This window comes from Tachyglossus aculeatus, chromosome X1 (assembly GCF_015852505.1).
Source record: "Tachyglossus aculeatus isolate mTacAcu1 chromosome X1, mTacAcu1.pri, whole genome shotgun sequence".
NCBI lineage: Eukaryota > Metazoa > Chordata > Mammalia > Monotremata > Tachyglossidae > Tachyglossus > Tachyglossus aculeatus.
Window position 1 is genome coordinate 54,449,154 of NC_052101.1, and position 118,510 is coordinate 54,567,663.

Genomic DNA, 118,510 nt, shown 5'->3' on the forward strand with positions numbered 1-118,510 from the left:
CACCGAGGCACAGAGGAATTAAGTGGCTTGCCCAAAGTCACACAGCTGACAACTGGAGGAGTCGGAATTAGAACCCACGACCTCTGACTCCTAAGCCACGCTAGTATGCAGCCCGGGCCATTCATTCATTCAGTCGTATTTATTGAGCACTTACTGTGTGCAGAGCAGTGTACTAAGCGCTTGGGAAGTACAAGTTGGCAATATATAGAGACGGTCCCTACCCAACAGCAGGTTCACAGTCTAGAAGGGGGAGACCGGGTGGCGTTGAGCCGAGAGAGAACTTCTTGTTTTAGGAACCCATGGCCTAGTGGGTAGAGCCCAGGCCTGGGAGTCAGAAGGACCTGGGTTCTAATCCTGCTCCGCCACTTGTCTGCTGTGTGACCTTGTTAAGTCACTTCACGTCTCTGGGACTCGGTTTCCTCATCTGGAAAATGGGGATTGAGATTGCGAGCCCCACATGGGACAGGGACTGTGTCCAACCCCATTTGCTTGTATCCACCCCGGCGCTTCGTACCGTGCCCGGCACACAGTAAGCGCTTACCTAATAATAATAATAATGATGATGATGGCATTTATTAAGCACTTACTATGTGCAAAGCACTGCTCTAAGCACTGGAGAGGTTACAAGGTGTCCCACAGGGGGCTCACAGTCTCAATCCCCATTTTACAGATGAGGTAAAGAGAAGTTAAGTGACTTGCCCAAAGTCACACAGCTGGCAATTGGCAGAGCTGGGGTTTGAACCCATGACCTCTGACTCCAAAGCCTGGAAAAAGCACACTATTTCCACTGAGCCACGATCATCATCATCATTATTATTATTATTATTATTACAAGACTAGACAATCGTTTATCCTAAGCAAGCGCTCAATAAATACGAATGAATGAATGATTCAATGGGCATTGAATCCCTATTTTACAGAAGAGGAAATCAGTGCTCTGCACACAGTAAGCGCTTAATAAATGTGATTGAATTTATCATGTGCTTATTGTGTGCAGAGCACTGTACTAAGCATTTAGGAGAATACGATATAACACATTCCCTGCCCACAAGGAGCTTGCAGTCTAGAGAGGGAGACAGACGTTAACGGTTACATAGTATTGCACTGGCCCAAGTGCTTAATACAGTGCTCTCCACATAGTAACCGCTCAATAAATATCACTGATTAAAGTGAAAATACATTACGTATATTTACATAAGTACATAGAGAAGCATAGAAGTACATAGGAAGCATAGAAGCATAGAAGTACATAAAGAAGCATGTACATAGAGAAGCAGCGTGGCTCAGTGGAAAGAGCACGGGTTTAGGAGCCAGAGGTCATGGGTTCTAATCCCGGCTCCGCCACTTGTCAGCTGTGTGACTTTGGGCAAGTCACTTAACTTCTCTGGGCCTCAGTTACCTCATCTGTAAAATGGGGATTAAGACTGTGAGCCCCACGTGCGACAACCTGATCACCTTGTATCCCCCTCAGCGCTTAGAACAGTGTTTGGCACATAGTAAGTGCTTAACAAATGCCATCATCATCATCATAAGTGCTGTGGGGCTGGGGGTGAATACAGGATACACATCCAAGTGCACACCAGGTGCAGAGAAGTTAAGTGACTTGCCCAAGGTCACACAGCAGGTAACCGGCAGGGCCGGATTTCGAACCCAGGACCTTTGACTCCTAGGCCCATGCTCTTTCCACTAGACCACACCGCTCCCCATGGGGACAAAATAGCTGTTTTTCCTCCCTCTGAGGCTGTTAGTCTCATGTGGCACTGGGACGGTGCCTGATTCGATTATCTTGTATTTTCCTCCAAGCTTAGCACTGTGCTTAGGGGACTCCTCCTTGCCACCCATGTTAAAATTAAATGAAATCATTTAATGAATGTCTCTAACCATTAGACTGACTTGGCCAGTGAAGTCACTCATCAACCTGGAAGCAGGGGGCTGAAGCTGGTGCCCAGTTTAAGTCCTGAGTGTGTCTAAGGTCAAAAACTAGGTACAGTTCTTGAATTACTTAGCAAAAAATATGCGTGAAATAAAAATAATGAACTGTTTCCTAATAATTATGGCACCTGTTAAGTGCTTACTATGTGCCAAGCACTGTTCTAAGCACTGGGGTAGATGCAAGATAATCGGTTTGGACACAGCCCCCATCCCACCAGTCTTAATACCCATTTTACAGATGAGGTAACTGAGGCACTGAGAAGTTAAGTGACTTGCCCAAGGTCAGGCAGCAGGCATGTGGAGGAGTCAGAATTAGAACCCAGGACCTCTGACTCCCAGGCCCGTGCTCTTTTCACTAGGCCACACTGCTTCCATGCTGTTTCCTGGCAGCGGTATTGCACAAACACTTGTGTGTGTGACGGTAACCACATTTTAAGAATGAATTTTGGTGTCATTCACGGTGTCCTAGCCCGGTTATGAGATGCTGGTGAGTACCACGAAGCCCTGCAGTTGGTCCAGTGGAAAGACCACCCAGACGATCTGGAGCCTATCAAACAATCAATCAATCATTTATCGAGTGTTTACTGTGTGCAGAGCATTGTACCAAGGGCTTGGGAGAGCACATTCTAGTCCCAGTTCTGCCTGCCGAGATTCACCACCATCAGGGGTGGTGAAGGTTTCCAATTGAAGAACCACGTAGGGCACTCCATGAGGAGGGCAAGTCCAACAGGAATCCTGAAAGAGAGCTGGATAAAGTGAGCGGAGAAGACCTCAGCGGAGAAGACCTCAGCGGCTGCCAAGGCAGGTTAGCAGTGAGTCCAGAATTATCAGTGTCCCTAGAGAGCAGCTGGCAATCAGGTGGGAAACCCCCTACGGAGACCAAGCAGGAAGCATACACAAGGGTACTGCCTATCTCATGGAAAAAAGGACCCTATTTGAAATAACCCACTTTTGCTCTTAGAGAAATGGGAGCCAAACCCACATGCAAAACTCTAAGAGATGGGCTATGTGATTGCTAAGACAACTAATCTTTCCCTGAGGAAAGAAGGAGGAGGTGAGCAAAGCAAGTTGAAGGAAATAGCTTTCTTTTCCTTTCTGACATCAATTTACATTCTTTAGGAATGGTTTAGAACAAGCTAGGGCAGTCAGATAACCAGGCAGTTATTCATTCATTCATTCATTCATTCATTCAATCGTATTTATTGAGCACTTATTGTGTGCAGAGCACTGGACTAAGCGCTTGGAAAGTACAATTCAGCAACAGAGACAATCCCTGCCCACAATGGGCTCACAGCCTAGAAAGGAGGAGACAGACATCAAAACAAGTAAACAGGCATCAATAGCACCAATATAAATAAACAGAATTAGAGCTATATACACATCATTAATATAAAAAATAGAATTATAAATATGTACATATATACACAAGTGCTATGGGGCAGGGAGGGGGGTAGAACAAAGGGAAAGAGTCGGGGCGATGGGGAGGGGGGCAGAGGAAAGTGGGGGGGCTTAGTCTGGAAAGGCCTCCTGGGGATGAGGGAGGGAGTGTGTTAACGTGGGAAAAGCATGGGACAGGGGAGTCAGGGGACCTGGGTCCATGTCCCAGTTCTGCCACTGGCCTGCTGACTGACCTGGGGGACATCATTTAGGCATCCCATGCCTTAGTTTCCTGCAATCAGTAAACTAGGGACAATCCTTGCCTCTCCCTACCTCACAGGGATGACAATAGGGTGGCCGTGTGTCTCGTTTTATACCAGACGATCCCGTTTTCAGCAGATCTGTCCCTTGCCTAGTACTGTGATGGCACCGGACACCTTTATGTCTGGTATTATTACTTTATTGAAAACCCTCAGCTTCGTAATCAACCAGTGGGGTTTATTGAACACTTACTGTGTGCAGAGAGCGCTTGGAAGAGTACAATGCAACGCAACAGAGTTCCCTTCCCCTGTCACTGAGTTCTACCTCCTAGGATAATAATAATAAAACTAATCATGGTATTTGTTAAGCGCTTACTATGTGCCAAGCACTGTTCTAAGTGCTGGGTGTGGAGCCCGGGCTCTTATGGAACTGGGAGAGGAATGCAGCAGTTCTTGAACAAGAACGGAGAAATGCTCTAAGTTCAAAATGTTCCACATGACATCAGTGTGTTACGCTGCATGTGTTCGCTGCTTGGTGCAACACACGTGATGTCACATGTGTCTGTGTGTCCAATAACCCCAGGCAGTGTCAGCGGCCACTGTGGATGTCAGGAGGACAGGCATGAGATAAGCCATGTGAAAATGCTAGGGAAAATGCAAGTGCTCTAGAAATTCAACTATAAGGACCAAACTACAACTCAGGGAATGACAAAATGGGAAATGAAAGTCCAGGATACACTTTGGTTTGTAATTCGCTTTTAATAGTATAAACCCCACTTAGGTAGTAGAATTAAGCCACAGCAATATAACGCCACATTTAAATAGCATTTAATAAAATGCAGAAGCTAAATCATGCACTGCAAATACTCTATATACAAACACAACAATGCAAACTCCTCCTTCATGACTGAATCCGAGTAGATATAAAATAAAATTCAGATTTAAAAAAGAGCATGCTATATATTATTTAAATGCCAGCACATATACAAATTTGATTTCACAAAAGAAGCTGTGAGGAAGCAACAGCTTTTGACAGATTTCAACTCAGAATTAAAATTTAATGGCACATAAACGGCACTTTTGCTAAACGATGAACAGAACAGTGAAGAAAAGGTCCCAAAGAAAACACATCACTTAAATCTTTCTTGAACAGATGTATTTTATAAGCGATGATAATGCAGCTATATTTGAATAGGTATGTCACAACTAAAGGCAATTTGAAGTCTGAAAGTATGCAGTCTTTCTGTCCCAGCACTTACAACAGTGCTCCAGTGCTTAGAACAGTGTTCAGCACATAGTAAGCACTTAACAAATGCCATCATTATTATTCAGTTGCAAAACAGTTTGAACACTGGGACAGAGAATTCATTTTGGAAAGCTAATGGGTTGTAGGAAAATATCTGAGCCCTTGATTTTTCTGGGGCAATAGCATTTCATTCATTAGAATCAGTCGATGGTATTTATTGAGCTTTTACTGTGTGCAGAGCAGTGTACTAAGCACTTGGGAGCATGTTATGGTTCTCAAAATCATTTACTACATTTGCCTTCATTGCATCACTTATAATGTGAAAGCTATTCACTGCCACTGCTATTCGAATCTGTAGCTGGGTAATAGTTGATTTGTCTAGGTATAGTTTCCCTGTGCTAGTTGGGTTTAAATAACCCAAGAAGGAACTCAGAATTCCTGTATTCTTAACAGGGCACGTTGGCTTTCTCTAGCCCCACAATGCCAATCTCAGACCATAGGTATCTTTTAAAAAAATTCAGTTTCATTATCCTTCCTTGAAATGGCAAGAGGCTGATCAACTCCCCTAAATCCAACCGGATGGCTTCTTAAATTGTCTTACCAGTTTTAAACTTTATTTTAGAGATATCGAAGTTTCCATTTTACTTTAAGTAGAGAATGGACATTTACTTCAATGGTAACGGAGCAATAGAACTTGAAAGGTTGAAAAACAACGGCTGGACAAATCCAATAAAAGGGGGCTGTTCCTATGTTTGGAGCATTAACGGAATAAGAGCAAAAACCAGTCTCCCGATTACTTCACTAAAAAGGTTTGTTCAGTTAAAAGAAGTGAAATTTGATCTGTCCAGAGACTCTCTTCTTTACAAAGAAAAATAAATGAAAAGGATAAAAGAAAACAAAGTGTGCAGATATTTGTTGCTGTAATTCCATGAGTGTTTAGGTCCAATAGGATTCTTTAATAGTCCATCAACTCATTTTTTTAGAAAATAATTTTGTCAAAATATGCTCTCATACCATTGCTAGGTTGAATATCAGTTTCCTAGTTCAGTGACACTGCTATTTTTAAAGCTTCCAAACAAAAGAAAATACATCACAAACCAAAGAAAATAAAAAACTAGGATGGCTTTTGCTTCAGTTAGAGGATAGAAGTTTTAGTAGTAAAAACATAACTTACATCTGAAAAGAAAACAGACTGCCATAATCTGGGGGAAAAGAGGAACCAGTTTATCTCACTAATCCATCGAATTTTTGTATAAACCAACGTAAGGTTGGCAACTTCAGTGCCAGTTGAAAGACACGCTATTAGCTGTCGGGCTTGTTTCTCTTGTAAAAGGAATACTGAATTAAAAATTATTGCCTCTTTCAAATGCCATTTCTTCTGACTGCCTCTAGCCAAGGATGACATTACAATGAAGCACAGCTGAAAGTTATAGCAGAAAGGATTCTGCTGACTGATGCAGTAGAGAAAAGGGCAAATTGACAGCTGCATTTCAAAGTTATCAAGGTCCATATAAAGGAATGAAAGTACCTGTGGCATTTTGCATTTGTATTAAAAGTATTATTTTAAAACACTGGGACATGCATCCATCCCAGGTCAGAATTGTGAAATGGTTTGAGTACACAGAAATGCACAGCTAACCTAGTTCTGGGGCACCTCTTAATCTGCAAATTAGCCACCATAGAAACATGAAGAAAACATTAAAAATATTGGCCAAATTCAGAACACCATAATAAGCCTTTACAAAGCAGAGTTCTTTCAAAAGAGTAGGGCATGGACCTAAGGACACTAAGTGAAGATGTGGAAATGCATTTATCAAATGAATTTTTTAAATTTTTTTACATTACTCTCCTTTTTTTTCTGGTGCTGCATGGATTTCATTAATTTTTCTTCAACTTGGTGGCACTGTGCCACCCAATGTGGCCCACCCCAATCAAAAAGATTTGAAAACTAAATTTGAAAACCTCCAATATCAAGGGATCAATTGTTTAAGCACTGAGGATGACAACTAGCTTGGATGAGCAAATCAATCATAAACTCCCTTTAAACATAGAAATGCTTGAATACATGGCTACATATCTGTGTACATAATATACATATATATACACACATCTTATATACACTGTACATATATATATAAGGTATAAACATGTACATTCATTCTTTCCACACATACATAGAAATATGCACACATACATTAGTTGCTTTAAGTGATTTCTAGTACTGAACATGCAGAAATGCACAGTGTTAGGGAGGCATAAACATGAAGATTTAAAAAAACTGGCATACAAAAAACCCAAATCAACCCCAACTCTACTGGGATTATCATCAAAGTAAGACTTTTCAAGATTCCACCCGATCCAGAGGGTGTTTCAAACAGCCGGAAGCACGTGGAAGATACCGGTCTGCCAAATAGGAAATTTTCTATAATAAAAATGCCAGCAATGCCAACAGAAAGCATGCTACGATAAAGGTAAAACAAGGAGTCAATATTTCCCATGTGGAGGACTTAAGGAAATACGTTTTTGTATTTGTCAGCAACTCTACAACTTGGATCTCGGCTTGGCAACCTCATGCAGATTCAAATCAATCTGAGCGGCTCAGATATTACCGCCACAGTTTCCCGCTTCCTGTAACTGCTTTGGATTGCAGAGCGTTCTAAATCATTAGCCTAGTACGGGCAAGCAATGGTTCTAGATCTTCCAGGCAAAACTCTGCCAAAAGGACCAGGTTTTGTTTTTTGATTTTTTTTGGCTTTTCAGATCCTATCCAAATGTTTTTGAAATAGTCGCCTTTTTCCAGTCAAAAGACAAAAAACAAAACTCATGAAACATTTAATTCTTGTAGGGTGCCTATGGCAAGTTGTCATAATATTCAGATAATTTTAGAAGGGGAAAGTCATCCATACTGCTGTTACTGTGGCTAAAGTTCCCGGACACCAATATTTATAAACTTCTCCTTCCTATGGTTAAGAATTATACAATGCCAACTAGCATGCGTGATTATTACACCCCTAGAGAAATATAAACGCAGTCTTATTGCAAAGGTATTCAACAATGAACAATATAAAAATGTTTTCTAAACCACTAACTTAAAAATGCAGGAAAAGTATTACGTATTATTAAAATATTTGAAAGTAAGAAGAATAACAACAAAAACCCACCGTTTAACTCTCCAAATGCTTTTAAATCCTGTTTCGTGATCTAAAATCTGTGTTGAGAAGGACTCTCTTATTTTGTCTCCTGACTGAGCTCTAAAAAGGAGCCACCTTCTGTCCTAGGCTGAGGGAAAGATGATGTCTTCAAAATTTCTTTGTGAATGGATGCTTTTACCAGAGATTCACGGTCTACATTAGGGTCTCAAACAGTGTGGCCTAGTGGAATGAGCACGGACCTGGGTGTCAGGAGACCTGGGTTCACACAGTGGCCCACTGTGTGACTTTGGGCAAGTCACTTAACTTCTCTGTGCTTCAGTTTCCTCATCTGTTAAATGGACATTTTAAAAACCTTTCCCTTAGAACTGTGAGCCCCGCACGGTGGTATGGGATCTACCCCAGCTCTTAGCATGCAGTAAGCGCTAAACAAATATCCCAGTTGTTATTCCTACGTAAAGGCATTCCTTCCCTAACCATGTCTTCTTGGAAACTTCTACTTCACTTTCATTTCTGTGTGCCATATTACTGTGTTTCTATACCTGAGATGTAACAATTTTGAAGATGCATTTTTGAATTCCCGAAAGGCACATTTCATGCATGACCTCGAAGTTTCAGGCACAAAGGTATTGGTTCTGAGGGCCGAGATGTGCCCTGACAAAGTCCTGGATACGACAAAACTGGGATAAACTGATAGCTTCAGGGCCTCTTGGTGGCTCAATGGCACTTAGAGCCCTCAGGATTCTAGAACCCTGATTTGATGGCACCGGAAATCCACTGCTTGTCTGCTGTGTGACCTTGGGAGAGTCATCTCACTTCTCTGTCCCCAAACTGCCTTGGACTCCCCAGAGGTCTCTGGTCTGGGTAAACTCAGAAACAATATGGACTCCCAGGGGAGCCCAGGTCAGGGCTACTTCCCACCCAAACTCAATGAGTTGGAGTAGATACCAACCGATGCTGCCCTGCCTCTCTGGGATGGAAATCAAAGCAAATGCTGTTTTGCCTGGTATCTGGAAAACCGTACTCTGCTGAGGAAGCCAAGAAGAATCCAGAAAGGGGTTTCTGGATTTCTAACTCTTAATTGCTCAACTTGGTAGAGAACTAGAGGCAGTTTGAACAGTGTAAGGAACTAGTCAGATTTTTATTTGAGCCAATGCACTACTTCAAACTCCATCACATCATGAATCCTAATTTAGAACAAGAACTCTGTCAACAGCTTGTTTGTATAGCTTTCATTTTTCCAGAGCACATCAATTCCTCTGGGGCCGTCTCAGCAGTAGCATTTGGGTAAAGTGAAATCTAAGCATAAAGCTCATCTACTCTTTTTAATAGTAATTGGAGATCACTGTATCTTGGGAGAAACTATGCTAAATTTTTGCTATGCTGGCCAAATTTCACGAGAGTGTCTATCAAACCAATATAATGAGCACGGCAAACATTTGTTTTCTCCAAGTGGAATGAATGGGATGGAGGTGAGCCGGCAGAGAGAACCAGCAAATATTAATTGTGTCATTGTCAGCAGCATTACAGAAAAGTCACATAAAATCTGGTCATTTGAAAGCATACATTTTTAGCCAAGTCTGGTCATCCGGACCACCTACTGAAACTCATTTTTACAAAGGAAAGATGGGTTCATCCATTAACTTTATATAAACTAGTTTTCTTTGTATTTTAAAACACTTTCGGGGCCAGAAGCTGAAAACTGACCCCAACTGGTAAAATTACAACATTTCCTTTCATATTTACATTACTTTATAACAACCCTGCTATTGTTCTGCAAAGCTTTGTTTTCAAAAGACAAGAATTCAATATGTGCTGTTTTAAGGTTAAGATAACAGACATCAAAGCAGGATTTATTTCTATGTGGGAAGTACTCTCATAGTCTTAACTACAGCCCCCTTAGCATTATTGCTGATCAACAATGGGAAGCAGCTGGGCCTAGTGGAAAGAGCACAAGGCTGTGAGTCTGAGGACTTGGGTGCTAATCCCAGCTCCTCCACTTATCTGCTGCATGACCTTGGGCAAACCACTTAACTTCTCTGTACCTCCATTCTCATCTGCAAAATGGGGATTCGAAACCTGTTCTCCCTCCTACTTAGACTGCGGGCCCCAAGTGGGACCTGATTATCTTCTGACTCTAGTGGTCAGAACGGTGCTTGGCACATAGTAAGCGCTTAACAAAAACCACAATTATTATCATCAACACTTCATTGAACTGATGGTAGTGATGTTTCAGAATATTGAATTCTGTTTTGCTTTCCAAAGGTGCCTGCGGGCTTCATTTATTCCCCAAAGGTGGCACAAGGGGCAGTAAGTGCTCAATAAATATTACTGACTGACTGAATGAATGAATGAATGGGGCACAGGGCAGCACCAGAAACAGCTGTGGTTTCACAGATTTGGTTTAAATGGTTTTGAACAGGAAACTTCTCTGAGTGGCAAAAATGAGGCTCTAAGTCATAATTTTCTGTCAGAGTGAAGAAGAGCAGGTAGGTGGAGGATTCAAATGGACTTGAAAGTCAAAGTACAGGCTGAAGGTATGCAGAGAAAGCCTTCTAATGACCATGCAGCATACTGCCTAAACTCATTTTAAACCTTCAGAACACTATCTATTTCCTGAAGCACAGCTACAACTGCTCAAGTGATTCTTAAGAGACACACAGAGATTGACTCTAAGGAGATGTGTTTCTGAAACCAAAATACTCAGGACACTGATTGGTGTCTCGCCCTTTAATGTCACTTGTTCACAAGTTTCTAAGAATAAACACTCTGTTTTGACCACTAGCTAGACCCTCTCTTTTTAAAATGAGAGAGGATATACCCTTTACACTGTTGAAAATCTTTAGGCCCAAAGTTTCACACATGCCACGCACAACAGCAGCGGCAAAAGTGAGTACACAAAGCATCTCATTTTCAAATGCAAAGCACACCCAAAGAAAGTGACCGTGCTTGAAGTTACCTGACTTGCATGAAGCAATGTCGTGTTTTGTGAACAGATTTTGCGGTCGAAAAAACACTTTTCGAAACTTAGCCAGGAACCGGAAAATACCAGGAAACCTTTGAAGACAATAGCCCAACTGATCAGTCATCGACTGCAGTGGCCTACTATTTTGAAAGGGTGGTCTCTGAATGCAAACTTTAACCCAAGACCAATTTAATGTGAGATACAGGGCAGGGTGGGAGACAGATTGGCTCAGTCAACCAAAGAAGAGATCTTCCATTTCATCTGAAGCAGTGTCTTCTGGATGACTGGAGAAGCACTGTTGAGACTAGGGAAGGCACACTCAAGTAAACGTCCCTGCATTTTACCCCTCTGGCAAAGGGAATGGGTCACCGGAAGAGGGAAAACACAATTTGCCATCTCCTGAAACCTCACTGGACAACCACTGACTGTGGACAGTTAATCGTCGACTATCTTGCAATCAGAACAGATTTTTGAGAATGGAGCACCGTTGCGGAGATGGCAAGTCTCAGGAATTTGAGTACTTGACATTCGTAGGGATAGAAAACTGCTCTTTTGCCTTCCTGTGTGAATCACTGATGTAGCCTTTTTAACCTGCTTCTAATTGGGTTAAAATGAGGTCACATTTCATGCTGGGTAAATAAATCACATTTTCATCAATTCAGAACAGTTTAATTCAATAAAAGGTAAAGATTCGCTATACAGATATACACTACCAACAGTAAAATTGCCTTATTTTTCTTAAGCATGATTGTCTCCTGTACCCTTCTAAGTTTTCACAGAAATCACTAGCATTTTTTTGGCCAAGGACATATGCAATTTTCCACTTGTCCTACTCATAATGTTGATAACATTATCCCATTGACAAGAAGTGCTTAGAAAGTGCTAAGATGATGACTTCTGTGGTAATTAGTAGATATTAATTCCCAGGACATTTTAAACATATATACAGATACTGCTCTTGCAGGATTCTTTAATACTCATCAGCTATTATAAAACTTTATTTTTTGCCCATTTACCATCGTGAATTCTAAATTGACTTTCTAGATACAAAATGAACTTAAAAGGATGTTCAGAAATATGTAGTCTTTTCACCAGAAGGCCTCAAAACATTCCTTGTGGCAAAAAAAAGGATCTTAGTCTCAGTGGCTATTGCTGGGACTGGCGGACAAGTAGAAACTGGATAGGAAACGGTTTACACACTGGAAATATTTGCACATACCAAAATATCATTTCTTAATTGCGTGGAAGCTGATTCTCTGAATATTATTTTGATCCTCCAAGTCGTGTTGTTCCCCCTATAAATTTGCTCCTGTTATCTGGCCATTGTATTCTGCTGTCTCCATTTTGAGAATGTAGGGGATTATGCTGTCTATTGGAACATTGCCAATGAGACCGGTAAAAAAAAGTTCTTCAGTAATGCTAGAGCTCATCAGTCTAAGTGCTGGGAGGCGGACGAGAATCCGGGCTAGTCTGGAAAAGAAGTTGATCGTGTTAAGGAGATGCAACTCAGGACTTATTCATTTTCTCCTTTCTGCAGTAGGCTAGTCTTCATCCAAGCTAAAAGGTCCAAACCACTGCATTAAATAAGTAAACTCACCATAAACGATTTACCCGTTCTAGCCTTGGGCAAACCTGGCATTCGAGTACTTACTCAGCCAGACACCCGGGATGCCTGAGCCTAGCAGTGGGACATTCCCCATCACCCCAGGCCACGCAGTTCCAGGAGAAGACCAGTGGCAGAGGCTGTCACCCACCCACAATCTCCCTTCCCTTCAGGCTTTGAGGGCCACCCACCTCTTGTTCCAGGGGCGGAGCACTTTCCTAGTCCGGCCACCCCTCCTCCCTACACCCCTGACCAGTTCCCTTGCCTGTGACCCCAGATCTGACTATTCCAACTGCAGCTTTGTTTGCAGGTGTAAATCCCCAATCTCTGAAATAACCTGCCCTCTAGTGGCGAAGGATAGTGTTTGCAAAGCAGTGTGGCCTGGAGGGAATCAGAGGAGCTGGGTTCTACTTCGGCCTCCACCACTTGACTGCTGTGTGACCTTGGCCAAGTCACTTCACTTCTCTGGGCCACAGTTTCCTCCTCTGTAAAATAGGGATCAAATATCTGTTCTCCCCATATGACTGTGAGCCTTATGTGGGGCCTGATTTTCTTGTATCTACCCCAGCGCTTAGAACAGTACAGGGACTGGAACTGATTTGAGGGCAGTGTATCTACCCCAGGGAGTGGCACATAGTAAGCGCTTAACAAATACCACCATCGTTATTCATCCCGAGCATTAGTTTGCCCTCTTCTTCTTTAATGAGAATATCAGACGCACACATTCATTGAAAGCCAAGATGATTTACACAATACTCTGTTCTATAATGCTGTGGGCAGGGAACTTATCTACCAACACTATTATACTGTACTCTCCCAAGCGCTTAGTACAGTGCGCTATGCACAGTAAGCGCTCACTAAATGCCACTGATTGATTGATAAGCCTCGTGTTAAGGAAAACTTCCGTAAAGGTATGGGCACCTTGAGAGCAACTGCACGCACGTGCATAGTAGTTTCTTCCAACTTCGCATCGTGGTCTCTTTGGATAGACGTGCATAGGAGGATGAATGTTCTCTAATTCCCTAACAGCATTCTATCCAAAACGTGAAGTGAAAACGTGTTGTGGAAAAACTGAGAGTACCTGAATTGCCGTGTGAATTTTATATAGCTGTTTCACAATCTTAAATTTACTCAGCACCCCTCTCCCCCCACCTTTTTTTAAAGGCGCTAGCCAAACTCTCTCTACTCTTTTAGGGAGCTGTTTTATTTCTAACATGAACTCTTTGAAGATAGGGTATATTTTCTACATGGAAGCAGCACGGTCTTGTGGAAAGAGCATGGGTCTGGGAGTCAGAGGACATGGGTTCTAGTCCCGGCTCTGCCATATGTCTGCTGTATGACCTTGGGCAAATCCCTTCACGTCTCTGTGCCTCGGTTACATCATCTGTAAAGCGGAGATTAAGACTGTGAGCCCCATGTGGGACAGGACTGTGTCCGATCTGATTACCTTGTATCTAACCCAGTGCTTGGCACATAGTAAGAGCTTAACAAGTACAATTATTATTATTATTATTATTACAAAATTGACAGAGCGCTTAACAGTGGAGGAGTCCTGGCCCAAGGAGGCTATTCTCATTCCAAAGGGGGACTCGTTGCTTCCAGGCTTGAGTGACTCAGGTTTCCGCTCCGTCATGCCACCGAATCTCTAGCCAAATCAGCCCATGCCCACGGAGATGGCAACCCCAGCCCCGATTTTTTTTTTATAGAGAGAGGTTTCCATTGTTTACTGAGGGCCTATCTTTAAACCGTTAAAATGCTGTTTTGCATTAGTAACTGGTGCTTTATGTTGTTAGTCCAGTAGAAAACATACTACTCTAGAAATCAGGAGCTCTGAGTTCGAGTCCTGGTTTAGCCTGCTGGGACCCTGCCATCAGTGATGACATTTTCTGACCAGTTCATGAGATAGTGATGACATTTTCTGACCAGTTCATGAGACAGCTAGGCCTCAGAGGAATCCTGAAAAACAGCTGGCCAATGTGGGCAGCAAAGACCGCAGGGGCTATAGAGGCAACTGCCTTCCAGGTCATGGCACAGCTGTGGTCTATGTTTATTTTTACTATTATTATCATTATAGTACTTGTTACACACTTACTATGTGACAAGCACTGGGTAGATATGAGTTAATCATGTTGGACACAGTCCTTGTCCCATATGGGGCTCACACTTTGGCAGTACCCAGGTCCCACAGGTTTAAAATGCTTGCGTGCACTGGCAATGTGCTATACTCCTACTTTCTTCCTGCACTCGATACCTCTATGGGAACCTGACTGGCAGGGAAGAAAGAGGGTGCGTGGTAAGGACTAGGGATGGTTTTTTTTAAAATAGCATTTGTTAAGCGCTTACTATGTGGCAGGCACTGTACTAACTGCTGGGGTAGAAACAAGTTAATCAGGTCAGAAACAGCCTATGTCCCACATGGGTGCAGGAGCCAAGAGGAGCAGCGTGGCTTAGTGGAAAGAGCACGGGCTCTGGAGTCAGAGGTCATGGGTTCAAATCCTGGCTCCGCCAGTTGTCAGCTGTGTGACTTTGGGCAAGTCACTTAACTTCTCTGTGCCTCAGTGACCTCATCTATAAAATGGGGATTAAGACTGTGAGCCCCCAGTGGGACAACCTGATCACCTTGTAACCTCCCCAGCGCTTAGAACAGTGCTTTGCACATAGTAAGCGCTTAATAAATGCCATTATTATTATTATTACATGGGGTTCACAGTCTTAATCCCCATCTTTCAGATGAGGTAACTGAGGCACGGAAGTGAAGCAACTTGCCCAAGTTTACACGGAAGACAAGTGGTGGAGCTGAGATTTGCCCAACCTGAATAGCTTGTATCTACCCAGCGCTTAGAACAGCGCTTGGCACATAGTAAACGCTTAACAAATACCATTAAAAACAGTCTTCTGGCTCCCAGGCATGGGTCTTATCCACTAGTCCATGCTGCTTCTTAAATGACCGTCTAGGATGTGCGAAATCTACTGAGTTGGAAGAATGTCCTAAAGGAACAGGAGCGTATTCTTGTGGCATCCTCCAGCGTGGCTGCATAGAACAAACTGAACAGGACCAGGGCCACGCACGGCACGTCCCCGCTTTATCCCACAGGCGATGGGGAATGGATCACACAGGGCATCTCTGGCACTGAGATGTACAGTGTGGCCGTCGCATGGCAGTCTTGGGATGGCGGCTCAGGGAGCTCTCCTCCAGGTTCTGAACTCTCCGGCTCATCCCCCTTGTCTGGTGTGTTGCTCTCCTGCCCTGCTCCTTCATCTGTTCCAGGGTCTCTGCGAGGTCTCTGTGATTTGTCTCCTCGAAAAGGACTGAAGCTGTGGAAGTGTGCCCCCCTGCACACTGGACTTTTGTATTCTTTCCTAGTGCTCAGCACACTGCTTTGCACACAGCAGACACTTAATAATAAATAATATTACTGCTACTACTACCACCTACTGCCCAGGAGCTAAAATGGGGGGAATCAGGCACAGTAATACGCATAGCTCGGGCAGTGGTTATCGAATGAAAGGCCATCTGCTACAAGTCAAAACGCATATCTTGGGCAGTGGCTATCGAATGAAAGGCCATCTGCTACAAGTCAAAACTCACCTGTGCTGGGCAGCAGCGGCATGGGAGAGAGTAGAGGGTGGAGACTCAAGTTTACTGTGCGGAAGGAGGCAATGGTAAACCACTTCCGGATTTTGATCAAGAAAATTCTACGGATACTCTACTGGAACAACTGCAGTTGGAGGTGGGGCGTTCTGGGAGAGATGTGTCCGTGGAATCGCTATGGGTTGGAGACGACTCGGTAGCATACGACAAGACCATGGCTTTGCACGTCAGAAGGTTTTCTATAATAACTGTGGTATTTGTTAAGCGCCTAATGTGGGCCAAGCACTGTGCTAAATGCTGGGGTAGATATAAGATAATCAGGTCCCACATGGGGCTCACAGTCTAAGTAGGACGGAGAATAGGTACAGAATCCCATTTTGTGGATAAGGAAACTGAGGTACAGAGAAGGCAAGCTCGTCTCTAGACTGCAAACTCGCTGTGGGCAGGCAATGTTTCTATTGTTATATTGTACTCTCCCAAAAGCTTAGTACAGTGCTGTGCACACAGTAAGCACTCCATAAATACAATTGGCCCAAGTCACCCAGCAGACAAACAGCAGGGCCGGGATGAGAACACAGGTCTTTTACTTCCCAGGCCTGTGCTGCTTCTCAGTGTGGTCTAGTACAAAGAGCACGGGTCTGGGAGTTACTTATGTTTTCTATAGTTCGAAAGTCTCATCTTCAATAGTAGAAGGTGTGAAGAGACTATTGAAATGCTACTGTCATTTCTCCAGGGTTCTCTCCTTAACAGGAGGCTGGAGCCCTTTTCACTCTTCAGAGGTGCTGTGATAGCCACATAGTGTCTTCAGTTCTGGGTAGAAGTTCCTGGATTTGATGGTGGCCTACATAGCTCTGGATCTCTTCCACTATGGCACCCCACCACTGTTCATGCATGCTCTTTAATCTGGCTTACAATCTGAACCACAGGTTTCTATAAGCCTCATTATTGTCAGGGATACTATCAGATACTATCCCCCTCTAGACTGTAAGCTTGTTGTGGGCAGGGAATGTGCCCGTTTATTGTAATAGTGTACTTTCCCAAGCACTTAGTACAGTGCTCTGCACACAGTAAGTGCTCTTACAATAAGTAAATACGACAATGAATGAAAGATTTGACAGGAGTTTACTAATATCAAGTCCTGTGGCAGACATTTCTGATCTGAGTGAATGGTAAGTACTGATAACAATACTCTCTGTGTATTAATTGATTTCTACTTCATTCACATTTGTATTAAAATAGGCAGGCTGAATTTCTTTACTGGTTAACCTCTACTGGTCTTATTATCAGCAAATACGATGAACCAACCCGCAAGCCCCCCATGCATTATAACCGTGCATACCTGTATGTATCTTCTGAATATGTTTTCTGAACATAATCCTGTAACTCCATTTGGGCCTTCTCTTGGAATTTTTCTATTTGGCTTGTACTGGTCAGTCCCGGATGATCTGAATGTGGGAAAAGTAATGTTCTCAAATTCTCACTGACTTTCATAAAATGTTACTTTAGTAGTTTCATTTTACAATGTTTTCATCCAAGACTGTCACAACTGATACCTTCTGCAGCACAAAGTATAGAGTTGGGGACAAATATCAAAATGGCAATGAGACTCGATCTCAAGATGGGTCATAAACAAATTGGGTTAACCATTCCTATGCTGCTGAATGTCTGATATGACTTTCATATTTGATGGAAATCTGTCCAACAATATTTGTGGATGGATACAGGCAAAAAGGCTATCATAAAACATGTCACATATCTTACCAGGGCTAAAGAGAACTATTGCTTTAAGATATGCATATTCATATCCATCAATTTCAAGCTTAGCCATGCTGTTACAAAACTCCTGAAGCTTCCAGATATGTTCCATGACTTGCTTTATTCTGTCACCAGAGAGTTTGTCTAAAAAACCAATAATAAAATCAGGTGAGGAAGGGCAAACATACTTACAGATTTTAAAAAGTCAACCTCTATCCCCTAATCAGGAGCAATAAAATAAAATTTGGAATAAATTTTAGCTTTTACATGAACAAAAAAACTCCTACATTTTTCAGAGCCTTACAGTAAGAGTAGTGTCTTGGGGTGTTGCACAAGGAAAGGCTCCTAATTTGGTTAAAACAGTGTAAAATGCCAATCTCATTCAGCAGCCAATCTCATTCAGCATGGAGAAATTGAAAAAGGAAAGAGCAACAGGTGGAGAATCATATTTTGGTTCTTTTCATAATTTTACAATACTTTGTAACAATATTACTATTTTTATATAACATACAAAAGGAATTTTTATTCAACTGGCCACATTAGCAGTTCAAACCTTTATTACATTTAAAGCTAGAAAGAGGGTTTTTATGAAGCTAAAAAAGGATGGTAATTGTAGTTTCAAAATTGTAGGATGACTGTTAAGATGACATTCTATGTCTCAATTGTGCAACAGTAGCTATGTACTAATTTACTTTTCCTAATGCAATACCATTTTATGAACATTTGTAAGAATTAGGTGAATTTCATAAATCATATTTTGGGAATGACAAAGAAGTAACATATGTAGTAACATATGCTTGTTTTCTCTCCCTCATAGACTGTGAGCCAGGGACTGTGTCTAACCTGATTATCTTGTATCTACCCCGGCGTTGTGCTTGGCACACAGTAAGTGCTTAACAAATAACATTACTATTATTACGTCAAGTTAACTCAAAATTTGGGATTTTAAACTTTTAGGAATATGGTTGATTTAAAACATGATTCAATTCTAACTACATTGGATATGCCTCCTAAGACGATTTGGGAGCTTATGACCACCTTCCTGTGTTTATTAACTTATTTTTTCTCTTTTTTCTTAGACCAGAAGAACATAAGAGTTGTCATTCCCCCTCTGAATCTGTTTTAGACACATTAGTAATTAATTTATCCAAAGCCATCTGGAACCACTTGCAATTTTCTGCATACTTAAGCAGGATTGCCTAATGGAAAGAGCGTGGGTCTGAGAGTCGGAGGATCTGGGTTCTAATTCTGACTCTGCCACTTGTCTGTTGTGTGACCTTGGGCAAGGCACTTAACTTTTCTGTACCACAGTTACCTCATCTGGAAAACAGGGATTCAATACCTCTTCTCCCTCCCACAGACTGTGAGAGCCCTGTGTGGGACTTGATTATCTTGTATCTACCCCAGTGCTCAGTACAGTGCTTGGCACAGAGCACTTAACAAATACCACAATTCTTATTACAGCTTCCTTGGTAATGAATCCCCTGTGCTTACCACCCTCTGTTCTTTGTTTAGCCCCTACCACCCTCAAGCTTTAACGGGTGTCCCCTCGTTCAGGCATTGGTAAGACATGGTGAACAATTTCGGGTCTGCTCTGTTCACGCCTTTTAGGATTTTGAGGACTTGAACCGTATCCTCACTCAGCCTCTGAGTTTCCAGGCTGAAACATCCTAACATTTTCTGTTTCTGTTCTTCGCTTGGAGAAAGATACTCCTGATTTGTCTAAACCTGACCACTCCACCACAAAAACCAATTTGCGGGTGGGAAATCTCCCTAACATCTACTTCAGTAGAGATCAAACTAAAGAATTCATTCTAAATTCTTTAGTTTGATCTCTATTGAAGTAGATGTTAGAATTTAGTCTTCAAATGACTCCACTGATTCACTGGTGAGCTTCCCTGCCTTGTTATATTTAAAGAGCCTTTGGTTACCAGCCTGGGCATCCCTTACAAAGTGTTTTTTTTTCTGGCTTGCAGAATTTCCTGTTTGCACCTAACCTAACCCCTCTACAAGGACTTTCCTATTCTCCTCACTTGGGTGAACGTTCCAATTATGAAAAGAAAACAATTTTCTCTCTGATTGCATCTCTTAACCTGACACTGAGTCATGCAGGGTTTCAATTTGGGAGCTTCGTTTTTGTTCCCCTGGGCTGCTAAGCTGGTGTCTTTTAATGGTCTCCAGCCTTCTGGTAGGTCGCGAGGTTTGTAGTTACCCCCTTCAGCTTGGGGGTCAGTACTGGACCCCAGTATCAATTCAAACCAAGTCTTGGTTTGGCAGTGAGGGCTTTATATCACAACAAAGACGAATGATGTCGCTCGCACAAGATGTAAGCAGAAACTGACCACGGGTGTCAGTCACCCAGAGAAACTCCAGGCACTCTACAGAATGGGAAGAAGGGATATTTTTCCAAAATTAAAAATATTTATGATGTATTAAAAGCAGTGTGGCTTAGTGGAAAGAGCGTGGGCTTGGGAGTCAGAGGTCATGGGTTCTAATCCCGGCTCTGCCACTTGTCAGCTGTGTGACTTTGGGCAGGTCACTTAACTTCTCTGTTCCTCAGTTACCTCATCTGTAAAATGGGGATTAAGACTGTGAGCCCCACGTGGGACAACCTAATTACCTTGTATCTACCCCAGCGCTTAGAACAGTGCAAGCACTTAACAAATACTATTATTATTATTATTATTATTAAAATTGACCAAATCCTCCAGGAGGCATAATCCAAAATGAATGCCAATGCTATTGCTTGGTGAAATGCTTCTTTAAAGATTTAGATAAACCCCACCACAGAAGTCTGAAAGAGGGGAGGGATGTGATTTGGTGAAGCCAAGTGGGTGCTCCAGGTGGGGGGAAACAGTTGAGTGGTGGTTTGAAGGCCACATGGTAGTAGACAGAAATAACCTTCTTCCTTTCCGACCCTCCCTCTTTTTCCACCTCTCCCTTACTTTGCCCCGACCCTCAAAGCCCCATCTCAAGTTTGCCCCATGCTTAAAATGAAAAGCTGACATCCCCGCTATCAGAAAAACTTTCACCACTACTTTTAATTTTTAAAACCAAGGATCTTATTTGCTACAAATTTCTGAATACAGAGTAACATTCCAGGAATCAATTGCACAGACTTGAAAAATCCCCTACACGGTCCATTAACTTTCCTCCAGTCTAAAGACGAAAGCAGCAAGTCAGTAGAGAATTTTATCATTTGTATCACTGCCAAGGGTTGACAAGATGTGTATCTAAAAAGCTCCAGCTTTCTTTAGATTTTGGGATTTGTTTTCACCAAAGAGACGTTACCAAGGAGCAAACATTTCCTGGCGTGGTTAACAGGCCATTTGTGAGTCAATATGCAGTAACTCTCAGATGTTAACCCTAATACATACCTTCTTGTATGCTGTTCTGCAAGTGGTTGACAATAGCTGCCAAAATAGTTGAGAGACTCATCACCTGGGAGCACTGTGCCAGACCCAAGGTAAATAGTTCATTCCAACAGGCACGCACCAGGCTTGTGTTACAGTCCTGACTATAAAAAAGGATTTAAAAAAATGGGTTAAACCCTTCTCAAAGGGCAGATATCTTTTAAGTTTTTCCCCTTGAGCCTACATAGCATTAGCCACTTCAACAGTGATGTAGAAACGCACCATAGAATGCTTTCGAAATCTATAGGAAATTAACTGTGGTTCGTCCCAAACCAAAAAAGATGGATTTTGATGGGATACACTTTCATCGTTGCAGGAAAGCCCCCCTTACTGAACACTAAAAACATAAACAATGCAATCCCTGGGTCAGATCAGTATCCTGTCTCCAACAGTGGTGACGGAATGCTTGTTAGAACCGGGTGATGAATGCTCTCCTTGAGATCCATCCAATTGATTAAGGATACACTAACATCCCTAACTTTTCCCTTCTGAAATACATTAAGGAACTCTTGAACATCAATTTAACCAAAGCCCTCTTAAACCTATGGATATTTGTGGTTCCAACAACTTCCGGTAGGAATGAATTTCTTATGTTTACCACACCCTGTGTAATGCTAAGGAATCTGGTGAGCAAAAGCAGCAACATGCTCCCCACTCATCATGATTCTGCCGGCTTTAAACCTCTAGACTGTAAATTCCTTGTGGGCAGGTTACACGTCTGCCAACTCTGTTGGATCGGACCCTCCTGATCATTTAGTGCAGTGCTCTGTACACAGTGAGTGCTCAATAAGGACCACTGACTGACTGGTATCTTCTCAAAGATGAGAATCTACATCTCTGCCCCTGCTCTCTCCCCCTCCCTCCAGGCTCGCATCTCCTCCTGCCTTCAGGACATCTCCATCTGGATGTCTGCCCGCCACCTAAAACTCAACATGTCCAAGACTGAACTCCTTGTCTTCCCTCCCAAACCCTGCCCTCTCCCTGATTTTCCCATCACTGTTGACGGCACTACCATCCTTCCCATCTCACAAGCCCGCAACCTGTGTCATCCTCGACTCCACTCTCTCGTTCACCCTTCACATCCAAGCCGTCACCAAAACCTGCCAGTCTCAGCTCCGCAACATTGCCAAGATCTGCCCTTTCCTCTCCATCCAAACCGCTACCCTGCTCGTTCAAGCTCTCATCCTATCCCGTCTGGATTACTGTATCAGCCTCCTCTCCAATCTCCCATCCTCTTGCCTCTCCCCACTTCAATTCATACTTCACGCCGCTGCCCGGATTGTCTTTGTCCAGAAACGCTCTGGGCATGTTACTTCCCTCCTCAAAAATCTCCAGTGGCTACCAATCAACCTACGCATCAGGCAGAAACTCCTCACCCTCGGCTTCAAGGCTCTCCATCACCTCGCCCCCTCCTACCTCACCTCCCTTCTCTCCTTCTACAGCCCAGCCTGCACCCTCCGCTCCTCTGCCGCTAATCTCCTCACCGTGCCTCATTCTCGCCTGTCCCGCCGTCGACCCCCGGCCCATGTCATCCCCCTGGCCTGGAATGCCCTCCCTCCCGACATCTGCCAAGCTAGCTCTCTTCCTCCCTTCAAGGCCCTACTGAGAGCTCACCTCCTCCAGGAGGCCTTCCCAGACTGAGCCCCCTCCTTCCTCTCCCCCTCCTCCCCCCCCATCCCCGCCGCCTTACCTCCTTCCCTTCCCCACAGCACCTGTATATATGTATATACGTTTGTTCGTATTTATTACTCTATTTATTTTACTTGTACATATCTATTCTATTTATTTTATTTTGTTAATATGTTTTGTTTTGTTCTCTGTCTCCCCTTTCTAGACTGTGAGCCCACTGTTGGGTAGGGACCGTCTCTATATGTTGCCAACTTGTACTTCCCAAGTGCTTAGTACAGTGCTCTGCACACAGTAAGCACTCAATAAATATGATTGATTGATTGATTGATCTTATGAAATCTCTCGCCTGAAAGAAGAACCCAGAGGTGGCAAGCCGGAAAACTATGAGTTCTATGTGTCATTAGCAGGGGGAAACAGACCAGAGAAAATGTCCAGGACTACTGCAAGGACGTATGAGGTACCCGAGGAGGGGGAAGTCACCCCTCCGTAAGGAGTTAAATATAGGAACAGGCGTTTGACACAGCATTTCTTTTTGGGGCCATTGTTCAAATGCTACACCTCTTTTTAGTCACTGTCTGGCTGAAACCAAAGGGCTAATTAGATCTTGTTTATATATTTTGTTGAAGCTCTACCACCTCAGTCAGTGACTTATTGTTAGGATTTAACTACTTAAAAACTAGTTAAGATCATTCGCCTCTACAGCAAGGGTCTGAAAACTATGACTCGGAATGAGTGAGAGCTGTCTCTCTTTGGAAACGAATGGGACTCTGGAGCAGGAGCAGGGGAAAGGGGAGTGAGACATTTAAAACCAGTAAGTTTACAATGAAGTAAGCTGCACTGATGTGTGTTTAAATGGTGTAACTGGCTCTCTGCACACAAAGGTTCAAAGGTTTCAAGGTTTCATTTTATTAAGCCCTGACTAAGCCCTCTTTTCCCCAGCACGAGCCTCCCTTCTGTGTCATCTGTGCACTTGGCTCTGTGACCTCTGGATATGTGACCCACCCCCAACCCCACAGCACTTAAGTACATATCTTTGACTTATTTCTTATAAATTACTTATTTATTCATATTAATGTTTGTCTCTCCCTCTATACTGTAAGCTCATTATGGGCAGGGAGTATGTCGGCTGATTCTGTTGTACTGTACTCTCCCAAGTGCTTAGTACAGTGCTCTGCCAATGATAACAATAATAATATTAATAGTGGCATTTGTTAAGCACTTACTATGTGCAAAGCACTGTTCTAAGTGCTGGGGAGGATACAAGGTGATCAGGTTGTCCCATGTGGGGCTCACAGTCTTAATCCCCGTTTTATAGATGAGGTAACTGAGGCACAGAAAAGTTCAGTGACTTGCCCAAAGTCACACAGCTGACAATTGGCGGAGCCGGGATTTGAACCCATAACCTCTGACTCCCAAGCCCGTGCTCTTTCCACTGAGCCACGCTGCTTCTCTAAGTAAGTGCTCAGTAGTAAGCGCTCAGTGAATACCATTGACTGATTGATGTATTGGGCTCTTTTGCCCACCCCTGCTCTAGAGTCTGGGTGAGCAGAGTGTGTGAGAGTCATGGCTGTCTGAGAAATGTTGCAAAGGGTAGACAGGGGAGAGAAAGAAACTCCTCTGAGCCCTGAGCAACCAGCTCTTGGGAAACAGGACTGGTTAGCAGAACCCAGGATACTCCCCTTACCATTCTGAAACCAAGGGATGTGGCCCTGAATTTGGGGATACTCATGGATGTGAGCTCGTTGTGGGCAGGGAATGTGTCTGTTATTATATTGTACTCTCCCAAGTGCTTAGTACAGTGCTCTGCACACAATAAGCGCTCAATAAATATGACTGAATTGAATGAATGTGCTTCTAAAATGCATTCCTCCCCTATGAGGGGAAAAAAAACCACTGGAGGGTTGTGAAACTATTTCTGTGATTGTGTTCCCTGCCTTGGGGGCAGGGAACGTTGTATTGGGCTTCTGCCTTTATTACAATGCAATGCACTCAGTAGGCGCTCAATAAATACTACTACTACCATTATTACTACTACTAATGTGTTTTGCACACAGTAAGCACTCAATAAATACAGCTGAAAGAATGTATGAATTGAATTGAATGAATTAGCATCACTACTACTATTAGAGACAGGTTTGGTGATGTATGGCTCCAAAAACATTGGCTTTGCTTCTATGTCTCTTTCCCCAATAACATTATATGTATTTAGTGTGAGGCTTACTCCAAGCAGCTGCCAAGCAAAATGTTTTTACCATTCTGCAAAAGTCTCCCCACTCCTCAAAAAGTTACAGTGGTTATCAATTCCCCTCCTAATCAAGCAGAAACTCCTGACCATTGGCTATAAGGCACTCTAACAGCTCTCTCCCCATCATCCACTCCCAACTCACACTCTATGTTCCTCCCAAGTTCAACTTCTCACTGTGCCTTCAGTCATTCAATCGAGGGTATTTACTGATGCCTTAACTGTATACAGAATACTATATTAAGCGCTTGGGAGAGTATAATTCAACAGAGTTTTGCAGAAATGGTCTGGGCATGTTACCACCCTCCTCAAAAATCTCCAGTGGCTGCATGTCAACCTACGAATCAGGCAAAAACTGCTCACTCTTGGCTTCAAGGCTCTCCATCACCTCACCCCCTCCTACCTCACCTCCCTTCTCTCCTTCTCCAGCCCAGCCCGCACCCACCGCTCCTCTGCCGCTAAACTCCTCACTGTACCTCATTCTCGCCTGTCCCACCATTGACCCCCGGCCCACGTCCTTCCCTGGACTGGAATGCTCTCCCTCCACACATCCGCCAAGCTAGCTCTCTTCCTCCCTTCAAAGCCCTACTGAGAGCTCACCTCCTCAAGGAGGTCTTCCCAGATTGAGCCCCCCTTTTCCTCTCCTCCTCCCCAACCCTCGCCCTACCTCCTTCCCCTCCCCACAGCACTTGTATATATTTTTACAGATTTATTACTCTATTTATTTTACTTGTACATATTTACTATTCTATTTATTTTGTTAATGATGTGCATATAGCTTTAATTCTACTTGTTCTGACAATTTTGACACCAGTCTACATGTTTTGTTTTGTTGTCTGTCTCCCCCTTCTAGACTGTGAGCCCGTTGTTGGGTAAGGACCATCTCTACATGTTGCCGACTTGTACTTCCCAAGCGCTTAGTACAGTGCTCTGCATACAGTAAGCGCTCAATAAATATGATTGAATAAATGAATGAATGAATAGACACGCTGAACCACCCACAGGGAGCTTACGGTCTAGAGGAGGAGACAGACACTGAAATACATCACCAACAGGAGGAAATGGCAGGATATAAGGATACGTATATCAGTGCTGTGGGGCTGGGGGTGAGGTAGCTATCAAGTGCTTTGAGGGTGCATGTGTGCTCGCCTCTCTCCCACTTGCCACTCTCACGTTCTTCCTCCTGTCTAGAATTCCTTCCCATTTCAAATCTGCCAGATTGACAGATCCTAGCTCTTTAACGAGGCCCTCCCCAATGGACTTTTCTTCCTCCCAGGTCATAGGCTCCCAACTCCCACCTTCGCCGTCTGGGGCCACCTTCCCTTACACACTCATAGCCATCTGAAGAACACACTGGCACGTTCTACTGTTGGAGCATTTACTCATCCACATATCTATCTGCCCATGCTTCTTCCTATTTGCAATTGATTTTAACGTCTGTCTTCCTTGCTAAATTATACGCTTCTTGCGGGCAGGATCATGCCTCCTAACTCTATTGTGTCCTCCCAAGCATAGGTGTTCAATAAATGCCACGGACTGATTGATTGTTCAGTGCAGCCACGTCTAGTGGGTCAAGACTGACGTGCTTGTCAAAGCACCAAATTTTTTTAAGTCTAGGGTTATGTCCCAGCCAAAACGATATCCATAAAACCTCTGCCCCTCATTTTCAGGTGGAAAAATATAGGGATGTATAAAATAACCTTCTAAAGGCCATCCAGATAACAGAGGGGCTGATTGGGCACTTAGCTCTGCCGTTTCCCAACTTGTTCCAATTATATTATAGTTTGTAAGCTCCTTGTGGTCAGGGATCATGTCTACTTACTCTATCGCACTCTCCCAAGCGCCTAGTACAGTTGTAAATACTTAATAAATTCCATCAATTGATCGATGAAGGTACCCCTTAAGCACAATGACACTCACCCCCGTCCCACTGCACTTATGAACATATCCTTATACTCTACTATTTCCCCTATCTGTAATTTATTTTAACGTCCATCTGCCCCTCAAGACTGGAAGCTGCAGTGGTGGGGATCGTTTCTACCAACTCAACTGCATAGGACTTTCCCCACTTAATATGGTGCTCTGCACAGAGTAGGCGCTCAGTAAATATCACTGAATAAATTTAGAAAATGCACACCTGGCAGAAGGCTCTCGACATAACAGACCACCTCAAAAATACCACCTTGAAAGCTACTACCAAAGCCTATTTCACATGGGCGGAGGTGATTCCAGATTGATCACGTTTTTAGCACCTCCTCCAAGCTCTACGATTACTCTTGCCAATTTGTCACCTAAAGGACATGGACCAGTGCAAACCAAGCTGGTTATGGTAAGAGGGCAGTCTGAAAACTGGCAATGGGTCATTCTCCCCATTACAATCGCCAGTGCAATCCCAAATCCTATCACCTCCCCCGGTTGATATTTATTGGGCATCTACTGGGTGCCTTGCACTATACTTGGCCCTTTGTTCTAAGACGGTCTTCCAAGATATGGTACCTTCTCTCGGTTCATTTTTCCTCCTGTCATGAAACAAGACTTCCCGGGGAAGGGGTGTCAAACCTCGCTATTTGTCAATGAGGATATTTAACTTGAGGCCCTGCTGAACTGATTTAAGCAGAAGCAATGCTGGGGCACCTGACAAATTTTAGACATTTTACATAATGACTCAACTCATCACTTAAAGAAAACTTCCACTTACCCAAGTGCCTGAAATGCAGGGATGGACCTAGCCCAGTGCATTGAGAGGAAAAGCAGTCGTGATGCTGACTCACAAATGTAGTGTACGTTAAGGTACTCTGGCATTGGACTAGGCATTGTGAGCTGTGAGAAAACGGGGTACACACACGGTTCAGTATGAGGACAGAGAGTCAAACGAAAACTCGTTGAGCCCAATACTCCACCCCCTCTCATCGGCTCCTGGGGTATACGTGTTCTCTGGGGAGAATAGAGCCCGATATTTTTAGAGGTTAAAATCATATAATATTACATAATTCTAGGTCAGCTATATGTCAGTCTTTCCCCGAACATCATCATTCACTGTGAGCGATGAGACGTAAAATGCAATTATGCATTTTATTTCATCACTGGTGAAGTCAAGGTTAGGCAGGCTAGGGACTGAGGGGTGGGTCAACGTTGGGATTTATTTGCAAGGCTGTAAGAAACAGGAGTTGAGTAAAACATGAAGGTTAAAGAAAATCTCTAGCTTCCATTACATTTCATTGGAGCCACAGGCCAAATCGGTAATTTTTAGGGTTACGCGTACCAGCCAGGTGCCCTTTTTGCATAGACTCGATGTCATTCCTTAGGGACGAGAGACAGCACTTTCAAATGAAATAACTGGGATACCACTGGGCTGAGTTTATACTGGGGACAAGTCAGAATCCCTCCACAAACCAAGAAGTTGCAAAACCAGGAGAAGAGAGAAACACTGTTTTCATTCCCCCTTCGAAATAATAAGACTATACTAATCCTCTTACAGCAAGAAACCCTGCAGCTGTAAAATGACCTAACTTGATGGGGCTTCGTCTTTTTTAAAACTAAGGAAATCAAAAGCCAAGAAAGAACAAAACACGGAACTGCACAAACTCAGAATGCACATACCTTAAACGTAACATGCGTATCTGTCAGTAGGGGCCCCTCTACTTCGATGATAGGTGTTGACTGGTCTCTGCTGATGACATGAATGTTTCCTCCTCCTGCAGGATCCATCCCGTCTGCCAAGCTTGGTGTCGAAGAGCCGTCCGTGGTATTAAGTGCTTTAGCCAAAGTATCGAACGCCCTTTGAGCAAACAAAAATCACACAAGTGTGTGACTCAAGGGTTTACAGGAAAGACCAAATCCCACTTTACGGCCATTTCCAGGTTAAGCCCCACACACTCCAACATTTCACGTAACCAAGTGAAGACCGGAATTCTCCCCTTGAGGCTCCAGGGACAGCAGCGCGCTCCTCCAGAACCGGAAATGGGTGAATGGTCTCCCTCCCTCTGTCTTCTCCCCGCAGAGTGACGAAGTGCAGAGGGCCTAGCCAGGCACACCATGGGCAAGTGTGCTTTCACATCCCTCCCCTCAAATGGGGCTCTCTGGCCCCACCAGCCCTTTTCAGTTAAGCGGGATTCGGGGATATCTCCAACCCCCTGAAGAGAACTGTGGAGGTTTGTCCAGGCATTTCTCCACAGCCTTACCTTACCTTGATTCCTCCTCGGTGGGAGGAGAACAGGATTCATTAAAATGTCAACACCTTGACAATTACGTACCTTTCACGTGAGGCGCTCAAAGTATTCTAAGCACTGTTCGTCCTTACAGCATCACCGAGTGGTAGGTGGGGGAAGTGAATTCTATATGCTGAGGCATGTGACACACCTGGATTTTAACTCGACCTTAGGTCCCAGGTGTAAATGAGGTTTCCAGATCCCAATTTGGTCCCCATTTTTTTAACCTAAAAAAACTAATGGGAGACCTGGAAGGAACTGGCCCATCTCTGCATTATAGGCCGAAGACAAAAGTCGTCTGATGATTAGGCATAGAGATTAAAACACAACGGCAGAGTCGCAGGGAAGGCACTTACAGAGTAGCTTACACTATGTCTGGAACAAACCAATGCTCTCAGTCTCTGACTTCCATGAGCATCAAATTCACTTAGAAAATATGAAAGAAAAATGAGGAAAGACTGAAGGGAACAAGTCATCTCTAAAATCTTAAGAGCTAACCAAAACAAACAGTGTTGAAGATCAAATAACAACTGCCTAGTGACAGGTATAATTTTTTTTTAATTTTAATTTTTGCTGTCACCCATCACTTAAATTTTCATATTCCAGGGCTTTTAGACTGTGAGCCCACTGTTGGGTAGGGACTGTCTCTATATGTTGCCAACTTGTACTTCCCAAGCACTTAGTACAGTGCTCTGCACACAGTAAGCGCTCAATAAATACAATTGATGATGAAAGCGAAATCCAGTCTTGGCTGATTAGACCACATTTTTAAAACATAGGGCAAAGTTTCAGTAACTAATATTTAAAAGAAGACAGGAGCTCAGGCTCATTGTGACAGCTTTCTGATAGCTGCAGAGCTTATACTGCAGTTGTCAAAACAGAGTGGCACCTAATTCCAATCATGTAGCTATGGGGCTGATTTAATGAATGCGAAGCTCTGGTTGCCTCAAGATGACTTGCCAAGTATGCTGCTACTACTACAAGTTCATACCGAGTAATCTCACTTGCAGACTGGTCCTCTTGTTGCATTTCTGAAGTGTCGCCATTATTGAGGGAGTCACTGAGGTTTGCAAGGGATGTTACTACATTTGCCAATGTACCCAAAGCACCCTGGCTTGTTTCAGCCTATAAAGAAAGAAACAACTCTCAGGCAATCAAAGGAACACAGTTAGGGTAAAATGCTTTCCTGATAGGGCTGCGTTTATCATCATTATTCTTATTATATTGTCAAGCGCTTACTACGTGACAAGCACTGTTCTAAGCGCTAGGGTAGATACAAGTCAGATTGGGCACAGTCCCTTGTCCCATATGGGGCATCCCTTCTCAATTGCCCTCTCTGGATTCTGCCTCCTACCTAATGACCCTAATGAGATGCCTTTCATCATACCACTACTGAAGAGTACTCGCCATACGCCATGAAGACTGTGACTCTTTCCCATCCAAAGCAGTCACCTGCTTTCTGTGGTAATGTACGGTAGAGCAGCTGTAATTTATCCACTGACTGACACCGAAGCGCAAATAGTGCCTGCCAAAAGAGGAGGGCATGCTGCACAACAGAGGGGGAATATTTCCTCCGGAGATGTGCGCTATAAAAGTCGATGCTTTTAGCTTTCTTGGTCAAAATAAGAATGCTTTTTCCTCAGAGAGGATGTTCCCTGGCTACACCTAAACCTTTAGCAAACTTGGCTAAGCATGGAGCCAAACAAAATGTAGCTCCTGATTCTGGAAGGAAACCCTCTGCTCAGGCTGTTCTCACAACAAACGAAATGAATTGGACCCTTAAAGCAGCTTCATAACGCAGTTAAAACCCGAGACTAGAACCTTCTCTTGTAAAATTCACCACCAAAGGAACTCAGGTACTACACTCAGTTTTCCTAACACAAGAATCCTGTCCTTGACAAACCCCAAGGTAAGGAAAATTTGCCTTGTAGTACATGCGCTTGGGCGGAAACTACACACAAGGACACCCACCACCTTTTCTCCCAAAGTTCTATCACAATTTATCGGGATAGATAGGCGTTGCCAGAAGACTGTTCCCTAATTCCCTAAAAGTGTCTCTCCAAATCACATAGTGAAAATATGCATCACAGGAGAACTGAGCATGGTGATCAGACCATTTCATCATCTCCACAAAAGCCATCAAGATCTTTTGATCCAGAATTGGAGGAACAGTGTCTTCTCCCAGGCTGGCTTCATACAGTAAGTGAATTAAGCTATCTCCTCAGGGGGAGGCCTCCCAGGACCTTCCACAACCTGGCCCTCGTCAAAGATGGTGGACATGCAGTTTCTCTCCAAGATGGTTATGCCACTTGCCCTTCTCAAGATGGCTGTGGGGCAGAAGTGATCTGTTAACAGTGTGTCAGTTGGGGTCTTGGAGCCGAGCTGCCCAGGGCGCTCAGTCGTAGGGCGGTGAGGGAGAACCGGTCTCCCCTAAACAATGGTGTCCAACGGTGACATTGAGGGTGTCGTGAAGAACACTGGAGGTGACCTTTCTGGCTCTGCCCCAGGCAGCTGAATGTATGAAGCCGGCCCTGGTCTTCTTGTCAGACAAAACTGTCAGTTCCGTCATTACCCTCGCCCATGAGAATTGAGCTGCACAGGCACTGGCTTTGTGCCCGTCTTTAATCATCTCTCACGTATTATGAGGATGCCTTTGGATTTGCTAGTTATTATGTATTCAATTTCATGCCTATGGTCAATGGGTTAATTTGCCTTCAACCCAGTTTCAGTACTCCAAATCATTTCTAAATAGGAATAGGTAAACTTTGGAAGAGAACAGTTGCACCTACTACAAGACAAACGATTGCAAGTGTATGGTAAGGAAACATAAATATAGAATGTATTAGAATGTTATATTAGAATGTAACCCCCAAATTTCACCAAACTGAAACCTAAGTCCTAACGTGTTTAATGGAACACAACCCAGGGTTCAATCCGTCCCAGATAGCTTACTGGTTTTGCCTAATGTAATTCATATTTCAGTGAATGGTTGGTGGAGAAGCCTCTGCCGCATGTGAGCATTTGTCACAAAATTCCATGTAAACAAAAATCACTACCTGAAGCATAGAAGAGGAAAGCAGAAAGAAAATCATACGGCAGGGATTAATAGCAGTGATAATCATCAGTGCTTTTCACTAAAGGAGATGTATTGGAACACATTTTGGTACCTCTTTGCCTCACCCATGCACCACTGCCAAGGTTTGTGCCAGACAAGAAGATCCAACTGTATCAACGGACTACAAATCTTAGCAGCACCTACACCGTAAAACATCTCTCTTTGCTCTATAGGGCTGCCCACAACACACTTCCCCAGTAAGGAGATCACTTAGGGGGAGTGGGAGAGTTCGTGACTCTTTTCACAGAAAAAAGCGCTGGTTATTTATAATGATAAAAAAAGGTTTCAATTAGCCATTCAAATAAATCATGGTCAAAAATGACTGACGAACCCAAGCACGCAAACGAATAGCTTTCATACTGAGGAAATGAAATATTACCTTGGAATCTGTAGCTACGAGGAGTGTGCCATCATCGCGTATCAAAGGCTGTTGGATATTCAAAAGCATTCCTGGATCGAGAAGACCCGTTTGTCTGTTTAAAAATAGAACACAATTCAGTTTCCAGTACAGTTCCACTCTATCACGATTTAAGTTATTCAGCACATCCAGTGCATTTGAAAAGTTCATTACACTAAGTCGCTTAATCATTTTCAGCAGAAGGAGCTTAACTAACTTAATATACTGGGTATTAAATTGTACTAGCTTTCACATTTTGAGGCAGGACCACACCAAATTGAAAACACTAATCTACAAGCTGTTTAAAGAGAGCTGCCAAGAAAAAATGAGCCTTAGAAGAAGAGAACAAAAAGTAGTTTTTGTACCCACCTTCCAACCTGACTGCAGTTGACATTTTGTCATGAGATAAAATGCCCTATACCGAGTCTCCAAGATGTTCCCAACCCCAGCGCGTCCTTGTTCACCTTATTTCCTTTTGTTACATTAACAGCTGCTTATGCTTTCTTTCCCCATTAGACTGTTAACTAGTATGCACAGGAACATTTCACTGGAACTCATCTCTAAAAACCAAGAAGCATTTTACTCTTCCCTGCTGGAAAGCCTTAGGATTTTAATTATGAAACAGTGATAGCATATCCGTAATAAATCCGTAAGAAATAAATGCAATGAATCCAGGTCTTAATGAACTTCAAGAAACCTTACGTTTGCAAGTGTTAAGTCTAAAGGATTTTTATACTGAAACCGGCTCCGTTCAGTTTAGGACCCGATATAGACACTTTTTTTTTCCAAGTCTCTTTAAAATAAAAAAAAATGATGATTGTCATGCCTGTTAAAATTAGAGTTGGCTGGACTCTCTATAAAAAACTGCTGAACGGGTTCACTGCTATAACGCACACAGCCCTTTACCGATCATATTTTCAACCAACTTCAAACAGGCCTACTTTATTATGGTATTTGTTAAGCGCTTACTATGGTCCAGGCACATTATTAGAATTTACCTTGTCCCATCTTTATCTGCTACAAAAGTTGGAGTGGCTATCAGAGGGCTTCTTAGGTCCTTTCTGATATAAATTTTTTCTGTTGAAGCTGCACAATTGGTTGGTTTCTCCCGTTGTACATCAAATGGCTTCCTTTCACTCTGAACCGCTAAAATACAAACACATCCAGATTTAAAGAAAATAATGTGAATGAAAAAAGAGTTTCTAATCCCTAACTCTTAAAGATGGAAGCTTGATAATGTACACAAGGCCTAACCACAGTATTAGCTTGGTATTTCCTTTTCAAAAACTAATCTGGTAGAAAATAGAAATCTCAACACCCAAACAAAAATGTCATATTAGACCATAGATTGGGGTTTGGCATCTCCCCAACCCCAACCCCCAAGGTACTTCTTTCTTCACAGAACCATCCATTCTGTTTTATGGAGGATTTGATGCATAAAGTAAAGCAGGTGTCTGAGATCGTGGCTTATCGGAAAAAAAAATGTAAACCCCAGTGGCAAAGTTTACTTGTAGTAAATCCTTCAGGAAAAAGTCGGAAGGGCAGTTGAAATGAACCTGCGAAGCTGTTCTTCTTAAAAGACAGTAATGGTGGGGTGGGGCTGTGAAGAGTGTACACACAGCAATAAAATGGAGCCTAGTACCTGGTGAATACAAGTACCAAGTGTAAGAGCTTCCGCTTAGTTTTACAGTGGAGTTAAAACTTTAATGGATGATGAAAAACCCAAATCAGAACATTTCAGAAAGGTATGAATAATAATAATAATAATCATATTTGTTAAGCGCTTACTATACGCCAAGTACCGTTCTAAGCACTGAATCAAATCGCACAAGGAACCTATCTTCATTTGGCTTGGATCTCACCAGTGTTGCTAGTACCACGACAATGTAGCAACCTAGTTCACATAGAAGATAAAATAAATCTTAATAGTAAGTAGAGGGCTTTCTTTCCCCCCAAGAGAAAATTTAAGAACTGAAAACTTAAACAGCAGTTTTCACATTTTTACTCACAGTGGATATGCTATAATTTTTAGTCCTGGTTACTCACATTCCATTTTCATGCCCATCTCTAGGCACTTTTTAAGCCTACAAAATTGGCAGCGGTTTCGGTGATGTTTATTGATGATGCAATCCTGGTTGCTACGACAACTGTAGGTCAGATTCTTTCTTACACTCCTTTTAAAGAAACCTTTGCAACCTTCACAACTGACAGCCCCATAGTGCCGACCTAGAAAGAAAGTGCATATACACTTTTATCAAAGGAAAAATCATAATATTTTTTCCCAAGAACTGTTTCTAAGACAGGGCCAGTAAACTGACTGCTTAAACGGCAGGTGGAGTTTCTATCATTCATTCATTCAATCATTTATTGAGCGCTATGTGCAGAGCACTGTACTAAGCGCTTGGGAAGTACAAGTCGGAAGCATATAGAGACGGTTCCTACCCAGCAGTACATAAAAGCATTACAGATTTTTTTTTTAACTCAGAAGAGAAGGTGAATGGATTGGGAAGGGAGAGGACAAAATTTTGGGGCTTTTGGCAATCCGAAAGGTCCTGTAATACAGAAACTCTCTTTCTAGCTGACAGCAGGACCCACTTCGTTGGGAACAAAAACTCAACAATCCCAAACCCTGTCCGCTCCCTGACTTTCCCGGCACTCCTGGATGTAGACAGCACTACCATCCTTCCCATCTCACAAGCCTGCAACTTTGCTGTCATCCTTGACTCCATTCTCTCATTTACCCCACACATCCAATCCGTCACCAAAACCTGCCAGTCTCACCTCCACAACATCGCCAACATCCGCTCTTTCCTCTCCGTCCAAACCGTTACCTTGTTGGTACAATCTCTCATCATACCCCAACTGGATTACTGCATCAGCATCCTTTCTGATCTCCCATCCTCCTGTCTCTCCCTGCTTCAGTCTATACTTCACTCTGCTGCCCGGATTATTTTTGTACAGAAACGCTCTGGGCATGTCACTCCCCTCCTCAAAAATCTCCAGTGGTTGCCTGTCAACCTTCACATGAAGCAAAAACTCCTCACTCTCGGCTTCAAAGCTCTCCATCACCTTGCCCCCCACACCTCATCTCCCTTCTCTCCTTCTCCAGCCCAGCCCGCACACTCCACTCCTCTGCAACTAACCTCCTCACAGTGCCTCGTTCTCACCTGTCCTGCTGTCGACCCTGGCCCACGTCCTACCTCTGGCCTGGAATGCCCACCCTCCACAAATCTGCCAAACTAGCTCTCTTCCTCCCTTCAAAGCCTCCTCCAGGAGGCCTTCCCAGACTGAGCCCCTCCTTTTTCCTCTCCTCTCCTCCTCCCCTCCCCATCACCCCCCTCCCTCCTTCTGCCCTTCCCCTCCCCACAGCACTTGTGTATATTTGTACATATTTATTACTCTATTTTATTAATGATGTGTACATAGCTATAATTCTATTTATTCTGATGGGATTGACACTTGTCTACTTGTTTTGTTGGGGTTTTTTGTCTGTCTTTCCCTTCTAGACTGTGAGCCCATTGTTGGGTAGGGACCATCTCTATATGTTGCTGATTTGTACTTCCCAAGCGCTCAGTACAGTGCTCTGTACACAGTAAGCACTCAATAAATACGATTGCATGAATGAATGACTAGGCCAGGCTTGGGCCAACCAACACCTGACACTGCTTGGGGTCTCTAGCTACTTCAGGTGCAGGTGAGAAGCAGTGTAGCCTAGTGGAATGAATAAGGGACAGGAAGTCGGAGGACCTGGATTCTAATCCCGGCCCTGCCACTTGTCTCTTGTGTGACCTTGGATCTGTACTTGGATCTGTGACCTCTGGGCATTTGATATTCACCTCCGCCCCACAGCATTTACATACATATCTTTAAATTATATATTGTAAATTATTTATTTATATTGTCGGTCTCCTCCTCAGTGTACTCTCAGTTCGTTGTGAGCAGGGAACGTGACTGTCAATTCTGTCGTACTGTACTCTCCCAAGCACTTAGTGAAGTGCTCTGCACAAAGTAAGCACACAATAAATACCACCGATTGAGTGACCTTGGGTAAGTCACTGAACTTCTCTGCGACTGTGTTTTCTTTTCTGCAAAATGGGGATCCGATACCTGTTCTCCTTCCTCCTTAGAATGTAGGACAGGGACTGTGTCCCAGACTATAAGCCCACGGTAGGCAGGGACCGTCTCTCTTTATTGACAAACTATACTTTCCAAGCACTTAGGACAGTGCTCTGCACACAGTAAGCGCTCAATAAACACAATTGACTGAATCAGTACAGCGCTCAGTGCAGTGCATGGCACATAACAAGGGCTTAACAAATACCAGAATTTTTATTATTTCAGGCAGCAATCCCTGGACATTCACTGAGGCTATAAATTCCTCCAACCCAAAGGGACAATGTGATGATCCCGCCCTCCCCAGAATTGAAGCTGGGTTTCATCAAGTATGGATGCAGGATCTTGGCCTAAGTGGGGCTCTACTGGAAGCACACTACTGCCCTCTGTGACCTTGGCTGGAGGAGTGGTTAAAAATTCCACAAAGAACTCCCTACCCAAAGGACTCACTGTGCTTCCCCTGTATGATAATGTGCAGAATCTACAATAGAGTGTTCTACAAAACACACAGTATTGATTAGATGATGAATGGTAACACACAGCAAGCCATATAAACCCCGCGTGTCAAACATTTAGGCTGTGAGGTTGTCTGTGGGTCACAGGTGAAAGCAGAGAAGTAGGAGAGACATATTCCTGGACCATCAGTGACTGCTCTCCAGAGCTTCTGGGACTTTCGGAGGGATGCTGTGCTTTTCCCAACTGGAAACCTTTGACAGCAAGCAACTCCATAATGGAAGCAAAGACCCAAGCTGCCAGAAAAGGTGAGCTAAGGATGGACTCATTTTAGCCCCAGGGTGGCCAACGTCATGAACTGAATCACTCCATCAATCAGTCGATGTTATCAACTGAGCACTTATTGTGTGCAGAGCACTGTACTAACAGCTTGGGAGAGTACAGTACAAGAAGTTGGTAGACACATTCCCTGTACCACAAACCAAAAAACGTAACATGGCTGAGAGCTGCAGATCAAAAAAAAAAATTCCTTTAATGGAAAGGTGAGCAGGCATTTGGGGGTGGGGTGGGATGTGACAAGTGGAAGTGGTGAGGAGAGCTGGAGCTGAGGTGTGAGGCTGGGTGTCATCCTGCCATCCAGTTTGGGCCCCCAAAGTCGGGAGCACCGCTCCTCGCCAAAGGGCTGGACCCACTGCAGCCCATCACTGCTTTAACAAAATCACTTTCCTACCCAGCTTTTCACCGTGAGACACACAGGAAGTGAACAAGAGCTACAGGTGGCTCATGAGTTACAGTTTGGCTACCCTCGTCTAAGCCCCTATTTTCTTGCTGCCTGAGTGGAAGATGATCTGGGTGAGGGTGTTTCAGTAGGCGGTGCAGGCCCGGATCAAATCTATCTTGGAGGTTCCGGGGCTGGACAAGAGAGTATGGGTGAGAGACTTGAGAATTGGGATTGGGATTTATGGAACGGAAGTTCCTTTTTTTGCCACATCGTTCTTCTCCTTGGCTCGGAATCAGTTACACATGTGTGAGCTGCTTAGCCTGAAGAGGCCAATGTGGTTCACATCCACAAACTGGGATTTTCTTGTCTGATTCTGAGGGGCCAAGAAATGCGGGGCCCTCAGCAGTTGCTCCACTGTATCGGGATTAATCTGGTTCTCTAGTGGTGTGTATGTTTCGCTCTCTCTCTCTCTCGCCCTCCCTGTCCTCCCTTTCTCTTGCCACTGATCTTGAGCCAATGACCCTGCCCCTCTCACCTAACGCAATAGCCGCACAGCATGAATAAAGACAGTTCCATTTAATTTCACTCTGTTCTATTTAGTTGTAATGTATCAGGCTGCTAATGATTTATACAAAGAATCGATTAGTAATTTGGAGCCTGCAGACAAATGCAGAACCATACATACAGTCCATCAACAGGATTGCATGGTACTCCTCTTCCACCAAACACGCTGGACTGCTACAGAGGGGCACTGGTGTTTCTTCATACTTCACCTTCCTTCCAACTTTCTTCTTAGCTGCTGCCCCAACCACAGCAGTGAACTTTAACTGGTTTCAACACAAGCTCGCCATGGGCTGGGAATGTGTCTAGCAACTCTGTTATCTTGTACTCTCCCATGCGCTTAGTACAGTAGTACAGTTCCTCTGCACACAGTAAGTGCTCAATAAATACCCCTGATTGATTCCCAAGGAAAAGCTCTTTTTTCCGCTCTCTAGGAACAGCTTCCTCCCAATATCAGGATCGAAGTATTATATGCAGACTTTCTTTCCAACCAAAGGCAGCATTTATGTTGGCTTACCTGATGCTTTGTCTCCACAGACCACACAATATTCTACTACTTGGGGACGCTGGACATCTGCTTTCCCCAACAAGCGTTCAACAGAAGCGGAGTCTGTGACAATCTAAGAGGGAATTTGGGAAAGTGAGAAATGTGACATTACAATTGGATTACCACACACATGGTGTTGTTCCACAGAGAGTTTAAGAATTTGAGCAGGGCCACTGTGAACCCTCTAATGTGGCAGCTCTGAATAAGCCCTCAAGGATGCTTCTCCTTTGCCATGGAAAGAGGTGCATTTTGAAAGACATTATATAGATTCCGTAACTTAGAGATGTAGTCAAAAAGTTTATTCAGATTCACTTGCAAGTGGCAAGCTAGGATTCTATATGGGGCTGTTCAAACCTACAACTCTCTGCTTGCCTCCATCTAGACCCCAAGAAAAAATATTCATTTTTGGACATTTCTAAAACCAATTGTAATTGTACTCTATCTAAAAAAATTTCCCAAATTACTACCTTCGAGACGCATCTGAAATACCAACTACTAATTATGTTTGAAGCATACAAACCTAGCTAATACAGACCTATCTTTGGAGAAATATGAAGCAGAAATCTAACAATTGCAATTGCATAAACAAGGAAGGCTGCAAAACAAAACTCCAGGTCTAAACTGTCACAGGGGTTTTAAAGTAATTCAAAGTACCCTGGGAAGTGGGGAATACAGGTTTACTAATTAAAGCAGCAACTTCCTTTGAAGTGCACTGTCTGAAGTTGACATTTTACAGCTTTCAACTCTGATCCTTCTAAAGAGAAATCCTTTCCTTCCCCTTCAGAGAGTACTTATGCTCACAGCTAATGGTAATGAATCAGTTTGAAGTGCTAATCTCCCTTAGCAAATAAAAAAAAAAAATCCCCATGAAATATTACTCCACAAGTCTGTTCAGAATTACTGCAAATTTCATTGGTTTAGGTTCTCCTTTCCTCTTCCTTAAGCATTTTTTTCGATGCCACATTCAATTTAGCATGTGTTCTAACATGAATATTCACAAAAAGTCACCACTCCTTATAAAATAAAGGCTAAAATGACTCAATAATTTGAATGTATTAATCCTATATTCAATTATATTCTCCATTTAACTCTTGTGGTGAGAATTTGTTGTTATTCTTTGCAGCTGCTAGTAGTCCAATTTCTATTCGCTCAGCAACTCTATTCTCTTTTGTCCTGAATCACATCGTTAGCAAATAGTTTAGACAAAATCAGTTCTTTCTGAAGAATATTTAATTCTGCTTATTTATCATTATTATGATTTGTTGAGCACCTACTCTGTGCATGGCAGCGCACTAGGTGTATGGAAATAAGACAAAAGCCATATTAAATTGAAGAGAGTCCCTGACGCCTTGGAGTTTACCCTTTTCCCCAATCCGGTAACAGCAAGTCCACAGTATTCTAAATATTTACAAAGGCTGCCCTCCCCAGTTTACCCTCCTTTTCCACAAAGAAGCAGGGGCTGAAGCACCAACCTCCAAATGGCCAAGGTCCCATGGTGGGCCCCTTGCTCCATCTGCCCTGGGTCCCAGCCAGGACCAGGGCTTGGGCACCAGGTTGGCGGGCTGTCGTGGACAATCAACAAACCTTTTCTGGTCTTTCCCATACCTTCCCCAAGAGGAAGGACCCAGACCCACTATTTTTTCAAATCCCTTAGCTCACGTGAGAGTCACTCTTATTTGTATCATGAAATTCTTCTAAGTGGCAGGGCCATCCCGGCTTGAGCATCAGTGGCTAAGCACTGGGCTGGGATCCAGGGGACTGCAGTCAGTTGTCATATAGCACCACAAATACCTGACAGGGTGAGTTTGGGCAAAACGTTTCACCTCTTAAAATAAGGATAATTAGCATCTGTTCCTCTTTACCTTCGGAGGTTCATGAGAAGACAAATGTGCTTTGAACATTTTGAAAGAAAGCAAAGGAAGTTACAATTTAAAAAGCAGGATGGGGAAAGAATGTTTTTTCCATCAGCAGAAAAACTGACTTATAGTCTTTAAGAAGTTACCTGGAAGGATAGGTGTTTCATGTAACTGAGGTTTTAATGTTTTAAAAATGGCTACAATTTTTCATAATTTCCCGTTCCAGGACCTGTGGGAAAATATTTCTTGCTACTTGGAATTCTCAAAACTAAAGAGGGATAACTATTTTTTAATGGTATTTGTTAAGCACTTACTATGGTAGATACAAGCTAATCGGGCTGGACACAGTCCATGTCCCACGTGGGGTTCACAATCTTAATCCCCATTTTACAGATGAGGTAACAACCACAGAGAAGTGAAATGACTTTCCCAAGGTCACACAGCAGACAAGTGGTGAAGCTGGGATTAGAGCCCAGGTCCTTCTGACTCCCAGGCCTTTTGTCTGCCGAGAAGGGAATTCTACAGAAAGGGTGTATCTGCTTAAAATAGTGTATATGCTTAAAATGTGTATTTGTGACCTGGGGTCTGGACATTCCCTGTCTGGATAACTCCCAGGGTGCTGGGATGGTTCTGACAGCTAGTGGGTCTAATTCCATTCTGATTCCCCAAACCCCCTGGGGCTCCTAGGTTAACCACACAACTGCCCTCCTGGAGTTTTCTGGAACAGGCAGGAGACCACAGCAGATTACTCTAAGGCTCCTTGGAGCCTAAACTATATCAACGAATTTTTTAAGTGGTTTTTGTGGGCAGAGCACTGTAATTAGCACTTGGAAGGCTACAATAAAGGTAAAAGACACGATCTTTGCCCTCTAACAGGGGAGAGAGACACAACCTACTTTACAGATGGGAGGAAGAAGACACTAGAACGATGGATATGTGCACGAGTAGGTGATTATACAGTGGAGTGGGTAAATCAATATGTACAGGAGTGCCACAGGTGGTTGTAGGTAAGTGCTGAGGTTGTAGTTGGAGGATTGTAAAAGGATTTATAGTCGTTAAAGGGATTTTGAAAAGAAAATATAATCAGGCAAGGCCTCATGGAGGAGGTGTGATTTCACAAGGGCTTTGAAGGTGGGGAGAGCTGTGGTCTAGTGGATTTGAAGGGGAAAGGTGTTTTAAGCAAGAAGATGTGTGTGGGCAGAAGGTTGGGAGTGGGAGAGTCGGGAACGAGGCAGGTGAGAAGGTGAGTTGGGGACGAATGAAGAGTGGAGCTAAGGTGCAGTGACAGAAAAGAATGGGTATGTCAGGGGTGAGAGTTGATGGAATGAATGCCTTAAAGGTAGTGGTCAGGAGTTTCTGCAAGATGCAGAGAGGGATGGATACCCGTTGGGGGTTTTTGAGGAGTGGGGGAGATGTGTGCCGACTGATGTTTAGACTGAAGTATGGATCGGACAAGGACACAGCTGGAAGACTGTAAGCTCATCGTGGGCAGGGAATGTGTCTGTTTAGTGCTGTACTGTACCCTCCCAAGCTCTTGGTACAGTGCTCTGCACACAGTAAGTGCTCAATAAATACGACAGTGAATGAAAGTAGGGAGATTGCCAAGGAGGCAGAGACTGTAGTCTAGCCCCGACGGGAGGAGCACCTCGACCAGTGTGGAGGCTCTTCGGATGGAGGGGGAGGGAGGATTTGGGAAATGCTGAGACAAGCCAAACTGTACCCTCTGAAAAGTTCTGGCCTATCCCAAAATAGCTGTGTGACTAGGATTGTCCTTATACTGATGGGCAATCCTGTAGTCTAGGGTTTGTCAATCAGGGTAAATGAATCCCTAGGGGTTCTTCAAAGCACTGTAGGGGGTTTGGCCATTAAGGCAGCCAATGGTGACAGATAATGGGAACCAGCACAGAAGCAGATGATAAGGAATTGTTTTACTATCTTAAGCATTCCCCTCCACAAGAAAGACAGCTCTTCTGAGCATTTTTGTTGAGTACTTGACTACCGCATCTGCCTCCTCCCTGACCTCCCTACCTCCTGTCTCTCCCCACTCCAGTCCATATATCACTCTGCTGCCTTTTTTAGAAAACATTCAGTCCATATCTCCCCATTCCTCAAGAACCTCCAGGGGTTGTCCTTCTACCTCCACGTCAAACAGAAACTCTTTACCATGGGTTTTAAAGCACTTGATGAGCTTGCTCCCTCCTACCTTACCTCACTGATCTCCTACTACAGCCCAGCTCACACGCTTCGGTCCCCTAGTGCCAGCTTGCTCCCTCAATCTCTTCTATCTCGCCAACAACCCCTTTCCCACATCACCCCTCTGGTATGGAACTCCCTCCCCCTCCATACGTGCCAGACCACCACTCTCCCCACCTTCAAAGCCTTATTAAGGTCACATCTCCTCCAAGAGGCCTTCCCCGATTAAGCCCTCTTTCCCCCGACTCCCTCTCCCTTCTGCCACATCTGTGCACTTGGATCTGTAGCCTTTGGACACTTGATATTCACCCCACCCTCAGCCCCACAGCACTCATGTACTTATCCATGACAATTATTTATATTATTGTCTGCCTCCCCCTTTAGGCTGTAAGCTCCATGTGGGCAGGTAACCTGTCTACCAATTCTGTTTTACTGTGCACACAGTAAATGCTCAATAAATACCACAGATCGATTGATTTGTGTAAGCAGAGAGGCCTCCACATGAGGGGACGGGCAGACGAGTTCTTCAGGTGAAAGCAGAGAAACAGTTTCTTACCTACAGTTTCCATTACTGTTGCACTACGGTCACACTGGTAGAAACTTCAGGTAACAGGAGGGGTGTTAAGTCCTATTCCCTACCAATTGGGCTTACCTGTATTCTTCCTGGAACAATATTATCTGCGGTGGTGAAAATAAGCTGTTTGGCACTGGATGGCTCAGGTGATGCCAATATCACCTTCCCTGTTCCAGTTCCATCTGGACTGGTCAAGATGAACTGCTGCTTTGGAGAAACGGAGGAGTCCACTGCCGTCACTATCTGTATTTTCTGCCCTGTTTGCTGATCTGTCACAATCTATTTTAAAAAAGAAAAAAAAAACACAAAAGATTTCACGAGTATAATAAGAGATTTGCACCTTGCATTTCTGAAACAGAAAGTAACTTTTTAATTTAGCTATTTCTGTGGCTCCAGAGAATAAGGAGATGACCGCCAGGGATTTAGCCATTTTGTATTCAAACCCCCTGCTGGTACAAAATAAATAAATAAATAAATAATAAAAATCCGAAAGCTTAAAATCAGGTTAATATACTGAAATAGAATATACTTTAGTGGAGGCTGTGGCCAAAGTCTTCACTATATTAAGCACCACAAATCACAAGCTCTCCTGATTGACTGGCTCAGCAGCTTTTTTTTTGGCCGGGGCAAAGAGATGAGGAGGGAAAAAATTTCTCTCACTGTTTCAACTTATGTCATAACTAGAAAGAGAAACATCTCATGGGGCAGGAAATAGAGAAATTTGAATACTTGGGTTATTTCTATCCTGGAAATAGCTGGTGTCCTTTTTTTGAGACAGAGTAAAAACTCTCTTTGAAAGTTTTGACTTGAAAACTTTACCTATAAGATATTCAAACTAGACTATAATCCAGTGGCAGCACCTGCCATCTCCCCTGTCTTAAGGTCCCCAGAAATCTACTTCAGTGCAATTCCCACGACACACACTCCATCCCACTGCTCCAATCTTGCTTCCTCTCTCTTTTTTTAAACCTTGGTCCCAACCCTAGGCCTTGGACTCTTCTTGGTCCTGTACTGCTGGGTCTGGGGACACTGCTTCCCACCTCCAACACACTTGGTAGGATTCAGTTCGGTCCCATTTTACTCAAGTTAGGAGAAAAATTAGACCACGGCTCTTTTGTCTTGCTCACCCTGCCAAAACACCATCTCCCGTGATGGCAGGGAGCCTCAGAGGTTGGTAGGGCAGTAGGTAGAGCCTGAGCACAGAGTTGACACCGTAGACAGAAGGAGGAGGAGCAGGGTGGAAGATTTTGCTGCAGCAGAACATGCAGGACAACCAGAAAGTGGGACGACGTTTGAGGTTGCACATCCATTTGCACAGCTCCTCTGGCCTTAGGCCCCAGAGACCCTGGCTGGGAAGTCCCCATAATCTTTCCCTTGTTCCTTCTGCAGCAGCTGCCAACTCTGAGGGTTGGCTCCTGAAGGGAAACTCCTGGAGTGAGGAGTTTATGCAATATCATAAAATCTGTCATTCTCATTAAAAACTTCTTAATACGGAAAATGGAACGTGATAAGTCCTGGAAAAGTGTCTTAAGATCCTACTGCATCTTCAGAAACTCCAAAGAACATGGCTTTTTCAGGTGTAGTACATCATTAACCAAATACTGGGAAAGTTTGGGGATTTTTTTTAAAACGGATAACATGCTTATTTTGAAGAAACAGCCTCAATGAGAGCCGTATTTTGGCAGATTTCCTTCCCTACACCTGGAAGAGAAGTACAGGCAGAACTCACAAGTAACATGTAAATCTACCACTAATAAGCCATGATCAGTGAAAAAAGTCAAAGTCAAAAGCAGAGACAAATTCTATAACACAATTTTGCTTAGAAAAGTCAGATTGGGTCATGATGGTTTTCTCAGTAGAAATCTTCGGCTAAGTGTGGAACAATCCACTCCATCCTAGGCTACTTCTAGAGAAGATCCTGATTCATTCTTAGAACTCGCAAAGGGTAAAGTTACCTCAAGTTATAAGGTGCTTATACCTGAATGCGTTGTGGTGAAGCTACTGAAGAGTCTGTGGAGATAATCTGGATTCGCTGTGAGGGGTTGGTCATCACTGGAGATTCAGAAAGTGAGGTCTGCCCAGTCTGTACCTGTTAACAATCAAGAAGGAGTTTTATTGTATGCAATGCCTGAAACCCAGGAGCCCTAGGACAGAAGGCAACTCAAAACTGGGATTTCGTAAAGCAACTCTGGTAACTGTTTCCAGATGCCTGGAGAACTCGTAGTTATTGTGCTTGAAGGGCTGAAGGTAGAGGAAGCCTGTAGCCAGGTAAGCACAGGCTTCAAGCCTGTGCATCCCCCGTCCCAGGGGGTCCTAGCAGGTGACAGTCCCTTCTTCCTCTTCTAATTTCGACTACTACTAGACACTGAAAAAATGAATAGTAGTGAGATTATGTGACTTCAGCAAGACAATATATATAGCTCTTGTGAGAAGAGGCAGAGAGCAGGTCTGACCACTGGGCCTGTTTCTGAGGGCTGTGATTCAGGTACCCTCTGATGGAATGGGTTACAACCCTACCCAATCGACAAATTCAGAGAGTCTCTTGGCCAGGGTGCTTTGAGAGATTTCTTGCTCCCAAAAGGGCAGGTCAAAGGACCTGAAAAGTTGTTTGTGCACCCACAACATCAGCTTGGGTCATGATGGTTTTCTCACTGACATTTTTCAGTGTCTTGTGGCGTTTAGTCTTCTCTGTGAGAAGGTGAAACTTGCGAGGGGGAAAAGAAATAGGGTGAAATGAGTTCTTGGGTGAGGTGGAAATTGGTAACCTCTCTGGGTAGGAACCAGAAATCGGTGTGAAGATAGCCTTGCCTGCATACATCCTGAAAAAATGGAAAGCCAGTGATCGGGTTCCGCAATGAAAGTGTTGGCTTCAGGTCACTGCCACCTGACAAAGGCCCTTTCATGGTACGAATTACAGACCACACAACTGTGCAGAGGTCTGAAGGAGAAGCCGAGTGAGCTGGCTTAAAGCTACATCAGTAGCCCAGAAAAGGGAGAGAAAGAAGGGGGGAGGAGGAATTGGAACCAATTTTGCATGCATCTGGAAGCAATGGAAAGATTACCTACTGACTTTCCTTCGATGGGATGGTGGGAAGCCAAGAAAACCACATAAACTTTCAAATGAGAAAATCTGAAGTCTGGATCAGCCCATTTGAAAGGCTTTGGACTGGCACGAGGAAGCAAACCTTTTCCATGTGGGGAAGTAACCCACCTACTGCACTGTTTTCTGGCGGCCAGAAAGTTACTGGAAACCTGAACTAAGATGGCCAGCCTGGCTACTTTGATGATTCTAGACTCTATGTCAAGGGAGAGGTCACAGATTATGGTGGAGGACCCAATTCTGATCATGGGTCAGGAGGAAAGGACTGATACCCAGTCTGATCAAGTCAAATTTTGTTAAATCTGAGACCACTGAAAGCGTCTTTTGCCTCAGTCAGTAAGAAGCTATTGGGATCAACTTTTCTGCCACATACGTCAGCTTCACAAGAACCCCAGGTAAGAGCGGAATGAGCGGGGTAGTGTAGCTCAATAGTCTGCTCCAGGTGAGTAGGACATTCTTAGGTTACTCCCCCAGAACAGGGATTCCGATGGTGACGGAAGGGTAGTTCGAAACTATCTAAGGAGACAAATCACTTAAAAAAAAATGGTATTTGGTAAGCGCTTACCATGTCCCTGGCACTGTACTAAGTGCTGGGGTAGATACGAGATAGTCAGGATGGACACAGTCTCTGTCCGACATAGGGCTTAATCCTTTATTTTACAGATGAGGTAACTGAGGCTCAGAGAAGCAAAGTGACTTGCCCAAGGTCACATGGCAGACAAATGGCAGAGCTGGGACTAGAACCCAGGTCCTCTGCCACCCAGACCTGTGCTCTTTCCACTAGGACCTTCAATATTTGGGTGAACCACAATTCATGCAGACCAAGCATTTAATGGCTCATTCTGTCAACAAGAAAACTGTCTTGCCGGCCAGATATGAGGCAGTGAACCATTCCCCACCATCTAGAGCAAAACTGCATACTCCGTGGGCTTCCTGCAGAAGGCCCTGGGGTGGATGCCCTGTTTATTTCATGCATGTTTACTTTGCATGTCCATCCGTAGGAGAATGGGCTTTTTGGCTCAGGGAGTCTTCAGTGGAATTTCAAAGCATTTTAGAACTGCCCTCATCTGGTATTCGAAAGCAGGTCTAGCACATCTCTTGCAGGAGAAGATCACCAAGATGAGCCTTCTAGCCTATCAGTGAGGCTAAGGCTGTCAGGTATGGTGCCTGATAGAGTGTTCAGTTATCTGCCCAATAATTTTCTGGGTATCTTGAGAAGAGAAGATTGACGTGAGGATACAGGAGTTGGTTTTGATTGCTGGACAACTTCTCCTGCTGGAATGCTGTGCAAACAACAACTGCTAAGACTTCGGCTGGGGATCTTGTTGGGTGCGCCTAGCTCACCGTTCTCAGCCTCAGCCTCCAGTCTCTTTCCTTCTTTACTCCAAGTTATTTATTATTTAGATGTTGTTGGAAATTGGGTTAGAACTGCTGGTGATGATGCAGGATGTTCTTCTAAAACTTCTGCAATGTGACCAGTGAGAAAGCCTATCAGCCAGCCTTACTGCTGGGAATGAGGGAACTGGGGAGGGAAGAGAAGGGGGAATGCTTTGATGAAATATTTATAATTTATGCTCTCTGTGCTCACTGGGTAGGATTTGCCTGAACTTCACCAAAGATATTAAATATCTACCTTGGTTTGGGTCCATTCAGCCAATCTTATCCAGGCAATGGCAAGTACCCGTATACCAGCATATCACTCTGGCCACAGAGTTCATTCATTCATTCAATCATATTTATTGAGCGCTTACTGTGTGCAGAGCACTGTACTAAGTGCTTGGGAAGTACAAGTTGGGAACATATAGAGACGGTCCCTACCCAACAGTGGGCTCACAGTCTAGAAGGGGGAGACAGAGAACAAAACAAAACATATTAACAAAATAAAATAAGTAGAATAAGTATGTACAAGTAAAATAAATAGAGTAATAAATACGTACAAACATATATACATATATACAGGTGCTGTGGGGAAGGGAAGGAGGTAAGATGAGGGGGATGGAGAGGGAGAGGAAGGAGGGGGCTCAGTCTGGGAAGGCCTCCTGCAGAAGGTGAGCTCTCAGTAGGGCCTTGAAGGGAGGAAGAGAGCTAGCTTGGTGGATGTGGGGAGGGAGGGCATTCCAGGCCAGGGGGATGATGTGGCCCTGGGGTCAACGGGAGGACAGGCGAGAACGAGGGACGGTGAGGAGATTAGCGGCAGAGGAGTGGAGAGTGCGGGCTGGGCTGTAGAAGGAGAGAAGGGAGGTGAGGTAGGAGGGGGCGAGGTGATGGAGAGCCTTGAAACCGAGGGTGAGGCATTTCTGCCTGATGCGTAGGTTGATTGGTAGCCACTGGAGATTTTTGAGGAGGGGAGTAACATGCCCAGAGCGTTTCTGGACAAAGACAATCCGGGCAGCGGCATGAAGTATGGATTGAAGTGGGGAGAGACAGGAGGATGGGAGATCAGAGAGAAGGCTGATACAGTAATCCAGGCGGGATAGGATGAGAGCTTGAATGAGCAGGGTAACGGTTTGGATGGAGAGGAAAGGGCGGACAGAACAGCTGTAGTTAGAACCCACAGAACCCCTCGAAGTTTTCCAAGGTCTCCCAAATGGTTTCTGAGGCTCGATCCCAAAGAACGTTAGAGGCATTCTTCCAAGAATCTAAAAATATTCTTTGATACTGGATTGGGTGGGGAGGGTGGCGGATCACTTTCTTAACCAAAGCTGTGATTTCATGTAATTTGATTTATTTGGAAATCTACCCCAGAAGGGGTGTGGTAGATAAGGGTTTGACCATTGTCAGGTTGCAGAGTTGATGATGAATGGCGCCTAATCTCAATGAATGGGGTACAGCCGATCCACTATGGGGTTCTGAGGGCTGGCAACCGAGGCCCAGGCTGCGACCTTCCTCGAGAAAGGGTAGAAAGGAATGATAGTTCATCTTTTAGGGAAGGGTGATTCCCCACAAAGCCGAAGGCTGTTTGCCATCTTTAAAACGGATGGTCTGTTGCAACCCGGCTTGTTCCATCTTTTGTATGAATTCTAGACAGCCTGCTCCTTGCTGGGCGGTAGGTTATCCCACAGCAGCTGCCCCCTCCTCTTCCTGATCCTCTTCAACATCTACATAACTGTCTTCCTCATCTAGAGATATGGTTTAGGGGGAGGTCCCAGCAGAAGTTCTCAGGTGACATTAGGACCCTGAATGCGCCAATCCCTCCTGGCCAGGGGGAGGGTGTGGAGCGAAGGGTATGGGCAAAGAGGGTTTGGGTGTTTCTCTTACAGAGAAACTTTCTCCCAAATCTTTGACATACGGGTTGAATGCTTTTGCCATGATGGACTGATAGTAAACAACTTCACAAACACTGATCTAATTTTTCTTCTTAAAACCTCTACAATAAATAATTGCACAGGAGCCCGTAGTGGTTTCATATCGATACCACTGGAATTGTTATGTCGGATATGCTCAATTCTTCCATGATGGGTGCTTCCACTATGCCTTTTGGACAGAACGCTGCTAAAGAGTTAGAGAACTTTCTTCTGGCAATGGGTGTCTGTCGAGAGAGAATGTGATGCAGTGCTAGCAGAAAAGGCGTCAGTCAAAATGTATGTCCTACTGTATGAGGTTTCCTAAATATGATGTTTGTCAAGAACATACCCTTCGCATTATAGGAGAACTGAATGGATGTGGGCATCTGGGCACTTAGTCAAAACAATACAAAAACTTAGTAATAAAATCCTAACTTGTATGATTAGATCATTAGACCACAAGTCCCATGTGGGCCAAGGATTGTGCCCAATCTGATGATCTTGTTCCTCCCACCCAGCACAGAATAAGCACTTAATAAGTACCATCATTATTATTATCAACTCAAAAAGACCACCATGTATAATAATTCCATATTTCCTTTAATATTAGAGCTTTTGTTTCTTCCTATAGCAGGTGAACTTTGGCAATTATTTTCAGGAAATGTCATCACTAGAGGAATCTTGACACTGTTTTCCCTTTGTACATATCACTCTCATACACAGTCAACTATTAAATCTCAAATAAATCCCACCAAAATAATTTTCCAAATGCAGACCTACATGAAATTTATATTTTTCTAGCCCTATTTATTCATTGCCAATAATACCTGAATGTCCAGTTACTCTGCCAAAACATTCAATAACTCTCCTTCAATCTCTAGAAATGAAAAGCTGTCATCTTGACTTGATCAGTTTTTAACTCCTCAAACAATACTGAGTATCAAACGTGTGCACGGCACTGAACTAGGCGCTTAAGATACTCAAGTTAATCCAAGCCCCCAGGAAGACATACTGTCATTGCTCAGATATACAATGTCTATGAAAAGCAACTCTGCTAATCTTTCTCTTTGGAAATGAAATTTTCTTTGAAGTTTTTCTAAGTGTGCCTGTTAATTTTAGTGAGGAATAAAGTAAGATGTTTTGTGATTTTTTTCATGATACCAAAAAAACCCCCAAAACTTTACAACTCTCCCTTATATGATACCGCCAAATATCCTCATTTTAAGGGTGTTATCATTGTTCACATTTAATACTATTGGAGGAGGTCAAATGACTGACAGATGTAGACGTTCCCAAAATCTTTTCAAACAAATTTAAGAGGAGGCACTGCCGATGGCTAAATCACTGGAAGCCAGCTTTTTATATCTTCAGACATACATTTAGATTAGCCCTAAATTTATTAGACATTTCCTGGATCGAAACTGAATAAAGACTGATGGTTGTTAAACAGTGGAATGAGTTATCAAGGAAGCATATGGAATCTCCTTTTTGGGAGATCTTATAAAAAGATAATCTCTACAAGTCCATTCCTGCCCTGGGAGTCTATGTAAAGGCCCAGAACCGTCAGGAGTCATGTCAAGACTAGAATATTTCTTGAAAGTGAGGTGTTGATCTCTCTGGGTTTTTTTTTATTTGCCTCTGATTGAATGCAAATCCTCCAATAACAAGAATACAGTTGATAAGGACGAGTAATAGAAATATCATGAGCAATGATGAGGGATTAACATTTTCTACTGGTATATACGCTCACCCATACAGTCTTATGAGAGAGGACATCTCACTGTTAAAGGAGTTCTGAAGCCCTCAAATGGAAACATTTAATGGTCAGGCCTGGGAACTTAAAGGTTATGTAAAAGGAGAACCCTCTTCTCATTTACTGAGAGCTGGAAATGAAGATTTCTCCAACTCTGAAGATGCATTTTCATGAAGTTTTTTTTTTTCAGATAGGAATTATGGGCATTTTTGATTACCCAAATAAAAGTCTCTATTTCGCATTCACAGGCCCAGGGACTTTCATTTGTTTCCCAATCCCATGTGAATTCTTCTATTGAATTCTTCTATTCATCTTAACTCATGAAAGCACCAAGGGCATTTTAAGTCCAACTTTCTAGTGATATGGGTGAGTCTGGTAACATTAGGTATGATGCATTTACTATCTTCTCTTTGCACATTGGGCGGAGACCATTTAATGGCACCATAAAATACTGCCTTTTCAAGAAGAGTACTGGGGAAAATGCACTTTATGCACTTTGCACACATAACTTTTCTAAAAAGTAAGCACCTGTCAGAAAAATCCCACTACAATAGACTCTAGGTTCCAAAATATATAATGTATAACCTGCTCCATCTGTAACACTCCCTTTTCAATTTTCAGGACATCGAAGAGGTACTTGATTGAACAGGTACACAAAAAGGAAAGAGCAGAGGCCCCCAAGATTGAAAAAAACTCAACCACCCATTCTGGCTTCCCAACCATACGTCGAATGAAATGATGACTATTTAAATGTCTTAACTGTGCCTTAACATGTCAGATAGGTCACACCTACCATATGCAAAATATTTATTTATTTATTCATTCATTCAATCGTATTTATTGAGCGCTTACTGTGTGCAGAGCACTGTACTAATCGCTTGGGAAGTACAAATTGGCAGCATATAGAGATGGTCCTTACCGAACAATGAGCTCACAGTTTAGAAGGGGGTTATGGTTATGCCACTTTATTAGTACTTATTTTAAAGAAGTGTGACAAATGTCAAAAGAAAAAGACAACTTGCATCTTGAAAGAAAGAGTATTCCAGAAAGTTTTTCCTCACTCTTACACAAAGGATTACAAGATACAATATAGGTATGGTTTGTTGTCTCACTCTTAATAAGTTACAAACACACCTACTACAATATTAAATTAAATGGAAAAAAACCAAGCAATTAGTAAATACAGATGCTTAATTTTTTTCTAAATTTAAGAAACATTATTATAAAAATTAGTCAATTTACAGTTTAAATAAGACCATTGGTATTTTCTAGAATATCATACTCGGAATTTGGAAAAAGAAAAACCACCCGCACCCTCATTCATGGAGAATTCTAGGTAAGAAAAGATGCTGCATAAGACTGAAATTGGTCAATATTTGATTCAATTTTGAGGTATGAGGTAACATCCCTCAACCACTGTTCAAATTTATACCAGTTAGTGGAAAGAGCACAGACTTGGCAGTTGGAGGACATGGGTTCTAATCCCAGTTCTGCTACTTGTCTGCTGTGTGACCTTGGGCAAGCCTCAGTTACCTCATCTGTAAAATGGGGATTAAGATTGTGAGCCCCTTGTGGGACAACCTGATTACCTTGTACCTACCCCAGCACTTAAAACAGTGCTTGGTACATAGTGAGTGCTTAACAAATGCTATTATTATTATTATTATTACTATTATTATTAATAACAAAACACATCTATTAAATGTGAACTAACCATAAACCGTTTATGTATACATCTGTTGAAATCAATTCCTGTACAATACACCCAGACTGCGGGCTGCTTCTCGTTTGGAAGTTTTTATGCACAAACACCCCCTCATCCCCTACCCAGGATCCCTCTGTACCAGCGCCAATCCTCCACTTCTCCCTCCCAGCCCCCTCCCTCCCCTTCTCCCTGCCCCCACCCCATCCCAGTTCTCCTTTCCCATTGCCACCCATCTTTCCACTCTTCCCGCCTAGGCCCCCGCCAACTCATCCCAATCCAAACCCTCCCCACCCCTCGCACCCTTCCCCCTCCCTCCCCTCCCTCGACAGCTACTGCCAAGCGTGGCCTCGGGAACCCCCGCTCCGTTATAAGTAAGCTCCCTTTCATCCTGGACCTATTCCTTTCCAGCTGTCTACTCCTCCTCGCCTTAACTGAAACTTGGCTGTCTCCGGACAACACAGTCTCTTCTGCAGCTCTCTCCAGTGGAGGCCTCTTCTTCTCCCACTCCCCCAGACTCACTGAAAAAGGAGGAGGTGTCGGTTTCCTTCTCGCCCCCCAATGTCGCTTTTGCATTATCCCTCCTCCCCCTTCCCTTTCCTTCCCTTGAAGCCCACATTATTCTCCTCTACCACCCCCTCCAAATATTTGTAGCCATAATCTACCGCCCCCCACCCCCTGGCCCCACCTCCAACTTCTTTAACGATTTTGACCCCTTCCTCACCTTCCTTCTCTCCTTTTCCATGCCCACTCTGATCCTTGGAGACTTCAACATCCACATGGATATCCCTGGTGACTCCTCTGCCACCCACCTTCTATCTCTCCTTGACGCTGCCAACCTCTTGCTCCATCCCACCTCGCCCACTCACCAACTTGGTCATACCCTTGACCTCATCATCTCCTACTGCTGCACTGTGTCCACCCTCACCAACTCTGAAATCCCTCTCTCTGATCATAATCTTCTCACCTGCCTCCTCACTCACACTCCTTTCCCCTGTAAATCCATATTACTCCCTCACAGAGATCTCCGCTCTCTTGACCCCATCCATCTTTCTGATCGCCTCACACCCCACCTCGCCTCCCTCTCCTCTCTACCCAATCTTGATGATCAGATTACTGCTCTCAACTCTACCCTTTCTACTCAGCTAGACTCACTTGCTCCCCTTTCCCTTCGCCGCTCTCGTACCACTAACCCACAGCCCTGGATCACTGCCACTGTCTGCCTCCTTCGCTCTTATGCTCGAGCTGCCAAACACAACTGGCAGAAGTCTAAACACCATGCCAACCTCCTTCACTTCAAGTTTATCCTTTTCTGACTTAACTCAGCCCTCTCCTCTGCCAGACAAAACTATTTCTCCTCCCTTATTGACACCCATGCCCATCATCCCCGTCAGCTCTTCCGTACATTCAACTCCCTTCTCAGGCCCCCGGTTCCTCCCCCTCCTCCTTCCCTCACCCCCAACGATCTGGCCTCCTACTTCATTAATGAAATTAAATCCATCAGGGCTGACCTCCCCAAAGTCACTCCCCCCCTTCTCCAACCCTCCGGCTCTCAACACTCTCTGCTACTCTCCCATCCTTCCCGGCAGTATCCTCAGAGGAGCTCTCCTCCCTCCTCTCAAGTGCTACTCCAGCCACCTGTGCTTCTGACTCCATTCCCTCTCATCTCATGAAATCTCTTGCTCCGTCCCTTCTCCCCTCCTTAACTTCCATCTTAAACCGATCACTCCACTGGTTCCTTCCCCTCTGCCTTCAAACATGCCCATGTCTCTCCCATCCTAAAAAAACCCTCTCTTGACCCCACCTCACCTTCTAGTTATCGCCCCATCTCCCTCCTACCATTCCTTTCCAAACTCCTTGAACGAGTCATCTACATGCGCTGCCTCCAATTCCTCAACACCAACTCTCTCCTCGATCCTCTCCAATCTGGCTTCCGTCCCCTACATTCCACAGAAACTGCCCTCTCAAAGGTCACCAATGACCTCCTGCTTGCCAAATCCAATGGCTCATACTCTATCCTAATCCTCCTAGACATCTCAGCTGCCTTCAACACTGTGGACCACCCCCTTCTCCTCAACACGTTATCCAACCTTGGCTTCACAGACTCCGTCCTCTCCTGGTTCTCCTCTTATCTCTCCGGTCGTTCATTGTCAGTCTCTTTTGCAGGCTCCTCCTCCTCCTCCCATCCCCTTACTGTAGGGGTTCCCCAAGGTTCAGTGCTTGGTCCCCTTCTGTTCTCTATCTACAATCACTCCCTTGGTGACCTCATTCGCTCCCACGGCTTCAACTATCATCTCTACGCTAATGACACCCAAATCTACATTTCTGTCCCTGCTCTCTCCCCCTCCCTCCAGGCTCGCATCTCCTCCTGCCTTCAGGACATCTCCATCTGGATGTCTGCCCACCACCTAAAACTCAACATGTCCAAGACTGAACTCCTTGCCCTCTCCCTGCCTTTCCCATCACTGTTGATGGCACTACCATCCTTCCCGTCTCACAAGCCCACAACCTTGGTGTCATCCTCGACTCCGCTCTCTCATTCACCCCTCACATCCAAGCCGTCACCAAAACCTGCCGGTCTCAGCTCTGCAACATTGCCAAGATCCACCCTTTCCTCTCCATCCAAACTGCTACCCTGCTCGTTCAAGCTTTCATCCTATCCCGTCTGGACTACTGTATCAGCCTCCTCTCTGATCTCCCATCCTCTTGTCTCTCCCCACGTAAATCCATACTCCACGCCGCTGCCCAGATTGTCTTTGTCCAGAAACGCTCTGGGCATGTTACTCCCCTCCTCAAAAATCTCCAGTGGCTACCAATCAACCTATGCATCAGGCAGAAACGCCTCACCCTCGGGTTCAAGGCTCTCCATCACCTCGCCCCCTCCTACCTCACCTCCCTTCTCTCCTTCTACAGCCGAGCCTGAACCCTCCGCTCCTCTGCTGCTAATCTCCTCATCGTGCCTTGTTCTCGCCTGTCCCGCCGTCGACCCCCGGGCCACATCATCCCCCTGGCCTGGAATGCCCTCCCTCCCCACATCCGCCAAGCTAGCTCTCTTCCTCCCTTCAAGGCCCTACTGAGAGCTCACCTCCTCCAGGAGGCCTTCCCAGACTGAGCCCCCTCCTTCTTCTCCCCCCCTCCATCCCCCCAGCCTTACCTCCTTCCCTTCCCCACAGCACCTGTATATATGTATATATGTTAGTACGTATTTATTACTCTATTTATTTATTTTACTTGTACATATCTATTCTATTTATTTTATTTTGTTAATATGTTTTGTTTTGTTCTCTGTCTCCCCCTTCTAGACTGTGAGCCCACTGTTGGGTAGGGACCGTCTCTATATGTTGCCAACTTGTACTTCCCAAGCGCTTAGTACAGTGCTCTGCACACAGTAAGTGCTCAATAAATACGATTGATTAATTGATTGATCCTCCTTATCTTTCTCTCTCAACTTCAAAAAGAACTTGGCAGACATGTTAAAAACACGTCTCAATTACAAATCTGCCTCATTTAAAATGCACTGAAGTATTTTAGAGCACTCATGGAATGTCTTAAACAATTACCCCCAAATAATAGCATCTTCAAAATAAAAAGAGTTTTCAAATTAGACTTATCTGAGCAAAAGCTATCACAGGTATGCACATATACAGCTCAATTTCATTAGAAGAAAGAGATTCCGCTTCGATAACCTTTTGTTGACTTCCCAGAGATTCCTAACTATAACTCAACAGGATCAAATACTTATAGCAAATCTTTCCTGCAGTTTTACTTACAATTTGTCTCAGCCATCACTCAAACCAAAGCAATCCAATCAACATTGAGCGGTCAATTCTAGTAAATTCCAAGTCACTTGTCCTCAGTCACCATCAGTATGGATTCCAGTGACAGAAGCCAAACAGAATTGTTTATAAATACCTTCTCTGTGACCCTGTCGACGTGAAGGTCAAGTTCACTATCACTCCACGTAACCAAGGAAGCAGAATCAATGTTTTCCTGCTGTTCTGCCAGCTGCTGACACATTTTGTCTAATGATATTTGATTCATTTCATCTGAGGAAGATGCAATTTTCTATTAGAAAGCTTTCCCTCTGCCTTCTCCCCAGAAACTGTTCCTTTGCCTTGAACAGAAAGGTCAATAAGAAGAAGTTTACAGTTTGTCCAGATCTTATATTGTTTTCTCTAGATTACAAGGAAAAAAGAAACAGAAGCACCATGTTCCCTGGAGAGCATCTTTATCTTTGCAGTTCATTAAGATAGAAACAAGAGATGGTTCCACATTCCTAGGCATTCTGCAAAGAAAGGAAAAGCAGCATGGCCTAGTGTTAAGAGCCTGGGTCTGGGAGTCAGAGGACCAGGGTTCTAATCCCTGTTCTCACCACCTGTCTGCTGTGTGACCTTGGATAAGTCACTTAATTTCTCTGGGCCTTGGTTACCTCATCTGTGAAATGGGGATTAAATCCTCCTCCCTTCCATAGACTATGTGGGAAAGGGACTGCATCCCTCATGATTATCTTGTATCTACCCCAGCACATAGTACAATGCCTGATACACAGTAACCACTTATATTCCATTAAAAAAAATGAGGCAGACTATACAAAAACTAATACAACTTGGAAGCTTGTTAGTAGCAATTCACTTCCTGCTTTTAATATTTTGACAAAAGCTTTAGATTCATTTGTGGTGAAAACTGCCCGATTATGTTTATAAAATAGATTGCTAGTGCACCCGAAACCGCTCCAGGAGCTTGCTGTCACCATCTCGTCACTTTTAAATTTGGAACCCCTGGAAGTTACAGGAAGCATTCAGTGCTCAGATAGGCTCAGGTCTGGAAGAAAGCCAGTCTCCCAGCTTGCTGTGACAGAAAAATGACATCTTGGAGAAGCAGCATGGCGTAGTGGAGTCAGAAGGTCATGGGTTCTAACCCCGGCTCTGTCGCTTGTCTGCCGAGTGACCTTGGGTAAGTCACTTCACTTTTCTATGCCTCAGTTCCCTCATCTGTAAAATAATAATAATAATAATAATAATAATAATAATAATGATGGCATTTATTAAGCACTTACTATGTACAAAGCACTGTTCTAAGCACTGGGGAGGTTACAAGGTGATCAGGTTGTCCCATGGGGGGTTCACAGTCTTAATCCCTATTTTACAGATGAGGGAACTGAGGCACAGAGAAGTTATGTGACTTGCCCAAAGTCACACAGCTGACAATTGGTGGAGCCGGGGTTTGAACCCATGACCTCTGACTCCAAAGCCCGTGCTCTTTCCACTGAGCCACGCTGCTTCTCAAAATGGTGTTTGAGACTGTGAGTCCCACGTGGGACAGAGACTGGGTCCAACCCGATTTGCTTGTATCCACTCCAGCACTTAGTACAGTGCCTGGCACTTAGTAAGCACTTAACAGATACCATTATTACTATTATTATTATTTCCATTATTTCACTCATAGCACCATAATGAAGATAATCAATCAGTGGTATTTACTGACCGCTTACTGTGTGCACAGCACTGTACTAAGTTTTGGGGAAAGTACAATATGATGATGATTATGGTATTTGTTAAGCGCTTACTATATGCCAAGCAATATATGAGTTGGTAGACACATTCCCTGCCCACGACAAGCTTACATTCTAAAGGGGGAATGGAAAGCAATATATTTATCTTTGAGAAATTATCATTAATATGCTCACTAAGAATGTCATCTATGAATGTCAGGGAAGCCCAAGGGTATTTAAGGATCATTATGGGCAGGGAATGTGTCTGTTACATTGTACTCTCCCAAGAGCTTTGTACAATGCTCTGCACACAGTAAGCTCTCAATAAATACCACTAATTGATTGACTAAAAGCATTCAAATACCAAATTAAGCCACGGATGCAAACTTAGGGTAGAGCACTGGGAAGGTAGGTTAAGAAAAGAGGGGGATGAGGAGATAATAATAATAATAATGATGGTATTTTTTAAGCGCTTAGAGAAGCAGCGTGGCTCAGTGGAAAAGAGCATGGGCTTTGGAGTCAGAGGTCGTGGGTTCAAATCCCGGCTCCACCACTTGTCAGCTGTGTGACTTTGGGCAAGTCACTTCACTTCTCTGGGCCTCAGTTCCCTCATCTGTAAAATGGGGATTAAGACTGTGAGCCCCACGTGGGACAACCTGGTCACCTTGTAACCTCCCCAGCGCTTAGAACAGTGCTTTGCACATAGTAAGCGCTTAATAAATGCTATAAAATAAAAAAAAGCGCTTATTATGTGCCGAGCACTCTTCTAAGCGCTGGGGTAGATATAAGGAAATCAGGTTGTCCCATGTGGAGCTCACAGTTTTAACCCCCATTTTACAGATGAGGTAACTGAGGCACAGAGATGTTAAGTGACTTGCCCAAAGTCACAAAGCTGATAAGTGGTGGAGCCGGGATTAGAACCCACAGAAGAAAAGCAAGGAGTAAGAGGGGGAGGTGAAAGAAAAAAAGGAGGAGAAGGAAGAGGATAGTAAGTACAAGAGCACTTGAGACCGTGTCATTTAATGACAACAATAATAACTAATTACTGTGTGCTTTCTATGTTCCAAATACTGTGCTAAATGCTGAGAAGGGTACAGGTCAGTTTGGACATGGTGCCGAGCCCACATGGGGCTCAGTCTGAGAACGGATATTGTATTGAACTCGCCCTAGTGCCTAGGACAGTGCTCTGTTCTCAGGAGCTGCTCGATGAATTAACTGCCCCTGCCTGCTGCACTGTTACTATGTTCATCTTTCTCGTCCTCCTCTGCTGCTTAGCTCCAGGGCTGAGGCACAGAAAACTCTCGGCCCCCGCATCCACGAGGACAAGCCACTGTGCACTTTTCCTGGCTGATACGGCCGCTCCCCTCTGTTATCAGGTGTAGGGTGGTCCTGTCTGTCCTTACTGGCAGGGGGGAAGAGCTGGCGCTCCAACTTCGACTCATTCAGGCTCCAACTCTATAGTACTCCTCAACTGATTACTACAGTGCTCTGCGCCCAGTAAGTGTTCAAAAATACCTTCGACTGATTGATTGATCCTCCCTCTGGCCTGGAACTCCCTCCCCCTTCATATCCAACAGACTGCCCTCTCCCTATCTTCAAAACCCTGCTAGGCCTTCCCTGAATAACCCCTCATTTCCCCACCCCACTCTCCCTCCCTCCTGCACTGCTTATGCACTTGGGTCTAGTACCCCATAAGTTCTTTGATACCCCACATCCAGCCCCACAGCACCTATGATGCTTTCTGATCTCCCATCCTCCTGTCTCTCCCCGCTTCGGTCTATACTTCACTCTGCTGCCCAGATTATCTTTGTACAGAAATGCTCTGGGCATGTTGCTCCCCTCCTCAAAATTCTCCAGTGGTTGCCTGTCAACCTTAGGATGAAGGAAAAACTCCTCACTCTCGGCTTCAAGGCTCTCCATCACCTCGCCCCCTCCTACCTCACTTCCCTTCTCTCCTTTTACATCCCAGCCTGCACCTTCCACTCCTCTGCCGCTAACCTCCTCACTAGGCCTTGTTCTCTCCTCTCCCACCGTCGACCCCTGGCCCATGTCCTTCCCCTGGCCTGGAATGCCCTCCCTCCACACATCCACAGCTAGCTCTCTTCCTCCCTTCAAAGCCCTCCAGAGAGCTCACCTCCTCTAGGAGGCCTTCCCAGACTGAGCCACCCCTTTTTCCTCTCCTCCTCCTATATTGCCCCCCTCCCTCCCTATCATCATCATCATCATCATCAATTGTATTTATTGAGCGCTTACTGTGTCCAGTACAGTGTTTGGCATATATTAAGCGCTTAACAAATGCCACAATTCTTATTATTGTTATGCATTAAAGAGAGACATATAGCTACATTAATGTATTTATATTGTAAATAGCAGGTATATTCACATTAGAAGCAAATAGAAAGTTAAAAAATGCAATACACAAAGAAACATATTAGGGTACTGCACTGTTCATTGTGCATTACCTTTACCTACAGATGATCTCAGGCACATGGAGAAATTTTGAAACCTTTATTTTGATTTTTGTTACAAAAGTAGGTTCATGGTTTAATTTGGTGAGGGTTTTAGGGAGTTTGGGGGTGATCTAGGTGACTTAGTGTAGCTCACTAGGACCCTATGTGATCTTCTACAGGTTTACCACTTTCAACTGAGTACCCAGTTGAGTTGTTAGGGAAGTGGAGGGGGCATAGAAGAGGGTCAGCAGTCAGAAATTTTAAAAATCATCACTGCCAGTGGCCCAGAAAGGGAGAGATTCCATGCTTTTTGATCTAGATAATCCATTCTTCCTTTTTTTTCTGCTTCCTTTTGTAGTGTGTATGAGTGTGTGTTGTGTTTAATAAAGAATTGACTTTATTCCTGCTTGTGTATTTATTTAGGAAGAGGGAAGGGAGGATGCTGAGAGTCAGAATTGTTAGTGGTTACACTGTTAAAAGGTTCTTGTTTATACATTAAAGACAGACCTCTGTCACCCCTCAACTTGAATCCATAAAGAGAGGACCCCAAGGTCAGGCACTCACCAGAAGGGGAAGAGGTACTGAGAGCAGTGACCCCCCCCCACCATTGATCAATCGATGGTACTTATTGAATGCTTACTCTGTGCAGAGCACTGCACTAAGTGCTTGGGAGAGTATGACAGAGTAAATAGACACGATCCCTGTATTCAGTTATCTTACGGTCGACAGTGCAGGGCACTGTACTGAGTGCTTGGAATGTACAGTTCAGTACAGTTGGTAGACACGATCCCCACCCTCGAGGAGGTTACAGTCTAAAGGGGAGACAGCCATTAAAAATAAACTACTACTAGGGAATGCAGCCTAGTATAAGGATAGGAACATAAAATGCTGTGCAGGGTGGGAGAGTATCTAAGTGCGTAGGGAGTGAAACTAAGTGCATGTGAGGAACATTGGAGAGGAAAAATGGCTTGCTTTAATCTGGAAGTCATCTCATCCACTTAATCAACCTCATTGCTTTTTCCTGAGATGACAAGGTTTAGTCCATTCAATGGTCTTTTTCTCATTTTTTGGCATCAGTTTTATTAGTTCAGATTTCATCCCTGAGTAGACATGTGCTCTGCCTCTTGAGCCTAATAGAAATCTCATCAGTTCCAGATTGTGGCTATTTGTAGGGAATAAAGGTGATTATATGGACATTTCAGACAAGCACTCCACTTTTGCCTTAATCGCCCAGATACTGATTGTGAAAATACAGTAGCACTAAGCAGGTAATTGAGGCAAATTGGATATAAGTACCGTTTTTCTCTGTATTGCTGTGTAAAGTACTGAATTTCTTGGTGTCACTGGACTTGATGAGATTTAAAATTGTAGTGTAGAGTCATTCTTTCAGCCAAATGATTGGATTATCTTGGTCCTCATTTTCAGGTAAGGTTGAAGCTAAAGCTCCAGGGCAGTATGTAGCTTGAACTCTTCTATTCCTATGTCACTTTCACTAAGTTTTAAGTGGCTAAATATTTATTGCTTAATTCAGAGGTGCCAACCCCAGGGAAGCAGTTAGTCAATCAATCAACGGTTTTTACTGAGCGCTCACTGTGCGCCTTGGTGAACTCATTCGCTCCCACAGCTTCAACTATCATCTCTAAACTGATGACATCCAAATCTATATCTCCGCCCCTGTTCTCTCTCAATCAATCAATCAATCAATCGTATTTATTGAGAGCTTACTATGTGCAGAGCACTGTACTAAGCGCTTGGGAAGTACAAATTGGCAACATATAGAGACAGTCCTTACCCAACAGTGGGCTCACAGTCTAAAAGGGGGAGACGGAGAACAAAACCAAACATACTAACAAAATAAAATAAATAGAATAGATATGTACAAATAAAATAAATAAATAAATAAATAGAGTAATAAATATGTACAAGCATATATACATATATACAGGTGCTGTGGGGAAGGGAAGGAGGTAAGATGGGGGGATGGAGAGGGGGACGAGGGGGAGAGGAAGGAAGGGGCTCAGTCTGGGAAGGCCTCCTGGAGGAGGTGAGCTCTCAGCAGGGCCTTGAAGGGAGGAAGAGAGCTAGCTTGGCGGATGGGCAGAGGGAGGGCATTCCAGGCCCGGGGGATGACGTGGGCCGGGGGTCGATGGCGGGACAGGCGAGAGCGAGGTACGGTGAGGAGATTAGCGGCGGAGGAGCGGAGGGTGTGGGCTGGGCTGGAGAAGGAGAGAAGGGAGGTGAGGTAGGAGGGGGCGAGGTGATGGAGAGCCTTGAAGCCCAGGGTGAGGAGTTTCTGCCTGATGCGCAGATTGATTGGTAGCCACTGGAGATTTTTGAGGAGGGGAGTGATATGCCCAGAGCGTTTCTGGACAAAGATAATCCGGGCAGCAGCATGGAGTATGGATTGAAGTGGAGAGAGACACGAGGATGGGAGATCAGAGAGAAGGCTGATGCAGTAGTCCAGACAGGATAGGATGAGAGCTTGAATGAGCAGGGTAGCGGTTGGGATGGAGAGGAAAGGGCAGATCTTGGCAATGTTGTGGAGCTGAGACCGGCAGGTTTTGGTCACGGCTTGGATGTGAGGGGTGAATGAGAGAGCGGAGTCGAGGATGACACCAAGGTTGCGGGCTTGTGAGACGGGAAGGATGGTAGTGCCGTCAACAGAGATGGGAGAGTCAGGGAGAGGGCAAGGTTTGGGAGGGAAGACAAGGAGTTCAGTTCAGTTCAGTTCCCTCCCTCCTGGCTCATATCTCCTCCTGCCTTCAGGACACCTCCATCTGGATGTCTGCCCGCCATCTAAAACTCAACATGTCCAAGACTGAGCTCCTTATCTTCCCTCCCAAACCCTGCCCTCTCCCTGACTTTCCCATCACTGTGGACGGCATGACCAGCCTTCCCGTCTCACAAGCCCGCAACCTTGGTGTCATCCTCGACTCTGCTCCCTCATTCACCTTATCTTCCCTCCCAAACCCTACCCTCTCCCTGACTTTCCCGTCACTGTAGACAGCACTACCATTCTTCCCATTTCACAAGCCCGCAACCTTGGTGTCATCCTCGACTCCGCTCTCTAATTCACCCCACACATCCAATCTGACACCAAAACCTGCCGGTCTCACCTCCGCAACATCGCCAAGATCCGTCCTTTCTTCTCCATCCAAACCGCTACTTTGCTGGTTCAATCTTTTATCCTATCCCGACTGGATTACTGCTTCAGCCTCCTTTCTGACCTCCCATCCTCCTGTCTCTCCCCGCTTCAGTCTATACTTCACTCTGCTGCCTGAATTATTGTTGTACAGAAACGCTCTGGGCATGTCACTCCCCTCCTCAAAAATCACCAGTCAACCTTAGGATGAAGGAAAAACTCCACACTCTCAGCTTCAAGGCTCTTCATCACCTCGCACCCTTCTACCTCACCTCCCTTCTCTCCTTCTACAGCCCAGCCCGCACACTCCGCTCCTCTGCCACTAACCTCACTGTGCCTCATTCTCGCCTGTCCCGCTGTCAACCCCTGACCCACATCCTACCTCTGGCCTGGAATGTCCTCCATCCATAATAAAATAATAATAATAATAATAATAATAATAATAATAATAGCATTTATAAAGTGCTTACTATGTGCAAAGCACTGTTCTAAGTGCTGGGGAGGTTACAAGGTAATCAGGTTGTCCCACGGGGGCTCACAGTTTTAATCCCCATTTTACAGGTGAGGTAACTGAGGCACAGAGAAGTTAAGTGACTTGCCCAAAGTCACACAGCTGACAATTGGTGGAGCTGGAATTTGAACCCCTGATCTCTGACTCCAAAGCCTGTGTTCTTTCCACTGAGCCATGCTGCTTCTCACACATCTGCCAAACTAGTTCTCTTCCTCCCTTCAAAGTCCTACTGAGAGCTCACCTCCTCCAGGAAGCCTTCCCAGACTAAGCCCCCTTTTTCCTCTCCTCCTCCCCTTCGCCCCCCTCCCTTCTTCTGCCCTACCACCTTCCCCTTCCCCACAGCACTTGTGCACTCAGTAAGCGCTCAATAAATACGATTGAATGAATGAATGAGTACTGTACTTACTAATCTCATGGGAGAGTACAGTACAATAAAGTCGGGAGACATGATCCCTGCCCTAAAGGGGCTGACGATCCAGCAAGGGAGACAGACGTTAAAATAAATTTTAGATACAGGAAGGGGCAGAGTATAGGGAGCGGAGGGTGTGGGGTGGGCTGTAGAAGGAGAGAAGGGAGGTGAGGTAGGAGGGGGCGAGGTGATGGAGAGCCTTGAAGCCCAGGGTGAGGACTTTCTGCCTGATGCGCAGATTGATTGGTAGCCACTGGAGATTTTTGAGGAGGGGAGTAACATGCCCAGAGCGTTTCTGGACAAAGACAATCCGGGCAGCAGCATGAAGTATGGATTGAAGTGGGGAGAGACATGAGGATGGGAGATCAGAGAGAAGGCTGGTGCAGTAGTCCAGACGGGATAGGATGAGAGCTTGAATGAGCAGGGTAGCGGTTTGGATGGAGAGGAAAGGGCGGATCTTGGCAATGTTGCGGAGCTGAGACTGGCAGGTTTTGGTGACGGCTTGGATGTGAGGGGTGAATGAGAGAGCGGAGTCGAGGATGACACCAAGGTTGCGGGCTTGTGAGACGGGAAGGATAGTAGTGCCGTCAACAGAGATGGGAAAGTCAGGGAGAGGGCAGGGTTTGGGAGGGAAGACAAGGAGTTCAGTCTTGGACATGTTGAGCTTTAGGTGGCGGGCAGACATCCAGATGGAGATGTCCTGAAGGCAGGAGGAGATGCAAACCTGGAGACAGGGTGAGAGAGCATCACATCTACCAACTTTGTGTTGTACTCTGCCAAACACTTAGTAAAGTACTCCATCATTATTATTATTACAAGACAATCAGGTGCCACATGGGGCTCACAGTCTAAGTAGGAGGGAGAATGCTGAATATATGAATGCTTTTCAGAACTGAAAATAAGTAGCCCGATGTTGCACTCAAAGTATAGAAAACAGTAGCTAGAAGTAGTCTTGGGATACTTAAATAAGAATGAGAACATAAGTAAATAACGGTCGTTCCGAATTAGACAATTTTTCCAAAATCAGGTACGGTTTCTGTATTAGAGAGAAACCCCCACTCATCTCTTTCTACCCAATACTATGCACAAAAAAGAAAACACATGTACCAATTCTATACTGAAAACTAAAGCTTTAACTTTAAAGCATGACATGCCAGATCCACTCAGTTCTGCCACAACATGGGTCTTCAATACCCACTTTGGCTAGGACATGACCCTGGCATGCCATGTTACAGAAGAAACCAATTGTGTGTCTGCATACTGCATTGGAATGGTTGAATACTAGAGCTCCAATTTTCCTTTAATGCAATGTTTTGGAAGACTACAGCCCTCACTTTATAGGAGAACTGAAGTAGTTTGGGGGATTGGTTTGCCAGGAATTGGCCAGTATAATTCACAAAAGAGGGCGAGGGGATGTAGAGAAGAGGAGGAAGAAACACGCCTCATGGTAGAATAAATATTCAAAATGATATGTTTTGAATAGGGTACAGATGGTCAACAATGTAATGCCACCTTCCCTGTGGCAGAGTTTAGAACATCCAGAAAAGGAACCTACAGCTAAGTAGCAGCCTCCCTTTAATTACAGCTCCTGCTTTGGAACATTCTCTTCCAAAAACTAAACATTCGGTGCAGTTTCTTTACTTTTTGTTGTAATAGTTGATTTCACATGTTTTCTGTGAGATAAATCTAATTTCTAAGCCCACTTAAGACAGTTCATGCAGGCAACCTAAGATGAAAACATCAGACTGCAGTGACAATTTCTGCATTTGGGAATAAAAACATTTTAAATACCATGTTTATGTATGAGACCAAAGGAGTCTTATTTCTGATCAACGGCAAACTCTTTTATTATTTGTAAGAGAGATATTGAAGGAAGACAAGCAAAAATCCTGTTCCAATCAGGAATAAGAATGACAGCATATCATTAATCTCTTCCTTCTCAGGATTCAGTTTTGCATCTGGGGTTACTGGATTTACCATTTGCACCCACATATAGGTAAAGAGGCATCACACTTCCAGTATGTCCCAAACTGGAGGGAGGGAGAGGGACTCACTGGGGGCAAGACACGTCTGCTAACTCTGTTGCAATACACCTTCCCAAGTTCTCAGTACAGTGTTCTGCACACAGTAAGCGATCGATAAATGCCAACAATCGATTAATGGACATAGAATGTACTACTGATGCAGAGCAGAAAAAGGTGTATTCATTTTCAAGGTGTTCAACAGAATCACCTAGAGATATCTTTTAGTGTTGTTTTTTTAACTTGGATAAAATGGGTGACTATAATTTCTTCCAACTCCAAAAGAAGACTGAGTAGAAATGTCTTGAAATTTATCAGACCTTTTCTTTTTTGGAGGTGGGGGGGCGGGGTAGGGAGCAATTTGCACAAAATGTTTCTCTATCGCAGTTTTCCCCTCTCAGAATGGCACCTGGAGAGTTTCCAGTACTCCACCAGTCTCAGCTACAGGAGGGAGAGTCAAGGAGAGGCATACCCATTCCATTTGTAGCTTGGGCAGTGGTTAGCTAGTGGTAGGCCATCTGCTATAAGTCAAAACTCACCTGTGCTGGGAGGCAGCGGCATGGGAGAGAGTCAAGGGCAGAGGCTCAAGTTGACTGCGTGGAAGACGGCAATGATAAACCACTTCTGTATTTTAACCAACCATCCTTCCCATCTCACAAGCCCGCAACTTTGGTGTCGTCCTTGACTTCACTCTCTCTTTCACCCCACATATCCAATCCATCACCAAAGCCTGACGGTTTCACCTTCAAAACAAGGCCAAGATCCGCCCTTTCCTCTCCATCCAAACCGCTACCACATTAGTACAGTCACGCATCCTATCCCGACAGGATTACTGCATCAGCCTTCTTTCTGACCTCCCAACCTCCTGTCTCTCCCCACTTCACTCCACACTTCACTCTGCTGCCCAGATTACCTTTCTACAAAAACATTCTGGGCATGTCACCCCCCTCCTTCACAAATCTCTGGTGGTTGCCTATCAACCTCCGTAACAAGCAAAACCTCACTATTGGCTTCAAAGCTCTTCATCACCTTGCCCCCTCTTACCTCACCTTTCTCTTCTTCTACATCCCAGCCCGCAAACTTGGCCCCTCTGGTGCTAACCTTCTCACTGGGCCTCGTTCTCACCTGTCCCACCGTTGACCTCTGGTCCATGTCCTATATCTGGCCTGGAACGCCCTCCCTCCTTCAAAACCCTACTGAAGGCTCACCTCCCAGACTAAGCGTCCCTTTCCCTCAGGTCCCCCTCTCCTCCACGTCACCCTGACTCGCTCCCTTTACTCTACTCCGCCTCAGCCCCCCACAGCACTTGTGTATATATGTACATATCTATAATTCTATTTATTTATATTAATGCCTATTTACTTGTTTTGATGTGTATATATCTATAATTCTATTTATTTATATTGATGCCTGTTTACTTGTTTTGATGTCTGCCTCCCCCTTCTAGAATTTAAACCCAATGTGGGCAGGGAATGTCTCTCTTTATTGCTGAATTGTACATTCCAAGTGCTTAGTACAGTGCTCTGCACATAGTTAGCACTCAGTAAATACAATTGAATGACCAAGAAAACTCTAAGTACCCACTACCAGAACGATCATTCATTCAATCGTATTTATTGAGCACTTACTGTGTGCACAACACTGTACTAAGTGCTTGGGAAGTACAAGTTGGCAACATATAGAGACGGTCCCTACCCAACAGCGGGCTCACAGTCTAGAAGGGGGAGACAGACAACAGAACAAAACATATTAACAAAATAAATAGAATAGTAAATATGTACAAGTAAAATAAGTAGTGTGATAAATCTGTACAAACACATATACAGGTGCTGTGGGGAGGGGAAGGAGGTAGGGCGGGGGATGGGGAGGGGGAGAGGAAGGAGGGGGCTCAGTCTGGGAAGGCCTCCTGGAGGAGGTGAGCTCTCAGTAGGGCTTTGAAGGGAGGAAGAGAGCTAGCTTGGCGGATGTGCGGAGGATGGGCATTCCAGGCCAGGGGGAGGACGTGGGCCGGGGGATGATGGTGGGACAGGCGAGAACGAGGCACAGTGAGGAGGTTAGCGGCAGAGGAGCGGAGGGTGCGGGCTGGGCTGCAGAAGGAAAGAAGGGAGGTGAGGTAGGAGGGGGTGAGGTGATGGAGAACCTTGAAGCCAAGAGTGAGGAGTTTTTGCCAATGCATAGGTTGATTGGTAGCCACTGGAGATTTTTGAGAAGGGGAGTAACATGCCCAGAGTGTTTCTGCACAAAGATGATCCGCGCAGCAGTATGAATTATAGATTGAAGTGGGGAGAGACAGGAGGATGGGAGATCAGAGAGGAGGCTGATGCAGTAATCCAGTCGGGATAGGATGAGAGATTGAACCAGCAAGGTAGCGGTTTGGATGGAGAGGAAAGGGCGGATCTTGTGGAGGTGAGACCGGCAGGTTTTGGTGACAGATTGGATGTGTGGGGTGAACGAGAGAGCGGAGTCGAGGATGACACCAAGGTTGCGGGCTTGTGAAACAGGAAGAATGGTAGTGCTGTCTACAGTGACGGGAAAGTCAGGGAGAGGGCGGGGTTTGGGAGGGAAGATAAGGTGAACGAGAGAGCGGAGTTGAGGATGACACCAAGGTTGTGGGCTTGTGAAACGGGAAGAATGGTAGTGCCGTCTACAGTGACGGGAAAGTAAGACAGAGGGCAGGGTTTGGGAGGGAAGATAAGGAGTTCAGTCTTGGACATACTGAGTTTTAGATGGCGGGCAGACATCCAGATGGAGATGTCCTGAAGGCAGGAGGAGATACAAGCCTGGAGGGAGGGAGGGAGAGAGAGCAGGGGCAGAGATGTAGATTTGGGTGTCATCAGTGTAGAGATGATAGTTGAAGCTGTGGGAGCGAATGAGTTCACCAAGGGAGTGAGTGTAGATAGAGAACAGAAGGGGACCAAGAACTGACCCTTGAGGAACCCCTCCAGTAAGGGGATGGGAGCAGGAGGAGGAGCCCGCAAAGGAGACTGAGAATGAACGGCTGGAGAGATGAGGGGAACCAGGAGAGGACGGAGTCTGTGAAGCCAAGGTGGAATAGTGTGTTGAGGAGAACAGGGTGATCCACAGTGTCGAAGGCAGCTGAGAGGTAGAGGAGTATTAGGATAGAGTAGGAACCGTTGGTTTTGGCAAGCAGGAAGTCATTGGTGACCATTGAGAGGGCAGTTTCGGTGGAATGTAGGGGACGGAAGCCAGATTGGAGGGGGTCGAGGAGAGTTGGCGTCAAGGAATTTGAGGCAGCGGGTGTAGGCAACTCGTTCAAGGAGTTTGGAAAGGAATGGTAGGAGGGAGATAGGGCGATAAGTAGGAGGGGAGGTGGGGTCAAGAGAGGGTTTTTTTTAGGAAGGGGGAGATGTGGGCATGTTTGAAGGCAAAGGGGAAGGAACCGGTGGAGCGTGAGAGGTTGAAGATGGAAGTTAAGGAGGGGAGGAGGGACAGGGCAAGAGATTTCATAAGATCAATCAATCAATCATTCGCATTTATTGAGTGCTTACTGTGTGCAGAGCACTGTAGTAAGCACTTGAGAAGTACAAGTTGGCAACATATAGAGACATTCCCTACCCAATAGTGGGCTCACAGTCTAGAAGGGGGAGACAGAGAACAAAACAAAACATATTAACAAAATAAAATAAATAGAATAGATATGTGCAAGTAAAATAAATAAATAGTTTAATAAATACGTACAAACATATATACATATATACAGGTGCTGTGGGGAAGGGAAGGAGGTAAGGGGGGGATGGAGAGTGGGAGGAGGAGGAGAGGTAGGAGGGGGCTCAGTCTGGGAAGGCCTCCTGGAGGAGGTGAGCTCTCAGTAGGGCCTTGAAGGGAGGAAGAGAGCTAGCTTGGCGGATGTGGGGAGGGAAGGCATTCCAGACCAGGGGGATGATGTGGGCCGGGGGTCGACGGCAGGACAGGCGAGAACGAGGGACGGTGAGGAGATTAGCGGCAGAGGAGGTGAGGTAGGAGGGGGCGAGGTGATGGAGAGCCTTGAAGCCGAGGGCGAGGCATAGGTTGACTGGTAGCCACTGGAAATTTTTGAGGAGGGGAGTAACATGCCCAGAGCGTTTCTGGTCAAAGACAATCTGGGCAGCGGCGTGAAGTATGGATTGAAGTGGGGAGAGACAAGAGGATGGGAGATCGGAGAAGAGGCTGATACAGTAGTCCAGACAGGATAGGATGAGAGCTTGAACGAGCAGGGTAGCGGTTTGGATGGAGAGGAAAGGGCGGATCTTGGCAATGTTGCGGAGCTGAGACCGGCAGGTTTTGGTGACAGCTTGGATGTGAGGGGTGAACGAGAGAGCGGAGTCGAGGATGATACCAAGGTTGCGGGCTTGTGAGACGGGAAGGATGGTAGTGCCGTCAACAGTGATGGGAAAGTCAGGGAGAGTGCAGGGTTTGGGAGGGAAGACAAGGAGTTCAGTCTTGGACATGTTGAGTCTTAGGTGGCGGGCAGACATCCAGATGGAGATGTCCTGAAGGCAGGAGGAGATGCGAGCCTGGAGGGAGGGAGAGAGAGCAGGGGCAGAGATGTAGATTTGGGATAGTTGAAGCCGTGGGAGCGAATGAGTTCACCAAGAAAGTGATTGTAGATCGAGAACAGAAGGGGACCAAGAACTGAACCTTGAACCTTAAGATGAGAGGGAATGGGGTCAGAAGTACAGGTGGCCGGAGTAGCACTTGAGAGGAGGGAGAAGATCTCATCTGAGGATACTGCTGGGAAGGATGTGAGAATAGCAGAGAGGGTTGAGAGCTGGGGGGTTGGAGAAGGGGGAGGAGTGACTTTGGGGAGCTCAGACCTGATGGAGTTAATTTTACTAATGAAGTAGGAGGCCAGGTCGTTGGGGGGTGAGGGAAGGAGGAGGGGGAGGAACCGGGGGCCTGAGAAGGGCGTTAAATCTACGGAAGAGCTGGCGGGGATGATGGGCATGGGTGTCAATAAGGGAAGAGAAATAGTTTTGTCTGGCAGAGGAGAGGGCTGAGTTAAGGCAGGAAAGGATAAACTTGCAGTGAAGGAGGTTGGCTTGGTGTTTAGACTTACGCCAGCAGCGATCAGCAGCTCGAGCATAAGAGCGAAGGAGGTGGACAGTGGCAGTGATCCAGGGCTGTGGGTTAGTGGTACGAGAGCGGCGAAGGGAAAGGGGAGCGAGTGAGTCGAGCTGAGTAGAGAGGGTAGAGTTGAGAGCAGTAATCTGATCATCAAGATTGGGTAGAGCGGAAAGGGAGGCAAGGTGGGGTGTTAGGTGCTCAGAAAGATGGATGGGGTCAAGATAGCGGAGCTCTCTGTGAGGTAGTAATATAGATTTACAGGGGAGAGGAGTGTGAGTGAGGAGGCAGGTGAGAAGGTTATGATCAGAGAGAGGGATTTCAGAGTTGGTGAGGGAGGAGATAGGGCAGCGGTAGGAGACAATGAGGTCGAGGGTGTGACCAAGTTGGTGAGTGGGCGAGGTGGGATGGAGCAGGAGGTTGGCAGCGTCAAGGATAGATAGAAGGCAGGCGGCAGAGGAGTCACCAGGGATATCCATATGGATGTTGAAGTCTTCAAGGATCAGAGTGGGCATGGAGAAGGAAGGTGAGGAAGGGGTCAAAATCATTAAAGAAGTTGGAGGTGGGATGGGGGGGAGGTAGATGATGGCTACAAGAATCTGAAGGGGGTGGAAGAGGCGAATAATGTGGGCTTCAAAGGAAGGGAAGGAAAGGGAAGGGGAAGGAGGGATAGTGTGAAAGTGACATTGGGGGGCGAGAAGGAAACCGACACCTCCTCCTTTTCCGGTGAGTCTGGGGGAGTGGAAGAAGAAGAGGCATCCACTGGAGAGAGCAGCAGAAGAGACTGTGTCGTCCGGAGACAGCCATGTTTCAGTTAGGGCGAGGAGGAGTAGAAAGCTGGAAAGGAATAGGTCCAGGATGAAAGGGAGCTTACCTATAATGGAGTGGGGGTTCCAGAGGCCACACTTGGCAGCAGCTGTTGAGGGAGGGGAGGGAGGGGGAAGGGTGCAAGGGATGTAAAGGGTTTGGATTGGGATGAGTTGGGGGGGGCCTGGGCAGGGAGAGTGGGAAGAGGGGTGGCGATGAGATGGAGGTGGAGCATTTTGGGAGTGGTGTGTCCATGGAGTCACTACGGGTCAGAGACAACTCAACAGCACAAGACAAGATCACGGTTTTAGTTTTTGCAGATGAAAAATAAGGTTTTGGGTTCTGAGTGAAGATTATGCTTGTCAGTACTGATCAATGACTCAGCAATGACCACGTCAATGCTCTCATAACATCTTCCAGTGCTTAGACTGGTGCTTGGCACATAGTAAGTGCTTAACAAATGCCATCATTGTTGTTCACCTCCCTGCTTCACACACTCATTCATCCAATCACATTTATTAAGCGCTTAGTGTGTGCAGAGCACTGTACTAAGCAATTGGAAAAGTACAATACAACAATAAATCGTGACATTCCCTGCCCACAATGAGCTCACAGTCTAGAGGACTCAGAAGCTGGGGTAGAGCCATACACATGCTGAAGTTTCATATAAGTCCAGCTATCCTGTGGGCTACTAGGACTACAATTTCCAGCAGCCCATAGCCGATCTACTGCAGATTTGGCTGGTTGTCACGCCCAGTCTTAGCTCAGATCCAGACAAGACTCAGGTATTAATGAATTAGCTGCAGGGCTCTGCTTGGGCCGGGTCAAAGACCCGGGTCAAGGGGCCAAAAGCTGGATAGGCCAAGTCAGACTTGCATTTTCCAACCCAGACAAAGCTCTCTTTAGTACCTTTTTAAACTCAAATCATCATATCAATAAAAAACAACACATGAAACAACAACAACATATAAAAAACAACTACCCAGAGTAACTGTGAAATCTCTTTAAAGACCAATTCCACAATCGATACGTTTAATTGGCCTTTAAAATTACATTTTTAGAAACTTTTTAGTTGACAACTTAATTTTTATGATTTAAAGGCAGAACACACTATAAATTCAGTCATCTAACACCCAAAACAATTTTCTCCGATATGGATCGATACATCTTAATACACTTATATTTACTATAGCTGTTAGAAACAATATGCATTGGAAGGGAAGCCAAATATAAGAAATCAAACTGTCCTAGACATAGAGTATAGCTACGAAAGAAAGAAAGAAAGAAAGAAAGAAAGAAAGAAAGGATGTGGCAAGTTTTCAGCCTCTCTGAAGGTCAAGAGTTTATACCTGGGTGTGTGTGTGTGTGTGTGTGTGTGTGCCTGTGCATATGTATATACGTGCACACGCGTATATGTATATACACACATATATATATATTATATATATATATATGTAAATTGTCCTTCATTTTCAAAGATGATGCAACTGATAGTAAGCTCCTAAACATGTGTGTGTATGTGGCTGAAAGGCCTGATACATGAACAAATTCTGCCACCCTGTCTGCACTTGAGGGTAGATCCTTGCTAATAATAATTGTTTGTTAACCCCTTCCTATGTGCCAAGCACTGTTCTAAATGCTGGGGTACATATACAATATAATCAGATCAGACACAGTCCCTGTCCCACCTGGGGCTCACAGTCTAAGTGGCCAGAAGAATAAGTACTTAATCCCCATTTAACACATGAAGAAACTGGGGCACAGAAGTCAAGCGATTTACCCAAGGTCATACTGCAGGTGAGAGGCAAAGCTGAAATTTGAACCCAGGTCTCCTGACAGTCCTGTGCTCTTTCCTCTAGGCCCTACCTGTCCCAAACATCATCATCAATCTGTACCTGCTTTTGAGCCTGCCTGTTAGTATTCTGATCTTTGCATTGCCTTTACTCTTAAGGAGGGAGCCCCTCTCACACTTACTGCACACCAGACTGGCTTGTCAACTGCAACAGTCACTCAACAGTTCACTGCTATATCACCCTGAAATTGCTTCACTAGGTTTTTATATCATTTGCTCTGCCTTCCTGACATGTGTGAGGCCCTTTTCAGTTCAGCGTACAGCAGCTGTCGTTCATTCTTCTCATATACCCTACCCAACATAGCTGGGGTGCTCTGAGCATTACTTCAAAGATGATGAGCTCGCTGTGTTTCAAGAACTCTCTTGTAATCTTGTCCCGGCTTTTGATGTTGAGTTTGGTTTGCTAATGGTAATGATGACGCTGCTCCTAGAAGGTCCAAATCTCACAGCAGCCTCATACGCCTCCAACTTCGTATGGTATTTCCTGTTCCTTGGTTGCCAAACTCTGCTTTGCGGTCTGCCAAAAGCCCTGTTGGCCTTTTTAATTCTCTTTTCTGTCTCCTCGTCTACTGGTGCCTTACTGAATGGCAAACTGGCCACGTAGCAGAATTTAGTGTGACATCTTTCAATTCTGTGTTGTTGATGAAATTCTTGGTTGTGTATAGGGTTTCATGGGTGTGGGCTGCTATGTAACTTTTGTTTTCTTTGGGGTTATTTGCATATCCTTCAGTGTTGTGTCCCCAGAGCAGGGTTATTTTCATAAAGCAGTTCCTAGACTGCTGGCTAAAAGACTTTAAACATGCTCATGGCCTGTTGAGCTGAAAGAGTTTTTCAGTATAACAGAAGCTATCAGTCAATCAATGGTATTTATTGAGCACTTACTGTGTGCGGAGGACTGTACTAAGCACTTGGGAGGGTACAATACAACAGAGCTGGTAGCCACAAGGCGCTAACAGTCTTAAAGGGGGTAGCATATATGAACTTCAGGGCCCTTGCTACAACCTCAAGCAGGGCAGCACAGAATACAATAGGTTCAACAAACCAATTACTGCCTCCAAAAAGTAGAGGGACTTCGGGTTGGTGGGGTTGGAGCTCCTGTCATCAGCAGTGGTATGTATTGAGCTCTCCCCCCACCACTTCAAAGCCCTACTGAAGGCACACCTCCTCCAAGAGGCCTTCCCAGACTAAGCACCCTTTTCCTCAGCTCCCCCTGCCTTCTGCATCACCTCGACTCTTTCCCTTTGCTCTTCCCCACTTCCCGCCCCATAGCACTTAATGTATATATGTATATATCTATAATTCTGTTTATTTATATTGATGCCTGTTTACTTGTTTTGATGTCTGTCTCCCCCACTCCAGATTGTAAGCCCGTTGTGGACAGGGATCGTCTCTCTTTATTGCTGAATTGTACTTTCCAAGAGCTTAGTACAGTGCTCTGCACACAGTAAGCACTCAATACGATTGATTGAATGAATGAATGAATATCGAGCACTTACTGTATGCAGAGCACCAAAACCTGCCGGTCTCACCTTCACAACATCGCCAAGATCCATCCTTTCCTCTCCATCCAAACTGCTACCTTACTGGTACAATCTCTCATCCTATCCCGTCTGGATTACTGCATCAGCATCCTTTCTGATCTCCCATCCTCCTGTCTCTCCCTGCTTCAGTCTATACTTCACTCTGCTGCCCAGATTATCTTTCTATAGAAACACTCTGGGCATGTCACTCCCCTCTTCAAAATTCTCCAGTGCTTGCCTATCAACCTTCGCATGAAGTGAAAACTCCTCACTATTGGCTTCAAAGTTCTCCATCACCTTGCCCTCTACTGCCTCACCTCCCTTCTCTCCTTCTACAGCCCAGCCTGCACACTTCACTCCTGTGTCGCTAACCTCCTCACTGTGCCTCGTTCTCGCCTGCCCCGCCGTCAATCCCTGTCCCACACCCTACCTCTGGCCTGGAATGCCCTCCCTCCTCACATCTGCCAAACTAGCTCTCTTCCCCCTTTTCAAAGCCCTCCTGAGAGTTCACCTCCTCCAGGAGGCCTTTCCAGACTGAGCCTCCCCCTTTTCCTCAGCTCCTCCTCCCCTCCCCATCGCCCCTACTCCCTCCCTCTGCTCTACCCCCTTCCCCTCCCCACAGCACTAGTGTATATTTTTACATATTTATTACTCTATTTTATTAATGATGTGTACATATCTATAATTCTATTTATCTATTTTGATGGTATTGACGTCTGTCTACTTGTTTTGTCTTGCTGTCTGTCTCCCCCTTCTAGACTGTGAGCCCATTGTTGGGTAGGGATTGTCTCTTTCTGTTGCCAAACTGTACTTTCCAAGCGCTTAGTACAGTGCTCTGCACACAGTAAGCGCTCAATAAATACAATTGAAATGAATGAATACTAGTGCTTGGGAGAGTACAAGACAACAGAGTTGGAAGACACATTCCCTGCCTACCATGAGCTTCCAGTCTAGAGGAAGAGAGACATTAATATAAAGAAATCCTTTATATCTATTAAAGATTTGTACACAAGTGATGTGGGGCTGAGGGTGGGGTGAATATCAAATATCCAAAGGTCACAGATCCAAATGCATCCTTGGACGAGGTGGACCTCAAAATTTTCTGGAAATACGGTCAAAAAGTGATGTTTGGACTGAGGCAGGTAGTAGCAATGGCATTTCCTGAGCATCTATTACATGCAGTGCACTGTGCTAAGCATTTAGGAAGTTCAACAGAAGCACCGGGCATCTTGCCCACCCCCAAGGAGTTTGCACTCTACTGAGGGAGACAGTCATGGTAACATTCCCAAGCAGTGGAGCCAGAATAAATAAAATTGAATGTTCAATCGAATACACATACCTACACAAGTGCTGAGGATGAGCAAAAATAAATACGTCAGTATTTATCAGTACAAGAGGTGGCTGTCGGGGAAGGCCTGTTGGGGGAAGTGGGGTTTTAGAAGATTTTGGAGGGGGGCAGGTTGAGGTCTCACATTTGGTGGGGAAAGGAAGTTCTAGGCCCCGGGGACATGGTGAGGATGGGGTGACAAGTGGGCAAGAAATGAGCTGGGTACAGTCAGGATGTGGGTTTGGGAGGAGCAAAGAGTGAGAGAAGGGCCAGATGGAGTGAGGAGAGCTGAAACTTCAAGTGGAGGGAGTTAAGGGAGAACTTTGAAAACCGATGGGAAGGAGTCTTCGCTAGATGCGGAGGGCGATGCACAACCACTGCGAGGAGGCCTTCCCAGACTGAGCCCCCTCCTTCCTCTCCCCCTCTCCATCCCCCTCATCTTGCCTCCTTCCCTTCCCCACAGCACCTGTATATAGGTATATGATTGTACATATTTATTACTCTATTTATTTATTTATTTTACTTGTACATATCTATTCTATTTATTTTATTTTGTTAATATGTTTGGTTTTGTTCTCTGTCTCCCCCTTCTAGACTGTGAGCCCACTGTTGGGTAGGGACCGTCTCTATATGTTGCCTACTTGTACTTCCCAAGCGCTTAGTCCAGTGCTCTGCACACAGTAAGTGCTCAATAAATACAACTGATTGATTGATTGAGGGTTTTGAGGAGAGGACAGATGTGTGCTGAGCAACGCTTCAGGAAGATGTTCTGGGGATCAGCGTGGACTATGGACTGAAAGGGGAAGGGGCTGGCTAAGGAGAATCAGCAAGGAGGCCCATACAGTAGTTGAGTACTGGTTCCAGAGGAATGGCTGGTGTTTTTTTTTTTGGGGGGGGGCGGGGGTTGGCGGGGGATGGGGAGAGATCTGTGAAATGTTTTTGAGGAAAATCGGCAGGTTTGACTAGAAGATTAGATGAAATAGCAGAATGACAGTGAGGATTTGAAGATGACACCATTCATTCATTCAATCGTATTTATTGAGCGCTTACTGTGTGCAGAGCACTGTACTAAGTGCTTGGGAAGTACAAATTGGCAACATATAGAGACGGTCCCTACCCAACAAAGGGCAAGGTTGCAGGATTCAATTATGGGGAGGATGGTGGTGTTGTCAATGGAGATGAGAAAATTTGGAGGAAGGGAGGGCTCAGAAGGGAGGATGAAAATAATAATCACGATATTTGGTAAGCACTTACAATGTGCCAAGCACTGCACTAAGCACTGGCGTAGATACAAGATAATTGAGTCAGACACAGTCCTTGTGCTACACAGAGCTCACAGTCTAAATAAGAGGAAGAACGGGTACTGAATCCCCATTTTACAGATAAGGAAATTGAGGCACAGCAAAGTTGAGTGGCTTGCCCATGGTCACACAGAAAGCAAGTGGGGGAGTCAAGATTAGAATCCAGGTCCTCTGACTCCTCAGCCCAGGACCTTTCCATTGGACCACACTGCTTCTGCTTTTAGACACACTGCCACTTGGAGAAGCAGCAGACCTACCCCCCACCCTTTCCACGGCACATTTCAAGGATACCGTACAGCGCTATAGATTTAGGGTTAAAATTGGAAGCACCCCAAAGGAGCTCAAAGAGCTAAGCTACTTTTCCTGGTGCCCTTCTCACCTACAAAAGTGGCACTGACAGGGGAGAGTGGGCCACCCAGCTCTAAAACCCAAGTCCCCAGAACTCGTTTGACACTTTCTTCAGTTTCCTTCTTTGTCTGCAGCACTATGGGCACTCCAAGATGCATTGACTCCAGACTGTGCACTCTCCTCTTCTCTCTCCACGGAGGGGATACGGCAGGCTTACCTCCTGGACTCTCACAGTGGGGAGGGTCTATTGATTGGGATGCACAAGGAATGGCAGACACAGAAGTAGCCTGAACACTGCACGATGGGAGCTCCAGAGATTCGCACCACTTCTTCCAGTGCCTAGGTCACCTTTGGTGTGGGGGTGGGGGAGGTGGGGGGAGGGCAAACGCTAGGAAAGTTGCTGATGGGGCACCTAGGCACTTTCCACGAACCTTCCCCCTGAACCTTCAGTGGCACGGCAGCAGAAGCATTTAGTGCGTGCCCACGTGCCCACTGGACTAGGCGTCTGGGAAGTACACAACAAAGAAGTGAGGTGTTCCCTGCCCACAAGGAGCTTACGCTCTAATATGGAATTCACTCTAAATGAGGCTTCAATACCTGTTCTCCCTTCTACTTAGCATGTAAGCCCCATGTGGGACCTGGTTATCTTGGACCTAACTCAGTGCTTAGTAGAGTGCTTGGCATATAGTAAGCACTTAACAGGTACCACAACTGCAGGGGAGACAAGTGACCAGCAGAATTCTTTTGTTAGCCTTGCCACTCTCTCCCCTGGAGGGGGGAGAGGAGGGGGAAGGGAAAGGGGAAGTCTGGGAGAGGTTCGACGGGCTTGGGATGATCCTCCAGGGTTTTTGTTCCCTCTAACTCTCTCAAGCCCGAAAGAATTCTCAGTCCTCAGCTCACACGGCAGGTTTGTACTCCCAAACCTGGGATGCAGGTCTGTTATGGGCTGACCATTCATTCTCTGGTTTTCTGTGACTCGGACCTGTGGCCAGGATGCACTAAGTGCTTGACAGTTGTGATGCTCTGAGAAGCAGGAGATAGGGCTGGAGAGAACAGATTTAAAAACCAATGGCGTAAAGTTTTTGACCACCAGTAAAATACACCCTGAGCACAGACAACTGAGAAGATTATATGGGACTTTTTTGTTGTTTTATAATTACAATCTTCAGTATAGGATGTCAGGAAGAACACAACAGTGCAGATGGGAACCTACAATAGAAACAACATACACAAACCTCAAATCGCCCTTCTTGGGAATGAGTCTAAGGTCATGTCTTCTCTGGCAAGCATTTCAAGGTACACAGATGCAAACATACGGAAATGTCACGTTCTCTAATATGCCTATAAATGGATATTTCTACCAGTTCATTCATTCATTCACTCAATCGTATTTATTGAATGAATGAATGAATGAACTGGTAGAAACTGTACCAGTTGACTGCAATGCTCCAACTAGCCAGGCAAACAATTTCATTTGTTTCAGAAAGAACTGCACGGCGGGAGAGAAGGGAAAAGAAAAGTTCTCAGAACCCAAGTTTTGTTTTCTTTTTCTTTCTTTACATTTTTTCCCCTGTAAATTCAGCTAACTTTAATCTATTCTATGGCCAATTATCATTTTAGAGATTAGACTTCAACTTCCTGCTACAGACTTACTATTACCTGCCTTTTGGTCATCTCACTATTTGTTAGAACCCCTACATATGTGTTTCAGGGGCTCTGAAAGGAGCTGAAACCTTAGCCATTTGCTACTTCTCAGTAGATATAATACTAATATATGTTAAGCGCCTACTATACATCAAGCATTGTTTTAAGCGCTGGGGTAGATACAAGAGAAGTCAGCTTGGATACTGTCCCTGTCCTACATAGGGCAAAGTGGGAGGGAGAACAGAATTTGAATCCCCATTTTGCAGATGAGGAAACTGAGGCACAGAGAAGTTAAATGACTCACCCAAGGTCACAAAGCAGGCAAGTGGCGGAGCTGGGATTACAACCCGGGGCCTCTGATTTCCAGGCCCGGGCCCTTTCCACTAGGCCATGCTGATAAAAGCGTTGGAACCTTCTCACCTGCCTCCTCACTCACACTCCTCCACCCTGTAAATCTATATTACTACCCCAGAGACCTCCGTTCTCTGGACCCCATCCATCTTTCTCAGCACATCACGCCCCACCTCGCCTCCCTATCCTCTCTACCCAATCTTCATGACCAGATTACTGCTCTTAACTCCACCCTCTCTACTCAACTCGCTCACTCCCCTTTCCCGTCGCTGCTCTCGTACCACTAACCCACAGCCCTGGATCACTGCCACTGTCCTCCTCCTTCACTCTTATGCTCAAGGTGCTGAACGCTGCTGGAGAAAGTCTAAACACAAAGTCAACCTAGTTCACTTTAAGTTTATCCTTTCCTGCCCTAACTCTACCCTCTCCTCTGCCAGGCAAAACTATTTCTCCTCCTTTATTGACACCCATGCCAATCATCCCCGTCAGCTCTTCTGTACATTTAACGCCCTTCTCAGGCCCCCTGTTCCTCCCCCTCCTCCTTCCCTCACCCTCAACGACCTGGCCTCCTACTTCATTAGTAAAATTAACTCCATCAGGTCTGAGCTCCCCAAAGTCACTCCTCCCCCTTCTCCAACCCCCCGGCTCTCAACCCTCTCTGCTACTCTCACATCCTTCCCAGCAGTATCCTCAGAGGAGCTCTCCTCCCTCCTCTCAAGTGCTACTCCGGCCACCTGTGCTTCTGACCCCATTCCCTCTCATCTTATGAAATCTCTCGCCCCGCCCCTCCTCCCCTCCTTAACTTCCACCTTCAACCTCTCACGCTCCACTGGCCCCTTCCCCTCTGCCTTCAAATATGCCCACGTCTCCCCCATCCTAAAAAAACCCTCTCTTGACCCCACCTCCCCTTCTAGTTATCACCCTATCTCCCTCCTACCATTCCTTTCCAAACTCCTTGAACGAGTTGCCTACACCCGCTGCCTTGAATTCCTCAACGCCAACTCTCTCCTTGACCCCCTCCAATCTGGCTTCCGTCCCCTACATTCCACAAAAACTGCCCTCTCAAAGGTCACCAATGACCTCCTGCTTGCCAAAGCCAATGGCTCCTACTCTATCCTAATCCTCCTTGACCTCTCAGCTGCCTTCGACACTGTGGATCACCTTCTTCTCCTCAACACACTATCCAAACTTGGCTTCACAGACTCCGTCCTCTCCTGGTTCCCCTCATCTCTCTGGCCATTCATGCTCAGTCTCCTTTGCGGGCTCCTCCTCCCGGTCCCATCCCCTTACTGTAGGGGTTCCTCAAGGGTCAGTTCTTGGTCCCCTTCTGTTCTCTATCTACACTCACTCCCTTGGTGAACTCATTCGCTCCCACGGCTTCAAATATCATCTCTACACTGATGACACCCAAATCTACATCTCTGCCCCTGCTCTCTCTTCCTCCCTCCAGGCTTACATCTCCTCCTGCCTTCAGGACATCTGGATGTCTGCCCGCCATCTAAAACTCAATATGTCCGAGACTGAACTCCTTATCTTCTCTCCCAAACCCAGCCCTCTCTCTGACTTTCCCGTCACTGTAGACGGCACTACTATTCTTTCTGTTTCACAAGCCTGCAACCTTGGTGTCATCCTCGACTCCGCTCTCTCGTTCACCTTATCTTCCCTCCCAAACCCTGCCCTCTCCCTGACTTTCCTGTCACTGTAGACGGCACTACCATTCTTCCCGTTTCACAAGCCTGCAACCTTGGTGTCATCCTCGACTCCACTCTCTCGTTCACCCCACAGATCCAATCTGTCACCAAAACCTGCCAGTCTCACCTCCACAACATTGCCAAGATCCGCCCTTTCCTCTCCATCCAAACCGCTACCTTGCTGGTTCAATCTCTCATCCTATCCCGACTGGATTATTGCATCAGCCTCCTCTCTGATCTCCTATCCTCCTGTCTCTCCCCACTTCAGTCTATTCTTCACGCTGCTGCCCGGATCATCGTTGTACAGAAACACTCCGGGCATGTTACTCCCCTCCTCAAAAATCTCCAGTGGTTGCCTGTCAACCTTAGGATGAAGGAAAAACTCCTCAATCGTGGCTTCAAGGCTCTCCATCACCTCGCACCCTCCTACCTCACACCCCTTCTCTACTTCTACAGCCCAGCCCGCACCCTCCACTCTGCCGCTAACCTCCTCACTCTGCCTCGTTCTCGCCTGTCCCACCATCGACCCCCGGCCCACATCCTTCTCCTGGCCTGGAATGCCCTCCCTCCACACATCCCCAAGCTAGCTTTCTTCCTCCATTCAAAGCCCTACTGAGAGCTCACCTCCTCCAGGAGGCCTTCCCAGATTGAGCCACCTTTTTCCTCTCCTCCTCCCCACCCCCCGCCCTACCTCCTTCCCCTGCCCACAGCACTTGTATATATTTGTACAGATTTATTACTCTATTTATTTTACTTGTACATATTTACTATTCTATTTATTTTGTTAATGATGTGCATACAGCTTTAATTCTATTTGTTCTGACGATTTTGACACTTGTCTACATGTTTTGTTTTGTTGTCTGTCTCCCCCTTCTAGACTGTGAGCCCGTTGTTGGGTAGGGACCGTCTCTATATGTTGCCGAATTGTACTTCCCAAACATTTAGTACAGTGCTCTGCATACAGTAAGCGCTCAATAAATACAATTGAATGAATAAATGAATGGTGGCCAAATGAGGTACTGGTTTATCTGTGGAGTCTAATTAGCCATGAGATCCCTGTTCCTCTTTCGCACTGATAACAGAGAATTGTCTGTTGAGGGTTTTCAAAATGGAAGTAATTGCTTGAATTCTTGCAACTAAAAAAAAGCCTGCTGTCAAGATGTTAGAATGCAAGAGCAATTAGCAACCTCTTCCACCCACTATTTCTAGTGTGAAAATGTACTAAATGTTTGTGCTGTGATGGCTTTTGATGGCCAAACAGAACATTTCAAAATATTTTCTTTGCAAGGAGAACCTGGCAGTTTCAAAACATTTGCAATTCTACGCATTTTCACCTAGCCACGGTACTTCAGTTGCTCTTGAGTCATTCCTTGGTTAGACTGAATGTCACACAATTCAGTACGGCCCAGGAAAATGTTGCTTAGGCTGTCTTGTTAGAAAATGAGGCTCTTCCTGAACCTTCCTTGCCCAGTTACATTTATCAATTGGGCTTGGTTATCTCTGTTCATCTAGCTCCATGTTTCTTTCTGTTGGGCTGTCCCGTTCCCTGATGCATCCCTGCCAGTCTCGTTCCCACGCGTCTTGCCCTCCAGGCCTCCACTGCCACCTCTGCTCCATCCGGTCTCCAGAATAACTGCTCTCTTCCCGTTCCCCTCACTTGGTGATGCAAAAGCCTCTTGCTCAGTGGAATCTGTGGGAATTTGTGCCCACGGTGGGCACTAGTAGATCAAAATAGATTACTCTGATGAAGAAAAGAGAGAGCATCTTCAAGTTTGATAGTTATTTTAAAAGCACAGAGAGCCAAAGAGATAGAAAATAGCCTTCATCCAAAAGGATTTCAAAGAAGCTATCTAGCTTAACTGCCGAAATTGTCACTTTTGGGGTAAAAGACATGCTGGTGAATGAATATATATATTCATTCAATCATATTTATTGAGCGCTTACTGTGCGCAGACCACTGTACTAAGCACTTGGAAAGCACAATTCGGGAACAAATAGAGACAATCCCTACCCAACAACGGGCTCACAGTCTAGAAGCTGGCTCACAGTCTAGAAGATATAGATAGATAGATAGATACACATATAGTAGTGCTTAACAAATGCCATCATTATTATTATTATTCATTTCCAAAAACAAAGCCATTGATGGTGAATTGGTGCAGGTGTGGCCGAAAAGACAATCCCTTCCACATTTTGCAAACAAACAGCCCAGCAAACAACAATATAATAAGCAAAAGGAATTACTCTCCAAGTTTTATTACCTTCTCACTAGCTAGAATTAAAGGAACATCTTCCAGCTCTATATTTAAAAATCTAGGTATTTCAAATGGTCAAAGATCATCAGAAGATCAAGGACAATCTACAGAGTAAAAAAATCAGAAGACAGAATGAAGACTCCATCTAACAAAAAAATGTAATGATAAAGAAGACGTGTGAAAAGAACAATAAGCATGAATATGGGAAATAAAAATGAAAAGCCTATTGTACTAAGCCTGGAGTCACTGGATTCATTAGACTGGGGGTGTGAAGAGGGTTTGCGGTTGGGAATATGGATGAAGCAGTTTGTGTTCTCGGAAAGTTACTAAAAGTAATGTTGCTTATGATGAAATGATGGATCTATGGGTTTTTTTTCAGAACTCAGCAGGAAAAACAACAAAAAATGATCAAGGATGCAATGTGGCCTGATGGGAAGAGCACAGGCTTGAGTGTCAGAGGATCTAGGTTTTAATCCTAACTCTGCCGTTTACTTGCTGTGTGACCTTAGGAAAATCACTAAACTTCTCTGTGCCTCAGTTTCCTCCTCTGTAAAATGGGGCTAAAATAACAGCATTTATTCCCTCTTAGTGAACCCCGTGTAGGACAGGGACAGGACAAATGCTTAACAAATACCACAAAGAATATTATTAGTATTCATTCATTCAATCGTATTTACTGAGCGTTTACTGTGTGCAGAGCACCATACTAAGCACTTGGAAAGTACAATTTGGCAACAGATAGAGACAGTTCCTATCCAACGGGCTCACAGTCTAGAAGGGGGAGACAGACAACAAAACAAAACAAGCAGACAAGTGTCAGTTCATTCATTCATTCATTCATACAATCATATTTATTGAGCGCTTACTGTGTGCACAGCACTGCACTAAGCACTTGGAAAGTACAAATCAGCAACATAAGGGGATCTCGGTAACATATAGAGATGGTCCCTACCCAAAAACGGGCTCACAGTCTAGAAGGGGGAGACAGACAACAAAACAAAACATGTAGACAGGTGTCAAAATTGTCAGAACAAATAGAATTAAAGCTATATGCACATCATTAACAAAATAAATAGTAAATACGTACAAGTAATAGAGTAATAAATCTGTACAATGGAGTCAATGCCATCAAAACAGATAAATAGAATTATAGAATATGTATTAATAATAATGGTATTTGTTAATTGCTTACTATGTGCCAAGCACTGTTTTAAGTGCTGGGGTAGATACAAGGTAATCAGGTTGTCCCAGGTGGGACTCACAGTCTTAATCCCCATTTTACAGATGTGGTAACTGAGGCAAAGTTAAGTAACTTGCCCAAAGTCACACAGCTGACAAGTGGCCGAGCCGGAATTAGAACCTACGACCTCTGACTTCTGAGGCCATGCTCTTTCCACTAAGCCACGCTGCTTCACAGTATTGCTAAGATGATGCTTTGTTTCAAGTTATCCAAAACAACCGAACTTTCATTCCACCTCTAAAACACCTCTTTCCCTGCAGAGAGAAGGAGTAATTCACTTTTCACAATTCACATAATAAACTGTACCAAAGTGTCATTTGGAAGAAACTACCATGCCTTTAACAAATTCATATTTTTAATGAGGGCCACGTTCCATGTTTCCCATAGTAACTGCAGCTCTAATGGAGACTCCCTTTGGGAATAATGGATGAACCTTGGCTAAGAACCCTTGCAGAGCAATTGATTCATTCAACCATATCTATTGAGCGCTTACTGTGTGCCGAACACTGTACTAAGCACTTGGGAAGTACAAATCAGCAACATAAGGGGATCTTCCCACACACACACCCCAGGACGGGCTATCTCCCGCAAACCTTTCTGGGAAAAACCAAACTTGGAAAAGCAGTCATTAGTTCACAAGGGTCAGATGCTTAGTGTAGCATCCCTTTCCAAGAGGACAGTGCCCAGAGGAAAATGCCATTCCCCTCGAAGGGCCTGCCTGGCCTTCCTCTCCCCGTCACCCCTGGCCCCGGCTGCGGGGTCTTTCTTCAGGCACCGGGCTGGGGGCCAAGAGGGAGCCCTATAGCGCGGCAGGCCCACTCACCCACCCCATCTTCCATCCTCAGGCGAATCTCCAGCCCCACTTGAGGCTCCTTGGGTGGCTTGGTGGGGAGTCGCTTCCCTCAGAAAGTGTCTCTCGACAAGGGCTGTGGGGAGGGAGAGGAAAGCAGGTCAGGGCCGCCATCCCGCCCGCCGCCTCAGGGCCCGCTCTCTCTGAGGAAAGCCAAGCTGGCCCTGCTTGCTCTTCGACGGATCGAGGCCCTGCTCCGTCCCCTCCCCACAGTGGGGCCGACGAGGGCAACAGGAAGGAGTTGGGCTCAAAACCGGTTATGGTTCTAGTGGTCTGCACAGCACCACTCACTCTCTCTGATCCCTGTCAGTCATGTTCCCGCTAGGGCATGGAGTTCAACAAGCGAGAAAGCAGGCAAAGTGCACCCACGAGACCCATTTCCAGCCAAAGTGTCCACAGCATTCTGCCAATGCCGTTCCACGGTGCCACAGCCTGGTGGGTGGTTGGCTTGCTAGCCACTGCGGTCTTTACCCACAGTATTAACCGGCTATTTTTGAGGATTCCTGCTGAGCCTGTCCACCTCATCGAATGCCCTGGGTGGCTTTTCTGTCAGAGAACTTCACCACCAAATCTTGTCAGTTCTACCTTCAAAACAACTCTCGAATCCACTCTTTCCTCTCCATTCATTCATTCATTCAATTGTATTTATTGAGCGCTTACTGTGTACATAGTACTGTACCGAGAGCTTGGGGGAGTACAATACAACAATAAACAGACACAATCCCTGCCCACAGCGAGCTTACAATCTTGAAGGGAAGAGAGACAATATAAATAAATAAATTTCAGATATGTAGGTAAGTGCTGTGGGGCTGGGAGGGGGGTAGAACAAAGGGAGCAAGTCATGGCGACTCACAACAGAGTGGGAGAAGAAAAGGGTGGGGGGGGGGTCCGGCGAGTGTGGGAAGGCCCCTTGGTGTCTGGGGCCAAGTCTGGGAAAGTTTTGAAGGAGAGGGGAAGGATAACTGTCTATCAGATTCGAGGAGGGAGGGCGTTCCAAGCCAGAGGCAGGATGTGGACGCGGGGTCGGCGGCAAGATAGATGAGATCGAGGCACAGTGAGAAGGTTGGCACTAGAGGAACAAAGTGTGCGTCCGTCACCAAAACCTGCCGGTCTCACCTCCACAACATCACCAAGATCCGCCCTTTCCTCTCCATCCAAACCACTACCCTGCTGGTTCAATCTCTCATCCTATCCCGACTGGATTACCGTATCAGCCTCCTCTCTGATTGCCCATCCTCCTGTATCTCCCCACTTCAATCTATACTTCACGCTGCTGCCCAGATCATCTTTGTGCAGAAACGCTCTGGGCATGTTACTCCCCTCCTCAAAATTCTCCAGTGGCTACCAATCAACCTACGCATCAGGCAAAAACTCCTCACTCTCGGCTTCAAGGCTCTCCATCACCTCGCCCCCTCCTACCTCACCTCCCTTCTTTCCTTCTCCAGCCCAGCCTGCACCCTCCACTCCTCTGCCGCTAACCTCCTCACTGTGCCTCGTTCTCACCTGTCCCGCCGTCGACCCCCGGCCCACGTCCTCCTCCTGGCCTGGAATGCCCTCCCTCTGCACATCCACCAAGCTAGCTCTCTTCCTTCCTTCAAAGCCCTACTGAGAGCTCACCTCCTCCAGGAGGCCTTCCCAGACTGAGCCCCCTCCTTCCTCTCCCCCTCCCCATCCCCCTGCCCTACCTCCTTCCCCTCCCTACAGCACCTGTATATACGTCTGTACAGATTTATTACTCTATTTATTTTACTTGTACATATTTACTATTCTATTTATTTTATTTTGTATATATTTTGTTTCGTTGTCTGTCTCCCCCTTCTAGACTGTGAGCCCGCTATTGGGTAGGGACTGTCTCTATATGTTACCAACTTGTACTTCCCAAGCGCTTAGTACAGTGCTCTGCAGTACTGCTCTACAGTAAACACTCAATAAATACGACTGAATGAATGAATGAATGAATGCGCGGGCTGGGTTGTAGAAGGAGAGAAGCGGGGTGAGGTAGGTCGGGGCTTTAAAGCCGATGGTGAGAAGTTTGTGTTTGATGCGGAGGTGGATGGGCAACCACTGGACTTTTTTGAGGATTGGGGTGACATGTCCTCAACATTTTTTGTAGAAAAATGATCCAGGCAGCAGAATGAAATATGGACTGGAGTGGGGAGAGACAGGAGGCTGGGAGGTCAGCAAGGAGGCTAATGCAGTAATCCAGGTGGGATAGGATGAGTGACTGTATTAACGTGGTAGCAGTTTAGATGGAGAGGAAAAGGTGGATTTTAGCGATGCTGTGAAGGTGGGACAGACAGGATTTAGTGATGGATTAAATATGTGTGTTGAATGAGAGAGAGAAGTCAAGAATAAAGCTAAGGTTATGGGCTTGTGAGACAGGAAGCATGGTGGTGCTGTCTACGGTGATGGGAAAGTCAGGGGGAGGATAAGGTTTGGGTGGGAAGAGAAGGAGTTCTGTTTTGGACATGTTAAGCTTGAGGTGACGTGAGGACATCCAAGCAGAGATGTCTTGAAGGCAAGAGAAAATGCGAGACTGCAGAGATGAAGAGAGATCAGGGTTGGAGACGTAGATTTGGATACCACCTACATAGAAGTGGTAGTTGAAGCCATGGGAGTGAAAGTTCTCCAAGGGAGTGGGTTTAGATGGAGAATAGAAAGGGATTCAGAACTGAAACTGGAGGAACCCCCACCATCAGGGGGTGGGAGGCAGAGGAGGAGTTCGCAAAGGAGACTGAGAATGAACAGCCAGAGAGAAAAGAGGAGAACTAGGACATGAGAGAGTCAGTGAAGCCAAGGTTGGATAACATTTCCAGAAGGGGGTGGTCCACAGTGTCGAAGGCAGCTGAGAGGTCGAGGAGGATTAGGCTGGAGTAGAGGCCGGTGGATTTGGCAAGAAGGAGATCATTGGTGACCTTTGAGAGGGTGGTTTCTGTGAAGTGAAGGGGACAGAAGCCAGATTGGAGGGGATCGAGGAGAGGAATTTGAGAAAGTGGGTGTAGACAACTTCTAGGAGTTTGGAAAGGAAAGGTAGGAGGGAAATGGGGCAATAACTGGAGGGAGCCATGGGATCAAGGGAGGGTTTTTTTTTTAGGATAGAGGAGACATAGGCATGTTTGAAAGCAGTGGGGAAGAAGCCATTGGAGAGAGAACAGTTGAAGACAGCTTTTAGGGAGGGGGCCAGAGCTTTGATAAGATGTGAATAAATGAGGTCGGACGTGCAGAGATATTTCTAGGAAGGATGGGCAAGTTGAAGAGGGGGCAGGGAGGGACTGGGGAGGGACGGGGCGATTTTAGGGAACTCATGCCTGATAGAGGCAATTTGCTTAATAAAGTAGGTGGCCAGCTCACTGGGGGCAAGGGATGGCGAAGACAGGGGACAGGGGGCCTGAGGAGGGAGTTAAATGTCCGGAACAACTGGCCAGGGCGTTGGGCGTGGGTGTCAATTAGTGTGGAGGAATAGTTTTGCCGGGCAGAGGAGAGGACAGAGTTACAGCATGCAAGGACAAACGTGAAGTGGATGATGTCGGCCTGATGTTTAGATTTCCGTCAGCGGCGCTCTGCGGCTCCAGCACAAGAGCAAAGGAGGCGGAGGAGGTGATCCAGGGTTGTGGGTTAGTGGTACGAGATCGACGAAGGGATAGGGAGCAAGTGAGTTGAGTTCAGTAGAGAGGGTAGTGTTGAGAGTGTCTATTTGGTCCTCAAGGGAAGGTAGTTTGGGTATGGAGGCTAAGTGGGGCATGATGAGTTGAGAAACTTGGATGAGGTCAAAGGATCGGAGGTCTCTTTGGGGGAATAGCAGATTTACGGGGAGGAGGTATGTGGGACAAGAGGCAAGTGTCCCAAAGAGGTTGTGGTCAGACAGAGGGATTTCAGAGTTGCTGAGGGTAGAGAATTGCAGTGGTTAGAGATGACGAGATTGAGTGTGTGTCCATGTTGGTGAGTGGGGGAGGTGGAGTGGGAGGTCCGCAGAGTTGAGCAGTGATAGAGGGCAGTCAGCAGGAGGGTCATCAGAAACATCTATGTGGATATTGAAGCCCCCAGGGATCAGTGTGTCTTGGAGAAAGAGAGGAGTGTGAGAAAGGGATCAAAATGGTTAAAGAAGTTGGAGGTGGGAACTTGGGGGCGGTAGATGACAGTAGAATCTGAATGATACGGGCTTCAAAGGGACAGAAAGAAAGGGATGGGGGAGGTGGAGTGGTGCAAAAACAGCACTGGGGCGAGAGAAGGAGACTCCTTTCCCAGTGAATCTGGGGGAGTGGGAGAAGATGAGTCCCCCTCTGGAGAGAGCAACAGGGGAGACTGCGTCATCTGGGGAGAGCCAGCACTTAATAAATACCACTGATTGATTGAAGCAGGCCAATAAATGCTTAATACTATTACTACTACTACCACCAACAGCATGGCTGACTGCAGTTACGGAGTAGAAGTTACAAGGGCTGCACTCCCTGTCAGCTACTGTTAACTTCCAAGACCCAGAATAGAATTGAAAAGACCTCAACGTTAAACAAGTCAGCAGAGCACTGCATCACATCATCCACTTCTTGCAGTTATATTTCCAACTTGACATCTCTGATACATAGCATTAGCCTGACAATACATTAATCAGGCTGGAGAGTGAACATGAAATCAAATATGCTAACATTCACCTTAAATTATCTTGTTCCTATGTGAACACCTAAATTCATATTAGCCTTCTCTGTTTGATTAATGGTTACTTCTCCTTCTTTCTTCCAACCAATTATTTTTCATGACATAACTAAAGAATTCTAGTTCCTAATGGCTTTTGCCACTTTTCCCAGCACTGCTTCAAGCAATCCATTTTCCATCTTGCCTAGAAACCAATTTGAATACAGGAACACAGAGCTAATACTTTGGAAAAGGATTTCTCACTTGTTACACTTAAAGGAACATTTGATTTAAAATAATCATAGCAAATAATGGCACGCCAAACGGTTATTACCAAAGTTACTATTTAATAATAATTCCATGAAAAACAGTGCAGTATGACCCACAAACAAAGCATTTGGCCTCTTTTTCATAAAGCAAACACGTACATTTAATACCAATAGCACTGTACGATGGGGCTTCCTAGTTACTCAGAGAAGAGGAGAAAATACAGAGGTTTTCCCAACCTCTCTGTAGTGGCTACAGTAGCAGTAACAGTAGTATTTATTATGTGCTTACTGTGTGCAAAGCACTGTACTAAGCACTGGGAAAGAATACATGGGTAAGAAGTAATAGACAAGGTTCCCTGGCCCGCAAGGAGCTGACAATCTAAGAATAAAGGGAAGGGGGTGGGGCTGGTGACAGACGCATAAGGAAAAAATACAACAATAAGAATACATAAGAGACTAGGACAGTGATAAATACAAGACTAAAACAGAATAAAAATCACGGGTGTCTCAGTACTGCACCTTGTTTCTCCCAAAAAATTTCAGCTACCCATAGTACACTCACAAATGATTACTGACAGCAGGATGATTTTAGGTCACAAAGGATTATGGGGGTGTGTGGGTGATATAAAGGTACCCAGTTTGCATAGGAAGGGAAAAAAGTCTCAAGCTTCAAATAGAGAAACAGGACTGAATCCTCTCATAGTCCTCAGTTTACGCTTAAATTGCTGCTGATTCAAAGTGTGGTGACTGAAGACTTCCCTTTCAAAAGAAGATACTACACAATTACCACCTATGCTCGGATTAGATCTGCCCGAAATTCTATCAGGCTCCCTCACCTGCAAGAGAGCATCAGTTGATACCCTACTAGGAATAACATTTCCAAATTCTGAAGAGGTAATGAAGTGACCCAGAACTTTCTATCACAGCCCTAACATTTGAGACAATATGGGCTAGTGGAAAGAGCACAGTACTGGGAATCCAGAGAACTGGGTTCTACATCCAGCTCTGCCACTAGTCTGCTGTATGACTATGGACAAGTCACTTGGCTTCTCTGAGTCTCAATTTTCTCATCTGCAGAATGGGAATGAGGTACCGGCTCTCCTTACCTCTTTGATTGTGACCCTCATGTGGGACAGAGACTATGTCCAATCTCATCTTCCATCTCCCCTAGCCCTCAGCATAGACTAAGTGCTTAATAAATACCTTATTGATCAATGGTATTTACTGAGCGCTTACTGTGTGCAGAACACTGTAATAAGTGATTGGGAGACTACAATATAACAGAGTCAGTAGACACATTCTGACAATTCCCTGAATCCAACAAAATTTGGCTGTGCCTACAAAATATATCCCGTATTTATCAAAGAGAAATGACCCATGTTGGATGACATCTAAGCTTGCAGAATTTGTTGACAGAAACCCAAAAGTTTGTCCTTTGAAAAATCAATAATGTGTTTTCTTGTTTTCTGACACCCCAAAGTGCTCCATTTGTTCCATTTGAGAAAGGCTCCATTCTCTTGTGGTATTTTCTGGTACAAAAGTGATGGAACAACTATTTTACACCTATTTTAGCCAACATCATTTTTAATGCTGCTTATAGAACTCAGCGACTTAGGAATCTTCATTTTTTTCGGGGGGGGGGGGGGTGATGCTGGTGGAATTTGTTAGGCATTTACTATGTGCCAAGCACTGTACTGAGCATTGGGCTAAATACATGATAATACAGTCCCTGTCCCTCATGGGACTCACAGTTTAAGTAGGAGGGAAAACAGGAATTGAAATTCCATTTTACAGATGAGGACATTGAGGTACAGAGAAGTTAAGTGCCTTGCCCAAGGTCATGCAGGAAGCAAACCGTGGAGTCAAAATTAGAACCAGGTCCTCTGGCTCCTATAACTCCACTTCTCAGTATAGCCTTTAAAACAACAGCTAACCTCCCTGAACTGTGCCTCACTTGTGACTCTCCTATATCCTACTAGTTGCTCAAGCCATTACCCTGCACTGAGCATTCTCCCTATTCGAATCCGCTCACCAACAACCCTTCCAACCTTTAAAGCCCTCCTAAAAAGTCTCCTCCTCCAGAAGGCATTCCCGGATTAATCCCTCCCTTATTGCTCATATATCTCATCAGTTATCCTTACCCTCAGCTGGACATCTGTTGATTCATTCCATTTTTACTATGCTATTTATAATCTGTAACTGGTTTTATTCTCTTACCTACTGGAAGTTTGGCAATTATGTCTGGTTCTCTTCATTAGATTGCATTGTGACTGGGCTGTGTTGTCTTTCAAGACAGTCGATCAAACCCCTTGCTGGAGATGGGGCTATAGAATCGCAGGAAAAGGAGTTGAACTACAATTCCCAGCAAGCGAAGGGCCTGGTTTGTGCAATTCGAAAGAAAGCCAAGGGGCTGTTTCTTTGGTAATAATAATGACAATAATAACTGTGGTATCTGTTAAGCACTTACAATGTGCCAAGCACTGTACAAAGCACTAGGGTAGATGCAAGATAATCAACTACACAATACCTGTCACACGCGAGGCTCACAACCTTAAGAGGGAGGGAGAATTGGTATTTAATCCCCTATTTTCTAGACAGAGCCAGGGATTAGAACCCAGGTCCTCTGATTCCTAGGCCTGTGCTCTTTCCACTTCTCCGAATCCTTGGAGAATCCCTGCATGAGGTGATGTCAATGTCTTTCCTGGGACTGACCATCCCTTCCCCATTACGCTGGTGTTTGATCTTTGTAGGGCCTGGCACTGCTTTTGGCTTTTCCTTTTAATTTCATGACTCAACGTGTCCAAGACTGAGCTCCTTATCTTCCCTCCCAAACTCTGTCCTCTCCCTGACTTTCCCATCACTGTAGATGGCACTACCATCCTTCCCGTCTCACAAGCCTGCAACCTTGGTGTCATCCTCAACTCCGCTCTCATTCACCCCACACATCAAATCTGTCACCAAAACTTGCCAGTCTCACTTCCACAACATCGCCAAGATCCGCCCCTTCCTCTCCATTCAAACCGCTACCTTGCCAGTTCAATCTCTCATCCTATCCCGACTGGAATACTGCATCAGCCTCCTTTCTGATCTCCCATCCTCCTAACTCTCCCCACTTCAGTCTACTCTTCACGCTGCTGCCCAGATTATCTTTGTACAGAAACATTCTGGGCATGTCACTCCTCTCCTCAAAAATCTCCAGTGGCTGCCTCTCAACCTATAAATCATGCAAAAACTCCTCACTCTCGGCTTCAAGGCTCTCCATCACCTCGCCGCCTCCTACCTCACCTCCCTTCTCTCCTTCTACAGCCCAGCCTGCACTCTCTGCCCCTCTGCCGCTAACCTCCTCACGGGGCCTCGTTCTTGCCTGTCCCGCCATTGACCCCTGGCCCACGTCCTTCCCCTGGCCTGGAATGCTCTCCCTCCTCACATCCGCCAAACTAGTTCTCTTCCTCCCTTCAGAGCCTAGTGAGAGCTCACTTCCTCTAGGAGGCCTTCCAAAACTGAGCCCCTCCTTTTTCCTCCCCTCCTCACCGCCCCCCCGCTCTACTCCCTTCCCCTTCCCACATCACTTGAATATATTTCTACATATTTAATACTCTATTTTATTTGTACATATTTACTATATTTTATTAATGATGTGTATTTAGCTATAATTCTATTTATTCTGATAATATTGACACCTGTCTACTTGTTTTATTTTGTTGTCTGTCTCCCCCTTCTAGACTGTGAGCCCATTGTTGGGTAGGGACAGTCTCTATATGTTGCCGATTTGTACTTCGCAAGCGCTTAGTACAGTGTGCTGTACACAGTAAGCGCTCAATAAATACGATTGAATGAATGAATGAATGAATGAACCTGATTAGGCCCACCCACCTGGTAAACTCATTTATCACCTTGATGATGCTTTGGGGGAAGTTTAAGCCAAGCAAACAGGAGTCTGGATTTGGGTTAATTAATTAATTCTGGTATTTGTTAAGCACTACATGCCAGACACTGTACTAAGCAATGGAGTAGTAGATACAATACAATCACATCAGATATAGTCTCTGTCCCACATGGGGCTCACCATCTAAGGGAGAAGGAGAACTGGTTTTGAATCCCCATACTACAAATGAGAAAACCAAAGCATAGAGAAGTTAAGTGACCTGCCTAAGGTTACACAGCAGGCAAAATGGCAGAGCTGACATTAGAAACCAGGTCTCCTGACTTCCATTTCTGGGTTCTATCCACTAGTCAGCAAAGCTTCCCTTGGTTTTTCAATCTTCTAGTTTTCAATCAGAATTCACATTTCTTCTCTGAGTCCATCACTGCTTAAACACATCTTGTGGATTCCCTCTCAAAATTCAATTCAATCAATCAAGGGTACTTATTGTGTGCTTACTATGTGCAGAATGCTGTACTAAGCATTCGTGAGATTATGATAGACATGCAAAATGTTTGATGAAAATGATTTCTTGACTGCCCCAAATTTTCACCCAGGGTTAAGTGTAAAGCCTCAAGGGTAAAGTATAAAGTGTAACGGTCAGATTTTAACACACCAATTCTCTTGGCTATTCTTGTGGGGGTTTTAGATACTCTTTCAAGATATTTTAGCAAGATTGTTTGAATCTAACTGACCACAAGCTTCTTGAAGGTAGAGACTGTGTCCTTAACTTTAGTCACACGCTCCTAAATGTTATGATGTATGTATGTATGATGTTACACATTCAGTATAGCATATGCTGTTGAGGATGATGACAATTCCCTCATCAACTACCCCAGCGCTTAGTACGGTGCCTGGTACATAGTAAGTGCTTAACAAATACCATTAAAAAATTGTGGCAATGTTCCCTGCTTCATACCCCCTCCCTCCCCACTAAGCTGCATGCACGGGCAACATAAGATAATAATGTCGGCTTGTGAAAGAGCCCTTCTCTGCCACACTACCACTGTCAAAGATGCCGCAACTTTTCACTCTGAGCATGGGACAAACTTGGAGAAGGAGCTTGGAAGGGGTAGGAAAAGATTCAATCAGTCAATCAATGGTATTTACTGAGCGCTATGTGAAGACCACTGTACTAGGCGCTTTGGAGAGTAAAACAGTTGGTAGACGTGTTCTCTGCCTGCAATGAGCTTAGAGTCTAGATGGGGAGACAGACATTAATATAAATAAATAATTTTTAATATATAATCTAGAGACATGTACGTAAGTGATGATACCCAAATCTACACCTCCACTCCTGATCTCTCTCCTTCTCTGCAGTTTTGTATTTCCTCTTGCCTTCAAGACATCTCTACTTGAATGTCCTCCCATCACCTCAAGCTTAACATGCCTAAAACAGAACTTCTTATCTTCCCCCACAAACCCTGTCCTCCTCCTGACTTTCCCATCACTGTAGATGGCACCACCACCCTTCCTGTCTCACAGGTCTGTAACTTTGGTGTTATCCTTAACTCCTCTCTCTCATTCAACCCACAAATTCAATCCATTACCAAATCCTGTTGGTCCCACCTTCACAACATCGCTCAAATCCACCCTTTCCTCTCCATCTAAATTGCTACCACGTTAATACAATCACTCATCCTATCCCACCTGGATTACTGCATTAGCCTCCTTGCTGACCCCCTACAGCCTCCTGTCTCTCCCCATTGAGCCCATACTTCACTCTGCTGCCCGGATCATTTTTCTACAAAAACACTGAGGACAGGTCACTCTGCTCCTCAAAAAACTCCAGTGGTTGCCCATCCAGCACTGCATCAAACACAAACTCCTCACCATTGGCTTTAAAGCCACCTCCTACCTCACCCCGCTTCTCTCCTTCTACAACCCAGCCTGCACACTTCGCTCCTCTAGTGCCAACCTTCTCACTGCTCCTCGATCTCATCTATCTCGCCGCCAATCCCTCGTCCACATCCTGCTTCTGGCCTGGAATGCCCTCCCTCCTCAAATCCAACAAATACTCTCTCCCCTTTCAAAGCCTTACTGAAGGCAAATCTCCGAGAGGCCTTTCCTGGCTAAGCCCCCCTCCGCCCCCCAACCTTTCCTCTTCTCCCATTCCCTTCTGAGTCGCCTTGACTTGCTTCCTTTCTTCTTCCCCCTCCCAGCCCCACAGCACTTATGTACATGTCTGTAATTTATTTATTTATATTAATGCCTGTCTCCCCCCAACCCAGACTGTAAGCTCATTGTGGGCAGGGATATGTCTGTTTATTGTTGTACTGTACAACAATAAACAAGCGCTTAATACAGTGCTCTGCACACAGTAAGTGCTCAATAAATACGATTGAATGAATGGATGAAAGTGCTGTGGGGTGGAGGGTGTGGTGATTATCAAATGTCCAAAAGAGGAGGTGGAGTCAGAGGGCTGGGACGGGGAGTGAGTCCCCCTCTCCATCCACCGCATCTTACCTCCTTCCCTTCCCCACAGCACCTGTATATATGTATATATGTTTGTACATATTTATTAGTCTATTTATTTATTTATTTATTTTACTTGTACCTATCTATTCTATTTATTTTATTAGTATGTTTGGTTTTGTTCTCTGTCTCCCCCTTCTAGACTGTGAGCCCACTGTTGGGTAGGGACTGTCTCTATATGTTGCCAGCTTGTACTTCCCAAGCGCTTAGTACAGTGCTCTGCACACAGTAAGCGCTCAATAAATACGATTGATTGATTGATTGATTGATTGAGGGAATGGAGGAGAGCTCCTCCTTCTCCACTGCTGCTTCTCCGGTTTTCACACAGTACCAGAGCTGAGCGTAAGCAGGGGCTGGGCTGGCATGAGCCGCTTCCCTCTCCTAAGGAGCCGCTTGTCTGCTTTTCTCACCCTCAACCACTGGGGTCCGTAGCTATAGCAGGCATCTCGCAGAAACGCACAAGCATCGCTGCACTCAGCCCAGCATTCCCCAGCCACGGCCATGGTTCCATTCCCATGGTCGTGGGCGCTGGTATGACCAAGACCCAGGCTGAGAAGTCTCAGGCCAACGAGATGTGGAGGGAGTGAAGCAGCTGCATGGCTCCTTCCCATCAGGTCCCAGGACAGGGGCGAGAGGAACTCCACCTGAGCCCAGACCTGGCCCACCCCATGAGGACCAAAAAAATGGGTGTGGCACCAAGACCTGGGTTCTAATCCCAGTTCTGCCATTTGCCTGCTGTGTGGCCTTGAGAAAGTCACTTAACTCCTCTGTGCCTCAGTTTTCTCATCTGTAAAATGGGAATTCACTGCCTTTTCTCCTTCCTACTTAGACTGTGAGCCCCGTTTGGGGCAGGGATTATGTCCAACCTGATTATTTTATGGAAGCAGCGTGGCTCAGTGGAAAGAGCACGGGCTTGGGAGTCAGAGGTCATGGGTTCTAATCCTGGCTCCGCTGCTTGTCAGCTGTGTGACTTTGGGCAAGTCACTTAACTTCTCTGTGCCTCAGTTACCTCACCTGTAAAATGGGTATTAAGACTGTGAGCCCCCGTGGGACAACCTGATCACCTTGAAACCTCCCCAGCGCTTAGAACAGTGCTTTGCACATAGTAAGCGCTTAATAAATGCCATCATCATTATTATTAGAACAGTGCCTTGCACATAGTAAGCACTTAACAAATGCCATTATTATTATTTTGTATCTACCCTAGTGCTCAGCACATAGGTTTTAACAGATACCACAATTATTCCTTCCAGCTCCAAGAGACAAAAAGCTGTAGGGGTGAAGCCATCCCGGGCCGTGGTGGGGGAGGTATCTACAACCATCCCCGCTGCTCCCATGGCTGCCCCTCGACCAAAGCACCCGGGGCGGCTCGGCTCTGAGACCCCAACTTAGGCCCAGCTAACACACGGCTCCCTCCTCACCCCCCACCCCCACCATCTTTGACAACGGCTGTGGCGACAGCCATCTTTAAGAAGGGTTTACAGGGCAGGCTCCCGCCGTGTGAGGTGACCACTAGCCTAGAGTGATCTAGAAGGCAATCAATCTCCTTCCCTTACTAGATACAATAATGCATTAAAGCAACTTGCAGATACGCTCAAAACATATCCAACCTACAGTTTTGACCAGGATTCTTTACTGGTCTCTGGAAATAAGTTAAAACACCTACCTCCCTGGTGAGTAGGTACTTGCCAAGTTGTTTTAAAGTTTAAACCTGAATATATTCAGTGCTTTTTTTTTTATTCCTGGCTTCGACATTTTTGTTTCTTTGATGAAATCAAATACCATTAAGTCCTTGTAGTCTTGGATAATGGTGTATTGGTGTCGGGGAACATGAGCTTTGGTCCGCAACAATTTGTCCTTTGTCCGTTAGCTCAGTGTCAAGTGTAAAAACTGGAAAACTAGCCGAGTGGGAGCCTATAGTGGCCAGGGTGGGTTCCAAGAGCTCCTGTGCTGGGGAGGACTTAAAAGTAAACTTGAACAGCACCACACAAATTCCTGGGAAAGGACTTAAAAGTAAACTTGAACTGCACCACATAAATTCCTGGGATTCCCCGCCACTCTCCCCTGCCCATACCTCGTGGTGGTAGTCATGGGCAGAGGGCCGGGACGAGGCAGTAGCATGTCTGATTTCTGTCCAGGTTATTTGCAGATATGCAGATTTTATAAAATGCACTTCCAGTTTCACGAAGCCAGGCACCCCTGCATTGTCCCCTTCCCGTTTCCAGCGGTAAGGGATGATGCCCTTGTTTGGGTTGGATTCTCAGTCTCACTCACCCCAGGTCTCCAACAAGACCCAAGGGCTTCTGAGCAGGGCTGAAATGACCCCATTCTTTCTTCCAAGTCTCTGCCTGCCATTCCTGATTCCTGTCCCGCTTGGACTCCGTGCTAAAATCCCCGCCCCTCCCACGCTGGGGAGCATCCGGGTCCGGAGCGGGCAGCCCTGCGGCCCTTGTTTCTACTAACGTCGCAAATGAGCTCTACCGCAAGGTCATGTACCCTGAAACCCATGTTACATCTGGAGTTTGCTGTGGAAATTCATCCGATCGTATTTATTGAGCGCTTACTGTGTGCAAAGCACTGTACAAACACTTGGGAGCGTACAATATAACAAGACACATTTCTGCCCATGATGAGCTCACAGTCTAGAGGGGGAGACAGACATTAATATAAATAAATACGTTACAGATATATACATATGTGCTGCGGAAATGCCGACTTTTCAGTGGAGGCCATTCTATATTCCCTTCACTCTATGCTGAGACCAGCAGGTAATCAAATGTCCCTATTTCTTATTTACTCTTCTAGGCACAATAGCCACTGCCCTGGGTCTGTTCTTATTGCATTTCTGTTCCACTGAGAACAGGAGATCACACTGCCGGAGTTTCTCTTCCCAAGTAGGTGTGCTAACTATTGGAATATCATCTGTCACTCACCTCAGCCACCTGCTTTGGGTCCACTATCTGCTGAGTCAGCCCCTTCATAATGGTTGCCATGGTGAGGCAAGATCATTCCAGAACCTGTTTGGAAAGGCGGCAGCAACATCTATCAGGCAGAGAAAAATGAGACTAATTTAAAATGAATAATCAAAATGAGTGTCTGGAATAGGATTATGTGAATTTATCCTCTCCCGAGAGACAAAGCAGCAAGGCGTAGATTCATTCCCTACACGTTCTGTTCATTAGCAGTATCTTCAATTTCAAAATCAAAACTTGGTCTTCTAAAGATGATAATCAAAGCATGAAAGGATTCCAAGTTGGTTAAAAGAAACTTTACACTTTCAGCTGAGAAGCAGCATGGCCGAGTGGAAAGAGCATGGGCCTGGGTGTCAGAGGTCCTGGGTTCTAATCCCAGCTCGGCCAACTGCTTGCTGTGTGACCTAGGGCAGGTCACTTCACTTCACTGTGCCTCCGTTCTCCTGTTCTCCCTCCTACTTAGAATGTGAGCCCTATTGGGAAAGGAACTGTGTCCAATCTGATTAATTTCTTTCTAGCCCAGCACTTAGAACAGTGTTTAACACAGAGTAAGCGCTTAACAAATACCATTAAAAAAAGAATAAGACCATTACAATTTGAAAGGAATCGCCAGTCCAATTTGTGCAACACAAAAATTCTGTTACCCTAGGTTGTAATACCCTTGGTTTAATTCTATGAGGTGGAAACCTTTGAAAGTGGCTCCTATGTCAAGGGGAGTTGACCAAGAAAGTGGCAATCTGAGAAAGGTGTGAGATCGATTTTGTATTCTGAGCCCCATTACCAGATTGCTAACACCGATTTTTCTATTACTAGTATTACTGTGATCAGGGACAACCTTATTGAAGTGCTGCTTCATTTTAGCCACCGGTAGACTTGAATGACGTTGTGAAAGCTAAATAGCATAGACACGACTAACAGAGAGGAATGAGGATTAAACCTGTCAAAAATGCTACTTGAAAATATTCGTATTTCTCCGGCGAGTTAATCAGTCAATCAACCGTATTTATTGTTTGCTGTGTGCAGAGCATCGTACTAAGCATTTGGGAGAGTACTATTTAACAGAGTCGGTAGACATGTTCCCTGTCTGCAGTAAGTTTACAGTCTAGAAGCTGAAGTGGGCTATTCTAACAATCAGGAAAGAGTACAATTAGTAAGGTCGTCTGGAAAAGGCTAAGTATCCCCCGCCCACCCCCCAAAATAAATCCCAAAGTACAACAAGTTCTAAAAAAGTGTAACTGCTCCACTGATTACCATACCTCACTGGCTTTGCCGATTGACAGTGTGAATCTGACTGTGTCCTACCCCTCCAGCTTTCGCCCAATGCCTGGCTACCAAAATGATCATAGCTTAAAGCTTTCATAGTCCCAAATGTTAAAATATACTGAATTATCATTCCAAAAATGTGAAGTATGCATATTTGAACTAATATAAAGTGATGAAAGATTAATTCACCAGGTGATTTTTCACATCTCACACTACCAAATGATCAGTGGCGTGTATATTCACAGGAAAAATTACTGCTGGCTGGTAGGCTGCAGAAATGAGGATTATGGTACCAAGAGATTGTGACGGGACGCCACGGTTATTTCTGAGTGGATTACATTTGGACTTTTCAGTGGGCTTTTACAAGTAACTACATCTGTTTAACACTGTTGCAAAACCATTTCCATTGAGTGCCCAAGGAACAAAGGGAGGAACGGTATGGTAACATGAGACTGCTGAGGTGCCTTTACAATCAGACTTTTCACAAGAAATGTAACTCCGGATTGTGGGAATTTACAGAAGTCTCATTTTTGTGCTGTTGCCAGGCCAAAAATTACTGATTCGTATTAGTCCCATAGGTTCTTACAATAATAACTAGGTTCTCTGTGAAACGACTACAATTAAAGTCTTTCATTCAATCACATTTATTAAACGCTTACTGTGTGCAGGGCACTGTACTAAGCTTAGAAATCACTAAGAAATCCCACAAAAATAGGTGAATTGAACAAACTATTAAAATAATCAGGAAAAAGGATCACACTAAATGATCTGTTATAAGAATATTAAAAAAAAACTACTCAATCAGTTGAAACAAAAATAATGCCCAGGACTAAACAATTTTGTCATTTACGTCCCACTTATTTTTACTGGCATCCATTCTAGATTACTTCTTGAAATGCTTCTCATTCATTCATTCAATTGTGCTTATTGAGCACTTACTGTGTGCAAAGCATTGTACCAAGCGCTTGGGAGAGTCCAATACAACAACAGACGTATTCCTGCCCACAAGGAGCTATGACAACAAAATGAAGAACAGCTTTTTTGTGTGCACATGCAGGTACTCAGAAGAATTTCACCATCAGTGGCATCTTCTTCGAGTATGAATAATAATAATAACAATAATAATTGCGGTATTTGTTACATGCTTACCATGTGCCAAGCACTGTACTAAGCACTGGGGTAGATCGGACACAGTCTCTGCTTCCACAGAGGGCTCATGGTCTAAGAGGAAGGGACAACAGGTCCTTTGTCCTCATTTTACAGATGGGGAATCTGAGGCACAGAGAAGTTAAGTGACTTGCCCCAGGCCAAAAACCAGGCAAGTGGAGGGGCTGAGATTGAGCCCAGGTCTCTGGACACCCAGGCCGTGATTAGCCCAGAAGGATAATGCGCGCATGTGTGTGTGTGTGTGTGTGTGTGTGTGTGTGTGTGTGTGTGTGTGTGCGTGCATGCGTGTGCATGCCTACAATAAAGTGAAGGTGAAGAGACTGCCTCTGGTTAACCAAAATAAAAGAAAAAGAAAAAGGAAGCTCATAACCAATACTTTGCAACAAAGATATGTTTGCAGCAAACCAAACCACAAGCATTTTCTGTTCAATTTCTTTCTTTTGCTCATTTATTAAGTTCCAACTGTACTGAACATTATAGAAAATAAAATGAGAGGAGACAAAGGGATCATGACGCAAATAAGAAGGCAACAATAATAACAATGGTAATGATTGTGGTATCTGTTAAGCACTTACTATGTATGTGCCAAGCACTGTACTAAGCACCGGGGAGATACACGAAAATCAGGTTGCATACGTTCCCTGTCCTGCATAGGGCTCACAATCTACGTAAAATGTTATAAAATCATGGAGGTGAAGAAAAAAAATCAACATCATCCGACTATATCTACATACATTATCAAGGAATGCGCTGGTGAATGTGCCAATAGATATGAGGGAGGACAACCCTAGTGTGGACAATTTCTTTTTTTTTTTTGCCGCTGCCCAAATACCACAGGTAGTGATTTGGAAACATACAAAGCATACAAAGTGAAAGGAAATCACATGGGGCTATCATCAAGCCACCACAGGACCGTACGTTTTAGCAAAGACTGATATGATGGTATCCACTGATATTTTCGCTATTGCCAGGAAAGGAGCAAGGGGCAGGCCAGTGTGTGATACTGGAGAGAGGTTTTGATTTGTACAAAGAAAAATAACGACTCATTACGTCATTTATTAAGCTCCTCCAAACCCGGTTATGAGAGAAGTGAGAAACTTTACTATAAATTACTTACTTATTCATAGTAATGTCTGTCTCCCCCTCTAGACTGTAAGCTTGTTATGGGCTGAGAACATGTCTGCTACTTCTGTTGTGTGGTACTCTCCCAAACGCTCTGTACGGTGCTCTGCACGTAGTAAGCGCTCGATGAATATCATTGATTGATTAATTAAAGGGCCACAGGGATTTTCTGATTCAACTGCTCCACACCAGTACCTGAATTACAGGGTGCACCTCCAAGTCCCAAATGAACAAAATACGTAAAACTTGGGGCTATACCCTCGATGGCACAGTACAAAACTCAGAAGGCTCAACCGACGTTACATCCGATTCTACTCTACCCAGAACAGAGAAACCAGAAGTAGTTGGGCTCCGTTTGCCAGTAAACCAAGTGGGGGGGAGAGGGAGGGACAGGGTCGGGGCGGAGAGGGTGGGAGCTGGGTCAGAGCTCCCTCCCCACCACGATTCTGTTCCGCTCCCGGCCAAAGCAGAGACCTTGCTCGGTTGTTGGTCGTCCTTGAGGCTTTCCAATCCGCCTTTAGAGATTCCCAGCTCCTCCGGCCATGGCCACAGTGACCCCTTAATCGCTCCACTCTAGCCTCAGCCGTGTCTGTCAATTATTATACTGTACTCTCCCAAGTGATTAGTGCTATGCTCTGCACACAGTAAGCACTCAATAAATACCACCGACTGACTAGAGAGTAGCCAGCGCCATCCCCGCTGAAAGCCGGTTGCCAACACTTTGGGGTGAGCATCCTTTCCCCGAGCCAGATATGGCAGCGGTCCCCTCTCCCTGCAATCAAGTCTGGCATGGCACTCTCCCCCTCGCCCCCCGCAGGTCCCCCGTGTAATCCCTCTCCTTCCCAGCCCCAGCAGTGGGAATGGAGACAGGGAGAGGCAGGGAGACAGTGACAAAAAAATACATACTGCAGCGTGGGAGTGGGGAGACAGAAAGAAGGGTACAGGGGAGCAGAAAAACCCTGAAGAATCGGCGAGGGGAAGAGGCAAGGGAAGGGAGATGGCGGAGAGGGATTTACAGGGTAAATTTTTACTTATGTGTAAATCACTACGTTGGGACTGGTTCTAGAATGGAACCTAACAAGTTGCTGGTAAGTCGATGAGAAAATGTACTCCACGACACAGACATTCAAAATACGGCCACGTTTTCAAGGAACATGTCACGGCTTTATAATAGAGTACACCTGTACAAGAGTCTGATGCTGAACCATCAACATGTCATTTTTCTCAGCTCCATGGGGGAGATAAGTATCATCTTTCTATATATGGAAAAAAATGAAGCCCAAAGGAGTGAGAAATTTACTCAAGGCTATTGTATCATATTTACAAGTGATGAACTGTAGGGCAGGGCAAAAAAAACAAACAAAAAAACCCCCTCTAGCATTCAATCCAATCCCAAATGCTATTGAATAGTGTTCTAAATCTCATTTTCAATCAAGGGGAAAAAAAAGAATTGGTGACTTAAGTCCTTTGTTTAAGATGTTTCAAGTTGATGAATGGTACTTTGAACAATTTCAAATTTATACCCCGTTTCAGCTCTACAGCATATCAGTTTGGACTCTTTGACACCAGCTTCAGAGAAGCAGCGTGGCTCAGTGGAAAGAGCCCAGGCTTGGGAGTCAGAGGTCACTCTGAGGTTCTAGTCCTGGCTCCACCACATGTCTGCTGTGTGACCTTGGGCAAGTCACTTAACTTCTCTAAGCCTCAGTTACCTCATCTGTAAAATGGGGATTAAGACTGTGAGCCCCACGTGGGACAACCTGATCGCCTTGTATCCTCCCCAGCGCTTAGAACAGTGCTTCGCACATAGTAGGCGCTTAACAAATGCCATAATTATTATTATTATTATTAAGGTTATTTGTTGTAAGGCCGTGGAGTGGAGACGTGGGGGTTGCACATAGGAGTCACACGTGAGAGTCACAGGGAAATGTGGAAACCATTTTAAATGCTGTGATATGGAGGGTTAGGGGGAAAGGGAGGAAGTAAAGCTCCTTGTGGGCAGGGAATGTGTCTACCAACTCTCCTGTATCGTACTCACTCGAGTGCTTGGTACAGTGCTCTGCACACCACAGGCGCTGAATAAATATGATTGATTAGTTTTTAAAAAAAAGCAAAAGGAAGTTTAAAGAGGGCAGGGGAGGAAGAGCGGGACAGGCCAGGAGGAATCAATCAATCAGTCGATCGATGGTATTTATTGAGCGCTTACTGTGACCAGAACACTGTTCTAAGCGCTTGGGAGAGTGTGATACAACAGAGGCGGTAGACATGTTCCCTGCCCACTGGGAGCTTACAGTCCAGAGGGGGAGACAGACATTACTAGAAATATATGCGGGATATGAACATAAGTGCTGTGGGGCCAAGGGTAGGGTGAATAAATGGGGCAAATCCAAGCACAAGGGCGACACAGAAGGGGTTGGGAGAAGAGGTAATGATGGCTTAGTCGGAGAGGGACTCTTGGAGGAGATGTGGGAGGAGTAAGTGTTACCTGACTTCCAGGTGGAATCACCAGGGAGGGGGCAACACATCCATTTTACTTCTGTTGAAGTAAAAGTCGGCTACCCAGTTGTCAAACTTCTCTGCGTCGATACAAACGGAACCAATGGGCCGATGGTATTTATGGAGTTCTTGCTCTGTGTGGAGGGCTGTACTAAATGCTTGGGTGCCTACAACAGAGTTGATCCCTACCCTCAAGAGCATACAATCTAGCAGGGGAGACAAACAAAATGAATTACACGTAGGGCAAAGTGAGAGGATTTAAAGATTTGTACACCTGTGTTATGGTGGGGGGAGAGTAGCCTAGTGCTTAGGCGATGCGGAAGTCTTGAAGTGGCAATAGAGGGGGGAATTGGGTGGGGAGATTAATCAGGGAAGGCCTCCTAGAAGAGATGAGATTTCAGGACTCCGTAGATGGGGAAGGCAGTGATCTGTCTCAGAACGTGTCTATCGGCTCTGCTATACTGTCCCCTCCCAAGCCGCTCAGTACAGTCCTCTGCGCACAATAAGTGCTCAATAAATACGATTGATTGATAAGTAGTGTGCGCGGGGAGTTCCAAGAAGAAAGGACAGCTTGAACGAGACAGAAGAGAATGAGGTATAGTGAGTAGGTTAGGTTGAGAGCTGAGGCTTGATGGTAGAGGACTGTGTTTAAGTCAGGAGAGAGCTGATAGTTTGCCTTAAATAATGATAATAATAGTAATAATGATAATAATGTAGTATTAGTGCTGTACTTTTTAAGCACTCACTTTATGCAAAGCACTGTACTAAACACTGGGGGTACACAGAAGAAAATCTGGTCAGACACAATCTCTGTTTCACATGGGGCTCACAGTCTAAGGGGGAGGGAGAACAGGTATCGAATCCTCATTTTACAGTCAAGGGAACCGAGGCCCAGAGAAGTGAAACGACTTACCCAAGGTCACATGGCAGACAGGTGGCGGAGCTGGGATTAGAACCCGGGCTCTCTGACTCCCAGGCCCGTGCTCTAGCCACTAGGCCATGCTGCTTCCCAGTGGTCAGGAGTTTCTGCTTGATGCGGATATGAATGGGTAACCCTGGAGGATTTTGTGGAGTGAGAAGATGTGCAGAATGACATTTTTAAAAAAACGATCCGGGAAGCACCGTGAAATATGGACTGGAGAGAGGAGAGGCTGGAGGCAATAAGATAAGCAGAGGAGGCTGATGCAGTAGTTGAGTCAGGATACGACAAGTGCCCAGACCAGAGGGGCAGCAGTTTAGTATCGTGCACTGCTCACAGAAGTGCTCAATAAGCACCACTGATTGATTGATTGAGCGGGAAGAGTGGATTCTGGAGATGTTGTGATGCACGCCTCCTCTTACAAAGCTACCACGAAACCCATTTATTGCATTTGTTCAGTGCTAAGGCTCATCTGGTCAGGAACTTATTTTGGTTAAAATGGGTCTTTCTTCTGAAAACTTACTTTAGGAAAAACACAACTGCCTGTTCTAGATGTATCAGAACTGACACAGGTAAACACTGGAAGTCAGAGGACCTGGGTTCTAATCCCAACTCTACCACTTGCCTACTGTGTGACCTTGGGTAAGTCACTAAACTACTCTGTGTCTCAGTTTCCTCATCTGTAAAATGGGGATTTGATACCGATTCTCTCTCCCACTTAAACTGAGGGATTGTGTCCAACCTGGTGATCTTGTGTCTACCTTGGCAGTTAGAACAGTGCTTGGCACGTGCCATAGCAAGTACTTAAATATCATCATTATTATTATTAGTGTGAGCCCCTTGTGAGCAGGGAACACACCTTTGCCTTCTGTTGCAACTCCCAAGCATTTAGTACTGTGCCCCGCACTCAGTACACACTCAATATTACTACCACTACTACTAGTACTACTCATTTCTGATTCAAACCATGTCTGTGTCACTTCACAGTTACCATATTGCCTCATGCAACTGACAGTATTTTAGATACTTGTGGAAAAAAACCCCACTTTAGTGTCCAAGAGAAAGAGAAAGACACAAAAATATATATCTCAAGACCTAGATCACTCCTGGTGGCCGTCATGGCACAAAGTGGAATCAGAACTTGTTAAGGAGTTGACAAGAGCAGGTCTGGTAGAGGAGTTGCCTTCAAATTTCCAGGTGGGGGTTTTGCTTAGAGTGGAAGACCATTCAGCTTACTAGCCAGGCTAATATCCCATGCAAGAGATCGTCTACCGAATCGTGTTCACCGGAGGTGACAAAGAGCTATTTAACCCAAAGATGTTTACTCAATCAATCAATCAATCAATCGTATTTATTGAGCGCTTACTATGTGCAGAGCACTGTACTAAGCGCTTGGGAAGTACAAATTGGCATCACATAGAGACAGTCCCTACCCAACAGTGGGCTCACAGTCTAAAAGGGGGAGACAGAGAACAGAACCAAACATACCAACAAAATAAAATAAGTAGGATAGAACTGTACAAGTAAAATAAATAAATAAATAAATAAATAAATAGAGTAATAAATATCTACAACCATATATACATATATACAGGTGCTGTGGGGAAGGGAAGGAGGTAAGACGGGGGGATGGAGAGGGGGACGAGGGGGAGAGGGAAGTAGTGGGAAGAAGGGTGAACAGATTCACTGTCTGTATGGGAAGTCCCTGATGCCAAATATTCCAGGCCTGTCCCTGAACTGGTCTGATTGAAAAAATACAACTGCAAATTAGCCAAGTTTTCCCCCACTATACCGCATATGTGGGACATTTATGTCAGACACAGTTTATGTCCGACACATATCCCTCAGTTTAAGTGGGAGAGAGAATCGGTATCAAATCCCCATTTTACAGACGAGGAAACTGAGACACAGAGTAGTTTAGTGACTTACCCAAGGTCACACATTAGGCAAGTGGTAGAGTTGGGATATGTGGGACAGGGACTGTGTCTGACCTGATTAACTTATATCTCAGCGCCCAGAACAGTGCTAGACACACAGTAAGTGCTTAAGAAATACCAAATTTAAAAATATGCATGAATCTGTTCATTTTTACTGATTTTATCTGTGTATATGGTTCTTCTATGACATAGGCACTACAATAAATTACAGGTAGGGGTATAGAGGGCACAGGTAATGAAGAAGGGAGGTAGACAGACTAGGGTGGGAGATGAGAGGCTAACTGGAAGAGATGTGATTTTAGTAGGGCTTTGAAGATGTGGAAAATGGTGGTCCTTCACTTTCCTTTGAGTAATCCACTACTGACCATTAGTCCCTGCCTTTACCTGAACCTCTCTTGACACTATTGCTATTTTCTGCCTACAGGGCACCAGAAGGTAATAAATTCCATCATGCTCATCACTGGCTGGGTGAATGAATGTTTCCTTCGGTTGGTTTTGAACCTACCTGGGATTGTGGGAATTGGGGTAACAACAATTCCCCCTGTTGCTATCTTTCACGGTGTGGTGAAAAAACATTGGTCCCTGCATGATTCTTAACAGCCACCAGACTTGTAACTGACTATTCGGCTTCACTCTACTACATTCTAAATACCAGAAAACTTTTAAAATTAACTTATTGATTTGGTTTATGAAGAAAGGCAACACGGTCTGTTCTTGTCCTCATCACCTTCGACAGTATTTATTGAACTCCTACCATGTGCAGAGCACTGAACTAGGCACTTGGGAGACTTCAATAAAAGTAGAAGACACTTCCTTGCTCTGGAGGAATTTACAATCTAATTTTATATGTGCTGCCATACTGGCTGGCATCCTGGATGACTATCAGGGGTATTCACAGAGCTCAGCTCTCTTCCCACAATTCCCCAGGGGCTAGGGATGCCTCGGCTGTTGGAGAATTCCACACGTGCGCGTAATAGGGCACAGTGGTAGAGTACTAGTGGTGTGTTTGTCAGCAACCTAGTGGGATATGACTACGGCTCAATCGCTGTGACTGAATTTTTCTCCACTGGCGTGTAATCTGCCATATAGAGTTGGGCGTGCTTATCTTGGAAAAGCAACCCCCTGGGTTCATTTTTTAAGTGTTTATAAGCCCCAGAAAATCTTTTTTGAAGCCTGAACATAAAACGTCCCCTTCAGTCACAGTGGTCTGCAGCCCTTATCCTTGTTTTTTATGTTGCTTACAGTTTCATTACTTGTGTCCATTGCCGACCCATCCCCGCCCCCCACATCCCATTCTTGGGGGATAGGAACCATATCTAATTTTCATCTGTGTATTAGTACAAGGCTCTGCATAGAGTGGGCAGTCAATAAATACCACAATGTATGGGCGGTTAAGTATGTCCTTTGAAAAGTTTTTTTTTTTTCCAATTTACATAGCTTTCGGGTTCTCTTGCTATTCAGTTAAGGCGGCTTCAAACGTTTCCAGGACTATTATCCTTAGGGGAACGAGGGATAAGAGGGTGAGATGAAAAGACAGAGATGGGGAGAGAAAGGGATGTGGAAGAGGGAAGAAGAGGAGAAACCCTTCATCGGGAGATTAGGTGGCCCCAGGTGACATCATAGAGTTAGGTGGGTTTGCACCCAAAATGCTTTTGCCCAGGGCACAATCCAATGAGGCCCTAGGGAGGAACTTTGTTCATTTGGTGGCCTGGTTGAGACGGGACAGAAATGGGGGACAGAAATAGTCTTGGAGAGGAGGAAGTCCTGGAGCAGAGCTATTTTGAGAACGAAATTCCTTGACGCAATGGCTGACATGGGTTCAGGTGATTGGGTGTCAATAAAGGCAATCATCATGTAAACAATACTTTGAATGACAAAAATTTTAAGTTAACAAGTGGCCCAACCCTATCTCAGATCAACGGAAATACTACATCACAAAAGGTATTCATGAAAATCTCACTCCGAGTTACTTAATCACATACTTCATTTTGAAGAATCAGGTTTCAAATGTCTATATATGGTAGTTTTCATTAATCTTAATAAAGGTATAATCTTTTTGTACATTTTTTAAAGTCATAAATTCATTGGACTTGAAATCGTCTTGCCCATATCTCAGCCTCTGAGCAGAAAATGCAACAACACTAACATTACAGAAACAAAACATCTCCCTGCCTAGGCCAGACGCTGTTTCAAGCAATCTCCTGTTATAACGCTCCAAGCTTTTCCACAATAGAGCTACTGAACTTTAATGCCAATATTCTCTACAACACTAACACTTCAAGACAATGCTCATTTTGCCATGCGAGCCTTGCAGGGTACATACCTTCTGTAGCCATGGGGCCAATGCACAGCACAGACACACACGGCTGCTATATTTTGCAGAGTAGTCACCCCTCAGATAGATTCAGTACGATACATCATGATCTCAAAGCAAATCTCAAATATTCAGCATAGTAGCACTACACGGGGATTTACGGATAATGCACCTCGCAGGCAGCAATCTGATGGCTCTTAAAGCTGTTAGGTGTTGTAAAGCAGCACATCTAAAGAGAGCTTAAGCACAGCAGTTAAATTGGATGTATTTGAACATCTGGACTGGGGTGAGTACCAAGTCAATGTTCAGAAAACTTTTGGGAAGTCCAAGTTTTTAACACACACGTCCTAATAGTTCTTTAAATTCCTAACGATTTATTATTGGCATACATTTACATATTCAATAAATGCTATTAATGACACGGACTGCATCTTTACTACTTTTAAAATATAGATTGATCGCTTGGGCTCTTGGGAATCCATCTGTATGCTTTACGGTTTTCCTGAGGGAGAAACTACATTTTGTTTAATGCTATATCGCTGAACACCATTTTCTTGGAATAATGATGTTAACTGTGGTGTTTGTTAAGTGCTTACTATGTGCCAAGCACTGTACTGAATGCTGACCAATTCGGAGGACTAATGAGAGTTTCCCTATAGTTCCTTCGCTGAGAGAAGCAGCGTGGCTTCGTGGTAAGAGCCGGGGCTTGGGACTCAGAGGTCATGGGTTCTAATCCCGACTCTGCCACTTGTCTGCTGTGTGCTCCTGGGCAAGTCACTTCACTGGGCCTCAGTTCCCTCATGTGTAAAATGGGGATGAAGACGGTGAGCCCCACGTGGGACCCAAGTTGATGACCTTGTATCTCCCCCAGCGTTTAGAACAGTGATTGGCACATAGTAAGCGCTTAACAAACACCATCACTGCTATTATCATGATTATCATTACCTCTGAGCCTTGACTACCTTCGTTTTCTGGGGCTGTTCCCTGCCCTTTTTCTTTTCCCTAACAAATTATCAGGGCGGGCAGATTTGTGTTGTTGGGTAGGGACCAACGAAGATGGGCCTCCATCTGGTGCCCATTTGTACTTCCTAGGCGTTTAGTCCAGTGCTCTGCACACAGTAAGCGCTCAGTACGACTGAATGAATGAATCTGGTTTTCCCTTCCTGGAATTCCGTTGAAACTATCCCACGGGGAGCTAAATGATGGCCCAGGAGCCCGAACGCAATTCAGCGCCAAGCCCGAGGTGCTCGGCCCGGGCCATGCGACCCCCCCAGTCCGGACCAATCATCTGCGCCGAGAGAGGAGAGGGGCGGGGACGTCCTGAATGGGGCGCGACGGTTGGCCGATGAGCCCGTCCGTCACAATCGAGCGTCCCACCCCTCCCGATTTTAGAAAATCGGCGGTCGCTCCGCCGCTGGCCTCATCTTTCCCCAATGACTGTCGGAGGAGGAGGAGGAGGAGGAGGAGAAGGGGAAGGGAAGGGAAGGGAAGGGAAAAGGAGAGGAGAGGGAAAATACACACACAAACAAACCCAGAAGCCATCTCCGTCAAGAACAAGATGGCGGTGCTGGCGGGAGGCCAACTGTGAGGCGGAGCCGCGGCCATTCTCTCTCCCCCACCCCCTTCACGGTCACTCTCGCCCCCTCCCGCCTCACCGGCCGTGGACAGTCCGCCTCGCCCGGCCCCGGGTGGGAAGGGAAGCGGGCGCGGCCCGGCCCATTATGCAAAGCGTCCGGCGCCGCCGCTCCCCGTCCGCCCGCCCCGTGGCAAAGGTAAAAGGGTCGGGTTCAACCGCCGCCGCGCCTCCATCTTTCAGCAGCGAGCGGGAAGCGCCCCGTCTCCTGCCGTTTCTCCACCGCCCTCCCCTCATCCCAAACTCCACCACCGGGCCTCTGCCAGGAGCTCCGAACGACCCCCCCCCTCCTCGATTACCTCAGGATTTGGCGCTAAAACGGCTTCGAATTTGACCCCGAAGCTGGTTCCGTGTCGGCGTCGGGAGGGAGACCCGGCGGCGTGAAGCCCGGTCCCGAGGGCGGACTGGCCGGACTAGGGAGAGGGAGAATCGGGTATTCTCGGCGGTGGGGGGCGGGCTGCCTTGGGGGCAGACCGGGGGGGGAGGGGAGGGAGGGGGGGAAGGTTTGTTATTGTTTTGCTACTGAAAGGTCAGAGTTCGTGACCCCGGTGCCGCCGCCGCCGCCGCCCGTGCGCTGGGAGGAGGAGGGTGAATGTTCTTCTTCCTCTTCCCACCGGCAGCCTCACTTCGGCCGCGGGGGGCGGGCGAGCACGCGATTGGCTGAGGCCCGTACACCGACAGACAGACGGACGGACACACACGTATACACCGGAACGTTAGGCACGGGCTTTTCATTCGGTTGCATGTGGTTCGGGCGTGCACGGGCCTCCTTTTCTTTTAAATAGTCAAACTAGCGGCGTGTGTGTGTGTGCGAGGCGGTCCCTGATTGACGTGCGCGCGCGCCCGTGTGTGTGGGACGCGCAGGCGGGGTGGGATGCATTTAGTGAGTCGGAACCGGTGCCACCTCCGGAAATCTGCCTTCAGGGGAGCGGTCATTCATTCATTCCTATTTATTGAGCGCTTACTCTACGCTTGGAAAGTACAATTCAGCAACAGAGACACTCCCTACTCAACAGAAGACGGAATCAGGGACATCGTCAAACGTGACAGTTGTTCAGCTGGTCTGATCGAGTTCATCCGCCCTTGGTTGATAATCGATTCATTCAATCGCATTTATTGAGCGCTTACTGTGTGCAGAGCACTCTACTAAGCGCTTGGGGATAATAATAATAATAATAACGATGGTATTTGTTAAGCGCTTACTATGTGCCAAGCACTGTTCTAAGCGCTGGGGGAGATACAAGGTAATCAGGTTGTCCCACATGGGGCTCACAGTCTTCATCCCCATTTTACAGATGAGGGAATTGAGGCACAGAGAAGTGAAATGACTTGCCTAAAGTACAATTCAGCAACAAATAGAGACAATTCCTGCCCACAATGGGCTCACAGGGCTGAATTCCAGCCGTTAATAAAGACATTTTTGATATTTCAGTAAAGGGAGCAGATGGAACTAAACCTTTTTCTTTTTTTTAAAAAAAATCACAGGTCAGGCATCGGTAATGCTTACAGCCATTATTAAATGAGTTAAAATTCTTAATCATTATGATATCTATTAAGCTCCTACTATGTGCCATGCGCTGAAGCAGATACAGAGTTAGGAGAATGAACCCAGTCCCTGTCCTGTACATAATAATAAATAATAACATTGCTTACTGTTTGCCAAGCACTGTTCTAAGTGCTGGAATAGACACAAAGTAATTAGGTTGTCCCACATGGGGCTCAACATTAATCTCCATTTTCCAATTGAGGTAACTGAGGCACAGAGAAGAGATTTGCCCCAAGTCACATAGCTGACAAGGCGGAGTCAGGATTAGAACCCATGACTTCTGACTCCCAAGCCCGTCCTCTTTCCACTATGCCATGCTGCTTCTTAGATGCGTATATGGCTTGCAATCTATTTTATTCCCATTTTTCATACCATTTCATACCATTGTAATTATGATATCTGTTAAGCGCTCACTGTGCCAGGCACTGTACTAAGCGCTGGGGTAGACACAAGCAAATCGGGTTGGACACAGTCCCTGCCCCGCACAGGGCTCACAGTCATAATCCCCATTTTACAGATGAGGTAACTGAGGCACAGAGAAGTGAAGTGACTTGCCCAAGGCCACACAGCAGATAAGTGGCGGAGCCAGGATTAAGAACCTTCTGCCTCCCAGACCCGTGCTCTATCCACTATGCAATACTGCTTCTCAAATGAGGAACTGAGGCCTAGAGAACTGAAGTGAGTTTCCCAAGGTCATACAGTAGGCCAGTCATAGAACTGGGAGCCGAGGCCCATGCTCTAAACTCCCTGTCATGTGCTGTTTCTATTAGGCCACACTGTTTAAGACAAATATCCCTTAATTATTTAGGGGCAGTTGATAAATGATTGAATATTGAATCTGTATGATTATGTAGAGTTCATGCAGAACAGGTTTTGGTAATTTAAGCTAAACAACATTGTCTTTTTTTAAAACAAAGTACAAATGAATTTCCCCCTTGTAAACATTTTCATTCCCCTCTCAGGGTCGCACCTGGAGAGTTTCCAGTACTCTACCAGTCTCGACTACGGGAGGGAGAGCCAAGGAGAGGCCTGCCCATTCCATTCCTAGCCCGGGCAGTGGCTGGCGAGTGGAAGGCGATCTGCTACAAGTCAAAACTCACCCATGCTGGGGAGCAGTGACACAGGAGAGAGTCGAGGGTGGACACTCGAGTCGACTGCGCGGAAGGCGGCAATGGTAAACCACTTCCGTATTTTTACCAAGAAAGCTCTCTGGATCCACTACCAGAACGATTGCGGATGGACAGCGGGGCATTCTGGGAGAGATGTGTCCGTGGTGTCACTATGGGTCGGAAATGACTCGCTGGCATAAGACAAGAAACATTTTCATTACTTTCAATGATAGGCACCAATTTAAAAAAAAAATTAGGATTTACATTAAATCAACTTTAGTATCCCTGTTTGGGTTCCTTCAAGTTATCCAGGAATAATAAATGACAGATTATCTTTGCTGGACTTCTTTGTGCTTCAGTTTCCTCATCTGGAAATGTGGCATAAAATTCCTCTTTTCCCTTCCTCTGAGACTGTGAGTACCATGTGGGACAGGAACTATATCCGATTTGATTGTACTGTATCTACCCCAGCACTTAGGCATATATCTGTAATTTTATTTATTTGTATTGATGTCTGTCTGCCCTCCCCAGACTGTGAGCTCGTTGTGGGCAGGGAATGTCATTGTTGATTGTTGTATTGTACTTTCCTGAGTGCTTAGTACAGTGCTCTGTACACAGTAAGTGCTTAATAAATACAATTGAATGAATGAAATTGCACCTGGAGTCTTTACCAACTGTGTTGGGCACCACAGAGATGCAGGACGTTGACAAATGAAGGCAGGAATTTTA

The 118,510-nt window shown here is 45.2% G+C and overlaps 1 protein-coding gene and 1 non-coding gene across 4 annotated transcripts; one reads left to right on the forward strand and one right to left on the reverse strand.

Annotated features, from left to right (window-relative positions):
* Nucleotides 1-11,582: 11,582 nt before the first annotated feature.
* On the reverse strand, nucleotides 11,583-115,556 carry NR2C2 (nuclear receptor subfamily 2 group C member 2). Of its 3 annotated transcripts, XM_038740648.1 has the most exons (15): nucleotides 115,426-115,556; nucleotides 102,240-102,348; nucleotides 45,880-45,990; nucleotides 43,980-44,180; nucleotides 39,249-39,351; nucleotides 34,930-35,109; nucleotides 33,882-34,029; nucleotides 32,866-32,959; nucleotides 30,363-30,496; nucleotides 28,764-28,941; nucleotides 27,862-27,983; nucleotides 21,257-21,396; nucleotides 17,886-18,023; nucleotides 17,464-17,569; nucleotides 11,583-12,399 (listed from the first exon to the last, which is right to left on the reverse strand). In XM_038740648.1, exons 2-15 carry the CDS (start codon nucleotides 102,297-102,299, stop codon nucleotides 12,225-12,227), a joined length of 1,890 nt encoding a protein of 629 aa, XP_038596576.1. In that variant the 5' UTR covers nucleotides 102,300-102,348; nucleotides 115,426-115,556; the 3' UTR covers nucleotides 11,583-12,224. The 3 variants fall into 3 exon arrangements, with proteins under 3 accessions (XP_038596576.1, XP_038596577.1, XP_038596578.1); XM_038740649.1 differs by lacking the exon at nucleotides 102,240-102,348; XM_038740650.1 differs by lacking the exons at nucleotides 102,240-102,348; nucleotides 115,426-115,556 and adding an exon at nucleotides 57,653-57,674.
* Nucleotides 115,557-117,624: 2,068 nt separating this feature from the next.
* On the forward strand, nucleotides 117,625-117,762 carry LOC119920366. The gene has a single exon (XR_005448117.1). It is a non-coding gene; the product is annotated as a small nucleolar RNA SNORA7 (small nucleolar RNA).
* Nucleotides 117,763-118,510: the final 748 nt, after the last annotated feature.

Excerpts from the sequence above, each read along its gene's own strand:
- NR2C2 (XM_038740648.1), bottom strand. The coding sequence starts at position 102,299 with ATGGCAACCATTATGAAGGGGCTGACTCAGCAGATAGTGGACCCAAAG. Across the intron at positions 45,991-102,239 it reads ACCCAAAGCAGGTGGCTGAG|GTACAGACTGGGCAGACCTC; the intron begins GTGAGTGACAGA and ends GATTGTTAACAG. Across the intron at positions 27,984-28,763 it reads ATACGCATGTTACGTTTAAG|CTCACAATGCCTAGTCCAAT; the intron begins GTATGTGCATTC and ends GTTTTCTCACAG.